General features: G+C 45.7%; 2 protein-coding genes and 1 long non-coding RNA gene across 15 annotated transcripts; 1 reads left to right on the plus strand and 2 right to left on the minus strand.

Annotated features, from left to right (window-relative positions):
* Positions 1-22,035: 22,035 nt before the first annotated feature.
* KEL (Kell metallo-endopeptidase (Kell blood group)) lies at positions 22,036-111,884 on the minus strand. 13 transcript variants are annotated; one of them, XM_077345728.1, is made up of 24 exons: positions 110,298-111,884; positions 109,499-109,595; positions 83,055-83,127; positions 80,520-80,691; positions 78,104-78,348; positions 74,567-74,762; positions 71,277-71,405; positions 64,661-64,799; positions 61,861-62,064; positions 55,622-55,746; positions 51,035-51,181; positions 48,429-48,494; positions 44,536-44,724; positions 42,699-42,844; positions 41,307-41,436; positions 39,443-39,553; positions 37,180-37,278; positions 36,619-36,696; positions 36,149-36,252; positions 33,251-33,361; positions 32,778-32,845; positions 29,991-30,157; positions 26,430-26,525; positions 22,036-24,279 (listed from the first exon to the last, which is right to left on the minus strand). In XM_077345728.1, the coding sequence occupies exons 7-24, from the start codon at positions 71,292-71,294 to the stop codon at positions 24,103-24,105; spliced, it is 2,175 nt and encodes a 724-aa protein (XP_077201843.1). In that variant the 5' UTR covers positions 71,295-71,405; positions 74,567-74,762; positions 78,104-78,348; positions 80,520-80,691; positions 83,055-83,127; positions 109,499-109,595; positions 110,298-111,884; the 3' UTR covers positions 22,036-24,102. The 13 variants fall into 13 exon arrangements, with proteins under 13 accessions (XP_077201843.1, XP_077201840.1, XP_077201841.1 ...); XM_077345725.1 differs by having other exon boundaries at positions 109,499-109,656; XM_077345726.1 differs by lacking the exon at positions 83,055-83,127.
* Positions 71,966-113,705, plus strand: LOC143841435 (uncharacterized). The gene is made up of 3 exons (XR_013232690.1): positions 71,966-72,100; positions 111,872-113,172; positions 113,578-113,705. It is a non-coding gene; the product is annotated as an uncharacterized LOC143841435 (long non-coding RNA).
* A 381-nt stretch (positions 113,706-114,086) lies between these two features.
* Positions 114,087-119,802, minus strand: LOC143841434 (atrial natriuretic peptide receptor 2-like). The gene is made up of 6 exons (XM_077345737.1): positions 119,098-119,802; positions 118,071-118,273; positions 116,521-116,634; positions 115,019-115,157; positions 114,666-114,760; positions 114,087-114,404 (listed from the first exon to the last, which is right to left on the minus strand). The coding sequence occupies exons 1-6, from the start codon at positions 119,738-119,740 to the stop codon at positions 114,087-114,089; spliced, it is 1,512 nt and encodes a 503-aa protein (XP_077201852.1). The 5' UTR covers positions 119,741-119,802.
* Positions 119,803-125,052: the final 5,250 nt, after the last annotated feature.

Below are 125,052 nucleotides of genomic sequence, written 5' to 3' on the forward strand. Positions count from 1 at the left end.
GAAGCACCTTATGTCATTTTGTCATAAGTCCTTTGATTATCTCAGCATATTTTGTGTCACTCAGGGCAATTCCTCACCTGACGGCAACGGGATTGGTCCTGCTTCCATAGGAGTGTCCTCCTGGCCTTATCTGCCTGTGCGGAATTGACAGTATATTTTCTGAGATTTTAATACAGACTATTTCAACCTGGGTTTCACGAAACCCTGGGGGTTTCTTGATGGCCCTAGAAGGGTTTCCTAAATGGGACGTAGTTAATGCATTTTTAATTTATTTTTAAAATTTGTTGAACATTTATCATGTGATTTGACTATATATGGCAGCCTTTGTCAACTTGAGAAACAACTGAAACATTCTTCAGGCTTTGAGAAACCCCAGAAGTGGTGATTTGGGTTTTATAGTTATACCCCACGTTTCTCTACCCGAAGGAGTCTCAGAGTGGCTTACAATCATCTTCCCTTTCTCTCCCCACATTAGACACCCTGTGAGGCAAGTGAGGTTGAGAGGGGTCTGACTGGAATGCTTGTGAGAACAGGACTATCAGGACTGTGACAAGCCAAGGTCGCCCAGCTGGCTCCACGTGGAGGACGAGGGGGAATCAACTACATCTCACTAGATTAGAAGCTGCTGCTTTTAACCACTACACTAAGCTGGCTTTCAGTTGTGTGAAAAGAGACCAGCCAGGTCACAGCCTTTGAGAAGGCGCCTGTTCATAACCACAAGAAAGAAGAGGGGCGGGATATCAGAAAAAGATAACACCAGAGCGATGCCAGCAGTCCTGATTGCCAAGCAGATGGCGTCCAGGACCCAATGTTCCCAGACCAGGAGGGTCACAGCCGCTGAGGCAGCTTCTAAGGATGGCTTTTTGAATGTTAACATCGGGGGCAGGTAAATCCAGTTTTAATCTGAGGGAAGGCCAGCAACAGGAAATGTGCAAAACAGGAAAATCTGCTTCGGAAGTGCATTGAAAGTGCATTATCCAACGTGTGCAGAATAGGAAAACCACAAAAAGCACATTGAAAGTGCAAAAGCACATTGAAAGCACATTACCCAGCAATAGCAGAATAAGTTCTGCCCTCTGCACATGGCCTGGGGGGACCCTCTCCACGCCTTTCCTTGTGCTGGTGAGCAGCCGTTCACTACTGCAGTTTCCCACCTGCTCTTAAATTCCTCCTGGATCCCTCTCTCCCTCTGTCCTAAGAGCCGCCAAGGTCACTCCAGCAGCAATTTGGTTGGCCAGAAAGGGTGCCAAAGAACCTGGGGAACCTTTCCTGGCAGCACGTTCAGCATGGCACTGCTGCTCTCTAGTGGCAAGAGGGCAGCATTCATGGGCTTGCCCTGCTAACTTCATGAAAAGGTACATTCAAGGTTACAAAAAAGAACATTTTTACAGCACAGTGGTATGAGGGGGGATTTACTCAGAGCACTGTCCCCCTCCCCCTATAAGTGTTTTGTTATTTTGATGGAGGGGCTAGTGATAGATTTTTTTCCCCTCTGTACTTCTAAAGTAAGTGATAATTTTGTAATTTCACTTGTATTTGTCATGGAGAAAATCAGATACCCTTTCTTTATGTTACTGTATATTCTTAGGTGGGGGGGGGGGTGTTGTTTTCCCCCTACCTATATTCCCTTTTTTTTCTCTTTGTTCTAGTTTTCATCTTTTCTTTATCTTTTTTTAAAATCTTCTCCTTCCCCTTCATTCCCCCCCTCTTTTCAAGTGCTCTGGCTTGAATGTCAAATTTGAAAGTCTAATTGACTTTGAACAATTTGCTGGAATTGTCATCTATTTATAGTCATTTGAGACTTGGCAGTCGGGGCTCTTCAGACATTTGTTCCAGAATTTCATGTTTCGGTATTTTGCATATAATAATAAGCTGGGTCTCATTAACCCTTTCCTTACAGCTGTCCACACAGGTAACAGAAGGCAGCAGATTGCCTGCACCTTTACCACCTGTACAGAAGTCAGATCTTGGGCAGGTGCATTTTTCATCATGCAGGGGAGACATCCTTCTTCCTGGGCTGCATCAGCAGAGGCATCACATCGAAATTGCAAGAGGTTATAGTCCCACTGGATACCACATTGGTCAGACCTACCTGGAGTAATGTGTGCAGTTTATAGAATCATAGAAAAGTTGGAAGGGACCTACAGGGTCATCTAGTCCAACCAGCTGCAGAATGCAGGACACTCACAATTACCTGCCCACCCATAGTGACTTCAATTCCATGCCCAGATGATGTCCATGGACTACAATGCCCGTGAGCCCCTGCCAGCATGTGAGCTAGATGATGCTGACGGGGGCATATGGGAATTGCAGTCCATTGACATCTGAAGAGCTACAGTTTGGCCACCCCTGCCCTAGAGTGAATTGCAACTCGATAGCACAAATTTATTTTTATTCTAATCTGGCATGCCAGGTTTGAGCCCCCACTCCTGCACATGATGATCTTGGGTTAGTCACAGTCCTGCTAGAACTGTTCTTACAGATCAATTCAGAGCTCTCTCAGAGCTCTCTCAGCCCCACCTACTTCACAGGGTGTCTGTTGTGGGGAGGGGAAGGGAACCCACTTTGAGACTCCCTTGGGCAGTGAAAAGCAGGGTATAAAAACCACTTCTTCTTCTTCAAGGTCACAATCTTATGAACACTTGCCTAGGAGGAAGCCCCATAAAACCTAGTAGGGCTAATTTTAGATTCAGTATTGTGTTCTTATGTATGGGTGTTCCAATTCCTTCCAGTTCAGGACATTCTCTGTTTGCCAGTCACAGACAAGGAGATAGTTTCAGGTTGGTTCATAGTAGATAAGCAGAATTTGACCCCAGGAGAACTTTAAAGGCCAACAAGACCTCCAGGTTTGTTAGAGTCAAGACAATTTAGACTCTTGAAAGCTGATACTCTGGAAATTGTCTTGGGAGTAGTGTGGTGTAGTGGTTAAGAGCAGTGGTAACAGAAGGCACTCTTCCTCCCTGTGAGGCCTTGCTGGGTGACCTTGGACTAATCACAGTTCTCTTAGAGCTATTCTTGCAGAGCAGTTCTCTTAGAGCTTTCTCAGTCCCACCTACCCCACAGGGTGCCTGTCATGGGAAGTGGAAGGGAAAGGTGTTTGTAGACCGGTTTGGGACTGATTCAGGTAGTGAAAAGTAGAGTATTAAAAAACTAGTTTTCATTCCAGTAAAAGTACTCTGCCTTTGAAAAGACTAGTTCCTCCTCCTCTTCTTCTTCCTCTTTCCCTTCTTCCTCTTCCTCTTCTTCTTGGATTTTAAGGTCCTGCTGGACCCGAATCTCATTTTCTAACCAACGGTTCATTTGTTTGTTGACCAGTTTGTGGCTGTGCGACAGGTTGTTCAGTCGGCATTATAAGCACAGTTTTTATTTCCCCTTTTTCTTTACAGCACTGCTTCTCAGCTCAGCAGGTTGAGAAGACATAAAAAACTTAAAGTAAACCATTCATAAATACTGCAATAAACCTCCCTACAATTCAGTGATCATCTAAGTCAGCCTTTCTCAACTTTTCTACCATTGAGAAACCCCTGAGACATTCTCCAGGCTTCAAGGAACCCCAGAAGTTGCACGATCAGGCAGAATATGGTTGGGAAGCAGTGGACACGCCCACCTGGGGCCCCTCCCCTCCCCTCCCCCTCGAGGCCCATCATTGGCCATTGGGAGCGGCAGGTCAACATGACCATATACGGTCATGGCACCCATTAAATGTTTAGCAAATTTAAAAAATATATAAAAACTAATTAACTCCCATCCATTCGTGAAGCTCTTCCAGGGCCATCAAGAAACCCCAGGGGGGTCACGAAACCCTTGATAAGGAAGCCTGATCTAAGTCATTACTTACAATAATGCTTGTATTGAATGGATTTTTTGCCCTTGCAAAAATGTGGGGGGGGGGGGGGAGGATGCAAGCTTATTGGGCTGACTTGGAAATTGATTAAGGTTGAACCCAAAATACCAACTTGTACCTGAAGCAAAAGTCTGACCCTTGAACGTGTTTGCTGCAAAATATCCATTATCCTTGTTCCACTGCTCTCTTTCCTTCTGTTTCTTTCAGGCTGAGGAGCTATCAGGTGGCAAAGGGAGGTAGAAACAGTATCCTCGGAGGCGGCGACCTGTCCTGGCCAGGGGATGCAGGTAATGGCGGTGGGTGACCATATGCTTGCAAACGCGGAGGGGGGGCGGATCAGGAGGCGCTTTGCGCCTCCCCTTTTGTCAGTCCGGCAGCAAGGGACCAATGGCGAGCCGCGCACCGCCGGACTGACAATCGGCGCTTTACGCCTGCCAATTGGGTCCTCCAATTGTCAGTCCGGGGGAAGGGGCCAATCAGCACCCTTCCTCATCCGGGACAGGACCCGCCAACGGAACCCTTACTCTTTTATTTTATCCGCTCCATGAGGAGCGGTTAAAGATTATTTTTTTTAACTGTCATTCAGGGTTGCACAGAAGTACAAAATAGACTGGAGGGTCTCCCAGATCTCTAGACTACAGGGTTCTGTTCCCCTAAAGAAAATGGCTTTGTTGAGGGTTGAACTCCATGGTGCTTTACCCTTTGAGGTCCCTCCCCTCCCCAAACTCCACTGATGCCAGTCTCAACCCCCAAATCTCCAGGAATTGGCAACCTTGAGACTGCATCATTGACTGGCCAGGCATCTTAGATGGTGGGTTCTAATCCACCTTGCCTAATCTCCTAATAGCATTGTGGCCAAAGAAGTAACTAAGGTCACATCGAAAGAACACAGGTCGGGGGGTGGCGGGGGAAGGTGTAGCTATGAGATCAATCATCAAGATTTTTTTCATCTGAAAATCACTTGAAGCCATTTTCCATGCTGAGCATTTAGGTGTCACCGGGTTTCTTAAGAGCCGTGCAGGGAGTACATTCACCCTCTGCCGAACTTGCTCCCATACAGGATGATTTGAAGTTTCTACCAGCTTTAGCCTACAGCAGTATTTCTCAAACTTCTTGAACTTGAACATAACCAGGCTGGACAAAGCTGCTGATGATTTCAGCTAGCCTCAATCTGGTACAAAGGCCTCTGCTAACCCCAAACTGGAAGACAGGGCAGAGTTGCCAGCTTTAGACTGGGAAATTCCTGGGGAATTGCGGGTGAAGCCAGGGAAGGAGAGGATGTGAGATGGAAAAGGACAACAATGGGGCATGACGCCACAGGGTCCACTCTTCAAAGCAGCCTTTTTCTTTAGGGGAACTGATCTCAGACAACTGGAGAGCAGCTGTAATTTTGGGGTATCTCCAGGTACCACCTGGAGGTTGGCAACCCTATGAGGTTGGTGGGGTCATGACCCTGTTCCATGAGAAGCAGGAAGATAGAAGTCGACAAGAGACTGGCATAGTAATAGAAATGGTAGAATTGATTGGCATCATTCCCTACGTCCACAACGGCGGTGTGGGATCACAGGGGGAGTTCTTTCCCATTAAATCCTATTCTATCCTTTTAACTGGAGATGCCAGGAACAGAGCTGTGGAGCTTCTGCATGCTGATGAAATACTCTGCCACTGAGCCCACAGTGGACCTCTTGGTGTGCTGTAGAAAACCCAGGCAGTGTCCCATGGTTGTGTATAAAGGAACTAAGCTGCTAACCATTTGCCATCCTTCCATTGTAGGGTTGACATATCCAAGTTGGGAAATTGCTGAAGATGTGGAGATTGAGCCTGGGAGAGGGATCTCAGGGGGTGCAGTGCCCCAAAGTTCACCCTCCAAAGCAGGGGTAGTCAAACTGCAGCCCTCCAGATGTCCATGGACTACAATTCCCAGGAGCCCCTGCCAGCATTCGCTGGCAGGGGCTCCTGGGAATTGTAGTCCATGGACATCTGGAGGGCCGCAGTTTGACTACCCCTGCTCCAAAGCATCTGTGAAGTGCAATGCCCTCGTGTCCACCTTCTGAAGCATTCATTTTCTCCAGAGGAACTGATCTCTGTAGTCCAGAGATGAGTTGTAATTCCAGGGGATCCCCAGGTCCCACTTGGAGGCTGGCATCCTTATTCCATTAGAATCACAGAATAATAGAATTCAAAGGGACTTCCTGGGATTTCAAGTCCACCCCCCCCCCCCACAGACACACAAAATGCAGGACACTCACAACCGTATTGCTCATCCACTGTAACCTGCCACCCCCTTGAATCTTCACAGAATCAGCCTCTCTGTCAAATGGCTATCTGTTTAAAAATCTCCACCCACCACCTCCAGAGGAAGCCTGTTCCACTGAGAAACCGCTCTATCAGGTAGCCCAATATATGCCAACTGAGGTAAGATACCTCATTCTGACCTTGCTTCAGAGGGTGACAAATAGAATATAAAACAAATTTAAAAAAAAACTAGTTGAAATGATTTGGTTCTCCAAGAAACGACCTTACTTAAAAAAAAACTATAAATACCAGTTCTCAGAAGGCCTGTCCTTCAACTAAATTGACAAACCAGGAGAAAGCTGTGTGTTACGCTAAGACGAAAGGTCTGAGAGGTCAAGAGTGGACTATTTTGAATGGCCAAGAATGTCAAACCACTGACCTGTGGTTCCCAACGAATCTTTACCTCTTTGACCGTAAGCTTCGGAATGAAGGAACAGCAAAATAACTAGCCCGGGTAATTTTGTTTCCTGGGGCCAGGCTTCCAGCCAAATTATCTTCACCAAAGACAAACACAGGTATTGTTGTGATGAGGGAAAGATCGAGCTCTCAATGGCCTAGATCAGATTAGATAGTGACGATGAGAAGATCTTGTCAGATCTCATCCACCATTTTTTTGGGGGGGGGGGTTGCCAAGGCATGATGACAAAGCACTGCACAGGGGGATCTGGTGTTAGAAACCACAAGAAGCTCTTAGGCTGGAGGGGAGGGGGAAAATTGGGAAATACTGGGAGGTTTGGGAAATGGAGGCCTGGAAGGTTGGGATTTGGGGAAGGGAGGGGCCCCAACTGAGTCCATCCTCCAAAGAAGCCATTTTCTTGATGGGGACTGATAATGGTCATCTGGAAAGCAATTGCAATAGCTAGAGTAAGGTGAACATCTGTCCCACCTTTGGTGGGACTGTCCCGCTTTTGGGGCATCTGCCCCATGTCCCGCGGCATTTCCTGCTTGTCCCGCTGTGTTCTCATATTTTTTAAAAAATACATTTTTAAAAAAAATTTCAAATTAATGAGCTTCTGGGCTCATTGGTTGCTGCCCTGGTGGGTCAAAGAGATGCATGACCCCTTGGCGGGTCAAAGAGATCTATCCGTAACTCCTGTGCATAGATCAAGATGGGTAGGCCTTTTTGTCTGTAGCAGTCTGTCCAGTAACACCTTAATGACTAACTACATTTGTGACAGGGGAGGAGTTTTTGTGTATCATGGCTCACTTCTTCAGATACATTTCACAAATTTGATGGATTTGTATGGGTAAAAGTGGCACCTTCCATAGAGATAGATCAAGACGGGTAGCTGGGTTTGTTTGCTGGTAGCAGCAGAAAGGAGCAAGACAAACAAAATTTATGGCAGGGGGTGAGCTTTCATAAGTTGGTACCAGAATTTTGACTCGGGTAAGCCAAAAAGTACTCGAATCAGTGCTGATTTGGGTACATTTTTGTCTCATCCAAGCCAAACTGCCCATTCCCTACATTTGGCCAGTCTGAATCAGGCTGGCCGAAGCACAATTCAGCCAGGATTTGGCTGTTCAAATGCATTTCACACACACCCTCACTTTCCTAGGCATAGTCTGAGAAAGTGGAGGGGGGGGGCATGTGCCTATCAGATGTTCCTGACAGGTGTCTCCCTATGCCACTTAAATGCCTTCCCCACTGGACAGGCATTTAAATAGAGTGGGCGGGGCACCTCTCAACAGCTGATCAGCCCATAGCCTGCAGTTAAAAGGAAGTGGCCAGCGCTCCAATTCTCTGAATCCCTGAGACTTTTCGGGTTCAACCAAATCAATTTGTCCCAATCCCAAAAAGTGAAGGGGTATTCTTGTGTTTCAGACTGAGGCAAATCGTATTCGGTTGAATCCAAAACAGTATGCTGTTATTATTATTGTTTTTGCACATCTGTTCGCAAGTGACGGTTCAGTTCTTCAGATACATTTGACAAGGCTGGTGAATTTCCATTCTGTATGGCTAAATGTGGTGCCTTCCATGGAGACAGATGAAGACGGGAAGCTCTATTCTTCTGTCTGTAGCAGCAAGAAAGAGCAAGGGTCCAGTAGCACCTTTGTTGTTGTTGTTAGTTGCAGTCTTGTCCGACCCATCACGACCCCATGGACAATGATCCTCCAGGCCTTCCTGTCCTCTACCATTCCCTGGAGTCCATATGAGCTCACACCGACTGCTTCAGTGACTCCATCCAGCCACCTCATTCTCTGTCGTCCCCTTCTTCTTTTGCCCTCGATCACTCCCAGCATTAGGCTCTTCTCCAGGGAGTCCTTCCTTCTCATGAGGGGGCCAAAGTATCTGAGTTTCATCTTCAGGATCTGGCCTTCTAAGGAGCAGTCAGGACTGATCTCCTCTAGGACTGACTGGTTTGTTCGCCTTGCAGTCCAAGGGACTTGCAAGAGTCTTCTCCAGCACCAGAGTTCAAAAGCCTCAATTCTTTGACGCTTGGTCTTCCTTATGATCCAACTTTCACAGCCATACATTGCAACTGGGAAGACCATAGCCTTGACTAAATGCACTTTTGTTGGCAGGGTGATGTCTCTCCTTTTTAGGATGCTGTCTAGATTTGCCATAGCTTTCCTCCCCAGGAGCAAGCGTCTTTTAATTTCTTTGCTGCAGTCCCCGTCTACAGTGATCTTGGAGCCCAGGAAAATAAAATCTGTCACTACCTCCATTTCTTCCCCATCTATTTGCCCGGAACTGAGAGGGCTGGATGCCATGATCTTCGTTTTCTTGATGTTGAGTTTCAATCCAGCTTTTGCAGTAGCGCCTTAAAGATGAACAAAATTTGTGGCAGGGATGAACTTTTATCAGTCATGGTTCACTCCTTCAATTACGTTTCATAAAATTGATGGATTTCCATTTTTTACGGCTAAATGTGGTCACTTCCACGGAGACAGACCAAAGGGAGTAGCTGTGTCATTCTGTCAGTAGCAGCAAACAAATAAAAAAGAAGAGAATCTGGTAGCATCTTAAAGATGAACAAAATTATCTGGAAAAGTATCTGAAGAAGTGTGCAGTGACTTGCGAAAGCCACCATTTCTGTTCATAGTGCTACTGGACTTTTTTCGGCTGACCCCGTACATGTTTACTTGGAAGTGGCTTGAACGGAACGTGCACCCGTGCGCAGGGTCACAGGCTTTCCTTGTGACAAGCCATAGGCAGTCCAAGCGTAAACGAGCCCCTCGCGCTCCAGACCTCCCCATGTTCCTCATGTTTCTCCCCCCCAGGGTGTTTTTCATCCCTCCCCTGCTATTAATCAGCTGAGTGCTTATTATAACCTGAGGTCCCCGTGGGTGATTCACTGGCTGAGCTGACGGGATCTCCGAATGCCCCCACTCCGCCCTGGCCAAGACCCAACTGAAATTAAGAGCGCGGCTGGCCGAGCTGAGGTGCCTGCTAGCTGAAGACATTTCTGAGGAGGAAGGAGTTGCCTGCCCGGGGGGGCAATGAACTGGACGGCTTGTCCAGGTGCCCCTGCTGACTAGTCGGGAGGCCTGCAGGGAACTGACCCCACTGCCCTCAGCCTCAGGAGAGGAATCACTCTCTACTCTCTGGTGCCCCATAGGCCTCTTCATGGAGGCAGTACCACTGAGGCTGGGGAGGGAACCAAAGACCTCCATATTTTTAAAAGGCCTTAGCGTGTGTCTCAAAGATATTTATAATCACTTTCCCTTTCTTTCCTCACAACAGACGCCCTGTGAGGTAGGTGGGTTTGAGAGAGCTCTGAGAGAACTGTGCTGGCCCAAGGTCACCTAGCAGATCTTGTGTGTCTCAGAGGGGCTTACTATCAACTACCTTTCCTCTTTGAAATGAGCCATGCTCTTTGGGCGATGTGTCCAAATACCCACAGCCCAACGCCTGTGTATATGTGCAAATTCATCCGTGGAGGACCTGCCCCACTATTTTTTGGCTTGTGCCCTGTACTCCGAACCAAGGGGAAAATTCCTTGCCAAGTTACTACCGAACTCATACCCTATGTCTGACTTTGACAAAATCACCTATCTGTTGTCAGATGCCGACCCCTATATTTCATCTAGGGTGGCACTTTTCGCTTTGGCCACCAGGAAGATCCGAGCCAAAGCATTTTTTCAGGAGTCTCCACCTTGATACACTTTGTTTTCCTTATTGTAACTCAGTAGCCCATGCTTACAATTTTATGTAAGCAATATTGGAGAAATATTGTTTTATTTGCTTTGTAATGGCCTTTGGCTATGTACAATAAATGTTATCGTATCATACCTACCCTTCCTCTCCCCATGACAGACACACTGTGAGGTAGGTGGGACTGAGAAAGCTCTGAGAGAACTGGGAATGGCCCCAGGTCACCCAGCAGGTCTCATGTGTCTCAGAGGGGCTGGCAATCGCCTCCCCTTCCTCTCTGCACAACAGACCCTGTGAGGTAGGTGAAAGAGAGAACTGAGATGGGCCCCATGTCACCAAGCAGGCCTCATGTGTCTCACAGTGGCTATTAATCACCTTCCCTTCCTCTCCCCACAGCAGACCCCTTGAGAGGTAGGTGGGACTGGGAGGGCTCTGAGAGAACTGTGACGGCCCCTGGGCCACCCAGCAAGCTTCAATACTGGCTTTCCTTTGTCCTTCACTCTTACTTCTTCGGGGCTGTCCTGGCTTGGCATTTCGAGACAGGCAGTGAGGTCCTTACAGCCTAACTCCTTCATGCCCCAAGAGAAACGAAGTCTTGGGTACAACACGCAGGCCGATTAAAATCTTTTAATTCCAGTTTCCCTCCTTGATTGGCTTCTTTTCGCCTCAGGGGGGAACTTGACACCCCCCCTTCTCAAAAATGAGCTCCCACATGCCCGTCTTGCCTCCCGGTCGCTAATGAGCTTGATGCAGACGATGATTTGATGGGCACAGCGATAACCTCCTCTCTAGAGCTGGCGGCTCCGTGCTCCGCTGGACCGTAGAATGGCCTCTCTGAATGGGTTTGTGAGTCAACTCATTGGCCCCAGCAAGAAAGCGGTCACCTTTCTCTCCTATCCTGAGGAACAGGGAATAATATTTAATGCTGGGAATTTGGAGCAGTAGTCCGGGGATGGCAAGGACAGGAGCAGGGGGGCTCTCAAGAGTTTATCAAAGCATATTTAAAGCACACAGAGCTCTTCTAGTTTTTGTAGTAGAGCAAAATAGGAAAAGGCATCTGACAGAGGGTGCCGTGCAGGGTCGAGAAGATCTGTCCCTGGTAGGTTCTGCACAGCCACGAGATGTGATACTGCCTCTCCTGGCCCCGAATGAAGAAAAGTTGAGTTTCATGACCCACTTTTCACTGCCCAAAGGAGTCTCAAAGAGGCTTACAATCACCTTCCTCTCGCCAGAGTAGGCACCCTGTGAGGTAGATGGGGCTGAGAGAGCTCCGAGAGAAATTGCTCTGCGAGAACACCTTTGACCGGACTTACTAGCTCACGGTCACCCAGCTGGCTACATGTGGAGGAGCAGGGAATCAAACCTATGTTTTTGAATTATTTTGATACTGAACTGAACTGAAGAAAGTAGTGGCCAAAATGTTTTCTTCGAGCCAATTCTGCTATCAGTTTAATATTTTCATGCATAAGACCTTTTGGCATTATGCAAAAGAAAACCAATTGACAGTAGTACATAGAACAGATAAAATTCCAGTTGTAACCTTAACAGCACCTGTGATGAGTATGTTTTCAGTGAAGGTAGAAACTGACATGTTTATGAATTATTTAATTTTATTGCTATTAGCATTTACTGCCACAGAGTATTTCTCTTTGTTTCATTTTTACACTGTCCTTTGTTACATTGCCACGCAGAGGCCCTGGTTCTTGGCCTCGGTGATCCATTTGTTAGCCACTGTATGACATGGGAGGCTGGATGAGACAGACCACCTGCCTGATCCAGAAGCAGGGCACTTCTTTTGCTACATCCAATACATTATGTCTCCAATGGCCCAGACTCCAGAAGGAACAACCCTTGGGTCCCCACTCCATAGAATCATAGAATCATAGAGTTGGAAGGGGCCATACAGGCCATCTAGTCCAACCCCCTGCTCAATGCAGGATCAGCCCAAAGCATCCTAAAGCATCCAAGAAAAGTGTGTATCCAACCTTTGCTTGAAAACTGCCAGTGGGGGGGGGGAGCTCACCACCTCCTTAGGCAGCCTATTCCACTGCTGAACTACTCTGACTGTGAATTCCCCCCCCCCCCGATATCTAGCCTATATCATTGTAGTTTAAACCCATTACTGCGTGTCCTTTCCTCTGCAGCCAACGGGAACAGCATCCTGCCCTCCTCCAAGTGACAACCTTTCAAATACTTAAAGAGGGCTATCATGTCCCCTCTCGACCTCCTTTTCTCCAAGCTGAACATTCCCAAGTCCCTCAACCTATCTTCATAGGGCTTGGTCCCTTGGCCCCAGATCATCTTCGTTGCTCTCCTCTGTACCCTTTCAATTTTATCTACGTCCTTCTTGAAGTGAGGCCTCCAGAACTGCACACAGTACTCCAGGTGTGGTCTGACCAGTGCCGTATACAATGGGACTATGACATCTTGTGATTTTGATGTGATGCCCCTGTTGATACAGCCCAAAATGGCATTTGCCTTTTTTACCGCTGCATCACACTGACTGCTCATGTTTAGTTTACAATCCACAAGTACCCCAAGGTCTCGTTCACACACAGTGCTACCTAGAAGCGTATCCCCCATCCAGTAGGCATGCTTTTCATTTTTCTGACCCAGATGCAGAACTTTACACTTATCTTTATTAAATTGCAACTTGTTCTTATTTGCCCATTTTTCCATTGTGTTCAGATTTCGTTGAACTCTGTCTCTATCATGTCCCCTCTCAACCTCCTTTTCTCCAGGCTGAACATTCCCAAGTCCCTCGACCTATCTTAACATCTTAACCTATCATAACAGTAGTTCTCCAGGTGAGACACTGAAACAGATTACCTGGAAAACCAGGACACACAAAAGGATATTCTTCAGGCAACAAATGAGTAATGTACTGGGTATTTCCACACATCTAAAAAAATAACATTACGGCAGCATAATGGTGTAGCGCAGAGGTTCTGAACCTACCTGATCATGCGACGCCCTTTGGGTTGCTGAGACTGGCGCCAGTGGTGTGGGGGCAGTGTGGTGGTGGTGGTGGTGTAGCTGCAGCCTCAGCAACCCAAAAGGGGTCATAGGGCTGTGCGCTCTGGTGCGCTGGTGTTCACAGAAGTCCATGGCAGACAGCACCATGGCGTGAGGGGGAGGGGCGGCTCCAACACACCAGCCGGCGCCTCCATGCAGGCGCAGAGCTCTAGAGTCCAGTACGTGTATTTTAGCAGCCGGATGTGTGCCTCTGCTCCTCTGCCTCAGAGCTCACGAAGCCACAAAGAACTCCAAGGCGGCGTGGAGGAGGCCAGCACCATGGTGCTGCTGCTGCTACTGCCCCGCCTCGATGACCCCCCTAAAAGGGTTGAGCGACCCCTCAATGGGTCGCGACCCCCAGGTTGAGAACCACTGGTGTAGCGCTAAAAATTATCGCGCCTCCCGGCCACTCCTCACCTTCTTCCTGTCTGGCTTCTGTCTGCGGCCTTTTCACGCTTGTCCCCCTCCACATGCCTGATTGAAATGGTGGAAGAGAGCAATGTGCTTTACGCACAACTTGCTTCCGCCTGTCAATCAAGCCAGGCAACCAATCCTCTTTCTTAACATTTTAAAGGGCCCACGATGCCCACAAATTTTTTTAATTCAAAACTTCTCAGTTGAAATGCCTATGCATCTAATCACAGATGCATAGTGCTTGTGGAATGCCACCTTTAATGGAATCACGAGTCTTGACACTTAAGCAAAATAATCTCGTTCCTGATTTTTTTTTGGGGGGGGGGACTTTAGAGAGGCATGCTTTCTGTGACAGCTTTGAGAAAATAATAATTTTGGCTTTGCTTGCATGCTTGTATGCCTATTTGTTGCTTCAGGCCATTTGCTTAAAAATAAAAAAAACAAAACTCCCATCCCCAGGAGAAAGGAGAGGGAGGTGGGTGCAAGGGCGGGACATTGGAGGTGGAGATAGCGCTTCTTCCCCTCCATACATTTCTTTGGCTGGTGGCCTGCTGGTTGCTTTCCTGTAGCTCATGCTACATAGGTTGCGGAATCCACTTTATACAGCTCCCCAACTAGCGCTTTAAAATGGTGGATGTTGTTTGAGGTTGGAAATTTCATACAAAATGATTAATATATGACATTTTAATAAGGTAAGTATGACGCTACATTAATGGCATGCAGAAAGGCCCACAGAATTCAATGCCTTTCCCCAAAGGTGTTCAAGAGGGCTTTGATGAGTCCTCTATTAAATAAGCCTCTATTTTTGTATCAGGGGGTAGTGGCCAATTAAAGACCGGTTTTGAACCTGCTTTTTTTGGAGGAAGGTTATAGCTTGAAGGGCGGCTGAGGATCCCCAGGGCTTCCTGAATAGCTCTTCTTCCCTTGACCTGCTTCTGCTGGCTTCACGTCTGCTTAGTAGACTGGAGACTGCTCTAATAGTTCTGGTGGCAGATCTCTGTTTACAAGATGACCAGGCATATTTGTTTCCCGGAACTTGCTTTGGTGGGGGAGGTTCAGGAGTTTTCTATAAGTATCATTCTGTGCCACCCTGAACTATGAAGAAAGGCAGGATAGAAATGTTGTAATAAATAAATAAATAAATTGCACAATCATAAAATGTACTGCCTGGATGTCAACAGCCTGTCAAGAACACCCATTTCCACAGCTAGGATGGGAGAGCATAGCTAGGGTGGGTGATTCAGCATGTACCGAATTGATTCAGGCCAAATCAACCTGAACCTGGGGGGAAAAGTTGTTGTTGTTTTTTGCACACCCCTAGATTTAAGAGGGCTTCTCACCCTGACATCTAACTTTCATTTATATATATTTGTTTGCTTTTATGGATTTTAAATTAAACAATTTTCTGAGGATCATTGTAACCTGCTTAGTCTTGTTTAAGAAAAAGGTGGGTCAATAAAAGCCCCCCCCCCACCCCATTGAACAGGGTGCCGGAAAGTTGCTGTGAATTGAAATATCACTTAGTCCAATAAGAGGAGCTGGTCAGAGTAAATCTAGATGATGATGATGATGATGTTATCAGTTCAGTCATGTCCGACCCTCGGTGATTCTATCGGAAGGTTTCTGCCACACATCTCTGTCAATGACCACTTCCTTTAGTTGGTTCATGGTTATCCCTGTATCAACTTTGATTGTGTCAAGTCAGCGGATCCTTTGACGACGTTTCCTTTTGCCGCTGATCATGCCGAGCATTAATGATTTTTCTAGCGAGTTTGATTGAATGATGTGTCCAAAGTAAGTGAGCGTTAGCCATAATATCTAGCCTTCTAATGACATAGTTGGTTTGCTCCTCTCTAAAACTATCTTGTTGGTAACTTGGGCTGCCCATGGTATTCGCAGCATTCGTCTCCAACACCATAATTCCGAAGCATCTATTCTCTTCCTGTCTTCCTTCTTCAGGGTCCAGCTTTCATAGCTTGTTATGGGGAAGACAATGGCTTTGACTAGCCGGTGCTTTGTATTAAGACTGATGTCCTTACTCTTCCATATTGGGTTCACGCTTAACATTATTCTCAATCAAATACATACTTCAGGTTTCCTGGAGTTGTCGTATGATGATTTCCTGTGCTGGGCTGCCATCTATAGGCCATTTAGAGAACATGTATTTCTTTTTGAAGGCCACTCTTATGCATGAGGACATGGAAGCATGCTTGCAGTCATTTTAACACAGGGATTGTAATGTAACCAAACAGCACCCGCTTCTTCTTATCGCCAACGAAGTGCATTGTTTGGCGTCCAATTGCAAGATTCGGTTAAGAGTCAATTGGGTTGTTTGTCGGGAAACTTAAAGGGTATAAAAGTACACGGGGGGAGGGGGCTGTGTGTTACCATTCGGTGTTTGTTTGGTGTTGGGTGTTAATAATGAGCCAAATTGACAAAGATACTGTGTTTGCGACTGCAGGCATAACGGGTCACTCACATCAACAATCACCTGGAGCTTGGCAACCATTCAGGAGCCAGCCCTCCCATGCTTTCACTGTCTCTTCTTCGTTGCTGCAGGAGCTGTTGTGGTGAAATAGTTTCGGGACCAAGCCAGAATGATACCTGTTTAATTTCCTAGAAAACGGCAGGTTTCAAGAGCTGAATCAGTAGGATGGTTATGGGTGCTCTGTTCCTTGTATCCAAAAATATCTCAGCATAGCATGGCACCCCACAGAGTTCCCTGCTCCCCCCCCCCCAGCATCATAGGACATGCAGTTCCCCAGGAATTGTAGCTCATCTCTAGGCAACAGAGATCAGTTCCCCTGGAGAAAATGGCTGCTTTGGAGGGGGGACTCCATAGCATTCTACTCCACTGAGGTCCATCCCATCCCAAATTCTGCCCACTCATGGCTCCACCCCCAAAGTCTCCAGGTATTTTCCAATCCAGAGCTGAAGGCCTACTCCATCCCCAAATCTCCTGTGTCTGAAAACCCTCCCCTCCCCGGACAGTGGACAGGGAGCATCTTCCTACGCTCTCCCCATCATTCTTCTCTTTCCCACCAGGAACCTGGCTTGTTAATGAGATGCAGAATGGCGTCTGAACCTCCCTGATGTCATAAAGGCCAGGCCATGTCATGGACTTGCTTCAGGCGTGAGAAACGCGGTCCAGACCTTTACTACCTCCCGGGGGGCCATGAGGAAGGGTGCTTGCCCTCGAGCGGGAGAGGTGGAGAAGGGGTGATCGGGTCCCGATGGTTTCCCTGAGGCGCGTCCTCTGCCTGCTGGCTGTGCTCTTCACAAGCCACTTTGTCATTTTCTCCCATGCCTTCCTCGGCCAAACCACCAGTAAGAAAGACAAAGAAGGTAAGAGGTGTGATGCGACACATGGAGAGTGGCACCCTGAGAAATGCGCAAGGTGAGGGGGTGAGGGGGATCCGTCTTGGAAAGTCAGGAGGGCAGAGAACCAGACTGGGGAGAGATGAAGAAAGAGGGTGAGTAAAGGCTGTTTAAGGCTAGGTTGCCAGCTCTAGGTTTGGGGGTGGAGCCCTGGAGACTTTGGGGGTGGAGCCAGAAGTAGGCAGGATTTGGAGCAGGGAGGGACCTCAGTGGAGTACAATGCTATGCAGTCCACCCACCAGCCATTTTTTCCAGGGGGTTGCAACTCTGGGTTGGGAAATCCCTGGGGACTTTGGGGGTGGAGCTGGGGATTGTTTTTATTTTGCACTTTGCTGCCTGCTGTCTGAGACCTGGTTCTGAGGAGGTACTCTTCTGCATTGAGTTAAACTTCATTGGTCTTTAAGGTGTCACGAGACTCCAACTTTGTTATACAGTTGAACAGTATGTAGTAAACCCATTAAGTCTGCCTTAAGCAGAATTCCAGGAGAGGATCTTGGCTCCAGCTGGAATGGGCCGATGCCTGGGTTGGATCCATGGTCCACTTCCCAGTGCCCCAAAATCAACATATGGAGAGACCTACCAAGAACGTTATTATGTAAGTCTGATGTCCAGTCACAACTGACTTAGGCAAGGGGCTTTTGAGGCAAATGAAGAGTAGGGGTGGTTTGCCGTTGTCGTTCTCCACAGATATTCGGGTAGGTTGCTGTGTTGGTCTGAAGCTACTGAAAAAAGTATTGAGTCCAGCAGCACCTTTAAGGCCCACAAAGTTTTATTCAAGGTGGAAGCGTTTGTGTGCCTGCAGGCTTCTTCAGGTACAAGAAGAAGAAGACTCTGAAGAAGCACATGAAAGCTTCTACCCTGAATAAAACTTTGTGGGCCTTTAAGGTGCCCCTGGGCTGTTGCTCTTTTCTTCCCCTACAGCGCTCCATCTTCCAATCTCGCAGTTCTTGGTAGGACTGCCAACCTCAGGTGGTGCCTGGAGACCTCCCAGAAGGATAACTGATCAGGGGACAACTGAGATCAGTTCCCCTGGATAAAATGGCTACTTTGGAGGGTGGGCTGTATGGCATTAGACCCCCTTTGGAGGAAACGCTGCCCCGAGAGCATGATAATCTAAAGAATAAATTAATAAATGTGCCGTCCCACAGTTTGGGTCCCTTTCTAGGGCTGCCAGTCTCCAGTGGGGACAAAAATACAAATTGGGGTATGCAGTGGGACTAGGGCATGCTCCAGTTTGGTACCTTTTCCCTGTTTCAGGACTTTAAGAAATTGGGGGAAGTGCCCCCTCCCAAAACAGGCAGGAAGCCTGGGAAAAAAACCACAATGTTTTACAGAAGTGACGTAGGGACATCAGTGATGGGGGTGGGGGTGATGCTCTGATTTTTTTAGGGGGGGACTCTATGGTAATCTACCATAGAGTGTCACCAAACCAGAGCGTTAAACACGCGCCATGTCACCCACATCTCTACATCACTTCCCTGACCTTGCCAAGTCCCCCATATCCCTGCCAGTCGGTCCGCCTGACCTGGCACATCCTATTTCTCTCTCAAACTGGGATGTTTTTTGGCAGGGATATGTCAATAGCACATGGTTTGGACCATAAAACCTGTGTTGACCTCTTTTCTTTTTGTCCGACTTGACTGCCTGCACATCTCTGCCAAATTAGGGTTGCCATCCTCCAAGCAGGGCCTGGATTTGTCCCAGAATTACAGTAGATCTCCAGATAATGGAGATCAGTTCTCCATTTTGGACAATTTTGGAACACCCCTGACTTGGACAGCCTTGGCTAGCCTGATTTCATCGGATCTTGGAAGTTAAGTTGAGTCAGCCTTGATTAGTTATTGAATGAGAGACCCCCAAGGAAGTCCAGGGTCTCTTTGGAGAGGCAGGCAATGGCAAACTAGCTGTTTCCCTCTTGCCTCAAAAACCCTAGGGCAGGGGTGGCCAAACTGTGGCTCTCCAAATGTCCATGGACTACAATGACCATGAGCCCCTGCCAGCCTGGTCATTGCAATCTACGCCACCAAAAGGGGAAGGAAGGGGGGGAAGGAGGGAAGGAGGGAGGGAGGGGGCAGATTGGAGCAGACAAGGTGAATGAAAGCTGGAGCCAAAACTGCTGGGCAATATCTTTGACTCCCACTTTGTGTTTAAGGGGGGAAGATGGAGGAAACATTTGTGGCTTCGTCAACAGGGGAAGGCATGGAGGTGATCAACATGGCTCAGGACGAGGAGAGCCAACGCCTGGGGAACGCAGCTGTGAAGGACATCTTGCTGGACTTGGCCATCTCCTTGAACACCGCCAGCGTCATGCTTTTTTTTTTATGCGTGACATAGAGCCTGAAGTCTTAGCGATAATCATGGATGAAGAGCACATGAACATCTACTTGTGCTTCATGATTGCCTATTAAGAAATAGCTGTGGCTTCCATCATGCCCGCCCAGGGAATTCTGGGACTCCACCAAGCGATGAGGACTTCTGGACCAGCAAGCCACATCTCCGCAACATGGCCCCCTGAGAAGAGCAATAAACCCTCCAGAAAAAAAATTGTAGAGTCTGTCCTAAAATCTCAGCCATACCTATTAGTCCAACTCTTTCCACGGATTAGGAGTAGAATGTCCTTGAATGGTAGAAGCTCATCCCTTCTGAATTAGCTTGCCTAGAGATCTCCTGCTTTTACAACTGAGCTCCAGGCTACAGTTCAGTAGCTTCAGTTCCTCTGGAGAAAAGGGCTGATTTGGAGGGTGGACTCTATTGCATTAGGCTCTTCTGAGATCCTGCCCCAAATGCCACCATCTCCAGGGCCTGTTCTGCACACGTCGGATAATGCACTTTCACTGTGCTTTTGCGTCTGGATTTTCACGTGCGGAACAGGAAAATCTACTTCTAAAGTGCATTGAAAACATGTTATCCAACAAGTGTAGAATGGGCCCAGGTTCCACCCTGCCACCCCCAAACCTTGCTATTTCCTAACCCAGAGCTGCCAACACTACATATAAATGTTCCTGGCCAGTACCACTTCTGACTGCGAACAGGGGATTGTGTGACTGACATCCAGCCCCTCTGACTAAAAACACACTTCCTATATATAATAAACTCAACGCTGGAATTCTTCTAGGATGAAGAGTTTTAGTTTAGTCTTCTCACTGGTATTTATCTCCTCATGCATAGCATTAAAACAAATTATGAGGAAGAATTCAGGCGCGTCCAGTCATATAGGATTTTTAAAAAAATTAGAAGGAAACATTCAGTTGTGTAAACTCAATCTGTGGATCTGCTTCTTCGTAATGTTTAAAATCCTGTATGTGAGGAAAGTGTCAGTGAGGTGGCTTAACTAAAACTCTTTGTCATAGAATATCCAAAGTGAATTCAGAACCAGTTTTAGCATGTTTGGATCTTCTAAAGAGGGTCTTAAACCCTGGCTATACCTTCCATGCACCAATTTACCACCTTTCAGCACTTCTGTCCAGGGCAGCCTTTCTCAACTTTTCCACTGTTGAGAAGCCCCAGAAACATTCTTCAGGCTTTCCTCCCATGACTTATTTTTGCCCTGTTTTAAAGTGACTGCGCTCCAGAAGATTTGCCTCTTGGATTTATTTTCCCTCCTCCTTTGTGTCACTTCTGTCTCCAATTCCCCCCCCCCCCGTCCCATTCAGGAATAGAAAGAAAGAGCCTCCTGCTGTGCTTGGCTCCCCTACTGGCACTGAGCTTCCCAATCAAGTGTAAAACACTCAATTTGGGGGGGGGGGAGGAAGAAGGAAGACCCGGGTTCAAATTGATCGGAATTCAGCAGGACTGACATCGGAAAAAAACAAAGTGCAGAATCAGCCAGGTGTCTGTTGTGGAGAGAGGAAGGGAAGGCGATTTCTAAGCCCGTCTGAGACACAAGAGGCCTGCTGGGTGGCCACGAGCCAGTCACAATTCCCTCACTCAGCCCCACCTACCTCCTAAGAGGCCTATAGTGGGGAGACGAAGGGGAGACATTGTAAACTGCTTGGACGCCCTTACAATAGTTAGTTCCAAGAGTTCCTAGAGTGCACCACTTCCAGGTGCAACATTGTGTGACCTGTATTCTCACTCTACTTTTTGCAACTGCGGTAGATAAAAGCAGCTGTAGAGGCTCGGAGATTGATCTCAATGGTGGGCAATCTGGTAAACCCATTTCAGAGGCCATTTTATTCTGCACCCCTCACCTGGCAAAAAAAATATCCTGCTTCAGTTGTAAGGCCAATTGTCCAGGGTAACTTAGGCCAATTGTAGCCTGAACTGCCAAGCATGGGCTGAGATTTCGCAAGAGGAAGGAATAATGTGTCAGCCCATGAGGAGACATGAGATTGCCCCTTCCCATTGAGTCTCTGTTGGAATGGCAATCAATAAGAAATTTGGTGGTCACACTTTAAGGGCTGTTGTTAAACTGTTAAGCTGCTAAACTGTGCCTATGTGCTCACTAGTGGCATCAAGTGGTCACTGGCGAGGTTGCAGTGGAAAAACCTCAAGCACATGCTCTGTTTAAGGTGGGTTCATGCCCACTTCCTCTTTCTTCAAGAAGCTTCCTGTGCTTAGCTAAAGCACAGACATATATATATCTGTAAATAATCTTTCCCAGCAAAGATTGCTCTCTTTTGAACCTCAAAGCACTATGAGTCTGGATCTGTACCTCATACTTTCATACTAACTGCATACTTTCAAAATGCCCTGTTACTCTGCAATTCTATTATTCTTGAGGGAATCAGGACCAAACCAAGTCCAAAAGACCCAACAGCCCTCCCCCCCCGCTTCCTTGTGGGTATATTATCCTTACAAGTGAAACTGTAAGCAATACCGCACCTTGAATGAAATTGGTGGGACTGTGGATTAGGTTTCTAAAACTGGATTAGGCTTCTGGATTAAAATACAATCTTATTCCTTTAGACTTTGGTTTTGTGTTTCATGTGATTCCAACACAAAAAGTGTATTAATACATATATATAACGTGAGAAAAAAAAGATGCAATGAATAAACAGTAGATAATATTCATTTTGACTCAATTCAGACACCATGGAAACTCACTGGCAAGTTGGGGCTGGTGGCCACTGCTCTACTTCCATGTGACTGGGAGCGAATTTCCAAAAGTGACCAAGTAGCTAAGGACAACAGACCAATTGTTCTGAATCTTGGGCCCTTGGAAGATCAGGCCATCACCTAGGTCTCTCTGAGGTAGTAACCCTGCAGCTTGGGAAGCAATTCTGCAAGTAGAGGCTCCTCGGAGAGAAAGCTCCTTGGGCAAAACCCTTACACAAAGAAAACTAGCTGGTCAAAGAAGCCAAAGGCCAAACAACACAGCAGGGCTTTTCATGTCAGATATGGGTTGTAAGCCACCTCAGAAAACTGCATGAATAGGATGGCTGGGCTCCCCCTCCCTCCAAACTGCAGACTGAAGCTGAACTGGGCTTCCACCAACCTCAAAAAATTACCTTCCCCACAGTTGCTGTGCAGATATGGAATGGTCTTGTGAACCTCTGGTTGGGATCTGAAGATATCCTAGGGATATCAGTCTCCAGGTAGGACCTGGGGATGCCCCTGTTTTACAGCTTATCTCCTGGCGGCAGAGATCATTTCTCCTGAGAAAATGGCTGCTTTGGGGGGTGGAATCCATAGCATTATAGTCCACTGAGGTCCCTCCTGGCCAAATCCAGCCCACTCCTGGCTCCGCCCCTGAAGCTTCCAGGTAATTCCTAACGCAGAGCTGGCAAGCCTAAGATATCCTGGGATGACAATGGATCTCCAGGTTCCAGAGATCAGTTCGCTGGAGAAAATGGCAGTTTTGAAGGGCAGCTTCTATACCACCCCTGGTTTCCCTTCCCGCTCCAATCTCAGCCCTCTTCACGCTCTACCCTTTGCTTACTGGCAGTCTTCAAGCAAAGGTTGGATACACACTTTTCTTGGATGCTTTAGGATGCTTAGGGCTGATCCTGCGTAGAGCAGGGGGTTGGACTAGATGGCCTGTATGGCTCCTTCCAACTCTATGATTCTATGATTCTATACCCTCCAACTCTTCAGGGATTTCCACGCCCGGAACTGTCAACCCTACTGAAAACCAAGCAAGTTGGGTTCACGGACTCGACTAGTTAAAACACAGATTCAAGTGGGTGGTTATGTTGGTTTGAAGCAGAAGAACAAAGTTTTGAGACCAGCAACACCTTGAAGACCAACAATGTTTTATCCCAGGTATAAGCTTCCCTGCGCAAGCACACTTCTGGAATAAAACTTAGTTGATCTTCAAGGTGCCACTGGACTCAAACTTCCTTCTAGGGTTGCCAGTTCTTGGCTGGGAAATCCCCTGAGGCTTTGTGGGTGGAGCCAGGAGTAGATGGGATTTGGGGCAGGGGGGGGGAACCTCATTGGAGTATAATGCTATGGAGTCCACCCTCCAGAGCAGCCATTTTCTCTAGGGGAATGGATCTCTTTTAGTCTGGAGATGAGCTATAATTCCAGGGGATCCCACCTGGGGACTGGCATTAAACCTCAGATTCTGCATTTGGGCCTATTTCCTTCTCTCTGATATCCTGTTTCCTCTGTGGAGGGAAGGTGCATTTGGAGGCACATTCAATAATGTTCAGACCTTGTTTTCAATACAAAGTGATACAGTCCAGGCATACTCCTTGACAAGAGCAGAGGTGTGAACAGGGTCCCAAACTGGTGATCGCTGGGCAGACTTCGGTGCAATGCTTAGAGCAGTCAGAAAAAATGGACGGGGAAAACGGTCACATTTTTGTTTTGCCTTTGACGAGATGGAATCACCAAACGGAGCATCACTGAGGACTTGTCCACTGATCTTCACTCTCCAGAAAATGTCTTTCATAAGGCAAGTGAAGAGAAAAGAAGTGACAGAGCATTGCTACAGTGCAGACTCTTCTGTATTCTGTTCCCTCTGGCGATTGGACGGGGACCTTTTCTCTCCTTGAGAAGAAGGAAGAAAAGACGACTCTTCCCGGAGGAGACAGGTCCCCGGCTGCAGGCAGGACTAGAGTCACTCAAGCCATGGGATCCCGCAGTCTCGATCCCACGTGCTCCTCAGGTTGTTTCACCAGATGCGGCACTTGACTGCAGGATTCATTGGTGACTTATTTGGGCAGAGGAAGTGCCTGGAGAAATCTGGGCTGTTGCTTAAAGAGCCCAGGACACGGAGGGGCGGGGGGCTATGTGGATCGCTGCGTAAGAAGCTTTGCAATCTCTCGAGACTCTGGTGTCCACACATCGCCTGCAGGGGAGACAAACCTGTAAGTGCCAGAGAACATGGTATGGGCCAAGCCATTTTCCCCACAGCCCTTCAGACTCCAGCTTTCCACCCAGCCTTTTGCATTTAGGTGTCCTGCTGCAAGCAAAAGGATGACAGGAACTCTGCAAGCAACAAGGAGAGTGGTTTTTTATACCACACTTTTCACTGCCTGTAGGAGTCTCAAAGCATTTTACAATCACCTTCCCTTCCTCTCCCCACAATAGGCACTCAGTAAGGTGGGTGGGGATGAGAGAGCTCTGAGAGAACTGCGTATGTCCCAAGGTCATTCAGGAGACCTCACATATCTCAGAGGAGCTTACAGTCACTTTCTCTTCCTCTCCCCACAATGGACACCCTGTGATGGAGGTGGGGCTGAGAGAGCCCTGACAGGACTGCTCATTCAGAACAGCACTATCAGAACTGTGACTAGCCCAAGGTCACCCAGCTGGCTGCATGTGGAGGAGCAGAGAATCAAATCCGGCTTGCCAGATTAGAAGCCAACTCTCTTAACCGCTACACCAAGCTGGCTCTCAAAATGCATTTTCAAAGCTTTTGGGACCTGGCATTCTTCAGACTGCTCTAAGTTGGGAAGCAGAGGAGTTAATGACCTCCCCCCCTACTGCTTCTCTCAACTTCTTCTCCCTGAACATGGTTTTCTATTTTACCCCCCCCCCCCAAAAAAAAAAAGAAAAAACCCCAAGAAGAGTTGGTTTTTATACCCTGCTTTTCACTACCCAAAGGAGTCTCAAAAGCGGCTTACCATCACCTCCCCTTCCTCTCCCCACAACAGACAGCCTGTGAGGCAGATGGGGCTAAGAGAGCTCTGACAGAACTACTCTGGGAGAACAGCACTAACAGGACTGTGATGAGGCCATGGTCACCCAGAGGGTTTGAGGAAGAGTGGGGAATCACGGCTGGCTTGCCAGATTAGAAGCCGCCACGTAACTGGGGGGAAATCACCTATGTCTGTTAGGGATAACTACAACAGTATTTATTTTGATTGTGTCTAAGCATCGTGACTGACAAAGAACACGGTGGCTAGACAGGATCAAAATGAACGCTGGCCAGAGCATCATACAACTAAAAGAAGTTGAGCAAGAACGAAAGATGTGGCGGCAGCTGTGCCATACGGAGACGACTGAGTGGCTAGCATCATCATCACCTGTCTTGTATTAATAAAGACACTATGAGAGTGATTCTCAGCGTTGGGAATTATTATGATTATTATTGTATTTATTAACCAGCCTAGTCTTGTGAGATTCAGAGTGGTTTACAATAGAGATAAAACATATACCATTAGTACAGAAATATAAAGGTAAAAGGTAAAGGTATCCCCTGTGCAAGCACTAAGTCATGTCTGGCCCTTGGGGTGACGCCCTCTAGCGTTTTCATGGCAGACTCAATGCAGGGTGGTTTGCCAGTGCCTTCCCCAGTCATTACTGTTTTACCCCCCAGCAAGCTGGGTACTCATTTCACCGACCTCGGAAGGATGGAAGGCTGAGTCAACCTTGAGCCGGCTGCTGGGATTGAACTCCCAGCCTCACGGACAGACAGCTTCAGCTAGCATTTCTGCTGCCTTACCACTCTGCGCCACAAGAGGCTCTTACAGAAATATAGATTTAAGCAAACACATTAAATTATACAATTAAAACAGATATAAACAATTGCCAGGTCTCCTATCACAGGAAAGAAAGAGGAGGCGGTGCGTTAAGTGGGTCGGTGGGTTCTGACAAGGAGGCCGGTAGGTTGGGTGGTTTTTAGGCCTCAACCGTTATATGAAAATACTAAACTGCTCTGCTTTTGCAAAACAAGAACATGGACTATTCCAAGATGCCCTGAAAAAACAGGAGCTCCTCCTCGCCACCCCCCACCCTCACCACTGCCACTAGGGAGCCTGGATCTGTGCCTCATCCACAAAGGTAACTAATAACTGCACACATGCAAAATGCTGTTATTCTGCAGCTCTGTTTTCTGGAGGGACTCCGAGGACCAAGCCAACTCCAAACGTCCCAACGCTTCCAAAGGCCAGCCAAAAAAATGGGAGCAACCATGAAAGTAATGGGAGCAACCATGATGGGTTGCAAGTAATGGGAGCAACCATGAAAGTAACCCAAAAGGTGGGCAAAGCTTACATGGGCAAAGCTGATGAAGAAGAGCTGATGGTGGGAGACCCCAGGCCAAGGTAATTCCTTCACCCATCTGTGCTTGGCCAGCCAGTTCTCATAAGCCTGCCAGAGAGAGAGAGAGAAACAAACAAACAAACAAACATTAAAACTACTTCAAATGACACCTCCCCCATTTCTTGCATGAATAAGAACTTCCCCCCACAAGCGTCTTGTGATGGGGATTAGAGGCAGCTTCAATTCAAGCAAGCTCTCCGCTCCTCAAATCTTATAGTGTTTTTGAAGAAGAAATTTTCTCATGAAGGAAGAAAAACACACGCACACACTAGAGATTATTATGACCCAGTCCTTTATCTCTCTGTGTGTATATAAGTCGTTCCAATTCAAATAACGCTTGAGTGCCCAGAAAGGTACTGAGTAGCCAAGATCACAAACATAAACAGAATTACATTTTTCTAAACCCCGTGATGTCAATAAGCTTTGAAGGGTGTAACTCTGTTTAGGATTCCACTGTTAAGCTTAGGCATGTTTACTCAAAAGTAAGCTGAATGTTCAACCCAAACTGAAGCACGTTTGTTGCTCCCAACAAACAGTAGTTTTGGACTGCAGCCTGAGAGCAAAGGAGACACATGATCTCTGTTGTTTTCACGGACCTTTTATAGAAAATAGCCATAGGGGTGTGATTTAACAAAATGAGGACCACCAACTAGGCCTCAGCCAGAGCCAGGGTTTTTTTGGCCCTGTCACCGGCATGGTGGAATTCTTGACCTAATGAGATCAGAGCCTGCTAGACCTTAAATGGTTCTGCAGGGCTTGCAAGATGGAACTGTTCTGCCAGACCTATGGTTGAGGCCTGCATTTGCACGGGAAATCCACCAGCCTCCCTCACAGAATCCGCCAAATTAGACTTCAACTAAAGGGTGTGGATGAACTTTCTCCTCCCCTTCCGCATATAGCAGGGGGGATTGGGGAAATGTAGTTTTAAATTCAGTTTTAATGTTTTCAAACTTATTTAACTGAATTGGAACTTTTCTTTTGTACTCAGTCAGTCAATCAGTTAATCTTCAACCAATACAATCACAAACATAATGCAATCACAATCATAGCAATCTATAAATTAAAAATATATGAAAGATAAGAACACTTGCTTATTTTGTGTTCTTCGTTATGTCATTTTACCTTTGTTGTAATCCTCTTTGAGTCTCCAGAGAGAGGGTGGCAAATAATTGCAAGGAGGAGGTAGGAGGAGGAGGCAGGATCTTAACCTCTTTCTAGTGCATGGTTTCCCCATGGAAAATTGCCATTCCTCCACATTTCATTAAGCCTTGCATATATTTGTATTAATCAGAGATACACGGACTGTTGCATGATCAGAACTTTATTTATCTATTTAGATTTATATACCGCTGTTCTCAATACTATCTTGTGGCGGTTTACGATACAAACATAAAATACAGCAAAAACACCCTTAAAAAACCTTAACATATTAATCAGATGGCAATACTATCAGAGTTCCAATTCCCCCCCGACCCCCCCCCCCCCGTTCAGCAAATGGGTCAGATGGGCTCTCTGGTCCTGATCTAAGACAAGCATTGAGGATTCCCCCATTGGTAACAACGAGACACCCACGGGCCCAGTTCAGAGAAGGACCTCAGCAGGCAGGGAAAATTACGTAACACACATTCCCCTCCCATGTCATTTTCCTGGCCTGAAATGTTCATCACTATTTATCATGATGGGGAAACTTGCATGAACTGGTGTTTGCATGTCACTTTCCCCTGTGGGACACACGGCAACTCCCCAGGACTGCTTTGGATCAGGAAAACACTGCGGCTTAAGCAGCCTGTCTCTCTGTGCCATGATGCCAGCCTAAATCTACATGACACGTGCCTGGGATTTAAGGTCTAAACAAGGAAACCCTGACTATTGTCTGGAGAAATAGAGAAGACGTATCTATGTACATATATTCCCATAGATTTGAAGGAATGTACGAGCCTAGGGTGAGCAAAAGAAGAGAGATGCAAGAAGAAATCGGATGAAATACAGAAAGGAAAGGCAAACCTATTGGGCGAGGCCTACATATACATCATCCTCCTTCAATTTGTACCTTGCCCCTCCCTGCAAGCAGCTTCAGGGTTGCTCACAGTATTATTATCATCATCATCATTAATGACGATAGTAATAATAAATATTTCAATACCACCCTCCTGAAACCGGCTCAGGGTGGTGGACAGCATAGTAGAACAGTGAACAATAATTGAAATGGTGATAAAACAGTTAAAGCATTTAGCAGCATCTATAGTCAGTAGCAGATTCAGTTCTCATCATACTTCCCAGAATTGGTCACTATCAGCGGATCTTTTCCAGCCTAGGATGTATCTGTGGGAGGTGTTCTTATTTGAGGGTGGGGCATAGATATTATGAGATCACTGGCTCCAAGCAAAGGCTTGGTGTCAGAGCTCCGTTTTGCACGCCCAGCAGAACTGAGCCAGTTTTGACTGGGCCTGGACGTCCTCTGGGAGCTCATTCCACCAAGCAAGGACCAAGAGTGAAAAAGTCTTGGCACCTCATTGAGGTCAGATATACTTCCTGGTACAGCATAAAAACATGAAAAAAGATATTTACAAATCTTACAGTTTAAAATTATACATCGCTGATCTATTTCCTCATAACTTCACTGGCCTTTCTGTGTAGAGGTGTTCTAAGCTTATGATGGGACAGTCTTTCTGAGTGGGGAATAGCCAGTTTAGCCTTTAAGGCAATTCGCAGTCTGGGACTATCCGAGGGACTGCCTGGCTGACTGTGCCTGTAGAGCCTTGCACTCTGCCAATTCAAACGGGCTGGTGATCCCTGGCCCTGTCTTGGGACACATGTCTGGCCTCAACCAGGGCCAGGTCCGTTCCAGTCCCAGCCCCAACTTGGTGGAATGATCTTCCAGATGAACTGCAGGTCCTACAGGAGCTTCCATGGTTCCAAAGGGCCTGCAGAATGGACTTCTTCCACCAGACATTTGGACATTCTTCCACCAGACATTCCAGACATTTGGATGGGGCCAATGACCTGGCCCCCTCCTACCAGAGCCCATAACAGCCCTCTCCCTGGAATAGGAGTCGCATCTGCAAGTAAGCCCTCTCTGGTGTTTTAACAGAATCAAACACAGTTTTTGTGTTTTAACTATTTTAATCATTAATGTTTGGGCTACGGTGTAATGTTGTTGCAAACTGCCCGGAGCCAACATCCGGGAGGGATGGTCATAGAACTCCAAATATAAATGGACATATAAAATAAACAACTGGGATGTTGAGATGAGAAAAGACATAAATGACAAACATCTGTACACCCACTCGACATGTAACAGCACAGCACTTGACCTGCCCCTCCCTCCTACCAGAGAGAAGGTGGTGAGTTCTTGATTGTTTTTATGGAAGTGTGATTGTTTTAAAATAAATAAGCATCCAAAGTGGGAGTGGTAGGGATTTGTGGGAAATACAGGCTTAGTGTGGCTACAAGACAAGCTTGAAGAGGATCTGTAGCGGCTGGTGAGCAGGGACATAGATCTGATTTGGATACCTGGTAAGCGACAGCAAGTCCCCCTGTGTCAGCTGCATTCTCCAGAAGGGTGAAAGAGCCATTGGTGTGCTGGCCCTTCAGGGAGTATCTCTCGTACTGTTTCACAAGACAGTCTGTCCCTTGTGCCAGGGCTTGCATGTCACAGTCTGAACAGGTCTCAGGCCATACTAGGAAGAAAACAAGGAAGATGAACATCGAAGGGTCATTTCACTGACGGCAACACATTACATGAGCTATGAAGGACTGCGGCTGCACCATTCTGTCAAAGAAATGATGCCTTAAAGAGGAAACAGCACGAGTCAGGTCTTCCCTTCTCCTTGGCCTCAGAGCTGGTGGATTGTGCCATGAATTCACCAAGTGACCCTTGGAAAGCCAAGTCTCCTTCAGCCGCCGTCCCTACTGTGATATGACTATAATAACTCTCAAAGCCCAAGAAGATGTTCAGGGTGCAAGCTTGAAAGAACCAAAGACCAAGAAGACGTTCAGGGTGCAAGCTTGCAAGAACCAAAGCTCTCTTCATCAGATATCAAATCACTAAAAATGGGGGCTTTGAGTCTCCAAAGCTTACACCATGAAAATCTTTTTGCTCTCTAAGGTGCCACCGGATTAAAATATAGTTATATGGCAATTTGTGATTCAGAGACTGGCTATTGCTGGGTTGATGGTGGATACCATAAAAGCAAGGATTTAACACATTTTGTTTCAATCTGGTAACAAAGGCATACAGAGAGCAAGATCAGAACCTGAGCAGGGGGACAGTCTGTATGCTGATAAGCAGGACAGAGGGGATGGGTTTGTCAGCTGGGGTTTTGTTCTAATCACTGGATTTTGTGATCCAGGAATAAACAGCAGCAGCTCACATGATGGAAGTGAGAATGCATCCTGTACCCCTCCTAGGCTTTTAATATGCCTACTTGTTGTGGATAATCCCCCAACCTCAGCCCCTATAAAAAACAGCAGGAGAAAAAAAATAGCAGAAAGTGGCCTTCAGATTTACATTCCATATCTCTATGGTCTTTACCACAGAGATTAGGAGAAATTCCTAGAGTGTCACCCATAATTGCCATGAACCTCTCCCCCCCCTCAAAAAAAAAAGAAGAAAAGAAATTCCACTCTCTATAGCAGTGGTCCCCAACCTTTTTATCACCAGGGACCACTCAACGCCTTTTACTGAGGCCCGGTGTGTGTGGGGGGGGGTAGTTTACTGCTCTACTCTCAGACACTGCCCTAACGCTCTCTGATCGCTATGGTAATCTTTAAACATCCCTTCAAAATAAGATACAGACATGATGCAACAATGAACATAAGGAACATTTTATTTTCATGGAAATTTTAACTCATGACAATGACAAATCAATGGGAACCCTGAGCTTGTTTCTCTGCAACGAGATAGTCCCATCTGGGAGTGATGGGAGACAATGACACCCGAAGTGTGTTGTAAAGGGCCGGGGGGGGGATGAAGTAAAAGGCCGGGGGGGGGGGGGGAGAAGGTGTCCTTCGGGGCCCACCTCCAATTAGTCGAAGGACCACATATGGTCTGCGGCCCACAGGTTGGGGATTGCTACTCTATAGGCACCCACTCAAAAGAAATTCCACTCCTAACAAAATTCCACTCTCCATAGGCACCCACTCAAAATCTCCCAACAATTTGCAAAGCCACTTCTGGCAACCCTACCCCCACCAGATGAGTCATTGCTAGTGGTCTGCATTTTATGCTCTCAGGCTGGAAATCCTTCTTACCTAGTGCTTTGTGTACTAAAATTCTAGTCATTGTTTCTCCCCTGCAAAGCAGTGTCAGGTGAGCATCAGTTTGCAGCAGAGAAGCTACTGGCAAGAAAAAGCTGTCCATTGGGGGTTTGAGACCCACATGGTTGCCAGAGTTCAAATATGCAGAGCACCTGGATGCTTAAAGAATAAAACAGTTACCACTTAAAAGCCTCCACCCCCGCAACAGTGGACAGCATTTATGCTAGCAAGATTTAATGCTCTCCCCTCTGCCGTTCTTCAAGGGAGATTTGCAAAAAAAATCTATGTCCCTGTAATTCTGGCTGCATTGAAACCACCCTCCATGTGTTTTTCTAATGTCCACTCTATGCTGTCATCCTTTGGCAGGTTATCAACCCACTCTTTTCTAAACAACATGGACTTGATGGTGAGATGAAGATCATTTTCCTACTAGGAAACAAAAACTCTTAAGTTATTGACTTGGTTGCCAAGTTTGTACAGCTGGCTATGAGGTCTTGTAACTGTAGAACAATTAATGCTTTATGTTGCATTTTTCTCCCCTGTCATCTGTTTTTGCATGCCAATAAAGGTTTTCTGATTTTGAATAAAATAGCTTTAAGAGCAACAACAATGTATAGACACAGAGAGAAAGTCTGATTATGTACCGGGCAGATAATCCAGGGTGGTGGCAGCAGGGCAGTCCCGATTGCACATAATGCTGCCGCCATCCCAGCCCTGGCCCGGCACAGCGCCCCAGAAGGCCTGTGATAATGGGATGCTGCAGGCACCAGTGGAAGCTAGGTCAGGCCGGCGCCATGCATAATCTGTAGGGATACCACGTGCCCCTGTCAGCTCCATGGACTCATGGAGCTGGCCAGGGCATCCCCCCACCCCCACCTTGGGGTCACAATTCAAAGCAAAATGAGTATTACTGAGATGGAAAATGCACATTACTTTCAAACCATGCAACATTACAGGTAACAGATCATTTTGGCCTTAGAGAGAGAGATGATCCTGTGCTGGAAGTCCCATTGAGTTACCTACAATGCTTTGAATACACACCGTAATCATAGAAGGAGTGTAGCAGCTCATGTGCCATGAAGAATCCCATTGCGCCAAAGTTCACAGCACTGAAAAACAAATAACACAAGGACTTAATGGTAGCATTCATGGTCAGTCAAATCTTGCTGAGCACGCAGTCCCAACTTTAGGTTCCAACTCGAAATCAAAATGGAAATAGCATTCAATGTAAACGGCAGGGATTGAATCGACCTGGGATTGGAATAAAAACTCCGTGCAGATTCAGCCCTGGTTTATTGCCCTAGGGAATGCTGATTTCATATTTTAGCTAAAGCGAGAGCAAGTGGGTGCTGTTTTTTAAGCGTTGAAAGCATGCTTCTTGCTGACAATGTGCATGGCCTTTTTTTTTTCCTGTTAGCCTCTCTAGCCCAACAGTTTGGATGGAGTTTTGTAAATTTATTTTTGGTAGTATAGCATAGGGAAGAGGTAATAAACGTGCTGGCAGCCTTGCTTACCTGGGAAATTCAGGATGGAAGAAAGGGGGGCGGAACATTCCCGCAGGGAAGACAACAGCATGGCGTCTCAGTGAATAATACGAATGTGCCGACCATGGAACCACTTCCCAACTGGAATGGAATTAAAAAAAAAAAGAAAAAAGATAATCACAAAGAAGAAAAAGAAGAGCTGGTTTTCCATACCTCACTTTTTCCCACCTGAAGAAATCTCAAACCAGCTTACAATCACCTCCCTTTCCTCTCCCCATAACAGACATTCTGTAAGGTAGGTGGGGCTGAACGAGATCTGAGAGAACTGAGACTGCCCCAAGGTTACTGAGCTGGCTGTATGTGGAAGAGTGGGGAATCAAACCCACTTCTCCAGATTAGAGGCCGCCGCTCTTAACTCTTTATTGCTCTCAGTAACCATGGCTGATGCAAACAGCGCTTCATCCATGGTTCTAAAAAAATCCTAATTTTATTTTATATATATGAGAAATGCATTGGTTTTATTGAGTTTTTAGACTGGGTAAGCCCTCCTAAGATGGTACACCCGAGAGGGGTAGTATATAAATTGCTAAATAAATAAACAAACCACTACACACTGGCTCTCAGTACACCACACTGGAAAGAATTCTCTGGCCAATAGTTTTATCTCATCCTATCCCCCCCCCCCGCTTTCCACTTACTCTGTGGGTGTGACTTCAGTGGCATTACTAAATGCTTGTCCACAGGATTCGCATGTGTGATTGAGCCACGGTCGCAGAACTAACACCACAAACAGAATTTGCCTCAGGTTGCCACTGTCTGTAAACCTTCCCAAACCATCTCCTGATCATCAAGTTATCAGGTGATCGACTTAAGGCTGCCAAACTCCAGCATGAGAATTCTGAGGGCGGAGTCTCAGGAGGGTGGAGTCTCAGGAGGGTGGAGGGTGGAGTCTCAGGAGGGTGGAGCTTGGGGTGAGGAGAGAACTCAACAGGGGAGTAACACCATAGAGTCTGCCCTCCAGTGCTGCCATTTACTTCAAGGGAATTGATCCCTGTTATTGGGAAATTAGTGCACGCATCAATATTATTGTTATTGTTGTTGTTGTTGTTGTTGTTGTTGTTATTATTAGATTTATTTCCCGCCTCTCCCGACAGGCTCGAGGCGGGTCACAACAACTAGCCCCATTAAAATTCCCATTAAAACATCAATCTACTAACATGACGGCTAAAAATGCCATCCCTCCCCCAATTATCAAAGAGGTGAAGAGGAAAGGATAGGGGAGTAGCATAATTAAATTATTAATTAAATCTCTATACTGCCCTCCCAAAACCAGCTTAGGGCAGTATACATCATCAAAAAAAGTTATCAAGTAGTTAAACTAAAACAACATAAAAACAATTTAAAATATTAGCAGCATCTACAACCAGCAGCAACATCAGTTGTTGTCAAACAAGAGACACTGGTCCAGTTTACTTTCCATCTGCGTTTCCCATTGCATTCAAGTCCCAAATTATTTGCTTTCACAAAGCCTTAGAAAGCTGCCATTCTTCCATTTTGGTGTGCAAAGATTGCACAAGCTGCTGTTATTGCACAGTTTGATATCATTTTCCATCCTCTTTCTCCCCCTCCCTCCAGGGTTTAATGGCCTGTGTAATGCCACTCTGCACAGAGAAATTGGAAGATGGACCTCAGCTAGAACTTAAGTTGGAGGGATGTCCTTTATGCTGGAGGAAGGCTTCAGGAGACAGACCACTGAAGCCAACCGATGTCTGTATAAATTGATCAGAATCACAGTACAAAAAAGAGCCTTGATGGATTTGCACATCGGTGCTTCAGTACCCCATGAGAGGAAGGGAAAGATGCAAACTGAGAAAGGCAACAAATTCCACCTGCACCGGCAGTGAAGTTAATCAGTCATTCTGTCAAGTTAAACCCAAAGGCAAGTGGTGCAGACAGCAGGGCAGGCAGAATGAGCCGTGAAGATTAATGCAATGGGACAAATCTCGCTTATCTCTGGCTTGCATTGGCAGTGCTGGGGAAATAAACAGGTTCCTCACATGCAGAGTTGCATTATATACAGTTTATTGGAACCAGAGGTTTGCAAGAAGCATTAACGGGCCATTGGCTTTTCAGCTGCAAAGAATCCTTCAGGTTCTATTCCTGACTGGCAGACAGCAGCCCAGCAGCCCAGCAGAAGAAAGGGGGGGGGGGCAAGAGATAGCTTCAGCAAGCTCTGAACAGTAGAAAGCATGAATGAGGGTTTCTCCTATAGGCTGTTCAAGCCCTGTTTTAGAGTATGTGAATCATAGGATCCTAGAGTTGGAAGGGGTCATCTAGTCAAACCCCCTGCTCAATGCAGGATAAGCCTAAAGCACCGATGATGCTTGAGTCCAATGGCACCTTTAAGCCCAACAAAGATTTATTAAAGATTTTCACAACTAGGAAAGTGTCTGCCACTAATTACTAACTTTACATTTTTATTGCCCCAATGTTTTTGTGAACGACAATTGAACCCAAAGGACTGCCTTTTTGAACATATTTGGAAGTATGGTGCTGTTTAGTAATTTGCTATTAATTTACTTTCTCCTTATATCTGCACTCTTATGGTCCCTGTTCCATTGTCAGAGGAAGTGTGCATGCGCATGAAGGCTCACACCTTGAATAAGTCTTTCTTGGTCTTAAAGGCGCCATTAGACCCAAATTTTGTTGTGCTACTTCAGACCAACAGGGCTACCCTCTTGAATCCATCCATGATATGTATCTGTCCAGCTCCTGCTTGAAGATTGCCAGTGAGGGGGGAGCTCACCACCTTCTTAGGCAGTCAATTGCACTGCTGAACAAACAGTTGATGCAATGCCCCCTCTCCAGCAGTGTGGAATGTGTTCTGCCATCCAACTTGGTCTCCTTCGCGCTCTAAGCTCAACATACTTATCCTGCAGGTGGGGACGGACAAGTCTCTGCGAGAACCTCTTCCTCAGGAACGTCAGGCAAACGACCACATTGCGGAAAAAGTTGTCTTCCAGGATTTCCACCTGAAGAAAGAAACAAAAAGAGAGCTTTGAGAATACAGTGAAGGAAAAGCCAATTGATTGAAACATCCAACAGGACGTCTTGGCTTGGGCAAGAAATGTATTTCACCTTTGGCTGCCCACTAAGGCCCCTTGCTCAGTTCTTACAAACAGAAAGTAAATGCCTATTCTGACCCATGACCTTTCTATAACATTTGACAGTAGGAGATCATATGCAAAGCTTGCAGTCACATCCTGGATTCAAATTTTATTGGAGTGCCATAGGATGGAGCTACAAGGGAGGGGGCAGGCATTCTTCCCTTTGGAAGGATTGTTCCTCAGTGGACCACTGAAGAATATAGTCATGTGGCAACTGTTTAATCAACTCACTTCTTGGTACTCATAATCCATTTCCTCTGTTGGGTGGATGTTCTCCGGGTAGCCAATCTCCACCCGGACCGCATACACCTAAAAAAGTAGAAGAGCAACAAGTAACTTAGATGATTGATAAATGGGGATGAGCACAAACCTAAAAATTCTCGTTCAATTCGGGATTCAGTGAACCCCGAACCAAGTTGGAATTTTTTCAAATTGAACAGGCCAGTTTGGACCCCGAGCTGTGGCCAGGAGAAGGGGTGGGGGAATCACACATCTGTTTCACTTCTTCCTGCTTCAAAACCTGTCCCCTCTTAGACTGCTATGGCTGCAAACCCAAATCTCCCAGGGGTGATACCACAGCACGAACCCCAGAGGAGGGCAAGATCATTTTGCCAACCAAAGAATCACCAGGAGTTGTCATGGATTTCCAAACAACTGAACTCAGTTGGAGAGAATAGCTGCATTGGAGGTGGACCATCTGACATTAAACCCCAATGAGGTCCCTCCCATCCCAAGGTTCATCCTCAAACTCTCCAAGAAATCCCCACCCCCAACATTACACATGTTTCATACTTTCTCCTTGGCCTCTTGGCGAGACCGGCTGTCCATCCATTCCACTTGATCCAGTCGGTTGTGGATGGCATCTCGGATCTCAGAGAACATCAGCTCAGCCTGGAAAGGAGAGAAAAGACACAGAGATCCCCCACATTCATTAAACAGCCCTTCCGGCCGAGACTCAAGGCGGAAGCTTTAAGGAGATGTCCAGTCGCTTTCTGGGAAATGCTGTGACTTCCAGTGAGGATAAAAGAGGAGAGCTCTGTGGGGTTTGGGGGGCTTCGGCCTACCGCACAAATCAGTATATTTAAAACAGGTCCATTCTACCTCCCGCAAAAGCAGACAGGGGTTGTCTTTTCCATGAGGATGATTGAGTCAGTTTCATCCCTAATTCAATGGGATGGATCCAGATTAAATTTACTGCTCATCTCAGACACTGTGGTCAGGGGAACAGAATGTCTCCTTTCCTCACACATTTCAGTCCACTAATCTCAGAAGACGAAAAAGAGGAGGAGGAGCTTTCTGTCTTTCTTTTTGATCCTGCTTTTCACTATCCAAAGGAGTCCCAAAGCGACTTACAAACACCTTTCCCTTCCCCTCCCTGCAACAGACACCCTCTGAGGTAGGTGGATCTGAGAGAGCTCTGAGAGAACTCCCCTGCAAGAGCAGTTCTAACAGGACTGTGATTAGCCCAAGGTCATCCAGCTGGCTGCATGTGGAGGAGGAGTGGGGGATCAAACCCAGTTCTCCAGATTGAAGTCTGCCGCTCTTAACCACGGCACCAAGATAGATCTCGACGTAGCTTGTGAATGACAGAGGACTCTCAGGAACAGCATGAAACACAGAGAGGGGCAGGCGCTGCAGTACGAAGAGATTCATTAGATTCAGGATGGATCAAAATAGTGATTTATACTAGATGTAATGACCGTGGGAATAGACAGCTTTAATAGGGGATTGCATAAATTCATAGAGGATAGGTCTACTAGACATGGTGACTAAAGGGAACCTCCACATTCAGAGGCAGTAAATCTCTGATTATCAGTGCTGGGTGCTAACATGAAAGGAGAGGCCTTGGTCTCTATGTCCTTTTGTTGGACCAGCAGTGGAACTGATGGGCCACTGGTTGCTGGGTTAGATGAGCCAGTGGTCCGATCCCACAGAGCTCTTCTTATGTTCTTAAGAGGGAATGGGTGGGAAATTATCCCACACATTCCACTAGTGGAAAATTCAGTCTGGATCCAACCAAGTATCCTCATGGAAATGAACTGGTGTTGGGCCAGTATATTTTAGTTATTAAAGAGCCAGCCTGGTGTAGTGGTTAAGAGCAGTGGCCTCTAATCTGGAGAACTGGGTTTGAGTCTCCACTCCTCCTCCACATGCAGCCTGCTGGGTGACTTTGAGCCAGTAACCATTCTCTCAGTGCTTTCTCAGCCTCACCTACCACACAAGGTGCCTGCTGGGTGGAGAGGAAGGGAAGGTGTTTGTGAGCTGCTTTGAGACTCCTTTGGGTAGTAAAAAGCCTCTTCTTAAAGTACTTTTACCTCATAACTCAAATTGGCTAAAAGGTAAAGGTAAAGGTATCCCCTGTACAAGCACAGGGTCATGTCTGACCCTTGGGGTGACGCCCTCCAATGTTTTCATGGCAGACTCAATATGGGGTGGTTTGCCAGTGCCTTCCCCAGTCATTACTGTTTACCCCACCCCCAGCAAGCTGGGTACTCATTTTACTGACCTCGGAAGGATGGAAGGCTGAGTCAACCTTGAGCCGGCTGCTGGGATTGAACTCACAGCCTCATGGGCAGAGCTTCAGCCTGCATGTCTGCTGCCTTACCACTCTGCGCCACAAGAGGCTCTCAAATTGGCTAACAAAATTCAAAAATACAATTTAAATAATCAATCCTGAGCTATTCCTGGATCGAGTGATTGGCCTGGCTGATTCAGGGTCACAACTGACAGGCCCTAAGCAGAGCCCCCTGATTGGATAATTACACCAATCAATAGCAGGTTGGATCCTGTGAGCTAGCCAATGGTAATTACACATTCCTTAGGATTTTAGGAAATAGCTTATATTGGAAATAAACAGGAACTTCCTAAAAAGCAGTTTAAGCTTGCGAGGTGGAAAGCTTGGCAAAAAACACAAACTTATGTCCAAATTTCCGAGGTCAGCAATGGAGAAAAGCATGGCCTTGCAATACGCCACACCTAACAGGATATTAGTTGAGGAAGACAAAAGCAGGCTGAGAGGGAAATGAATATGTGTCTGGCGTCATTGAATACCTACGAGATCCTTGGCCTTCTGGGGGAAAATCTCTCGCACAATCATCTCGCCAAGGATGGGCCCAAAAAATGTACTGGTCTCGCTGAGGCATTTCCGCCAACGCTCCCTTCTAACCTGGGAAGGAAGAAAGGGGAATATGAAGTCACTCTTGGCTCAGGGAAGTTCTTCTGAAGAAATACCAGTTAAATGAATTTATTACCTGGCGCTCTCCCACTAACCTGGCATTCTGAAGGGTGTTCAAATATCACCTCACCCCATCAACATTATATTATAACTTTCATAAAAATTGCACTCTGTAAAGTTGGCGATCAAAGAAAGGAACTCAGCAGCTAAAAAAATCTGCAAAGATCATTTGAAAATCTGGAGATTTAACAAACAGGTCTTCCCACTTTAACCCAAAGAAAAAGAGTTGGTTTTTATACCCCACTTTTCACTAACCAATGTAAGCGCATCCAAGCAGTTTGCAATGTCTACCCTTCATCTCCCCACTATAGGCCTCTTAGGAGGTAAGTGGGGCTGAGAGAACTCTGAGGGAACTGTGACTCACCCAAAGTCACCCAGAAGGCTCCATGTGTCTCAGAGAAGCTTCAAACAGCCTTCCTCCTTCTCTCCCCACAATAGACACCCTGTGAGGTTGGTGAGGCTGGGGATGTTCTGAGAGAACTGTAACTGGCCCAAAGTCACCCAGCAGGCTGCTTGTGGTGCAGGGAATCAAGCCTAGTTCTCCAGATTAGAGGCCACCACTCTTAACCACTACACCAAGATGGCTGGGACAGAAAGGTATTAGACCCCATCAGAAAGACCCTAGATAGAAAGTGCCCCTTTCTGCTCCAAAATTAGGTCATTCCAGCACTTGGGGATATAGCACAAACTGTTCCCCCATATCTACCAGATCTCTCAGTGTAGCAAGAAACCTTCCAACCCCTGCTGCCTTTTCCTGTTACCACTCTGCTGGGCAGCAGGAAGATATTCCCTGGAGAAATGGAGAGGTGATCAGTGTCTCTAGTATAATGGTTTCACTTCACTGGGGAGACTCATCATCTCATAAGGAGGAAGAGGAAGAGGAGGAGGAGGAGGAGGAGGAGGAGGAAGAGGAAGAGGAAGAGGAAGAGGAAGAGGAAGAGGAAGAGGAAGAGGAAGAGGAAGAGGAAGAGGAAGAGGAAGAGGAAGAGGAAGAAGAAGAAGAAGAAGAAGAAGAAGAAGAAGAAGAAGAAGAAGAAGGTTTTTATGCCCCACTTTTAATTGCCTGGAATCTCAAAGCAACTTAGAATTGCCTTCTCTTCCTCTCTCCACAACAGAAACTCTGTGAGGTAGGTGAGGCTGAGAGAGCTTCTGACAGGACTGCTCAGTCAGGGCTGTGACTAGCCCAAGATCACCCAGCTGACTTCATGGAGAGGAGCAGGGAATCAAACCTGGCTTGCCAGATTAGAAACCGCTACTCTTAATCACTACACCACATTGGCTCTCCCTACCTCTCCCTTCCTCCCCTATCTCCTGCTGAGCGTCTGGCAACCTTACTTGCCAATGTAAACTAAGCTAAGGCCAGTTCCCACCTTACAAGGCCCAGGTCCAATGAATCAAGTCCAAGTTTGTAAGTAGGGTTGTTGATCTCCAGGCCGTAGTTCCCTTGGAATCATGACTGATCTCCCAACAATGATCAATTTCCCTGGAGAGCTGACTACTGCATCATATAAACCCCTCCTCTCCCTAGCCCCTCCGCCCTCCCAGGCCGTACCCCCAAGTCTCCAGGAATTCCCATCCCAGAGTTGAGAACCTAACATGCAAGATAAGAGGGGTCACCTCCTTCCCTACAGCATGCATGAAAAAGGGAAAAGGAAGTGAGGGAACTCAAGAAAAGCAGGCTCACCATCTCTGGTTTGGTCGTCCTGCCCTTTAGTTTATCTGCCAGTTCCTGTCGAGCTTCTTGGAACTGCCTGTCCAAGGCAGGGGACATGTTCCCGACCAGGCAGAGAATCATGTAGATCTGTAGGATATCCCTGCCGGAAAGATTTATTTACCGCGGAAGTGTTTTTGATTTGTAATAACAAAGAAAAAAGGAGAAGAGACAGTTATTTGTTTTTACAGGATGTTATGGGGAGCAAGTTCCAAGTTGCCCTAAGGGGACTGAATCCAACCACAAACCACAAAAAAACAAAATCGCCATTCCAGAGAGGTAAGAAAGTCGAGAGGCTCTGCTTTTAAGTTCTGCCTTCTCACTTAGTGAGACTCTTCTGCTTTCGTGGTGAAGGAAGGGAGGTTCTAGAAAGGAGCCCAGCACTCACATTATAAAATCTTACTGAAGACCTCAATAAAGGTAAAGGTATCCCCTGTGCAAGCACCGGGTCATGTCTGACCCTTGGCATGACACCCTCTAGCGCAGGGGTAGTCAAACTGCGGCCCTCCAGATGTCCATGGACTACAATTCCCATGAGCCCCTGCCAGCATTCGCTGGCAGGGGCTCATGAGAAAAGTAGTCCATGGACATCTGGAGGGCCGCAGTTTGACTACCCCTGCTCTAGCGTTTTCATGGCAGACTCAATACAGGGTAGTTTGCCAGTGCCTTCCCCAGTCATTACCGTTTACCCCCCAGCAAGCTGGGTACTCATTTTACCGACCTCGGAAGGATGGAAGGCTGAGTCAACCTTGAGCCAGCTGCTGGGATTGAACTCCCAACCTCATAGACAGAGGTTCAGACTGCATGTCTGCTGCCTTACCACTCTGCGCCACAAGAGGCTCTTGAAGACCTCAGTACTCTTTCCAAATAGTCCTGTATACATTTTAAGCAAGTCTCAACTGTCTGTAGTATATAATAATGGAAGTGCAGACATGCTGAAGGGAAAATAAATTTTTCCGTTGTCAGAATGTACATGGATATTGGGAAGGTGGGTGCGGAGGAAGAAGCCACGCCAGAAAAGGTAGCATTGGCTATCGCCTCTGCAGCAGCAGTCAAAAAGAAGACATGACCCATTCATGCCATGAGCAGATTGTCTGTGAGGTTCTAAAAAGGAGTGTGATGTCACTTCTGACAAATACCTGGAGCTACCACCCGAACATGACACTCTAGAATTCAGTTTTGCCATAGAGTTTTGTTTGAATCCTATAGTTGAATTGTTGAATTTGTCACTGTGATATCAAAGCAGCCAATGTGCTGAGAACGGAATGGTTTAACCTCTGTCTTCCTCTAGGATGCCAATGCAGTTAAGCGTACCTAGTCCCGGGGCAAGAGGCCCTAAAATACCCACCCACCCCCAACACCCACCTCCTCTTCTGCCACTCTCCAATCAGATGCGACATGCCTTTCAAGTACTGCATATCATGCACAGCAATCGGCTGAGAGGCGTTCAGTTGCACTGGATGAAAAGCAGCCTGGAGACACGCCAGCCAGTCAATAGCGGGGACCTCCTCCTAAAGTGAAAAACAAACAGAATGAAATTGCAAAAGGCGTTCACAAAACACCTCTTAGGAAGCAGCAGGAAGGGGCACCCTTGTCCTCATCACACGTCATCTGTGGTGGTGGAGGGGGCTGCTTCTGAGAAAGAGCTGAAAAGAGACTCCCAGTCCTATAAGTGACCAAGAAATGGACAAAACCATACACACATAGACATCAAGACGAAGAGCCTAGTCCTTAGCATGGTTTGGTCTGAAAGTAAACCTCATGTTTAAAGAGATTTATGCCCTTGTAAGTCTGTGTTGGCTTGCAGTTGAGGAGATGCACGTCTAAACAGGAATTAAGTTGTCAGAGGTTAGAAATGCCATAGAATTGCCATTAAGTTCATCTTCCCAATGCGGAATTCAGAGTGATACATTCACATGTTCTGCACACAGGAAAATCTTTCACTCCATCGCCCTTTGTCCAAGGAGTATACACAGTTCTATTGTATTGTCCTGCTTCTCTCCCAAGGAGGAGGAGAAGGGAAATAAAAGTTCATTTTGTGAACTGCGAATCTAACCATTCAATTCAGTTCCTTTATTTACGGTCCTTTGACCTGCAACTTCCAAGAAATACTTAAAATTACACTATCAGCGTTTGAACATAGTGCTAAACAATGCCAACTCAATACATATAGGGATTAAATCAATGAGGCATAGAATCATAAGTAATAATATATGTCGGTAACGCTACTCCCCTATCCTTTCCTCTTCACCTCTTAATAATTGGGGGATGGGATTTTTAGCCGCCATGTTAGTAGATTGAGATTTTAATGGGAATTTTAATGGGATTAGTTGTTGTGACCCGCCTCGAGCCTATCGGGAGAGGCGGGAAATAATAATAATAATAATAATAATAATAATAATAATAATAATAATAATAATAATAATAATAATAATAATAATAATAATAATAATAATAATAATAATTTTTAAAAGGCTCCAATAAGAAATATGATGCTTCTGCTGATATATAATAAATGTTACAAATTGCACTGATATTAAAAGGGCTTTGCATTTGCAAATCACTGTATAGAAAAACTTTGTAACCATATGCCTGTCATCCAAAAGTGTTTGAAAAATTTTTCAAGAAAGTTAAAATACATAAGGAGGGGCATAATTAAGATGCTCTTGAGGCACTGTCTCTGTTTGGTGGGTGTCATTGAGGTAATTGTCTGTATTTTATTATTTTGCTCGCTAGAAGAGAAGAAATGGTTCATGTGAACATCAGGCACAAGCAAGGGGCTCTAATCCTGTGATCATTTGGACTCCTCTTTGGGGTACTTTTTCCATGCCTGTGATTTTTGTTGTTTAGATGGATATTCAAAACACTGTTTTTCAAGCTGATTTAATTTTAAAAAATGACCTGAGAGATGTTTAAAATGGAAAAAGCTCGCTAGCAAAATCTTGCAAACATGTTCTATCACACACTGGAATTAGAATCCACTGCAGGATGGGGGTGGGGGTCCTAACAGAAGATCTTTTGACAGAAGATGACAGAAGATCTTTTTCCCCCCTTTTTATATCTTGCTTTTCAACATTCAAGGGAATCTCAAAGTGATTTACAGTCACCTAGCCTTCCTCTCTCCACAACAGACACCCTGTGATGTATTCTCCAGAATACAATTTACTTCTCCCTCCACAAGTAGAGCTCTGGAGAGACATACCTGTAGCTTTCCAATGGTGGTGCGGTAGAATAGCATTCTTTTCTCCTGTCTTTCCTTCAGTGGGGTCACGGCCTTCTGGAGGTTGGACATGAATGACAGGGCCAGGGAGATGTAGCTGGGGGTCACGTCCATGTGACCTCCCATCAAGTCTGCCAGCTTCAGCAGGTAGGAGAAATACATGCGGACCACCTGCCAGACAAAACACAACAGTCGGGAATCCTTAAATACACATCCCACTGGAAGCTGTTCCCAGAGATCATTTGCTCAGACCAAGTCATTGAGGCAGGAGTGCCGTCTGATTGAGTAGAGTTCTTCTCGCTTGAGCCAAGACAGAGGACAAAATAATGTCAATATTGAAAGCCAGCATGGTGTAATGGCTAAGAGTGGCAGACTCTAATCTGGAGAACTGGGGTCCATTCCGCACAGCACTAATGTTGCCGAAGTGTTACCATTGTGTAACGCTAATTATTTTTCATTATTCACTATGTCGTACACGATCTGCAACACTCCTGCAACACTCCCACAAAAATCGCTTTGTTGTAGCGATTTTCGGGGAATCCACAAAAGTGGAATGGTGATTGTAGGCTGCAAAAGTGGATTCCACCTAAAAAAAACGCTAGACTCAACTTGCAACACATCAGTACAGAGGTAGCAAGTATGTCCCTCCCTAAGCTCTCGCACCCAAGCTTTCGGCATCGCGATCGCCATTTTTTGCCCTTAAACTGGCCAAAGTAATGAATAAGCGATGCTTCTTTGGCTGAAATCCCTCCACAAGCAATTGTCTGTAAAGTTTCTGAGCACAATACAGCCCCCTGTTCGACACTGCCCGTAATTTCAGCCAGAAATAGCACTGGAGGGGGGGGATTTTTTTTTTTGCTTTCAGAGTGTGTAAACGAGTAAGTGCCAGCTCCTAAGCCAGTGAAAAAGGTCTTTCTGATACATCGAATAAACGAATATGCGTTGCTACTGGTGTTTTTGTGTTTTTAAAAAACAGTTTTTAAAGGGAAACATGAACACAACAGTTAATTGGCTGTTCTCTTTAATTGATGGCCAGGCGAGAGAGGAAGCACGGAAAAATATTGCCTCCTTTGTTGCGATATCGGCGCGACCGGAAACTTGTGCGTTACAAGAGCAGCGCTAGTGGGAGAGCTTTTTTTTCGATTGAACCGGCTGTGTGTGTTACCAAGACCTGCCGCTTTTGCTACCAGTGCTTTTCAATAGCGCTCAGACTTAGCGAAATTGCCCGTTGTGCGGAATTGCCCTGGGTTTGATTCTCCATTGCTCCTCCACATGAAGCCAGCTGGGTGGCCTTGGACCAGTCACAGTTCACTCACAGCTCTCTCAACCTCACTTACCTCAGAGTGTTGATTGTGGGGAGAGGGAAAGGGGTTTGCTAGCTGCTTGGGTACTCCTTTGGGTAGTGAAAAGTGGGGTATAAAAAAACAGCTCTTATTCAGGTCTTCTTCTTATAGAGTTTCCAGGTCCCCCTGGTCCCCAGCAGGGGATAAGGAGGGGAGGTTGTCAGATCCAGATTTGGAAACTCCTGGTGACTTGAAGACAGATCCTAAGGAGGACAGGGAACAGAGTGGGGCATGATGTCATGTGTCCACCCTCCAAAGCATCCATTTCTAGGGGATCTGGTCTCTTCAGTCTGGAGATGAGCTGTAATTCCAGGGGATCCCCATGTCCCATGTGGAGGCTGGCATCCCTAGTTCCTTACCAATTACTGGAGGAGGGGCAATGAAGATGGCCCTTTACAGATGAGAGCTGTTGTGTAGTTGTTAGAATGCTGAACTAGGATCTAGAAGACCTAGGTACAAATCCACACTCTGATATGGTTTGCCAATTCTGGATTGGGAAATACCTGGAGACTTTGGGGCCTAAGCCCAGAGTGGGTGGCATTTGGGGCAGGGAGCATAATGCCATGGAGTCCCCCTTCCAAAGCAGCCATTTTCTCCAGGGGCATTGATATCTGTCACCTGGAGATGAAATGTACAACCAGGGAATCCCCGGGTCTTACTTAGCAGAGAAGTATGCTGAATGACCTTGAACTGGTCAGTCTCTCAAACTAACCTACCTCCAAGTGTCATGGTGAGGAAATAAATAGAAGAGGGGGTGAAATATGTCATTCCACATTGGAAAGAAAAGCAGGATGTAGTGGTCGAGAGTGGTGAGCCGGGTTTGATTTCCCACTCCTCCACATGCTGCCAGCTGGGTGACCTTGGGCAGTCCTGTCAATGTCCTTTCAGCCTCACCTGCCTCATAATGCACCTGTTGTAGGGCGAGGAAGGAATGGTGATTGTAGGCCACTTTGATGAGTGGGGGAATCAAGAAGAAGAACAGTAGGTGTTTATGCCCTGCTTTTCACTGCCCACAGGAGTCTCAAAGTGGCTTACAATTGCCTTCCCTTCTTCACCTCACGACAGACACAGTGTGAGGCAGGTGAGGTTGAAAGAGATCTGACAGAGCTGCTTGGTCAGAACAGCCAATGGTCACCCAGCTGGTTGCCTGGGGAGGAGCAGGGAATCAAACCAACTCTGTAGAGAGCCAGTTTGGTGTAGTGGTTAGGAGTGCGGACTTCTAATCTGGCATGCCGGGTTCGATTCTGCGCTCCCCCACATGCAGCCAGCTGGGTGACCTTGGGCTCGCCACGGCACTGATAAAACTGTTCTAACCGAGCAGTGATATCAGGGCTCTCTCAGCCTCACCCACCCCACAGGGTGTCTGTTGTGGAGAGAGGAAGGGGAAGGCGACTGTAAGCCGCTTTGAGACTCCTTCGGGTAGGGAAAAGCGGCATATAAGAACCAACTCTTCTTCTTCTTCTAGATTAGAAGCCACCATTCTTAAGTTCTACACCACACTCTCTCTCCAGGTTAGAGGCTTTCGGCTGCCTTGGCTGCGTTTCTTCAACTGGGAGACAAATTGTTATGAAAAGGTCTCATGAGTTTGAATAACAGCTTGAAGCAAATCCTTCCTGTATTGGGGGGGGGGGTAGAGGTGTGTCTGAGAAGAAACAGCAGTTTGGCAATTCTGGCATGAATGGAGGACAAGCTGCGACTTGGCAAAAAGAGAAGTCCCTATTTTTTAGAGGGATGTCAACAAAGTTAGTGATACAGAGCCTCTAGGGCCTTCTATGGTCCAAAATAAACCCAAATCGGGTGTCAGCCCAGCCCATGGCCATTCAGGGGCAGCTCACAACAACAGAACTCACTGAAGAGGCCTTCAGTCATCCAGCCCCCTCAGATCTTTCACAATCCAACGTGGGCTTGTATATATTTTATCCCTAGCTAATATCAACAGATCCGCTTTGTTAAACCCCACACCTTGTCTCTTTCTGTTGGTACCTGTTGTGAGAAAAAAAAGTGCCTATCCTTATCCATGGTTCCTCTATATATTTGTGAAATAGTCTGAGGGGTGGAAAATGTCTGACTGTCCAAGTTGGAATAAGGCTTTGCTGGCTGCACCCTGATTAGCCCTGCCCCTGCAGCTCCCGCCCTCCATCCATGGACTGTAGCCTCTTTGTTCTCAGTACATGGAGCCAGCAGCAGGTAAGGGGAGAGAGCCCTGGGCAAAGGGTCGTGGTGGAGGGCCTGCTAATGAAGGGCCTCCCAGCCTGCTAAGCAGGGCCTGCTGAGGAGCTCTGTCCCGGACCTGCTAATGAGCTGGCCAGCCCCCGCCCACCCCACTTGATCCGGCTGCAAGCTGTGGTCCAAAGCTACCTTAAGCTGCCTGGCCGGGGGCCAGGGGAGGAAACCCTTTCAATGCCCGTTCTTATGAACAGGCTTTGAAGCTAATCATACATAAAAAGACCTCTGTGGGCAGCAAAAGCCATTCGATTTCATTAATTAAAAGGTGGATCAGTTTAACAGTTCATCTATGGTTTGACAGCTCACCTCAGAATAACTCGGAGTTTTCTTGAAGTGGCTTTCGGGTGGCAGCTCAAATTCAGGATTGTCAATCTGGGAAAGGAAGATCAAGACAGATTTAACTGCATCAACTGTGTCAAAAGAGGGATGTATCAGTAAAGGAAGAAGCAGCTAAAAGGGGGGAAGTGGGATGGTGCCCTGGGTTTAGCAGAAAGAAGAAAATATCATGGATATTAAGTTCAGTGGTAATCCTTCCCATTGGGGGAAATTGAGCCTGAAGAGAGATGAAGGTTTCCATGAGTTTATTATTAGGAATTTTAGAGTCTTTTAAAACCCGCTTGGTGTCTTGGTTAAGAGCAGCGGCTTCTAATCTGGAGAACTGGGTTTGATTCCCTGCTCCTCCACATGCAGTCGGTTCAGTGCCCTTGGGCTTGTCCCACTCCTGTTAGAGCTGTTCTCACAGAGCAGTTCTGTCAGAGCTCTCTCAGCCTCACCTACCTCACAGGGGAGAGGAAGGGAGAGGAAGGGAAGGCGATTGGAAGTCACTTAGAGACTCCTTGAGGTAGTGAAGAGCAGGATATAAAATCCAACTCTTCTTCTTCTTCTTCAACAATGGTATTGATAATTATTTGAGGTCAATCATCCTTGGTGGAAATCCGCTGTCAGGTTGCAGCCAATAGGTGGCAACCCTTTTCGGTTTTCAAAGCAGGAGCAGAGGAGCAGAAGCGGTTTGCCATTGCCTGCCCCTGCCTAGTGACCTTCAAATTCCTTGGGGTCTCCCATCCAAGCACTAACAGGGTCCAGCCTGGCTTAACTTCATGAGATCTGTTCCACGGAAGTCTAGAAATGCTTCCCCACCGGCTCTTGGCTTCTGTCCTGGCTTCCACATTTCCTTCAGGCAGATGACCTCACTTGGGATGTGTTTCCTGACAGAGAGAATGTTTACATGTACCCCTATCGCTTGTGTGGGATTAGGGGATTGTTTGGCCATTCCCATTTGATAAGAAGCTCTAAAGCACTTCTCTAAAACACGCCAGTGATGCCGAGCTCTTGACCCTTTTCTTTGAGGGGGGGGGGTGGAGGAGGAGAAAGTGAGTTAACCCTTTCCTAGCCATTCCCCCATGTTCTTCAAGATGGCTGCTGAAGATCCTGTTTGCCATGAGGAGGATAAAAGACTGGTTTTACCACCACCAACCCCATCACATAGGGGTCCCAGATCCATTGGACCTGCCAGCAGGGGATGGGGGGGGGGGGGATATCACCTGGAAGTGATATTGGCATGTCAAAGATTTTGGAGGGTGATGCTCTGTCTTTTGGGTAAAACTCTATGGCAGACGTTGCTTCTCACCATAGAGTTTTGCCCCAAAATCAGCTCCCCCCCACGACCAGGACAGCTGATGTCATTTTCGGGTGAGATCAGCATATTATGTTACAATGTGATGGGGAGCTGGGGGGCGGTGTGTCTAGAAAGTGCGAGACCCTCACCCAGGCTCATGGATCTGGGAACCCTACCACCACATCTGCTACAGCTAACCGCAGCTTCAGAGCAGGCAAATTTGAAGGCAGAAGCACTGGGGTGGGGGGTAAAATTTCCCAGTAGCATGACACCATTTCCGTCCAGTGTGCACACCACAGATGCTATGATGCACCGCAAAAAAAAAAAAAAAGGATCACTGGATTGCACATCATCTGTTAAAAGTATTGTTTGGCTCTGAAAGAACTTCTACTGGTATAGTTGTTATGAGTGGTGGTTTCTAATCCAGCAAACTGTGTTTGATTTCCCCCACTCCTCCTCCACATGCAGTACAGGTGACTTTGGGCCAGTCACAGTCCAATTAGAGCTGAGCAGTTCTCTCAGAGCTCTCTCGGCCCCACCTACCTCACAGGGTGTCTGTTGTGGGGAGTGGAAGGGAAGGTGATTGCAGGCTGATTGGGGGACTCCTTATGGCAGTGAAAAGCAGGGTATAAAAACAGACTCTTCTTCTTCGATTTTTACTGCTGAGTAAAGAAAATATGACTTTTGGAATGATTTGTTGTTTTCAGAGTTACTATACTGTGATGTGGCAGGTGCTTCCCCAAAATGGAATGAAGCACAAAGGCAAAGAACAGGTGAACCTTTGGGTAAGCTTGAAGGCAGGAATGGGTTTCCTGGTGGGAGTTAGAAGGGGAGAGGGGATTGCTGAGCTTCAAACCAGCTGTGTGGCTACCACAATAGAAGAAGAAGAAGAAGAAGAAGAAGAAGAAGAAGAAGAAGAAGAAGAAGAAGAAGAAGAAGAAGAAGAAGAAGAAGAAGAAGAAGAAGAAGAAGAAGAAGAAGAAGAAGAAGGAGATTCTTTTCTCTACCAGAAGTCTCAGAGCAGCTTACAATCACCTTCCCTTCTTCTCTCCACAGCAGATGCCCTGTGTGGTAGGTGTGGCTGAGAGAGCTCTGGCAACTCAGTCAGAACAGCGTTATCAGGGCTGCGATGTCCCCAAAGTCACCCAGCTGGCTGCATATGGGGAGTGGGGAATCAAACCCAGCTTGCCAGATTAGAAGGCACTACACCACACTGGCCCTTGAGCTTTTCAACTTGGTTCAGCAGCTGCAGCCTTCCACACTCTGCCAACCATTGCGTGCCTCTGGGTGGCTTTACCTGGATAATGTTGGTGCTCGGATCAGTTGAGCTCGGTCCCACGTAGGCCTTGAAGAAGGGGAATGTGTTGTATCTTTTCATGAGTCTCTGAAGAGTCAGGTTGAAGTCTGTCTCTTTCCAGGAGCCTGTGATGCTCCATCCACCCACCTGAAAGAACCAAACAAGAATCTGGACAATCGAGATCTGCTGCAAAATGGTTGCTGAAAATGCCCCCATTGAGCAAGGAAGTGCCCACTAGAGTCTTGACTCAGCTAAGGAATCCTGATTCTCCTGCTATTGCCCCAAGTGAGCAAAGAAGATTCACCCACAATTGCTTCTATGTGCAGAATATCTTTTAAGTTAGGGACTGTATTACAAGAGAGAGCGAGGGAAGGAAAGCTGGCGATTTATTAGAAGATGAGTTGGTTTTTTATACCCCACTTTTCACTGCCTGAAGGAGTCCCAAAGTGGCTTTAAAGCACCTTTCCCTTCCCTGGCAATTTCAAAGGGCATATACCCTGAGGTATAGAAGAAGAAGAAGAAGAGTTCGTTCTTATATGCCGCTTTTCCCTACCCGAAGGTGGCTCAAAGTGGCTTACAGTCGCCTTCTCATTCCTCTCCCCACAACAGACAACCTGTGGGGTGGGTGAGGCTGAGAGAGCACTGATATCACTGCCCGGTCAGAACAGTTTTATCAGTGCCATGGCGAGCCCAAGGTCACCCAGCTGGCTGCATGTTGGGGAGCGCAGAATCGAACCTGGCATGCCAGATTAGAAGTCCGCACTCCTAACCACTACACGAAACTGGCTCATATACTATAGAGCAGGCTTTCTCAACCATTATTATTTATATTATTTATAATCAGTTTTATATACTGCTACTCCCAACATAGTTGGCTCATGCTGGTTTGCAGTCAATAAAAAGCGTAAAACAGCAATAACACTAAACACATCATAAAACATACAATAAAAACCCAACAATACCATAGTTGCAAAAATTCCAAAAATTCAGAAGAATCAAGATGATGAAAATAATCAATTTGTGAAACCCTGGGGTTTCTTGATGGCCTTGTAAGGGTTTCCCAAATGCGTTAAGAGTTAATTAACTTTAATATATTTCTAAAATCTGTTAAACATGTATTGGATGACATGACCATATATGGTCAGGTCGACCCTCCACCAACCCTCTCAAAATGGCCAGTGATGGGCCTGGAGGGGATGGGGAGGGGCCCTAGGTAGGCATGTACATAGCTATGTTTCCCAACCATATTCGGTACAATCTAAATAAATCTAAATATAAATCTAAATAAATAAATCACGCTACGTTCAGGGTTTCTTGAAGTTTCAGGAGTTCCTCAATGGTAAAAAAGTTGAGAAAGGCTGTGTTAGAGAGTAGGAGAAACAGTAACAACTGTAGCAACACTGAAGGGACTGAAGAAGAAGAGCTGGGAAGGAGGTACTTAGTTAAAAAACCCTACAGAGAGACTTAATGGAGGTTAAACTAACATGGGAGGGGAGAATCTGTCTCCTTCGCTGGGCAGGAAATGGAGGGGAGGGCAGGAGCAGAATCTATCACACCTTCCCCCACCCCATACATTCTTTGCTCTAGTTGCTCGCTGGTTGCTGACCAGTGGCTCGTGCATTTAATGGTGGTAAATCCACTTTTTGCGATTCCTGATATTGCAAGTTAAAAATGGTGAAATCGCAAGCCGGCTGCTGGCCAGCCTCTGGATGTAGACAACGTCACGAGAAGGGGCCGAAGTATGCCACCTACATTTGAAGGCTGTACAGCTACATTTTTCATGTGCGGAAATGACCTTAACCTTTCAGGACATTCCGTTGGTGACGTAAAAGTAACAATTCTTTTACAAATGAATTTCAAAGGGAGGTTAGAAAGCGAGACTGTTGAATTTGCAGCTGATAATGAAGCTCGGGACAATGAATCCTCGAGGACTGAACTGAGATCCAGGTTTCCTGTTTCATTACCAACGCCTGCTATTGTCATTTGGCATCTGAAATCACTCTACTCTCCAAGATAGAAGGACCAGTGAACTGACATTCTAGCTGTATCTGAAGAAATGGGCAGTGACTCATGAAAGTTCATGCCCTGACACAAATTCTGATAGTTGTTAAGGTTGTTAAGCAAGGATTCATGCTCCTTTCCACTAATAAAGCTATACTGTTAGGTTTCTTTCTCCCCCCCCCCCTTCATCTGTTGGAATTGGGGAGGCGGATCTCTCCAAGTAAAAGGAAGTAAATAAATTGTTGAATTCAAACTGGTCAAAATCCACTCCATTAAAAAAAAGCAAAGGGCAAGGTTTGAAACCCTTGCTCTAAAGCAGGGGTAGTCAACCTGTGGTCCTCCAGATGTTCATGGACTACAATTCCCATGAGCCCCTGCCAGGGGTGCTGCACGCTGGCAGGGGCTCATGGGAATTGTAGTCCATGAACATCTGGAGGAACACAGGTTGACTACCCCTGCTCTAAAGGACAGTGTGGTTTGTTTAGAGGGAAGGATTTGGGGGCTGTACCCTTGCCTTCTGAAATCTGAAGCCTCGGTTAAACTCAAGAAATTAAACTGGAGTGTTTAGCAGACACTGAACGTAAAACCTCTCTTCTCACAGATAAAATGTCCTTGTGAAAGGCTTAAGCATCTTACTTGCTGGAAATATATGAACTGAAGTGTGTGGAATTACTAAGTTATCTCAGAGATATTATTGACTCACCTAAGATATTTTACCCCTGACCATTTCCCCTCTACACTGAATAAAATATTTTGTTTATTTTTGGAACTTTCAAAAGCCTCTCATATGCCACTTTCAGAAGTATAAGATAAGGAGATGATTTTGTCCCCTCAAATCACAGGGCTGAGTCAGCATCAAAATATAACAACATAACAGCGTGGGACAGTCATAAACCTTCAAATAAGATGAGGATAAAGCAGCTGCTGGCCAGAAAGGAAGAAAGAAGAAAAAACAGAGGCAGAATCCTGTGTCTGAAAATGGTTTACAATCTCCTTCCCTTCCTCTCCCCATAACTGACACCCTGTGAGGGAGGTGAGGCTGAGAGAGGCTGACAGGACTGCTCTGTGAGATCAGAACTATCAGGGCTGTGACTAGCCCAAGGTCACTCAGCACGCTGCACGTGGAGAAGCAGGAAATCAAGCCTGACACACCAGATTCAAAGCTGCCACTCTTAACCACTACACCATGCTGGGGTTTTTTAGACTCACTAAGGTCAGAGGTGGCAATCATATAGAATCATAGAATCATAGAGTTGGAAGTGGCCATACAGGCCATCTAGTCCAACCCCCTGCTCAACGCAGGATCAGCCCTAAGCATCCCAAAGCATCCAAGAAAAGTGTGTATCCAACCTTTGCTTGAAGACCGCCAGTGAGGGGCTCACCACCTGCTTAGGCAGCCTATTCCACCTCCTTAGGCAGCCTATATCAGAGTTATGTGGCATGGAATGGGACATGAAAAGCAAGCAAACAAAAGGAATAAAGCTCCAACCTGAGAAAAAAATGTCAGGAAGAAGAAGAGTTGGTTTTTATACCCCTCTTTTCACTGCCCAAAGGAGTCTCAAAGCTGCTGTCAATCACCTTCCCTTCCTCTCCCCAAGAGCCCAAGCATGTGGAGCAGCTGGGATCAAACCTGGCTTGCCAGATGAGAAGTCACTACTCTTAACCACTACACCACACTGGAAGTGAAGGGTAGGAAGATATTTGACACGTGTGAAAGTTAGGAACATTTGTATTCGCAGAAGAGAAAATGCAAATGAGTAATACATTTCCAATAAAGTGCTTCACCGAATAATATAAATGGCAGTGTCCAATTCCTGTCCCCTGAGGATCTAAGTCCTGACAAGGGAAGAGACAACAAAATGTGCCGGAGGGTGAAGTAAGTGGAGAAATTAGATATGATTAGATATGTATACCACCCCCCTGAAACTAGCTCAGGTCACTGAACAACACATGATGATGCCTTATACTGGATCAAACCTTTTAGTCCATCAAGGTCAGAAGGGTCTACTCAGAAAAGTAGCAGCTCTCCAGGATCCCAGGCAGAGATCTCCTCCATCATCTACAACCTGATCCCTTTAGCTGGGGACACTGGGAACTGAACCGGGATTTCTGTGTATGAAGCCGAAGCTCAGCCAATGAACCTCATCTCCTCCCCTGACAAGAAACGCAGGGCAGGGCACCTATCAACAAGGAAGGTGGATGCAGCCTAGCAAAGCATCACCAGCAATGGGCTGAGATTCACTGCTATAAATGGTGTGACTGAAACCAACAACGAACAAAGTTTTAGTCCAGTGGTATGAGGTTTCATGTGCATGTGCACTTCATCAGAGGCTAGGCATGCACACAAAAGCTTATGCCTTGAATAAAACCTGGTTGGTCTTAAAGGAGGCATGGGACTCAAACTTTGTTCGGCTGCTTCAGGCCAAATCATGACCCACCTGAAAATTAACACAGTTATGCCACTGTGGGTTCTCCCTCCCCCTGCTGCTGATATGAGATTATTTCTGAAGAAGGTGGTTCTAGATACAATGGAGTCTGCCTGTGCTTGCACAGGGTCTGCACATGCATTTTGGGAGTAGTGATCACCTCATTGATGAGCTCCTTCAAGGGCTGAGCACCGCGAGCTTCAATCCGTCCTGTCTCCATGCATGAGTGGTAAAACCGTCTGGCTTTCTCCTTCGCTGAACTGTTGTTCCCAACTGGTTGCTCCTCTGTCATACAAAAAGAAAAACGGCTGCAGGTTAAGAAGCTTTCTGCATAATCAAAATGATCTGGGAGAGGTAAAAGACAAGATCCACATTATTGCAGTCAATTGGCATTGGAAGACGAATCATCATTAGATTTTGGCAGGGGTGGTTGAACTATGGCTATCCAGGTGGCATTGGACTACAATTCCCATGAGCATCTGCTGGCAGCAGCTCATGGAAATTGAATCCATGGACATCTGGAGAACCGCAGTTTGGCTACCCCTGGATTGTGGCCTTGATATAATTCTAGGAATGGTTTCTTACAATCCATAGCCCCTGCATGCTGTTTCCACATAAGATATGGTGGACTGAAACCTCTGAGGATTGTAAGCATAGGTCTTGGGAAGTAAGGATGCTTAAGTGACAGGAAGCCCTAAGAGAGCCAGTTTGGTGTAGTGGTTAGGAGTGCGGACTTCTAATCTGGCATGCCAGGTTCGATTCTGCACTCCCCCACATGCAGCCAGCTGGGTGACCCTGGGCTCGCCCCGGCACTGATAAAACTGTTCTGAGCTGTAATATCAGAGCTCTCTCAGCCTCACCCACCCCACAGGGTGTCTGTTGTGGGGAGAGGAATGGGAAGGCGACTGTAAGCAGCGTTGAGCCTCCTTCGGGTAGGGGAAAGCGGCATATAAGAACCAACTCTTCTTCTTCTTCTAAGGAAAAGTAGACATGACAACATCTTTGTGACTAGACTAGACATAACAACATCTTCATGGCTACCATGAGGACACCACTTCTGTTTTACAAGCATCTTAAACAAGTTGGAAGTCTCAATATGCAGAGGAGCAGAACATCAGGTTGCCTAAAGCAGGGGTAGTCAACCTGTGGTCCTCCAGATGTCCATGGACTACAATTTCCATGAGCCCCTGCCAGTGTTTGCTGGCAGGGGCTCATGGTAATTGTAGTCCATGGACATCTGGAGGACCACAGGTTGACTACCCTTGGCCTAAAGAACAAAATAGTTCTTATTCAGGAGAGAAACAGCTATGAACAAAAAGAGAGACCTATAGTCTCTCTCTCTCTCTCTCTCTCTCTCTCTCTCTCTCTCTCTCTCTCACTCTCTCTCCCCCCCCCCATAGGTATTTCTCTTCTGAATTGTTATCTGCAGTCATTCTTCTGTTGTTCAACCACTGTTCTGGAGACAAGCAGGGAGGAAGTGTCCTCAAAAAGCAGGAAATCTCCTGTTGAGTCAATCAGGACACTGGAGGAAATAACCATTTCAAAATCACCAGGAAGTTCCTATCCCATCTGTGCTAATTAGACATTTCCTCTGATGCTCCCTGTAGAATACTCTTTATGTGCTCAGTTATGCACACTGCAGAGTTGGTATGTTCCAACAAAATTCTGCAAAGGCTGCGTAGCTGTCCCCCCCCCCCCCCCAAGATTAATCGAGTGCTGAAATGGCTGCAAGCTCTGCTCTCATTCAGCACTTGAAAAGACATAAGGAGAAGAAGAGCACAGCACTTCTGCTCCACTCAGGACTGGACCCTTGCAACATTTCCAAATGACTTTAACCTAGTGGCAGAGTGACCCCATGGTGGCTATGAGAGAGCGGTCCTGTCTTGTTTCGCCCAAGGAGGCGGACAAAAGCATGCAGAAAAGGTGACAGACTGGGAAAGAGGAGACTGAAGAAGGAGAATGAAGCCTGAGGAGAGGAGCAGAGAAGGTTGGCAATTGATGGAAGATTGGGGGCAGGGAGGTGACCTGAGGAAACAATTCATTGGATCAGGAGGGGCCCCAGCTATGATGAGAAAAAGAGACAGAAATGCTAGGAAAACTGGTGAAGGCACTGGGCTGCTAAAGATCACGGCAGTAAAAAGGCTGGAGCAAAGCAAAGACATGAGAAGTGGAGCCAAAGGAAGGAAGAGCCAAGGACAAAGCAGCGGTGGAGAAGGACAGATTTGATTGGCCTGACTGACAGGACAGCCTTGCGCTCTTGGCAGCAGGCAGGCAAGGCAAGAAGCAAGGTGGATCTGAGTTTGCTGCTAGGTCCAGCACCTAGTCCTTCCATAGGGGGGGAAATTAGGATCTTTGCCCCCAAAGAGATCAGACCGGCATCAACCAGAACCAGGGCGCTCTCTGTCCTGGCTCTCGCCGGGTGGAACACTCTGCCAAACAAGATCAGAGCCCTGCAGGACCTCGGACAGTTCCTCGGGTCGCTAAGGCAGAGCTGTTCTGCCAGGTCTAGGGCTGAGGCCTAATAATTCACATCTGATCTCATGATCCTCTCCACCAGCACCAAACAATACTTTACATCAGGGGTAGTCAACCTGTGGTCCTCCAGATGTCCATGGACTACAATTCCCATGAGCCCCTGCCAGCAAATGCTCACAAGCCCCTGCCAGCAAATGCTGGCAGGGGCTCATGGGAATTGTAGTCCATGGACATCTGGAGGACCACAGGTTGACTACCACTGCTTTACATCATGCCCCCTGCCAGCAAATGCTGGCAGGGGCTCATGGGAATTGTAGTCCATGGACATCTGGAGGACCACAGGTTGACTACCACTGCTTTACATCATGCCCCCCCCCAATCCTATGACAGGAGTTTTTATGGATAATAATTGGACATTTCAATTCAAATTAGATTTTTTATAGCAACCCAAGTGAATATAAGCAGTGGGTGAATGGGCTGGACGTTCCATATTGATGAGAACTAACTAGCCAGGTTCTGCAGTTGCTGCTCCTGGTTCTTGGAACATCATCCATCTATGTGGCAGAAGCCAAAATTGGCAGCTCCATAATACAAGGGACCCCGAATTTAAATTTAATATTGGCGAGGAGGCGGGGAAACAATGAAGAGATTCTGTGATAGGCATCACAGAAACTTGGTGGACTGATTCTCATGACTGGAATGTAATGGTGGATGGATATGAACTGTTCAGAAAAAACAGAATAGATCGAAGAGGTGGAGGAGTGGCACTGTATGTGAAGAAAGGGCTTACCTGTCAGGAAATTCTAGTGAAGGAGAGCATATCTACAGTGGAAAGCATCTGGGTGAAAATAAGCAAGGGGAAAACAAACAGTGTGGTGGTTGGTGTCTGCTACCGACCGCCTGACCAACGAGAGGATGTGGATGCTGCACTTTGTGAGCAGCTTGAGAAAATATCCAAACGGCAGGACCTTGTCATCATGGGTGACTTCAATTTCCCAGATGTGTGCTGGGAAACAAACTCTGCGAAGCGTCCTCAGTCATGCAAGTTTCTGACCTGCCTGGCTGACAATTTCATTTATCAAATGGTAGATGAACCCACAAGAGGTTCAGCCATACTGGACTTAATACTGACCAACAGGCAAGAGTTGGTGGATGAGGTGAAGGAGGTGGGGACCCTAGGGGGAAGTGACCATGTCCTCATAGAATTCCTTTTGAGATGGGGAGCCAAGGAAGCTTGTAGCCAGACGCGGATGTTGGATTTTCGTAGGGCAAACTTTAATAAACTCAGAGACATGATGAGTGTCATACCATGGACGAGAATGCTGGAAGGGAAGGGAGCATGTGAAGGGTGGGCGCTACTCAAACAAGAGCTATTGCATGCTCAATCAATGACTATTCCAGAAATACGAAAACACTGCAGGAGCTCTAAGAAGCCTATTTGGATGAACAGAGAACTTCAAGAGGAACTAAGAAAGAAAAGGAAAATGTTCAGGAAATGGAGGGAAGGACAGAGCTCTAAAGAAGAGTACCTACAGGTTACTAGGCACTGTAGATCAATCATCAGAAAGGCCAAATCTGAGAGTGAGCTAAGATTGGCCAGGGAAGCCCACTGTAACAAGAAAAGATTTTTCAGTTACGTGAGGAGCAAACGTAAAGTAAAGGAGGCAATAGGCCCGCTGTTGGGTGCGGATGGACAAACTCTAACGAAAGATGCAGAGAAAGCAGAAAGGCTTAGTGCCTATTTTACATCTGTTTTTTCCCACAGGTCAAAGTGTTTAGGCACATCTAGAGATGGCTGTAGCCAAAGGATAGTGTCTGGGTGGCAGGTTAACATGGATAGAGAGGTTGTCGAGAGGCATTTAGCTGCACTGGAAGAGTTCAAATCCCCTGGTCCAGATGAAATGCACCCGAGAGTACTCAAAGAACTTTCCAGAGAACTTGCACAGCCCTTGTCCATCATCTTCGGAACCTCTTTAAGGACTGGAGATGTCCCGGAGGACTGGAAAAGAGCAAACGTTATTCCGATCTTCAAAAAAGGGAGGAAGGATGACCCGGGAAACTACAGACCAGTGAGTCTGACCTCCGTTGTGGGGAAGATAATGGAACAGATATTAAAGGGAGTGATCTGCAAACATCTGGTGGATAATTTGGTGATCCAAGGAAGTCAGCATGGATTTGTCTCCAACAGGTCCTGCCAGACCAACCTAGTTTCCTTTTTTGACCAAGTAACAGGTTTGCTGGATCGAGGAAATTCGGTTGATGTCGTTTACTTGGATTTTAGTAAAGCTTTTGACAAGGTTCCCCATGATGTTCTGATGGATAAGTTGAAGGACTGCAATCTGGATTTTCAGATAGTTAGGTGGATAGGGAACTGGTTAGAGAACCGCACTCAAAGAGTTGTTGTCAATGGTGTTTCATCAGACTGGAGAGAGGTGAGTAGCGGGGTACCTCAGGGCTCGGTGCTCGGCCCGGTACTTTTTAACATATTTATTAATGATCTAGATGAGGGGGTGGAGGGACTACTCATCAAGTTTGCAGATGACACCAAATTGGGAGGACTGGCAAATACTCCGGAAGATAGAGACAGAGTTCAACGAGATCTGAACACAATGGAAAAATGGGCAAATGAGAACAAGATGCAATTTAATAAAGATAAGTGTAAAGTTCTGCATCTGGGTCAGAAAAATGAAAAGCATGCCTACTGGATGGGGGATACGCTTCTAGGTAGCACTGTGTGTGAACGAGACCTTGGGGTACTTGTGGATTGTAAACTAAACATGAGCAGGCAGTGTGATGCAGCGGTAAAAAAGGCAAATGCCATTTTGGGCTGTATCAACAGAGGCATCACATCAAAATCACAAGATGTCATAGTCCCATTGTATACGGCACTGGTCAGACCACACCTGGAGTACTGTGTGCAGTTCTGGAGGCCTCACTTCAAGAAGGACGTAGATAAAATTGAAAGGGTACAGAGGAGAGCGACGAAGATGATCTGGGGCCAAGGGACCAAGCCCTATGAAGATAGGTTGAGGGACTTGGGAATGTTCAGCCTGGAGAAAAGGAGGTTGAGAGGGGACATGATAGCCCTCTTTAAGTATTTGAAAGGTTGTCACTTGGAGGAGGGCAGGATGCTGTTTCTGCTGGCTGCAGAGGAAAGGACACGCAGTAATGGGTTTAAACTTCAAGTACAACGATATAGGCTAGATATCAGGAAAAAGTTTTTCACAGTCAGAGTAGTTCAGCAGTGGAATAGGCTGCCTAAGGAGGTGGTGAGCGCCCCCTCACTGGAAGTCTTCAAGCAAAGGTTGGATACACACTTTTCTTGGATGCTTTAGGATGCTTAGGGCTAATCCTGCGTTGAGCAGGGGGTTGGACTAGATGGCCTGTATGGCCCCTTCCAACTCTATGATTCTATGATTCTATGATTCTATGATTCTATGAAGGGAAGGGGAGGGCGGAAAAGGAGAAAAAAGAGTAATGGAGAATGAATATGTGCAAGTGCAGAGACATGTTGCTTGGGCTTAGGTCATAAATAGTAGTGCTTCCCCCATTAGGGTCCCTTCAGGAGGAAGGTTCACTATATAGAATCATAGAGTCATAGAATCATAGTGTTGGAGGGCACCTGAAGGGTCATTTAGTCCAACCCCCTGCACTATGCACTATGCATCCTACTGATGCAGAAAAGCTATCTGCTGATGATGCTACCCCACCAGAAATTCACATCAGTCCTGAAATGGTTTTCGTGGAAGTTTCTGGTTCTTTCAATGGTGGGCGTGTGCAAACTGGTTTAAGGCTGCATGCAAGAATGATCAATGCTTGCGGGACCCTCTCTGTGACATGGATCAGTCTTAAGCTTCATTGTCCTGCTTGTTTCCTGCAGATGTTTCTGGCCTTAGTGGCATGCCATTTGCCCCTTCTCCCTACCTAAGAGCCTCTTCATGATCAGCTGGTTTTCTTCCAAAAGGACATCAAAGACATTCACCAACGCCACATTTGTCCCCTGCGTGTGGTTCACTTCCCAGTTGCCGCAGGTGTAGCTGAAGAAATCCTCACACGGGTCCACAGTGCCATTACGAGCTTCCAGCAAGTTTGTCACAAGCGCTAAACACTCCGTGGTGTTGCAGGTTTCTGAACAAACACAGGAACAGAGATTAGCAGGGCACAAACAGCAGTGGCTCCTGGGAAATAAGAAGGGACCCTTCTAAAGGAGGCCACCCAGAGTTGTCATACCAATCTTCTCTTTGAACAAAGTTTGAGTCCAGGGGCACCTTTAACACCAATCGAATTTTATTCAAGGGAAAGGCTTTTGTGTGCAGGCATGCTTCTTAAAACACAATGAATCAGAATTTCCTCAATCATGAGGAAGAGGAAGAGGAAGAGGAAGAGGAAGAGGAAGAGGAAGAGGAAGAGGAAGAGGAAGAGGAAGAGGAAGAGGAAGAGGAAGAGGAAGAGGAAGAGGAAGAGGAAGAGGAAGAGTTGGTTCTTATATGCCTCTTTTATCTACCCAAAAGAGGCTCAAAGCGGCTTACATTCATCTTCCCTTTCCTCTCCCCACAACAGACACCCTGTAAGGGTGGGGAGGCTGAGAGATCCCTGATATTACTAAAGAAGAAGAGTTGGTTCTTATATGCCGCTTTTCTCTACCCAAAGGAGTCTCAAAGTGGCTTACAGTCACCTTCCCTTTCCTCTCCCCACAACGGACACCCTGTGAGGTGGGTGAGGCTGAGGGAGCCCTCACATTACTGCTCGATCAGACCAATTTTATCAGTGCTGAAGCAAGCCCAAGGTCACCCGGCTGGCTGCATGTGGAGGGGGAGGGGGAAATCAAACCCAGCTCGCCAGATTAGAAGTCCACACTCCTAACCACTACACCATACTGGCTCTCCACATAGAGGTGGTGGGGTTTCTAACTAGCCTTTCCTGGCAACTAAAATCCCTCATCCTCGACGTATATTTAACAGTTGAGGAAATTGTTTCCTTGTATTTGAAGAAGTGTGCTTGCCCGCCGAAATTCACACCTTGAATAAATCTGTGACTCATTCCACATGGATAATGCCCTTTCAAAGGGATAATGCCCTTTCAATGTACTTCAGAAATAGATTTTCCTGTTTTGCACAGGAAAACCCATCGGCAAAACCACATTGAAAGTGCATTATCCGATGTATGTTGATAGAGCCGTGGTTGGTCTTGAAGGTGTCAATGGACTCAAACTGTGTCCTGCTGCTTCTGACCAATATGGCAACCCACCTGAATGAACCTTGTCTTTGTTATAAAGTGCCCGTTCAACAAATGATCATAACAGGCCATGAGACAACCCTTGGTGCTCATTGGTAATTTTGTGTAACTTTTGACATGCAAAACCATTGAGGGGAATTCCTCGCACTGAAGCTAGGTGGACTGGTAACTCGGCAGAGTCCTGATGGTGCAGAATGGGAATCATAATGCATCCGCCTCCCACTTGGAATATTTGTGTAACTCTAGTGAGGTGATTGGTTCAGTGGATCACCAGTGAGGGTGATGACCACCAAAAAAAGAGAGAGAGAGGAAAGAATAGGAAGGATGAGGCTGCAGCCTTGGTTCCTTAGCAACCCAAGTGAAGTTACACCCAAAGAAGGGGACTTACTGCCTGTCATAGACTGGGATGTTAGCTCTTCCCTAGGGGGAGAACATGATGATTTTGAGGAGATATGAAAATTGACTCAAGGCTCTGGAAATTGACTCAATGCACCCTCAGATCCCTTCCACAAGGCCCAGTTAGATCCCTGAAAAACTAGATCCCAGAAATCTGGGATGTATCTCTCACTTCCAACTCACACCTGGAACCAAGTGGGCCAGATTCAATTGCAGCACCTCGCTTCAATGGCCATGTCAAGACCCAAAATCTCTTAAAGGGCCCTCCCAGAGTCTTCTGAACCACTTCCTGATCCAGAGAAGGGGGGAGAAGCCAAGACTAGCTGTAGGATTTCGGGAAGAGGTGTTTGGGGAAGAAACAAGGGGATGAGAGGAAATGGAACAATGGGTGCCAACCTGGGATTGCTGTATTAGGATGTCATCTTGTTAGGTGAGATTTATTTGGCCTGATAGATCTTGCTTCAGGCTGCAAACGTGAAGGGGCTCCCTACAACACACCAACATTCTTCTCCAGCTCCCCATGGTCTGAGAAGGTCAGATGGGCAGTCTGGCTTTCAGGAAAGCTTTCCATCTTCAGTGGTTATACTTCTCATGAGGAAACCTCTGAAAAACGTCCAGAAAACCCCACATTTCCTAAGGACATAGTCTAAATACTGCTGACAGACAGCATGGCTTTCTGGCACCAGCTTCTTTTTTCAGAAAATGGAATCTATAAAGACTTCTTGTCAGAAGGAAGTAAATTTAGCTAACGACTTTCACTTAGGGTTGCCAACTCAGGGGTGGGAAATTCCTGGAGGTTTAGGGGTGTAACTTGAGGAGAGGGCTCAGCAGGAAGGAGAAAAGTGTAGTGTCTAGGATCATGGAAGGAAGGCAGGAAGGCAGGAAGGCAGGCAGGCAGGCAGGGAGGGAGGCAGGGAGGGAGGCAGGGAGGGAGGGAGGGAGGGAGGGAGGGAGGGAGGGAGGGAGGGAGGAAGGAAGGAAGGAAGGAAGGAAGGAAGGAAGGAAGGAAGGAAGGAAGGAAGGAAGGAAGGAAGGAAGGAAGGAAGGAAGGAAATCAGGTAAAGGAGGGATGAAGGAAGGAATGTTCTAATACCTTGGCCACAGGTAAAGACGGTGAAGAAAATGAGAAGCACAAGACCAATGACAGTGCTGAACAGCACAGCAAAGAGGAGCACGATATTTCCTCGACCACATCTCCTCTTCGAGTCTCTTCCTGAGGCTTCCTCATAGATCTGGAATTGGAGAAGATAAAGGACGTGAAAACAGAAACATCACTTATCTCAGGCTCAAGTTAGAAACTCATGGAATCCCATGATATTGAGATTTCAAAACAGCCATGGGTAACAAGCACCATCTACATAAGCTCAGTTATTAAATTTTGGCCACACATATGCCATCCACAATCCTCCCAATACACACAGTTGTCCTTTAGTGAAAACAGGACTACAGTAACCTGCTACAGCTGGTGCCTTTGTCTGTGGCATGGGCCTGTTCACAACCAAAAAGCTGTTGAAATAGGATCTGCTTGTCTCTTGGGATATGTTCCTCAGTCCCCTCAGAAATCGCTAATCTTCTGTTTCCCTAAGGTAACATAGGATAGCTGTGCTATTCCAGCCTCTTTATCAGCAGAGTTCTATGTACCCATACTAGCCTTTTTCAACCTTTTGACCATGGAGGAGCCCTTGAAATAATTTTTCAGGCTTTCAGGAGCCCCGGAAGTGATGTTAGCTGGCCACGCCTCTCTTCCACAGCCCTGGAAGTGACATGTCACCAGAAGTGACATCACCACCCACAATAACTGGCAGGCTTGAGGAGGATGGGGAGGGGGAGAGAAGGGGCAGTTTAAAGTGGGAGTTGGTGTGCAAGCTCTGCCCCCTTCCAATAACAGAAACCATTAGAGAACCCACTCATGCTGGGAGAGGGAGCAATGGAAGTGTCCAGTTCCCTAGCTTGTGGCTGAGTTCTTTAAGACAGGGGTAGTCAACCTGTGGTCCTCCAGATGTTCATGGACTACAATTCCCATGAGCCCCTGCCAGCATTTGCTGGCAGGGGCTCATGGGAATTGTAGTCAATGAACATCTGGAGGACCACAGGTTGACTACCCCTGCTTTAAGGCACAAGGGGAAAGACTGTGGACGCCCTCCAGAGCTCCTGCAGACCTCTGGGGGTCCACCAAAAACTGGCTAGGAATCTCTGACCTACACTATAAATGTATGGGTTTTTTTTTCACAGGGTGATGCCTAACTATCTATTATCCTGGTTAGGGCTACCATATTTTGAAAAGAAAAAGAAAAAAAAAGAGGACCTATTTATTTTATTATTACATTTATTTCCCAACTGACTCCTACAAACAAGTGATCACTATGATAAATCTCATTTTATATACCCATACTAGTTAAGCCGTGATCATTGCTGCTGACTAGGAATATTCCTAACCTTCCTGTCATTGGATGAATTAACAGAAAAAGTGCACACTGAACAATGCTCAATTCCCATTAGTAATTCCTCTGCCAATGATTGTGGTGTTTTCTGAAATGGGTTCACTTATTCTGCTCCTCAGCAACTTGTCCTGGAGATTTCTGGATCAAGTGGAAGCAAAGTGTGGGGGGGGGGGGTTGGAATCTGCACCTATGAATACCAGATAACAGATGCTTCTGAATTATATTTCTTATTAGAATATATGTTCTATTGTATGTAAAAGTTATCACCATTCTATCAGAATTGGGATTCTTCCCCCTTGGAGTTAAAAGACCGCCACTGTAAACCGCCACGAGACAGCTGGTCTGGGAGTGGCAGTATAAAAATTTAATTAATAAATAATCTGGAGGTTTTTTAGCTCTGTAAAAAGGCTGTTTTAAAACTTTTGCTGAATAACCCCATCAGACATTTGCAGACATTTGTTTCATTAATATTAATATTAAGGAGTTGGCATCTGTGAGCATCCTAAACACATCTGTCTGTATTGCTCTAATCACAACATTCAAAAAGTTAAGGCTGGATTTGTTAAATCTCATTACAGTTTTGATAAATCCATGTATAGTGTTAATGTATTGGCCAAACTGAACTAGTAATTCTTCAGAGCCTGTCCAGATAATGAATACATCATCTACTTATCTTTTGTATAAAGCAATGTATTTCTTACAGATATTGTCATTAGAAATTTATCAATTCAGGGGCAAACTTGCAGCTCCTAGCAGTGCCTGAGACTTGCCAAAAGAAAGTGGAATTAGAAGAAGGTCTTTTTAACCACAACTCAGCAATGCGGCATAGAGATTATGTGGGTGGGTGTAAATTCTCTCTCCTTTCCAGAACTTCATGTAATATGTCAAGGGTCTTATCTTGTGGAATGTTAGTACACAGTGAAAGTATATCCATTGTCACAAAAGGCATTTCCTCATTGTATAACTTGATATGATCCAGTAGTAGGAAGTAAAGGATTTTGAAAAAAGGTTCAAATGCAAGGCCAGAAGTTCCAAGTAGAGCAATTCCAAGAAACCATAGGTCTTCCTGGGACAGGGGGAATTATTTATTATCCAAGATACATAAAGCTATCCCTGGCACTTTCTTCAGTTTGCAAGAGGAAATCTTATGTATGTTTATCAATATAATTTTCTAATTATGCACCAGTTAGGCTACCTGCTTAATAATCATCATAGTTGGAGTTTTCTGGGCTGTTAGTATATGTTTTGTTGTTTAATTGTCTGTCTCTTTCTCTGCTATATTCACCTCTATCCCACACAACCATGGCACCACCCTCATCCAATGGTTTAAAAATAACTTCAGTATACTGGGTGTTTAGGAGTCTTTCTCTCCAAATGACTTGAATTGTGCTAAACTGGTATCTCACCCTGTTCAAATCAATTTATTTCCTCCAGGGCCAAAACTTAAAAAAAACAGGACTCTAGGGTTATTTATAGAGGGGGTGAAGTATGCACTTGGCTTTAAAGTGCCATGGGTCAGTTGTTAAATTCAAAGTTTCCTTCTCTCATTTAAAACAATCTACAGATTGTATCTTTCTAAACTAGTGTTGGACTTCAGTCATCGATTGAAAGGCATTAAACAGTGGTGTTGGGACAGATGAAAAACTTTTACTCAGTACAAGAAAAGTTCAATTTGGTTTGAGTTCCACCATATATAGACTGATCACTGCCTGCGGAGTTTGTTTGTTTTTTCTTGTAGGGTCTGGCATTTTGAGCTTTGTATCTCTTCCTTGATCTCAGTTCTTGACCCATACCTTTAAAAGGTCTTCTCTTTTCTCATAGATTCAAAGAATCATAGAGTTGGAAGGTACCTCCAGGGGCATCTAGTCCAACCCCCCTGCACAATGCAGGAGTGATTGAAGATGTTATGAGGTTGAATGAATAAAAGTCCTATTCTCAGTTGTATTATCTAAGTCAGAACAAAAGATATAGGCTTCCTAGTACCCGTATCTTTAAATGGCGGCCAATTATAAACACAATTTTCATTAAAATCCTTTTTGTCCCGCTGTAATTTCGTAATATCTATCAGTTCTGCAAATTGTTTTTGAATTTGTCATTCTAAGCAGCTCATTTTAGCTGTAAAGTTGTTATCACATAAAGATGTTTTTTATATTTTCTTTCAATTGCCTGATATCAGTTTCAAGTCTGGAACCTTTGTCTTGAACAATGTCACCAAGTCCATAGAGCACTTATTTGGGATTGTGAACCATCTAACCCATAGTTTTATTGCTACAATAATTCTTTAGGGCCCCCCGAATGACCATCAATTCTCATTTTCCCGAGATTGGACCGTTGAAAACTTTTCTGCCCATTATTTTCTCCATAATGCCTATTTGCACCCCCAAAATTGAGGCTGATCATCTGAGTAATTTAAAATGTTAAAACCTATTTGTGCCATAATGTCAATTACAACCAATTCCCTAATCAATAATAGGAAAGAACAAAATGGAAGGGGATGACAACCTGAAAATCAAGTCCAAAGAAGAAAAGCTGTTTGTTATAGGCCCATTATGCACGTCCGCCAAAACGGCGATTTCGGGTCACATGGAAAACGCAGAGGGGGAAGAAGTGACGCAAACCGCTTATGCAAGGGACGGGACGCAATGGCGGCAAAACCCAGAGTAACCGATTATGCACACGGTGACTCCGGCGCCGATTCTGGTTGCTCCCCTGTCACCCAGAAGCTGCACTTTCTTCTGCGTTCCGCTAACGCAGCTTTTTCGGCGGTGTGCATCAAATCTTCTGCCAGTTGCGGCCGGCACCATGCAACATCAGTGATTTTAGTCGCTGCCATTCCACCCTGAATGCGCACTAAAACCTCCGTGCATAATGGGTCATACCCTGCTTTTTGCTATCTGAAGCCAAGTGGCTTATAATCACCTTTCCTGCTTCATCACACAATGCACACCATGTGCGGCTGAGGGAGCTCACAGAGGACTGTGATTGGCCCAGGGTCACCCAGCTCGGTGTATATGGAGGAGTGGGGAACCTGGCTCTCCAGATTTGAGGGTGCAACTCTCAACCACTACACCAAGCTGACTTTCAGGACACTAAAAGGTTGAGCAGCTAAAACTTGAAATAAAATACAACTATTACATAGTGCACAAAAGCATAAAATTAAAACAACTTACATTGAATGAAAATAAAAGCTCAGAACATAGCATACATCAACAAGTTGCACAGACATTAACTACTGAAACTTAATAATGGTTACACATCTATGATAACCACAGGACCAAACACAATTCTGCCCAGAGGGCCTTCTTCATTGGTCTGAACTGTGCTAATTCACACATAAAAATGTAAATATGAAATATCTTTTTCATGCCAAGAAGGTGGCATATAAGTCCTAAAATTAATTTTTAAAAAAATACTCGGGTAAGGGTTTTATTAAATTCTAACAAACTGGCTCTTCCTAAGAAAGATATGTTTTTCAAAAAGAGTTTGTAAGGAATGGTTGCTACTTATACTGAAAAAATGGTGCTCCAAATAATAGCTATAAAGCAGGCCTACATATACTGAGAAACCCACTCTCATCAGAGGGTGGCTTTTTTAATGCCAGGTTGTTCTTAATGGTATGTATTTTTAATGGGGGTTTTAATGGGATTTTATTATTGAGGGTTTTTTATGCTGTGACCCGCCATGAGCTGGCTTGCCGAGAGTGGCGGGAAATAAATTAAAGTTTATTATTATGATTATTATTATGATTATTATGATTATTATTATGATTATTATTATGATTATTATGATTATTATTATGATTATTATTGTGATTATTATTATTATTATTATTATTATTATTATTATTATTATTGAGATGGTAACTATGAACCACCATTCTGTTGAGGACATAGGTGGCCTATATGCCAATAAAGATGACTGATTGACTGACTGACTGAAATAGTGTAACATCAATGTATAATGACGTTGTGATATTATTTCAGTAACATTGAGTGTGCCCTCACTAAAAATCAAAAGTCATCCTAATATTTTAAAAAGAAATTTTCACATACAGACCTGGCCTTGGCCATTGCTCAATTTCGACAGTGTGTTCATGAGTAAACCAAAAATGAAGGGATTCTAAGAGTTCTCTTAGGAGGCCTAATGTAAAAGTTGGAGGGGAGGAAGGATCATGAAATTCCACTGATGAATTGGCAACAAGTCTTTGAATTCTAAAAGGGAAGGGGAGGAGAAGAGGGGAGGGGAGAAGAGGGGGAGGAGAAGGGGAAGTGAGTATTATTGAACAGCCTGAATGACTGAAGATTGGGAGGGGGAGTGAACCTAAGTGCAGAAAACTGTGAGCAATGAAACATTCCGAGTGCATCATGGATCTCTTCATAGTGGTGATAAAGTTCCAAAAGTGAAAATCTGGGAAGTCTCTCTTTTCCTCAGCTGTTTGTGACGGTAGTGTGGAGGAGCCACGACCCAGAAGCACAGCTTCTTATCAGTGGGAGCGCTGAACAAGAGGAGTTGAAAGGGGTTTTGTTGTTGTTGTTGTTGTTGTTCTGATACATCTCCTGTGCTCACAGATATGGGTCTCAACAGATCATACAGGAGGTTACATAGCCGTTCCATACCACTCCTCCCTTTCCCCCATCCCCCCCTTTCTTGGGGCCAGCATAGAATAGTGGTTAAGAACTGCAGCTTCTAATTCCCTCCTCCTCCACATGCAGCCTTTCGTGTGCACAGACACATCCTCAGAAAGCTTAGACCTTGAATACAACTTTGATGGTTTGAAAGATGGCACTGGACTCAGATTTTGTCCTGCTGCTTCAGACCAGCACAGTTAGTTACTGATAGCACCCAGTGTTTCATTTCTAAAAGGTGAGGTGCTACTTGAAGAAGTCACACACTCTGATAATTCTCCCTCCTAATCCTGGTGACAAGAGGCCTGGCTGTTGTTCTGGGGTGAAGGAACAGCATTCTGTACTCGACCCAAGGAGCTGCCATCTTCATGGCTAATTCACATGTTCAGGAGCTGAACTCACACTGAACAAAAGACAAAATTAAGCTCTGGATTCCATCCGTCCTGAGGCAGAGTGGAAAACTTGGGGGGTGATTGTCCTCATTTGCTTCCCTAGATTCCCAGCAAGAAGAAATTTTATTATGCCGTGTCTGAGAAAGCAGTAAGTAAAGAGATAGACAGAGAAACACACATACACACAAACAAACAAAAAAGAATAATATGATTGCATGAAATTATATGAGGAAAAGACAAAAGCCAGTTACCTGTGGAGGACCGCTCATGTTCACAGCTTTCCTTCACGAAACTTCTTTTTTTGTTGTTCCTGCAGAGTTCTTCAGTTCTTCCACCTACTCCTCGGGGTCTGACAGGATTACAGACCAAATTGTCCTTTCCTGTTGCGGTTGAAGGCAGGAGGGAGGAGGAGATGGGCAGAGAGGCTGGTCAGAATAACATCCTTTGAGCAGAGAGAACTTGGCACCCCTTCTACTCCCAAGGCATTCTTTCCTCCAAGTATATACACTTCACAATCACTTTCCGCTCACCACGACGGAATGCCCATTACCCCCCCCCCTCTTTTAAACCACTTGCTGCAGCAGAGCTCCGTTCCCTGCACATGATTTGGAGCCCGCAGCCTCTCCCTCCCACAATGACCTTGGGCACATTTCTTCCCCCTCTCTCACTGTCAGGTAATCTTGTGGGTCGTGAATACTGGAGAGCCATGACCCAACCAGCCCGCTGCTTACACTGTCTTCCTTCTGCACGGTCCCACAGCCAACCCCCGCCGCAACTTCACACGCCTGGTTCTGTCTGATATGTTTCCCATGCGCCTCCTGTTTTGACTTGTTTCACAGGAGCCCTCAGGCTCCTGTTCATATCTTAAGGAGAGAGTAGCTTGGGCTCTGGATTCCACCGTTCCTCCTTTGCTCGAAGCTGCACTAACCCAGATCCACTTGGGTCTTCTACAGACGCTGTGGCAAAGCCGAACTTCATACATGAAGACACCTGAGACCAGTGACAGGGTTTAAAATGTTCCAAAAAGAGTCAAGCTCTACTGAGGAAGGGAAATGTTTCAGTGCTTCTGATGGTGGTATGTGAAATGTTACATTAAGTTTGTTATATTAAAATGAGTGTGAATTATCCCTGCTTAGCTACTGTACAAACAAAACAAAACAAATAACACAGTGTGGCAGCTAGTTGTTACTATACAACAAAAATTAAAATCATCTGGGATATGAGAAAGTTTTATAATCCACGTTTCTCTCCCTTAAGGGGTCTCAAAGTGGCTTGCAATCACATTCCCTTCCCTACCCCTCAATGTACAGCAGGACCTTTACCATACAGGAGGATCCACACTGGGTTGGTGTTTGAGCCGGGGTAGGTTGCCCCACCTCATCTGTGTTTATTTGACACCTGAGGGCCAAACTATGTGTGTTAGACATTGGTAGTGCAATGGCTTCTTTTCTATTGCAAAGTAGCTTCATGGGGGAGGAACTGATAGCCCTCTTTAAGTATTTGAAAGGTTGTCACTTGGAGGAGGGCAGGATGCTGTTTCTGCTGGCTGCAGAGGAGAGGACATGCAGTAATGGCTTTAAACTTCAAGTACAACGATATAGGCTAGATATCAGGAAAAAGATTTTCACAGTCAGAGTAGTTCAGCAGTGGAATAGGCTGCCTAAGGAGGTGGTGAGCTCCCCCTCACTGGCAGTCTTCAAGCAAAGGTTGGATGCACACTTTTCTTGGATGCTTTAGGATGCTTGGGGCTGATCCTGCGTTGAGCAGGGGGTTGGACTAGATGGCCTGTATGGCCCCTTCCAACTCTATGATTCTATGATTCTATGACTCTATGATTCTAACTCTTCCATGGGGAATTTGACTTTTCCCCAAATAAGCCCCTTTTCTGCTAAAAAAAAACAAACTCCCTCCTCAGCTGCTTTTACCTCTGAGTTCTGGAGCTATGAGCACTGGGAAATGTGGCACATGTTCAGGGGAAACGCAGACAAAAATGGAACGGTTATGCATGCCCTTCTTACTGTTTGTTTGTTTGTTTCGTGATTTATATACTACCCTTCTTGGTTACTCATTTCGGGGCAGGTTACAAAGTCTCGCCGCTCAATAAAACAATGATTCATAAAATAAAACCTCATTCAAATGATGAAATTCTATAAAGCCACAATGTAACCCTGATGCATCACTTCGATTATATGTTATGAATAAAAATTTGCATCAGCTTTCCGGCTTCGCTTGGTGGCATGAATGGCATCGGAGGCTCTTGCTGCTATTGCTGGGGTTATGCGTTTGTTGTTATAACGGGTTTTTTCAGGATTACGGATTTCTTTTTGGGAAAGAATGTCGCTATCGTAAAAGAATGCAAGGACAGAAGAAATCCCTGCTGGATCAGACCTAAAGTCCATCTAATCCAGCATCCTGTTTCCCACCAACCAGATGTCCCCCAGGAGATCAAAATGCAAAGCAAGAAAACGCTCTGCCCTCCCTTGCTGCTAACCCCCTGCTAAGGAGCTGGAATTCAGTGGCTTCCTGCTTCTGAACCTGACGGTTCCCCTTAGCTGTTATGGCTAATGGCTAGGGATGGAATGGCATTCCAACAAGACTCTACTGAGTGAGCAGTGAGGTTGGTGGCTTTAGACATCCTTTTGAGTGCCGTCAGAAAATGCTTAAGTAAGCACCTGGATCTGCCTGCAGCATTTCACAGGTCAGAACAGGGGAATGAGTAAGCACTTGTAATGCTGCAGTTTTGTATCACTCTCTGAGCCCAAGATATTACCAGTTGCTATAAATTCTTCTCCAACTTTGGCAGGCAAGTATTCTTTCCCTGTGCCATCACCTGCCCTGCACAGCTTGAATAGCCAAGCAGGGGTGGCCAAACCGTGGCTCTCCAGATGCCCACGGACTACATTTCCTAAGAGTAATATTCGGTATCCTTCCGAATAGTTCTTTATTTTTTGAACTTTAGTATGGTCCACCTTTCTCAAATGCAAGAAAGGTTATATGGTATTAAACAATGCAGTCAACTATCATGCTAGGATGAGATACTGAATAAATGGAGTGGTAAGTCCAGCCTTTACAAAAATAGCACAAAGAAGAATTGCAGCTGATATGTCAAACAACACCAAGACAGAATCACAGAATTAGAACACAGTGCAGTACGGGCAGCATAATACCGTAAACAGATTATGCGTACCAATGAACAGCATTATAGCGTGAAGTGTATTCCCTTTATAAAAAACACCTTTTTACTCTGGGGGAAAAAATTGGCCTATATTATATTGCCACTAGCGAACCTCACTAATAGCTCCTGCCCCCCTCCCCGAATATCCCACCACTGAAAATTTGAGACAATGGACCATTATGAGGCATCTATTGTTTTTACTGGTTTTATTGTGTTTTAACTGGAATTTTAAACCAGCCCAAGCCTGTTTGCAAAGAGGGGCAGTCTATAAATTTAATAAATATGTGGGAGCTGCCCTATGACATGGCATTTTAGGGATGCTGAGAACTTCAGCCAGCAAACAGACTGTTTTTGGAAGCTACGAACCAATCCTTGGATCTCCTTCTGCAGGAGCTGTGTGGCTACCCAGCAGCTGTGATGATGGAGTCCTGTTTCCTCCTGCGTTGCCAAACACCTCTGCACCTTTGTAGGAAGTGAATTGGACTCTCCCGCACAGTCATGGGTGATTAGTGAGGGTAATTAAGCAGCTTGAGGAGGGGAGGAGGTTGCAACAACTATAAAGCTGTGAAAAAAGACCGCTTCGTTAGTAACCACAGACTTAAACAAATGCCAGAGATTTTTTTTAATGTGATGGTTGAGAGATTGATTTTCTTGCTGCTTGTTTACACAGTTGTTGCCAAGTTGAAACAGAAAATATTGCAATATTTACAGATTCAGACTGGACTGGAAAAGCGCTGTTGGTTTGGCTTCCAACCTTGGAAACTCACCACATGTGTGCATCAGACGAAAAGCCTGCAGCACATGCAAATCTATGGGCTGAGATTGCCGTTTATCTAGAGCAGCCTTTTTCAGTGTTTTTACCATTGAGGAAACCCTGAAATGTTTTTCAGACTTCGGAAAACCCCAGAAGAGGTGCAATCATACAGAATATGGTTGGGAAGCATAGCTGTGAGCATGCCCTCCTGGCGCCCCTCCTCTTCCTACCCCCTCCAGGCCGATCACTGACCGTTTTGGGAAGGGGGGGCAGGTTGAATTTAAAAAGATATATAAACATTAATTAATTCCCAGCCATTTAGGAAACCCTTCTAGGGCTGTCAACCCCAGGGTTTCTCAAAACCCTGGTTTAGAAAGCCTGCATGATCCAAAGGATTTTAGATATTGCAGAAACCATAGCGATGCTAGGAGGGGCTTCCTGGGGGTTTCTTTCTTCATCTTATATAATATCAGTCCACCTGCAGTACGTTTTCTTAGTATGATAACATATCCCATTGCTATTATTCTCATTCTGTAGGCCCTTATCCTCATCCTGAGCATTGCAGTGATTATCTGAGTACAGATAAAGATAAACCAGATTTGAGGAATCTGAGAGGCCTAGCCCTAAGTCTGCAGTTCTGAAACCCCATTCTAGATAACGCAAACCTCAGCAGGTTTGGTCAATTTGCAGAAGTCCATACTTGATTAAAAAAGGATTTTATCTTGTATGAAGGGGAGAGTCTGTTAGACAAAGGAAGGTCCAAAAGTGATGACATAGGGCTAAAGCCATTTTTCTGGATAAAAGCCATTTTCAAACAAAAAATGGAGTGAAACTTTCCACTGTTCCATCTAGCCAAGAACAATATAGATGTTGGCCAGGACCTGAGATCAAGCGGGGCAACAATTGTGGAGCCCCTGCAAACAAACCACCCGGAGATATGCAAACAACAGGAATTAGCTCAAAAGCCTCAAACACTGGAATTGGGTTTTTGTTAGTGTTGAGGTTGGAAATAGTGAACAATAGTTTTATACGCATATTTGTCTAATGCACCTTAAAGGATAGATTCAAGTTGGTAGCCGTGTTGGTCTGAATCAGCACAAACAAAACAAGCGACAAATGGTAAAGTGTAAGTCGTTAGTCACTAACAGTTTTATTTCTCCTATGTCAATGACGACTGAATCCGAGGGGACTGACTGGCCCTTTTAGCAAAGAATCGTCATATGGCTGTATTTGGATGTTGTGACGCAGTTTACTAATTTGACAGGATTAAGTTTTGCTTTATATTCCCACTGTTATGATGGAAATTCATCGTCTGAGGATGAGTGCTTGCCACTGGACTCTGATTTTGCTTTGTTGTACACCTTAAAGGATGAGCCTCTTGTGGCGCAGAGTGGTAAGGCAGTGACATGCTGTCTGAAGCTGTCTGAAGCTGTATGCCCATGAGGTTGGAAGTTTGATCCCAGCAGCCGGCTCAAGGTTGACTCAGCCTTCCATCCTTCCGAGGTCGGTAAAATGAGTACCCAGCTTGCTGGGGGGTAAACGGTAATGACTGGGGAAGGCACTGGCAAACCACCCCGTATTGAGTCTGCCATGAAAATGCTAGAGGGCATCACCCCAAGGGTCAGACATGACTCGGTGCTTGCACAGGGGATACCTTTACCTTACACCTTAAAGGAGGCTTTCTCAACCAGGGGTCTCTGGATGGCCCTGAAAGCATTTCCCAAATGGGTGGGAGTTCATTAATATCTAATATATATTCTAATTTGTTCAACAGTTGTCAGGTGATATGACCATATATGGTCATGTCATATATGGTATGGTCATGGAGTGAAAATTTCCACTTTCAGCTTTTGTTGAAACATCTCCATTGGCTGCCAGTTTGCTTCCTGATCAGGTTCAGGGTATTGTTTTCGACCTTTAAGGCTTTACGTGGCTTGGGCCCTACTTACCTACCCCCTATCTCCTTATGCCCCCTGCAGGGTACTCCACTCTGCGGGTATGAATCTTCTGAAGGTCCCGGGGCCCCGGGAAGTATGCCTGGTCTCAACCAGGGCCAGGGCCTTTTCAAGCCCTCTCTTGCTCCTATGCACAGTATTAGATTGCACTAGGAACCCTACATTATTCTACCAAAAACTGTCAATCAAGATTGCTAATATTGCCATCTGTATCGGTCCCAATGGTTCAGCGGATGAGAAAAGGGTTTTAAATATTAATCTGCGTATACTGCCATCTGGTATGATATTGGGGGTTGTTTTTAGGATTATTGGGGATTGTTTTTAGGATATATTTTTAGCATGTGATTTGTTATATATTGTTTATTTTTTTCTGTAAACTGCTGCGAGCCAGCTTTCTGGGAGTGGTGGTATAAAAGTCTAAATATAAATTAAAAAATAAAAAATAAATGTTGACCAGCCTCCCCAAATGGCCAATGATGGGCATGGAAGGGGTGTGAAAGGGAGATGCCCCAGGTGGGCGTGTACACAGCGATGCTTTCCAGCCATATGCAGACACAATCATACCACTTCTCAAAGCCTGAAGAATGTTTCAGGGATTTCTCAATGGTAAAATAGATGAGAAAGTCTGCCTTAAAGATTTCAGCAAGCACCTTGAGGAGATGAACAGAAAAATGTAGGAGGAATACTCTGGTTTCTCTTCAGATCGCTTAAATCTTTCCTAAATGTAGAAGGAAAATGAACCTCCCTTAAGCCAGCATAATAGCTTAATTGCAGCTTAATTTTTCTAACGGATAGGCTGGGAGCCAAGAACAGGTTAGCAATTAACAGGATTCATGATGCCAACTCACCTTACCTAAGCATCAGTAATCAGGCCAGAGTGGGAAGCGTTTGCCAGTCGAAACAGATTTCAAACTTATTTTAAAAACTCCAAAGAGTGTTCCACAGAATGAGGAACTAAAATTAAGTTTCTTTCCCATAAGAAAGGAATGTAAGTTTCTATAAAAGCCTTCAGGACCAGAGTACAGATAATAATGTTTGAATAGCAAAGTGGGAGGAGAAGGTTCGGGGAGAGACCTGAACCAGTCAGCCCTGGCCCCCACTTGTGGAATGATCCAGAGCAGAACTTCAAACAGACCTCTTTCTCTGCCTTCTTTGTTTGAAATTGCTTGGCAATGCTGTTTGAATGCTGCTTACCTGTAATCATGAATCACAAAGCTATACTGTGCCGTGCAGATTAAGGCTCTACATCTGTACATGCTTGCATATAATAAACGAATGCATGTGAGGCAGGGAGATCTCCACAAATCACAATGGATCTTCCAAAGTTGGAAACCTGAATGCAGTCAGCAATTAGCCCAGCATGTTGCCACCTGTGGTCCAGCCCAAGCGTTTATGTCCAGCATTGGGAGAGCCGGACTATGACCCCTTGAGATCATTTTCTGAAAAAGATATGAGGGGATGAATCTTATTGGAGGAACAGGTCTAGGCTGTGCCTGGAATCTGTGACACTCCCCCGCTCCCCAAATTTTTTAATGTGTCTCCAAAAAATAATCAATACGTGTTATTCCACCTGACAGCCAAACACAAATAAAAGCACGCACATAACCAAAAAAACCTGAACTAAACACACAGTTACAAAATATACTGGACTTCTTCCCTATCCCATTCAAGTGTAGTAGGTCTGTGGCACTAAATTATACTTATAAACTACTGCTACAATATTAAGTTTTACAAGTTTTCGCAGAGTCCAGAAAGTATGTTTCTAGCCCCAAAACCATAATTTCCCAAAGGTTTATAGGAAAGTTGGGTGCAAGGGAGGAATCGGGTTGCATTCCATGCAGGTGGATGCAGCATCTTACCCCAAAGACTGCAAATAAACGAAGCCACCCATTCAGCTGCTCAGAATGTTTCCAAATAAAGTAGGGCACACCTCCTGACAACTTGGTGAGTTCTTATCCTCAAAGCGCACATGGTTTTTTATGGCACTGAGATAATGACTACTAAATACAGCTGAGCCAAGCTACTCTCCTCAGAAACAGGTCAGCTCCCAGGGTCGCCAACCTCCAGGTGGCACCTAGAGATCTCCAGGAATCTTCAGACTACAGAGATGAGTTCCCCTGGAGGAAATGGCACCATCAGAGCACAGATTCTAGAGTGTCACATTCCTCACCTCCCTAAATTGTGCCTCACCCAAACCTCATCCCCAAATTGACAGAAACTTCCCAATCTGGAGCTGGGCAACCCAATCTGCCCCCTTTTAATGAAACATCTCCAGGGCCCTCGGTGGAAAGCTGGCAAAATATACACTTCCTCCTTCAGAGTCCATGAGCCGGGGTCTGTTAAATAAACATTATTAGACGTATATAGAATCATATCATAGTATAATAGAGTTGGAATGGATCTCCTGGGTCATCTAGTCCAACCCCCTGCACTATATATAAACAAAATAAATAAGTCTAATAATAAAAATAACCCGATTCTCCAGATTAGAGTCTGCTACTCTTTAGCCACTACACTACGCCGTCTCTCCGGCTAGGCTGAGCTCTTTGCCTTGATATACAAGGTGGCTGATCATTATGGGCGGCATTATATAATTCTCAAATGTCCTAATCATCCATTGATTAGAAGCCTATTTTTCCCTGGGAACGTCTATTGGCCACTGAGACAGACAGAGCTGTACCAGTGATAGGGAGGACGTCAGAAGAACCATTATCTGCCGGCTTCCTCCTTATCATCCAACGGCAGATGGCAGCTCTGTTGCCTGGAGCAGGAAGCGTTTCAAGATTCCCACAACAGCAAGAGCCAATTTTCTTTACTTTCTCTGCATAGACCTCCTTCTACAAGTCACGGTCAATGAGACTGTAATGGGGGCCAGGATGTACAATGAATCGCCTATCCAAAGATACATACATTGGCCCAGCTCTGAAGAATTGCACCAGTATTTCTGCATACCCGCGGAGGGGCATGTGTGGATTTGCAGTCAACTTGAATAGAAGCCCTACCCTCCGGCCACATAACACATCGTTTTTGGAACTGACAGATGTTTCAGAATGGGAGTTTGTGATATGGCAGAGGAGTCTGATCTTAGAAACAAACTAAAAGTTAAAAAAAATCCCACCAGACTAGCATGGACATTTTAGGCACACCTGAGGTTCTTGTTCAGTCCTTGAATTAAGAGAACCTGAAAGGAGAAAAGTGCCCCCATTGTACCTTATTTTGCTCTTTCACTCATGTTGGCTAATGCAGGGGTAGTCAACCTGTGGTCCTCCAGATGTTCATGGAATACAATTCCCATGAGCCCCTGTCAGCTTTGACAACCCCTGGACTAATGCACTTTTAGTGAACTTTGGGAATCGTTGACAAATGGATTTGTGTGTGGAACATCCAGTTGCAAAGACTACTAAAGTGTGATGAAAGTGGTTTACATGTTCCAGGATAAATTGAGGAACTCCTAAATGGCCCAGAAATCACACCCATGATTCCTCTCATTTGCTAAGACTCAACACGGCATTTCTGAAAGGGCATCATCTGTCAGGGTCACAAAGAGGGCCACACAGAGAAACAACATTCCCAGCAATTTCCCCTCAGCTTCTCTTCCCCCGAGACCTACCACATCTGAGCCAGTGTATCTTCTGGAAATGGTCTGAGATGTTTTGATGGTCTGCTTCCTGTGATGCAGTCATCTGATCTGTTGATGGGGCAGCACTCTTACCACAGTCTGAAGGTCCCGGATCAGACAGGATTACCCAATACAGGTGGCTGTCTTCAGGTGATAGCTGCATCTGGAATTATAAGGTTTTGAAGATCAGTTAACCTGGAGAAAATGGCTGCTTTGGAAGGTGGTCTCCATGGAATAATACTCCACTGAAGTCCCGCCCCTGCCCAAACCCTGCTTTTCTCCATCCCCCAAATCTCCAGCTATTTCCCAACCCTGGCAGTCCTTATCCATGCCAAAGTAGACCTACTCAAAGCCTTCATAGCTCAGAAGGTAGTGTTTCAAAGACCCTAAAGCAAAAATGGCTCTATATACAGAAGGCGAAAGAGTGTTCACAATTTGGTCATTGTACAGTTTGGGCATGGTCCTTCTAGAATTACATTCTAGGGAGCTAATATATAGGTTGGGATGGCAATGCAATGTCATGGCGCCATGGGAGAACATTCTGTCCCAGGTTGCACCAATGGAAGTGGTGTCACGGCCTTGCTGGATGCTATTAAGGTAAGTCCCACTCCTACCAATCTGCCCAGGGGTTCCACTCAAGGCCTGGCAAATCCCAACCCCCCATCAACACATGTGGTTTCATCTACAGGGTGATTCTCTAATGTGGTAAATAGCTCCTCGGGCATATACAGTGGCCATGTTGCCCAATTTGGCTGGCAACCTCTCATCCTCCATCTTTGCCCCTTCTGGTATAGAGGGACAAAGACTGAGGGCCAAGAGGTTACCTGTCCACATGGGCAACCTAGTCATCCCAAGTGATGGGTTAACCATTTCTCCAAAACCATAAATGGCAGCTCCTGAACAGTGTTTCAGATTGGGAAAAGTAGAGAATTTATCAGCCTGTGCCCTCATTGCATCAGTGGATTGATACATTTTTCTCTGGTCTGTGAAAAAGATGATGATGCCCTAAGAAACCTCCATGCTTGAGAGAATACAAAGGGAGCCGTAAGGGCTTTTGGGATTTTTGTTTGTACACTCTTGCATGCAACACTCTCAGATACTGAAGTAATGCATGATGGGAGAAATCCGTTTCTGTTAATAAAGTTACGCAGCACTAACCTGATTGTGGGGGGAGGGGGAAAAGATAACCATTGACTGCAATTATCAAAAGATGGCCAGGTTCATGTAGACTCAGATTTGTGCAGGTATTGTGGGACCCAAACAAAAATAGTGAACCTCCCTCCACATTGGCTTTTCTGTTTCCAACAAGGAGCTACTTTCTTATTGCCTTAGCTACTTTCTTGTCGCCTTAACTTCTTCCCACAAAGCTCTGCTTCTTTCATTGAACAGTCAAAATCTCACATACAAGGAAATATTGGGGGCCATTCCGCACTGATTCTTTGTAGCAGTAATTTGCAGTTATGCACAACGTCGTTGACAATCTGCCACACTCCTGAAACCAATCCGCAAAAAGCTCTTCGTTGTAGCACTTTCAGGGAAATCCCTAAAAGTGGATTCACCCTCCGGAAAGCGCTACACTCTTGCAACCAATCTGCAACACTAGCGGGAAAGTTCTCTGTGTTACCATTGTTGCGGTTTCTGCAAAGTCCCTCCCCCTTGCTCTCTCCTCTGATCTTCCGGCGAAGCGATCGCCATTTTTTTTCTCGGAGCAAGCGGAGGTCAATGCACCAGCAAGCCTTCATTTACCCAATGAGGCTTCCCCAGCTGCAGTCCCTCCCCAGAGCTGTTTTAAGTCACCAAGCACCAAGCACCACACAGCTCCGTTTGCTGGTTTTATTTTCCCTTTATTTTTCCCTTTATTTTTCCCTTTATTTTCGGCCGAAAATCATGCCCGTGCAGGGGGGGATTTTTTTCCACTCGGGGGGAGCGTGGCAACGATGAAATGGCAGCTCAAACATGACCTGCTAGCTAGATTGGTCTCTCCGTTGCAACGAATCAATGCAGATTCGTTGCAACGTGTGTATTTTTTTTTAACCTGCCTTAAAGGGAAAGGGGCTTTTCGGGAGCATGATAACAGCCGCCCATTGGCTGCTCGTTTGATTGACAGCCAGGGGCGGGACAAAGCTCAGCAATATCACTTCCTGGCTAGCGATTTTTGCTGAGACCGGAAACCTGTGGGAAACGATAGAAACGCAACTGGATTCCACTACAAAGGCAGGTATGCATAACGACAAATTCCACTATTAAAAATGGCGTTTTTTCGTTCCGCAACCAATTTGCTACATAGATCCTGGTGCGGAATGGCCCTGGATTCATTGCAGAGGATATTGAGTGTTAAATTTGCACTGGATCCAAAATAGATGTTATCAAATATGGTGCCATATTAAAATTTATAATGAGCTTGGTACGTGCCTGGTAACAGCTGCTCCGATCCTTTACACAACAAGAAGGAAAAAAAGAATCTTCGCCAGCTTATACCGACTGGTTCAATAAACGTACGGAATATGGGACAATGGCAAAACTCACCTATTTGATATGTAACATATCAATGTCTGCATTCAGGTGGAGTCCGATATTAGAGCATGTTGACCCGTGAAAACTGATATGTAGAAAAATAATCAATTATCAGACTGTCAGTATAAGATTTGGGGGAATTGTAAATTAAACATGTAGTACTGGCAGGCTTTTTCAACCTTTTGACCATGGAGGATCCCCTGAAATATTTTTCAGGCTTTGAGAAACCCCAAAATTTGTGCCATGCCCCTTCAGAGATGGGAACATGGAAGTAAGATGCAGGAGCCAGCCAATTGATTGATCAATTGATCATTAGGCATTTCCATTGGGGAGGAAGACCCTAGGCCTGTACAGCAACAGGGGGAGTGGGCTCCAGTGATGTCTAGTGATGTCAGTGACCACCTGAACTTCTGGGAAAGGCCACTGGAGATCTCTGGGGATCTCTTGTGTAACCCCAGATTTCCCCAGAACCCTGGCTGGGAATCACTGCACTACAGAGATGTGAAAGAACAAGATAAGTATTGTTAAATGTCAGCTTTATGCTCTCTTCTCAAATACTAGTTCTATAATACGTGATGTATTTTTTCCCTTTCTGCATAAAGGAAAAAAATATTGCATCCAAATGGAAAAACAGCCCTTTAGGCTAATTATGAGGTATGTTTCATGTTTCTTTCCTTCTGAAGAAGGGGAAAGGCACGCGCGCTTTTCTGTGCTGCAGGCAACATGGTTTTGAACACTTGGAAAAAAAGGTGTTGTGCTGTCGGCAATGGGCTTTCAAAGGCATGCCCATCACTCCTCACTTAATCATGTGCCATCTTGCTGCATCGTTGGGTGCTACCTTATTAAAAGAGATGACAGTCCCTAAGGCGATTTCTGACACTGATGAAGTGGATTTTTTTTCAAAGTCAAAGTTTCCGCTCCCAAAAACCAACCCCCCAAAAAGAGATCTTATCTGCTGCCGCATTAAGGTTTGTTTTGGTTTTGGCTGAAGTTCTACTTCTAAGGCACGGTTCTTTGTAAGGAGCCCAAACATTTGGTAAACACTTGTAAAATCACCAGGAGCCGCAAATATTCCAAGAACAGAAGATGCTGTCGCTCCTCCTATGGCTCTCCCCCATTCCTTTTGCTTCGGGGTGAAACTTGATGATCTATGTAGCATGAGTCAGGCTGGCAGCGCCCCAACCCGACTTGCAGCACATTTGACACAGGGAATGAATATTCTCGAGAGGCAGTATTGTGTAGTGGTTAAGAATGGTTTGCTTCCCCACTCCTTCACATGCAGCTGGTTGGCGGGGCTGGAAGAGCTCTGGGAGAACTGCTCTGTTAGAACAGGTTTCCAAGAACTGTGACGAGCCCAAGGTCACTCAGCTGGCTTCCAGTGGTGAGCCAAACGTGGTTCTACAGATTAGAGTCCACCACTCTTTAACCACCGCACTACACTGGCTCCCTGGCTTGGCCAAACTCTTTGCATTAACAAGCAACTGTGACACAGCTCAGATAAGGAGTCTGTTCCGAGAAGAATGGTAGGCTTTGGAAAATTTTAAACAGAAGCTGGATAGCCATCTGACAGAGAGGCTGATTCTGTGAAGGTTCAAGGGGGTGGCAGGTTACAGTGGATAAGTGGTAGGGTCATGAGTGTCCTGCATATTTCAGGGAGTTGGATTAGATGACCCATGAGGTCCCTTCCAACTCTATTTTTCTATGATTCTAAGCAATTGTAAGTCACTTTGAGATTCCTTCAGATAGTTAAGAAGCAGGGTTCACAAAACCCCAGTTGAAAAAGCCTTATGTAGAAAAGGCTTTCTACATGTCACTCTGTTCTTAGTGGCACAAGTGTTTGAAGGCTTGCCAATTCCACAATGGCCACCAGTGAAGAGGTAGAGTTGCCTGATTCAAGTTGCGAAATTCCTGGAAATTTGGGGATGAAGCCAGGGGAGGGCAGAGTCTTCAGGAGGGTGCAACACCACAGAGTCCACCCTCCGAAGAACCCATCTTCTCCTGATCTCTGTCATCTGGAGACAATCTGAAATTCCAGGGGATCCCCAGGTCCCACTTGGAAATGTTTGAATGAGATATGTGGTCTTAGGGGGAGCAGGTATACTTTATTTATTTATTTATTTATTATATATTTATATACTGCCTTCCCCGGAGGCTAAGGGCGGTTTACATATAACATATGAACAATACATGAACCTACAGGTTGTGGGTGGCCAGTACTCAAGGATACACTGTCACACTTTGGTATTCAAAAAAAACATAGACATAAAACTAGGAAGGAAATTTTGTGTGTGGAGTGGCTTATATTTGTCTTTTTAAAGCTTTTGCTGCCCCCCAGTGGATATTCTCTCTTCTATAACAGGAGAAATAGAATTTTAGGGATGCAGTCCTAAAGTTTTCTCTAGGGAGCAATCCATCTGCCTAGAATACTTCTGAGCAGGCCTGCTAAGTATTGCATGTGTAGTCTTGGGTGGCAAGAGGTGTAGTGGAGAGTGTATTGGATTAATACCCACACTGCCACAGAAGCTCACTGAGACCTATTCTGTACTGGAAGCACTACACGGGACTGCCACCAGGTGTTTGGATTGGGGCAGTTTGCCCCACCTCCTCCTGGGTCCAAACAGGGGAGCATTTTCCTCACTGCATCCGGTCTCCCTTGGATTTGCACCCCCAGGTCCCACCTGAAGGCTGGTATCCCTAGAGAAGGGCAGAATAAATATGGGCAAGAAGGTTCTTGTTTTGGGGTTTGTTTGTTTTGCATGGGAGATATTAGGAATCGCAGGTAGAGATTTTCAAAGAATTGTTTTAGCAGGCTCACTGTGTTTAAACTTGAGCAAGTTCCGGAACATGGGAACATATACATTTTCTATCTTATTAGGCAGATCGCCCCATGGCTGCAGTAGCTGACGGGTAAATCTCTGCCTCTGTGCCAAAGTAACAAATCCATCAAGCTTGGTTTAATCAAGATGACTCCACTGAGTCGATTTCAGCTGCTGGAGCAGACCCCAAGTGGTTTGGGACTTCTATATAGTGGAGCTTCCCTCCACTACATCAACTTCCTACTAAATTGTCTTGGTGTTTTTCCTCGGTTTGACAATATACTTTCAAAGCTCTTTTAATCCGCTTGGGAAACATTCATGAGTTTTGTTCCCCACACAGACTTTTTAAATCAGTGTTTATTGGACTAATATTAGTGCCAAATAATTGGACTTAAACACTGTTTTCTTTTCACTGCCTACCAGGTTTCTTTGTATATTGCTGCCTTCCCACTGTTAACGTTTTTTTCTCCTCAGAATTTCAGCTTTTGAAACAAACTGAATACTTCATTTCAGGATGGGAGTCTTTAATTTATCTCCCTATTTACATTCCTAAAAGTTCTTTAACTGTCTCTTTCCTTTATTTTCACCTTTATTTCTTTGATAATTTCCCCCCTTCTCTCTGTTTGTATGACATGTTTGTGCTTGTTTTGCTCTTGTTTTGTTTTGTTTTGTTTTTAATCGCTTCGCTGACATATTTTCCCTTCCAACAATTTGTCTATGATAGACTGGACCTTCACAGTCTATTATTTTATTTTTATTATCATTGTTTATTAGGCTTATATCCCAAAGACTCATGGTTGCTTACAACATAAAATTCCCACAAAACCCATTATACCCTGGGCTCTAAGACCCCTTAGAGCAGTTTGAACATTTGCCCACATGTTTTTCAACTGCCATTTTCAACTGGCACCAACTGTTTCCCAACTGCCAATTCTCCCTCATTCCCCTCACACAAACTAGAAATGCAATGATTTTTAGTATTCTGTCCCTGTATAAGGGCTTCTCTCACATAGCCTTCACTGGGAGGACATTCTTTTTAGCTTGTTCTTTGTCTCTAATTTTGTTTTTTACAAAGTAATATTTTGCTCTGTACACCTGGGCAACCCCCTCCCCCCCTCCCGTATGCATAAACTACTGAATTCAAAACCCCTTAAAATGTACCTTTAAAATTACATTTTAAAACTGGATGCCTTCATTGGGTCAGATCCTGTGGTGATTTTTAGTTAATGGAAGGTTCTTCTATCATTGGAATGAAAATGTCCTGTAGAGGACCTCAAGATGGCGCCATAAGGAAAGCTGGACTTCAGTTCAGCTCTTAAGCCATGCCGAGGGTTAGGTGCTTATGCACCTGGCTGACCTGAACAGATACGCAAATCTGTTCACCGGTCGCCCCAGGAACCGGGAACGGTGACCTGAGGGTCCTACAGATCCGTAGGGAGAAGCAAGATCTCCCTGGATTAATAGCGGCTTGAGCTCAAGGTCAAGATGGCGTCTTTGTCGCAAACAACGTTACAAGCTTGAAACGACCAGTCGACCTCACATTCTTCCCAGACCATCATTTACCAGATCGATAGGAGCAGAAGCTGACAGAAGCTGAACCTACAACAGTAAGAATTGAAAGCTTTCTGGCTTTTCTCTCTCTCCTCTCACAAGCTCTTCCCTCCCTCTCCCTCAACCAATTTACAAGCGAATTCCTTCTTTCCCCGAGTGAGAGACTCCCAGCTAATTACACCCATTAACCAAACAAAGAGAGTGCTTTGAAGATTTATGGGTGAACGTTCAGTGGGAGAATTTGACTTGATACGGAGATCGACAAACTGATAATTTGGGATCGCTCGTGCTCCCGCGAGACCTCACGAGACTTTCTGTTTATAGTTTGTGACTGCCTAGAACTATGGAAGAATTATCTAAGGCACAGCTTTTCCATTTGTTATGCAAAGGAAACTCAGAGATACTGAAAGCAGTCAATAAGCTGGAAAAGGAAATTCGTGGGACTAAGGGGGAGTTTTTGGATGGAGCCCAAGATCCGGAGAGACCAGCTGATGACGCAGCTCAGCCAACAGTAAATCAAGTGAAACTTCAGGAGGGAGAGAGTGCCAGAGATGTAAAAACCCAAAGGATCTTTAAAGAACCCGGGAAAACAGATTCATGGAAGGAAAGTACCAAAAACCTGGAAGTTTATTCAGAGCAGGAAATGACTTGGATCAGCAAAATAAAAAGAGTCTATTCAAAAGCGACAGCAACTAGGAAGCTATCAGGAGATATTTCTGTGCGACCAGAGGAAGAGATCCAGATTGACAAAGGATTCAGAGCCCCCTTAAAGGCGACTACAAGCAAGAATCAAGCAAGAGATTTCTCTGGCCCTGACAGAAGGACAATCAGAAACACTCTACTATGGAAAAAAATACAATTTCATTTTCTGCGACCACCTGAAAGATGAGCTGAACAATGGAGTATTCTCCTGGCTTCTTGTGAGAAAAAAAAAAAAAAAAGCAATAGTAATCTTTAGGACAGGTCTAATATATGAAGGGAACTGACTTTATATCACTTAAGACAGTAATAGAATATATCCTTATAATAGATTATACCTTCCTATGTATCAACTACTACTTTGTTAAGAAAGATGGTAATAACTCCTAGATCAGGATTAATATGCGATGGGAATTGAATATGTATGTTAATAAGTATGCCAAAAGAGGATGACAAACCATATTTTATAGGCATTAACAAGACAACAGTAGTAATTCTTGGGTTAGGGCCAACTTATGAAGGAGATTGACCTAATATCATTTAAGATAATAACAGAATGTATTCTTATAACAGATCTCATATGTATTAACAATCACTTGGCTAAGAAATATGGTAAAAACTTCTAGACTAGGAATAATATGTGATGAGAACTAAATATCTATGTTAAAAGAGATGGCAAACCATATCAACTGGTCGTTTTCTCCTTACAACTTCTCTGTAAATGCTTTATATAATAATAAACAATAAAATTATAAAAAAAAAAAAAAAAAAAAAAAAGAAAATGTCCTGTATTCCCATTTCCTGCTGTAGCCTGCTAAATTCCCTTAAATGCCTTTCCTTGGAAATAGGGGATTCTCAGGAACAGATTGAAAGGTGAACTAGAGAGCAGGATCAGCAAGAAATCCCCCACCCTGTGTCCTGAGGGGAAATTATAGCTGCATCCAACCAATTGTCATTACATTCCCTATCATTCTGGGAGCAAAGATGGACTGTTTTAAAAGGTTAAGTCAAAAAGTATTGCTATTAGGGCTCCGTGCATGGGTTAATCCATGCATGGGTTTATTCCAAACACACACCACACACACACACACACACCACACACACACACACAATTTTCTCAAAGGACCCAGGACAATCAGGGGCTTATTGTGGATTTTTTTAAAAATTGCATTGGTGAGAAAAAGGTCAGAAAAGTTGTACCAAGGACATTTTTTCCCATCAAGACAATGCACCTGTTCATTCTTTGAGGGTAAGGAGGGCTGTATTACCATAATTTCATTGGGAACCCTTACTCCATCCACCCTACAGCCCCGATCTTGCCTCTTCTGACTTCTTTTTGTTCCCAAAAGAAACACAAGTCCCTCGCAGATGCCAGATTGCTGTTGTGACGCAGTTGTGAAATGTATAGACTTAGATTGAGGAGATGTCAAGAAACAATAGCTTTATAGTTTTATTTTTCTTTAGAATCATAGAATCATAGAGTTGGAAGGGACCTCCTAAGTCATCTAGTCCAACTCCTTGCACTATGCAGGACACTCACAACCCTATCGCTCATCCACTGTAACCTGCCACCCCCTTGAGCCTTCACAGAATCAGCCTCTCCATCAGATGGCTATCTAGCCTCTGTTTAAAAATTTCCAAAGATGGAGAACCCACCACCTCCCAAGGAAGGGAGGTGGCATCCTACTTCGAGGGTGGTAAGAGAACTAGCCTAAATAATTGCATGGGGGAGAGCTAGTCGATGCGATTTTGGTGGGGGGGAAATTCCTATTATTCCTTCCAAGAGGTCAATTAACACATCAAAAAGTCCACATTCCAACATCCAGAGAGGCACAGGAAATACATCAAAAGCACATACCAAACATTGCCAAAGATTCTACAGTGCAAGATGGCCTCGCACATCCCAAATACAGATAACAATTTAAGCAAACAGCAGATTCGGATGAGAGCTTCCCTGGGGAAATTCAGATAGACACAGACATAATTGACAATGGTCCCTCCAGGAGGGAGCTGGAGAAATTAGCATAGGACATAACAATAGGCATGTAAGTGAATCCAAACTTCAAGATTCAATGCTGAGGTAGAGGTGGGTCTGGTGGCAAGTACCATCGTCCCATGGTCAGACCACCACAACCTGAAGGCCCGGCTGAAACTTCCACCACCTCCCCGGTTGGATGGCTAACACATTTAAATATATATATATATATATAATTAATTAACTCTCACCCATCCAGGAAACCCTTCCAGGGCTGCCAAGAAACCCCAGAGTTTCATGGAACTTCTAGTACAGACCCAGTGATTTATAGGGATTAGCATGCTTGATTAGGACCTGGGAAATCTCACTTCAGCTCTCCATTCACTGTGAAATTCAACAACTGACTTGGCTTCTCTCTCTGTCACCTACCTCAAAATAGGAACCGGATGGTCCAGTCTCTATCTCCCCTCCAAGAGTTCTTTCTGCTCCGAGGTAATCAACACCAAAGGCTCCCAAGAGTTTTATCATTGCCTTTTCCTCAACCACTGACCAGGTCAGGCTGGGTCAAAGAAGCTTTTCCTGAAGTTTCCAGGAGTTTCTTCCCCCCTTCCCCCACCAAGAATACTGGATGTGATTAAAAAAAAAAAAAACTCCTTAATTAAATGCATTGTTAAAATCAAGAGTGATTGTCATTTTTTTTTAGAGGCAGCATTTGTCAGGACAGGTGACAAGCCCTACCATAACGTGCCAAGCTGTCCCAAGCCAGATCTATGATAACATCAGATTGCCTAGCCTCTTCTGGCTTCTTCACACCCTGGTGATGCTGGGCCAGTTGGTCTGAGTGGCCTCATAGATGTGACCCCCCTCTCCAGCATGGGCACATCAAACATATTTTGCTAATTATAAAGAGGGGGCGTTTCATGAGCAGGGAGCCTCATTGCTGAACCTGATTTCCATCCAAAAGTACTTATATGCCGCTTTTCTCTACCCAAAGGAGTCTCAGAACAGCTTACAATCTCCTTCCCTTTCCTCTCCTCACAACAGACACCCTGTGAGGTAAGTGGGGCTGAGAGACCTCTGATATTACTGCTCGGTCAGAACAGCTTTGTCAGTACCGTGGTGAGCCCAAGGTCACCCAGCTGGCTGCATGTGGAGGAGCAAGGAATCAAATCCACCTCGCCAGATTAGAAGCCACTGCTCTTAACCACCACACCAAGCAGGCTCTCTTTTCACACGGGAAAATCCAGCTGCAAAAGCATATAGAAACTGCGTTATGGAATGTGTGCAGAATGAGCCCTTGACTGAGCGAGAGAATCCAAGAGACTTTTGCCCTACAGGCAAGACCTCTTGCTAAAAAAGACAAAGAGCTTACAGAGTGATTATCTGCCCACTATGACTCACAAACCATCTCCCCTCCCCAATGTTTCAGTCTCCTGAGTGGACAAAGCAGATCATACTATAAAAGTGCCTGCTCATATAATGCTCCTTTGAGCCTGGATAAAACATTTACTGGGTGCAGAGTATCTCTTGATACGTAGGCTCAGGAATAGAGTGGAGAGGCTTTTCTTGAACGTGCATCTGTTTTTTACAGTGTTTCAGAGCCAACACAAGAGAGCAAAAAAAATGAAGTGCTGAGAAGATGAAATGGTCCTAAGGGAACACTCTTTCTCTGTCTGAGCCCACACCTTATTCCTCTGGTGATGGAAACACCATTTCATTTTCTGATCTTGCAGGCTTTCTGAAGACTCAACACATTGTAAGTAAGGAGGTAAAAACTCTTCTGCCGTAGGATTATGACACAGGAAGTGCATCCCGTGAGCCATCTGGTCCCTTGGTCAGCCTCAACAAAACAAAAGGGGGCAGTAGGATGGAAAACACCAACCCATATTTCAGAACCAATTGTTTTTAAATACATATTATTTTTATTCTGGCATGTAGCTGCATTGGTCTGAAGAACAAAGGTTTTTTTTTAAGTGTCTTTCTTTTTTGATTTCTTTTCTTTCTTTTTTGACAAATAGAAAGGAAACAATGTGTTTGATTACAGCATATCCCCACCTCTCCTCTTCCCGCAGTGGGGTGGGGTGGGGAACTTTATGAGGCCAAATATATCTTCTAATAGTAAACATCTTTTTCTATTTATTTTTAATTTTTTCAAGAAGGAGTTTTGCAAGGAAATCAGCCAGTTACAATAAAATCAACTCCCAGGAATAGCTGTTTTCAAAATATCACCGAGATCCAAAATTAATATCTAAGATAATACAAAGCAGAAAATCAGGCCATTTCCAAATACACCCATCATATATATGCCTAAATGCAACATGTTTAAACTTGTAGTATACATTAAATACATTGTATTTACTACGAGTCCCAAAATTAGACTATTATTTTTTATTGTCCATGGCAGGTGAAATTAATTAAAGAACTAGTGTTCATTTTAAAGCTACATTTCAGAGTGGGGAATTGATATAAATTCTAGTGCAGATGAAATATTAATAAAAAACAAGATAAATCACATTCCATATTCAAACCAAAAGGAGTAATGGTTTATAAATGATGCATTATAGCAGCCCTTCTTTGTAGTAAGAGGCAGTCTATGGCTGTCTTCTCAATTATCATGGGCTTAATCATCACCAAGACTACAAATTTAAAGTCATCTGGTGAATGTCCTTTCTCTATTTAATGAGCGACCAATGGGGTTTCCTTAACTCCATTCTTCATATGAGAATGATATTCTCCACGGTGGAGTTTAATAGCTTCCTTTGCCTTGCCTACATTCTTCAAGCCACAAGCACAGCTCCATAGAAAAATGCAATTTTTTTGGTTTGCCACTTGAAAAACAGTTAAGTTCTAATTTAAACACAACTGCAGGTATGTGGATATACTTAGGTACCAAAGCAAATCTGCAAACAATACAATGCATAAACTGTTGGGAAAATTGTATTTTGTGTGTGTGTTTATGTGTGTGTGTGTGTATGTATGTATATATATGAGGATTTGGTTTTCCCAATCTTAGGCATATTTTAATATTTGTACTAATTAAATGGGATTAATCCTCTCAGATGGACTGTCCATTTTGGGCTATTTTGGAGACTTCTTGTCTGATGCCCCTCTTTAAGTGGAATGCATTGGGGGTCTGTTCATGCTAAAAGAGGTCCTATTTCTCCTGCAGTTTCTGCAGTTAGAGATTTATAACATCAATTTGAGCCATTTTTACATGTCAAATTAAAATTATGGACCAAAATTATGGACCAAGAGAGAGGGGGAGAAAGAAAGAGAGATGTAAAGATAGGGAGAGAATGAGAGAGAAAGTGAGGGAAAGTGAGAGAAAGCTAGATAGATATAGAGAGAAAGAGAGAGAAAGCAAAATTTTTGCTTCGATTTAAGCTATTAGACTGAAACTAGTATTGTAGGGGTGCATGGCGAAGACTTTCCTATAGAATCACCGAGGGTTGGACATGACTGAACAGATGACATCATTATCATGTTCATCAGTGTTGAAGGAAGTAATTGGTAAAGAACAAACTGGGTTTGTCCCCAACTGAGAGACAATGTGAGTATAGTGGTTGACATTATTAAGTATTTGAATGTACATATTAAGAAACAAGCTACATTTATTTATAGATGCAGGAAAAGGCCTTTGATAACGTTTATTGGTCTTTTATGCTGAAATGTTTACATTGTATTTATATTGGGGAAAATGTTCTAATTTGGGTGAAGGCGATTTATATGAATCAGGAAGCAAGAATTAAATCTGATGAAATTTCACAGAAGTTTATAGTAGGGAAAAGGACAAGACAAGGTTACCCTTTATCTCCCCTTTTCTTCATTTTGTGTTTGGAGAGTTTGCTTAGGAATGTTTTAAATGATTCAAGAATTAAAGGTCTGAAAGTGAAGTTAGAGGAATATAAACTGAGAACATTTGCTGAAGACCTAGTAATTTGTATAGAAGATCCCTTAAACAGTTTGGGAAGATCTTGGGTTTTTAAGGTAAATAAGCAAAAAATAAAATGCTGGTCTGGAATATGTCAGATGACCAGGTGGTAGACTTACAAAACAAATCAGAAATAAAAGCTCAAAAAAGATCAAATTTTTAGGAGTATATCTTTCCAATAAAAACTATTTACTTTTTGCAAAAAAATGATGCAAGAGTTTGTAAGAAAATTAACTCTTCTTTGAACAAATGGGAGAACCTCAAGCTGTCTTTAACAGATAGAATAGCAACAGTAAAGATGCTGATACTTCCTAAAATGATATTTTTGTTTCAAACATTGCCAGTTATTATGTCAAAAAACCCATTTGAGGCCTAGATATGTGACATTATGTCCTTGTAAACGCACATGTACCTGCATGCATGTGCTCTTAATTAGGTACTGCAACACACAACACTGTCGCATTCTGCTCTGTATTAGCCCACCTGTTCCTTTGCTTCCTTTCATACACTGCCCCCAACCCTGGAGGCTCTTTGGGTTAGAAGCAAAATCAAATTAGGTACAAGAATGCTCCCATCAGATAGACTGCAAAACTGAATTGATTACTAGCTAGGGTGAGGGCAAAGCCCTTCCTGTTCTTTCTTGCTTTTTTGAAGAACTGATTTTATACATGGATTTGTCTTGAGTAGGCAGAAATGAAGAGCCTCTTGTGGCGCAGAGTGGTAAGGCAACCGTCTGAAAGCTTTGCCCATAAGGCTGGGAGTTCAATCCCAGCAGCCGGCTCAAGGTTGACTCAGCCTTCCATCCTTCCGAGGTCGGTAAAATGAGTACCCAGCTTGCTGGGGGGTAAACGGTAATGACTGGGGAAGGCACTGGCAAACCACCCCGTATTGAGTCTGCCATGAAAACGCTAGAGGGCGTCACCTCAAGGGTCAGACATGACTCGGTGCTTGCACAGGGGATACCTTTACCTTTACCTTTAGGCAGAAATGCCGTCTTGCTCTTAAGCAAAACATGTCCAACAGGTAAAGATGACAGAAGGGCTCGTTAACAAACCACCAGAAAGCAGGACGAGGGTGGGATACAGAGACAGGCACATACATTTGGAGAGTTTGAGGTTCATTTCATCCCAGCAATGGCAACACACTCCAGGATCATCTTTTATCCGGTTTCTCACTGGCCTTCCTCCTCCTTTTCTCCCAGGACAGGGAGGCCACCCTGAGCCCTGCTCTTCGAATTTAAGCACTCCCACTCAGTGTCTTTTGGACAATGCAGTGTGGAGACTCCCCCCCCCCTCCCCGCAGGAGGAGATCCTCCTCACCTTTTCCTGTTCTTCCCATATTCTCTGCCAAGCTCATCCACCAGGACCATGGACAGCACCTATCTGCAAGAGGAGTAATCCCATCCCCCAGCACCGCCATGCAGAGAGGAGGCAGGGACTGTTTTTGGAATCTCTCTATGGAGTATTGTGCCATGGGCCTTCTACACTGAAAACATGGACTTCAGCTCGGGAGGGGAGAGGGGAGAAGTCAAATGCAGCTCAAGATGGTTTCTACCTTGTCTTAGCTGTATTTTAGGGACTGCAGTTAGAATCATAGAATCATAAATCAAAGAGTTGGAAGGGACCATACAGGCCATCTAGTCCAACCCCCTGCTCAACGCAGGATCAGCCCTAAGCATCCTAAAGCATCCAAGAAAAGTGTGCATCCAACCTTTGCTTGAAGACTGCCAGTGGGGGGGAGCTCACCACCTCCTTAGGCAGCCTATTCCACAGCTGAACTACTCTGACTGTGAAATTTTTTTCCTGGTTGAACAAGATGGCGTCCAGATAGAAACTCCGGCTATCTCGCTCCGCAAGTTTTATTTTATTTTGTTTTGTTATAAGCCTAATTCGAACTGCAAATTGCCTTGTAACAAGGAGTCAGGGCTTTTAAAGAACTTTTCAGCCAACATTACAGTTCCTGGTAGGATTTTATCTTTGTTTGTCTTAATTTATCAAGAGGAGCCTCAACACCCACAGCCTTGAATTGAGCTGAAGAACGCTAAGGACCTTGCTCGAAGCCAGGAACAGTTATCCTGGAGGGCAGCAGGATTTTAGATTCATCTGGTGGCTCAACTTTGTTTAGAATTTTATTTATTTTTTTACTGGAGAACTGTATTGAAAGAAAGTAGCAAATTCTTTAATTAGCAGCTAATGGCAGTCAGCTGTCTGAGTTCTGAGGAGGCGCTGTGACAGAGAGCTGGGGAATTTGATGTTTGTTGGATTGCAGGCTGGGAAAACACTGTTTTGTGTTTATCACATACTCACTCTTTGCCTGGAAAATATCTGTTTTAGACGCTCATAGGAATTATTTTCTGCTGGTGCTTGGGCTTGTGCCTTTAATTATGGGCGTTAACAAAAGGCCACGAGAAGAATCATGCTCGCCTCCAGGAGCCAAGCAGTTAAAAATAGATGATTACTTTGCCACAAACAATGTATTATGCGCTCATCCAACTGCCAATAAATTCTCTCCTCTGATCAACCTTACAACTGATAATTGTTGTGAAGAAGAAAAAGACGATTTAGTTAATTCGTTGCAAGGAGAATATCCTGGAGACCCAGATAACATATCAAATGACCGTCTACGCCTGACTGCTAAACCAGTGAAGTTTATTTTTGAAAGGCTAAATGAAATTGATGCCAAAATTGACAATCTTTCACAGCTTATCACATGTCATATAAAGAGGGAAGCTACTCACTATAGTTCTAATGAAACTGTCCCACGAAAGCAGAATCCTAAACCTCTCATGACAGTGGATAATATTCCAAAAATACAAGATGGCAAGAGTCTACAATACCAGCTAAAATTACAGCCTTGCAAAATCTGTGTGACTATCTGCAGATATAAAGGCCAAATGCCTCTTTGGAAAACCAAGCACCAGGTATTTCAACACCTAAGAGATCTCCTTGGCAAGTCTATATCACCTATTGATTTGATTTCGGTTGAGCCTCTCAACAACTCAAATCAGGTACAAAGAACCATGCTTGTTTTCACAACACCTAAGGTACCTACAGCTTTTTTGCACCAGAAATCCTTTTTGCGTACAAAAGGGATATTTCCAGTCCGAGTATTCGATAACCTCATTTTAACTTCATTGATATCAAAGCCTCCACAACTTAAATCCTCAACGATAGATAAAAATCATTCTGAAGATCAGAAGGACGCTGTTCATGGAGATTTGATAAACTGAACTGACTCTATGGATTCCATGAATAGGAAATGTGAACATTTTATTCCCGATTATTCCATAGAAGAGAACTTAATCAACTCCTTCTCAGCCCTCCCACCTGCTGAACAAACTGAGATCACTGATAGACTGGATCACCTAAGACAAAAACTTCTGAGTACAAAAAATGAGTTGTCTCCAAAGGCGCCAGTAGTAAAGCCGACAAGTGAAACAATAGACTCTTATCCATCAGATTCAGCTCCCCCACTTTCACTTCCTCCCAAAATAGCTGCTGGAAATACTGGAAAACCCAAAAGTGTATCACTCAGTTGCTCACAGACCAAGATGGAGACAGAGATTATAATAAACCAGCAGACTAACCCTGACTCCATAATATCTCCAATAAATGGCTGTGTTTTTTTAGATCATGATGGTGACCTTAATACTATCTCTAAACTGGATTGACAACTAAAAATTTTATCCTGGAATCTTGGAGGTTGGAAGAACAAGCTATATGACTCAGATTTTTTAACCTTTTTACAGGGCCATGATATCCTATGTCTCCAAGAAACCTGGTCCCAAGAATCTGATTCCCCCACCCTCCAAGGTTATCAAGCCTTTTCAGTTCCAGCAGTTAGGATCAGCCCGAAGGGTAGTGGAGGTCTAGCAATATTGGTAAATGTTGACTTAAAAATTGATGTGCAAGTTTTAGTAAACTGTTGTTCCAACCAATTCCAGACAATTTTAATTAAGGGTCTTTATTCTGGAAATCTAGTGTGTATCAACGTATACATTCCACCCAAGAGTTCCTTAGATCAGGATAAGGAGAATCCCTGGGACTCATTGGCCACTATAATGGAATTTCTGATTTACCAATATCCAAAAGCCCAGTTTATTATTTGTGGTGATTTTAATGCTCGAATAGGGTCTGGTTTTAGAGATATAAGACCAGAGACCAATGCCCAAATTGCTCTCCATGCTACCATTCTGGACCGTTTATCAAAGGATGTAATTGTTAACAAGTTTGGTTTGAAATTTTTGGAATTTCTTTCTTTATTTGATTTACATATTTTGCATGGTACTAATTATGACACAACCTGTGGTACCTTTACCTATCTGTCAACTTGTCGGGCAAGTACAATTGACTATATTGCTATATCGCCTAGTTTATTGAATTTAGTATCTTATTTTGAGGTCGGTAATTGCCCTTGGAGTGATCATTGTCCTCTGAGACTATTGTTGTATACTAGTGATAATATCCTACTGAAACCAGTACAAGGTTTTGCAGAAGATACCATTCCAGGTTTCAGAAGAGTTAAATGGTCTGAACAACTAAACAACAAATTACTTCAAACCTTTAAAAATTTAGAATGGGAGTCCCTGCGATTAACTCTTTTACATCCTAGTAATGACGCTATTAAATGCTATGAGACTATAGTCAATCGCCTCAAACCACTGTTAATAAACAATAGACCAGTAAAAGCTATACCTTATACAAGCAATGGATGGTTTGATCAAGAATGCAAAGCATTCAAAAAAGCCTTGATCTCTTGCATGAGACAGGTTAGGCGTGGTAACTCTGGTGTTTTAATGCCCCATCTTCTTCAACTCAGAACTCAATATAAACGCCTACTTAAACAAAAGAAAATGGATCATGCTAGACAGTTATGGAATGAGTTGGAATTGGCAGTCTATGAAAAGAATGACCCTCGGTTCTGGGAACTGGTCTCTAATGGTTTAAGTAGTTCGCTGCGTCAATTTGAAGCACAAATTCCTGGGAAAGTTTGGTTTGAGTATTTTAGCAATGTTTTTGGAGTTAATTCATCTACACCGAACATGTCACAGATGCAAAATACTTTCCTTGACATCTTAGACCTTCCAGTTTGGCCCCCAGTAACAGAGGTAGAAATTAGGGGATTAATTTTCTCACTGACCTCTGGAAAAGCGCCCGGGGAAGATCTGATTCCCCCAGATTTGTTTAAAGCCTTCTCAGAATGGTGGGCACCTATCCTAGCCAAAGTTTTTACACAAATAAATGAATCAGGTCTAATGCCATCTAGATGGAAGTTGAGTATTATTGTCCCTATTTTTAAGAAAGGTGACAGAACGGATCCACAAAATTACAGACCAATAAGCCTGTTGGATATATCAGCAAAATTGTATAGCAAGTTTTTGCTACATAAACTGGAAGACTGGGTGAATGAAAATCAGGTTATATATCCCCAACAAGCAGGTTTTAGAAAAGGTCTTAGTACAGTTAATCACTGCCAAACCTTATATCAACTAGCCTTTTCTGGTATAAATGGCCCAACAAAATCATTATATGTAGCATTCGTTGACCTGGCGGCAGCTTTTGATTCCATTGATAGAAACCGCTTATGGTCAAAGTTAGCAGGAACAAACATTGACAGACGGCTACTCTCTTTATTACGTGAGTTACATACAGACACACATGCCCAAATCAGGGTAGGAACATCAGGATCTTTAACTAACAGAATTCCAACAAATAAAGGAGTCAAACAGGGTTGTGTATTGGCTCCCCTCCTATTCAATCTGTATATAAACAACATAGTTAAGAGGCTTTCCGGTCCCCATTTTTTTCCACCATCTCTTGGCCAACAAAAAATCTCAATTTTATTGTATGCTGATGACATGGCCCTAATTTCTTTTACTAAAATAGGACTAAGAAGGCTGTTGCAAGAACTAGGTGCATACTGCAAGGAGGAGTCACTCAACATTAATTATGAGAAGACAAAAGTAATTGTATTTCGAAAAAGACCCAAAAAATCACACTGGAGTATACACGGGCACCCTATTGTACAATGTAGCTCTGGGAGTCACATTTAAAGATACCCTGAATTGGAATGCACACCTAGAAACCATCAAGTCCTCTGCACTGAGGTTAGTTGGGTCTATTCTGAGATTCTACTACACAAAGGGAGGACATCTTATAGACCCAGCCTTGAAACTATTTACTAGCAAGGTCGTCCCTCACCTCTTGTACGCTGCTGAAATCTGGGGTTGGAAGGAAGATATTATTACCAGCTTAGAAACTATTCAAAATCTTTTTCTCAGGCGCATCTTAGTCCTTCCAAAGGGGACATCAGCAGCTCTTATCAGAGCAGAAACTGGCCTGCCCTCAATTAGGGCTCGTATACATTTGGCCATTGTAAAAGTATGGAAGAAGTGGAAGCATGGAACATCAAGTTCAAATTCACTTAGTGAACAATCTTTTAAGCTTCTGTTGGCCAAAGATCCTGCTCGCTCCAGATTTTTAAATAACATTTTGTCACGTTATTCCATCCCAGATGACTTGTTAAGCTCTTCAGGAGATAATAACCAACTCAGAGACTGGGTATTTATCTCAGATGCCTTGATTGATAGATCATTAACCCTGCAATCTAAAAGTTCACCCTGGTACAAATTATTCAAAACAAACCATTTGAGATCTTCCTATCTAGCCTATAAGAGCCTCTTGTGGCGCAGAGTGGTAAGGCAGCGACATGCTGTCTGAATCTGTCTGCCCATGAGGTTGGGAGTTCAATCCCAGCAGCCGGCTCAAGGTTGACTCAGCCTTCCATCCTTCCGAGGTCGGTAAAATGAGTACCCAGCTTGCTGGGGGGTAAACGGTAATGACTGGGGAAGGCACTGGCAAACCACCCCGTATTGAGTCTGCCAAGAAAACGCTAGAGGGCGTCACCCCAAGGGTCAGACATGACTCGGTGCTTGCACAGGGGATACCTTTACCTTACCTTTATCTAGCCTATCTTTCAACTCATAGTCTCAGAGTAGCTTTTACCTCCATGCGATTTCAAACAATGCCAACAGCTGTACTGAGTGGGCGATACCATAAAACACCAAAAGATCAATGCTTCTGTATTTGTGGAGCTTTAGTCCTGGAGGATCTCCCACATTACATTCTCACTTGCCCATTGTATATAGATCCTAGGGCCAAATTTCTAGCTGGCATATTAGATGGGCTAAGTGATAAATCCGACCAGGAAAAACTTGTGTTTTTGTTAGCTGATACTAATTCATTTGTTTCTAACAAAATGTCATTATTTGCCCTTGCAGCAAAGAAAATAAGGGCCAGAGTGGTGCTGCAGAGAGCAAGTACCTAGAGGAGCTTTAGGATAGGTGGACATATGTAGTCTGGAAATGTTTTTATGATGTTAAGTGATTGTTGTCTGAGATTGCACATTCTTTTTATTACTGATTTGAAATATTTTAAATCCTTTTATATTTTCCTTTTGTATTGTAATGGCCTATGGCTACATGCAATAAAATCTGACTTGACTGTGAAATTTTTTTCCTGATATCTAGCCTATATCGTTGTACTTGAAGTTTAAACCCATTACTGCATGTCCTCTCCTCTGCAGCCAACAGAAACAGCATCCTGCCCTCCTCCAAGTGACAACCTTTCAAATACTTAAAGAGGGCTATCATGTCCCCTCTCAACCTCCTTTTCTCCAGGCTGAACATTCCCAAGTCCCTCAACCTATCTTCATAGGGCTTGGTCCCTTGGCCCTAGATCATCTTCGTCGCTCTCCTCTGTACCCTTTCAATTTTATCTACGTCCTTCTTGAAGTGAGGCCTCCAGAACTGCATACAGTACTCCAGGTGTGGTCTGACCAGTGTCGTATACAATGGGACTATGACATCTTGTGATTTTGATGTGATGCCCCTGTTGATACAGCCCAAAATGGCATTCGCCATTTTTACCGCTGCATCACACTGCCTGCTCATGTTTAGTTTACAATCCACAAGTACCCCAAGGTCTCCTTCACACACAGTGTTACCTAGAAGCATATCCCCCATTCAGTAGGCATGCTTTTCATTTTTCTGACCCAGATGCAGAACTTTACACTTATCTTTATTAAATTGCATCTTGTTCTCATTTGCCCATTTTTCCATTGTGTTCAGATCTCGTTGAACTCTGTCTCTATCTTCCGGAGTATTTGCCAGTCCTCCCAATTTGGTATCATCTGCAAACTTGATAAGTAGTCCCTCCATCCCCTCATCTAGATCATTAATAAATACGTTAAAAAGTACCGGGCCGAGCACCGAGCCCTGAGGTACCCCGCTACTCACCTCTCTCCAGTCTGATGAAACACCATTGACAACTCTTTGAGTGCGGTTCTCTAACCAATTCCCTGTCCACCTAACTATCTGAAAATCCAGATTGCAGTCCTTCAACTTATCCATCAAACATCATGGGGAACCTTGGCAAAAGCATTATTAAAATCCAAGTAAATGACATCAACTGAATTCCCCCCATCCAGCAAACCTGTTACTTGGTCAAAAAAGGAAACCAGGTTGGTCTGACAGGACCTGTTGGAGACAAATCCATGCTGACTTCTTTGGATCGCCAAATTGTCCTCCAGATGCTTGCAGATCACTCCCTTTAATATCTGCTCCATTATCTTCCCCACAACAGAGGTCAGACTCACTGGTCTGTAGTTTCCCGGGTCATCCTTCCTCCCTTTTTTGAAGATCGGAATTACGTTTGCTCTCTTCCAGTCCTCCAGGACATCTCCAGTCCTTAAAGAGGTCCCAAAGATGATGGACAAGGGCTGTGCATGTTCTCTGGAAAGTTCTTTGAGCACTCTCGGGTGCATTTCATCTGGACCAGGGGATTTGAACTCATCCAGTGTAGCTAAATGCCTCTCGACAACCTCTCTATCCATGTTAACCTACCACCCAGACACTATCCTTTGGCTACGGCCATCTCTAGATGTGCCTAAAGACTTTGACCTGTGGGAAAAAAACAGATGTAAAATAGGCACTAAGCCTTTCTGCTTTCTCTGCATCTTCCGTTAGAGTTTGTCCATCCGCACCCAACAGTGGTCCCGTTGCCTCCTTTACTTTACATTTGCTCCTCACATAACTGAAAATTCTTTTCTTGTTACAATGGGCTTCCCTTGGATCCTTTGTTCCTTTCGCCCCCATGCCAGGCAATAGAAGGATGTCAGTGCTGGACCTTGATTATCAGGGGAAGGAATCTCAGGCTTTTGCACTTGCACAAGGGACACCGCACTCCCCGTTAACTTGGGTTGTGGACTGCTTTGGAGGAGGGACCCCTGTTGCCACATGGTAGGTCAAGGAGGTTCCTCAGAAATTAGCAAACTATATCCCCCGTGTGGAACTGCTCCTGTGAAATTCTGCTGCACTTGCCAGGACTAAGGGGAAGTGGGCAGGGGAAGTGGGCCTGCCAGGTGTGCTGTCTCCAAGCCACTTCCACTGAGAAGGGAGCCAAGTCCTTCTGAGCCAGAGGCCCATTTCCTGAGACAGCTTCAGGAGCAAGGATGCGACACCCCTCTGCATTCCTCCTCCCCACCAGAACTGAGAAAGAGCAGAAATCACAGGGAGTTTAGACAGTTCATAGATGTACTGAGAATAAAACACTACAGAATCCCGATAAAATCCACGTTATGAGTTTATAGTAGGTTTATCAGTATTTCATTTATCAGCTTCGGTTGCATCATGCTTTTGTGGTCTGGTGCTTAGAGAGCCTCAGTAAACCATTTTTTTAAACATCACACTGATAAATCGTTGCCTTCTTGGAAACTGTCCTTATCTCCCCCGGTGATCCTGAGTACAGATTAGCATTGACAAGAAATGTACCCAGAGGCAGGAAGCCCTCCCTCCCACCGCCCAGGCAGATATCTAGTTTCCCCAGACTGTTCCTCAGAGTGGGGATAGGCCAAGCACCCAGTGGGGTGAGGTGGGGTGTAAAATGGGGGTTGCCACCCTGGCCCTTAATGCAGCAGAAGAAATATCCTAGTGCTGACCAAGCAGGGAACATGCCTGTTCTGTATTCATCTCTCCCGGCCCCAGTCCCAGTTGCCAGGATGGTCTGGCCCACCAGCAGTGCATCAGAGGCCCAGGCATGCCCCCCTCCCATCACAGTCTCCTGACAGGCAGCCACGTCACCCACTCCCTGCATGACTCCCCTGCACCTCCCTGGCTTCCCCATCCCCCACCCCACCAGAGAGACTATTGGCCCCTTCCCCAGTTGAAGAAGGACCTGGCCAAGTGTGCTTGCTGCCTGCAACAAGGGAAGATGTTCCAAATGTTATTGCTGAAATCAAAATGTCTCAGGAGCACATTCCTTCCTGTTCTAGAGCCCTTGCTGATCCTCTAACAGCCCCAAGAATGGAAAGAGATATGGCTCTTCAAGCCCTTCAGGCCTGCTGTGAAGAAGCCTCTGACAGCCCCCGACTGAGGGGAGGGAGGTATTTCCGAGAGCAATGCAGGGGAGTCTGAGGGCATGGGTGTGGGCATTTCTTTTTGGGGAGAGCTTTCCTCTTCTGCCAAACAGTTGGCTGATAGGGAGGCCACAGAAAAGCCCCTTCTCACTTGACATACTGCCCTGGCTGGGGGTTAGACACAGGCGGTTCTGAATAAATATCCTAACAGAAAAAGAGAGAACCTGTCCCAAGCTATCAAAATCCATTAGCAATATCTTTTATACAATCTCTATTTTAATGGTGTCAGATCCATGAATCAAGGTAAGCTGGACGTCGTCAAACAAGAAATGACAAGACTGAACATCGACATTTTAGGAATCAGTGAACTAAAATGGACAGGAATGGGTGAATTTAATTCAGATGACCATCAGGTATACTACTGTGGACAAGAATCTCGCAGAAGAAATGGAGTAGCCTTCATAATCAATAAGAGAGTAGGAAAAGCAGTCTTGGGATACAATCCCCAAAATGACAGAATGATCTCAGTTCGAATCCAAGGCAAACCATTCAACATCACAGTGATCCAGGTCTATGCCCCAACCACTGCTGCTGAAGAGGATGAAGTTGATCAGTTCTATGAAGCCCTACAACACCTTCTAGAAGCAACGCCAAAAAATGATGTGCTTATCATCATGGGGGATTGGAATGCTAAAGTAGGAAACCAAAAGATAACTGGGATAACAGGCAGGTTTGGCCTTGGAGTACAAAATGAAGCAGGGCACAGGCTGGTAGAATTTTGTCAAGAGAATACAATGGTCATAGCAAACACTCTTTTCCAACAACCCAAGAGAAGACTCTACACATGGACATCACCAGATGGTCAACACAGAAATCAGATTGACTATGTGCTCTGCAGCCAAAGATGGAAAAGTTCTATCCAGTCAATAAAAACAAGACCAGGAGCTGATTGTGGTTCAGATCATGAGCTTCTTGTTGCAAAATTTAGGCTTAAATTGAAGAAAGTAGGGAAAAGCACTAGGCCACTCAGATATGAACTAAATCATATCCCCGACGAATACACAGTAGAGGTGACAAATAGATTTAAGGAATTAGATCTGATAGACAGAGTGCCTGAAGAACTATGGACGGAGGTTCGCAACATTGTACAAGAGGTAGCAACTAAAACCATCCCAAAGAAAAAGAAATGCAAGAAATCAAAATGGCTGTCTGAGGAAGCTTTACAAATAGCTAAGGAGAGAAGGGAAGTGAAAGGCAAGGGAGAAAGAGAAAGATACACCCAACTGAATGCAGAATTCCAGAGAAAAGCTAGAAGAGATAAGAATGCCTTCTTAAATGAACAGTGCAAACAAATAGAAGAAAACAATAGAATGGGGAGGACCAGAGATCTTTTCAAGAAAATTGGAGATATGAAGAGAACGTTTCATGCAAAGTTGGGTATGATAAGGGACCAAAATGGTAGGGACCTCACAGAAGCAGAAGAGATTAAACAAAGGTGGCAAAATTATACAGAACAACTATACAAGACTGAGCTTAACATCCCTGATGACCACAGTGGGGTAGTTACTGACCTGGAGCCAGACATCCTGGAATGTGAAGTCAAATGGGCCTTAGGAAGTCTGAGCAACAATAAAGCTAGTGGTGGTGACAGCATTCCAGTTGAACTATTCAAAATCTTAAAGGACGATGCAGTAAAAGTGCTACACTCAATATGCCAGCAAATTTGGAAAACTCAACAATGGCCACAGGATTGGAAAAGGTCAGTTTACATTCCAATCCCAAAGAAGGACAATGCCAAAGAATGTTCAAACTACCGCACCATTGCACTAATTTCTCATGCTAGCATAGTTATGCTCAAAATCCTACAAGCTAGGCTCCAGCAATATGTGGACCGAGAAATTCCAGAAGTACAGGCAGGATTTCGAAGAGGCAGAGGAACTAGAGATCAAATTGCCAACATACGCTGGATCATGGAGAAAGCTAGGGAGTACCAGAAGAACGTCTACTTCTGCTTCATTGACTATGCTAAAGCCTTTGATTGTGTGGAGCACAACAAATTGTGGCAAGTTCTTAAAGAGATGGGAATACCAGAGCATCTTATTTGTCTCTTGAGAAATTTATATGTAGGTCAAGAAGCAACAGTGAGAACTGAACATGGAATCACTGACTGGTTCAAAATTGAGAAAGGAGTTCGGCAAGGCTGTATACTGTCGCCTTGCCTATTTAACTTGTATGCAGAGCACATCATGAGAAATGAGGGATTAGAGGAGTCACAAATTGGGATCAAGATTGCAGGGAGAAATATCAACAACCTCAGATATGCAGATGATACCACTCTAATGGCAGAAAGTGAAGAGGAACTAAAGAGCCTGTTGATGCGGGTGAAGGAGGAGAGTGCAAAAGTTGGCTTGAAACTCAACATCAAGAAAACAAAGATCATGGCATCCGGCCCTCTCAATTCCTTCCAAATAGATGGGGAAGAAATGGAGATAGTGACAGATTTTATTTTCCTGGGCTCCAAGATCACTGCAGATGGGGACTGCAGCAAAGAAATTAAAAGACGCTTGCTCCTGGGGAGGAAAGCTATGGCAAATCTAGACAGCATCCTAAAAAGCAGAGACATCACCCTGCCAACAAAAGTGCGTTTAGTCAAGGCTATGGTCTTCCCAGTTGCAATGTATGGCTGCGAAAGTTGGACCATAAGGAAGGCCGAGCATCAAAGAATTGAGGCTTTTGAACTCTGGTGCTGGAGAAGACTCTTGCGAGTCCCTTGGACTGCAAGGCGAACAAACCGGTCAGTCCTAGAGGAGATCAACCCTGACTGCTCTTTAGAAGGCCAGATCCTGAAGATGAAACTCAAATACTTTGGCCAGCTCATGAGAAGGAAGGACTCCCTGGAGAAGAGCCTAATGCTGGGAGCGATTGAGGGCAAAAGAAGAAGGGGACGACAGAGAATGAGGTGGCTGGATGGAGTCACTGAAGCAGTAGGTGCAAACTTAAATGGACTCCGGGGAATGGTAGAGGACAGGAAGGCCTGGAGGATCATTGTCCATGGGGTCACGATGGGTCGGACACGACTTCGCACATAACAACAACAACAAATTTTAATGGTAAATGAAAACAACCAGAACGGGCTCTAGATTTAGTTCCGTTTTCAAAGTAGACCTTTCATCGGTGGTTGTTTCCTCCTATACTTTTCAAACTTATCCTAAAAGTTTTCAATATTTCAACCAACTCTACAATTTTAATCAAAATTCTCTGCATATAATGTTGGCCTTCAGCTCGCAGGTATGGGAGAGCTTTGTCCTGATACCAGAACCCTGTGCCTCAATTCAACAAGAACCTGTGTGGGAGGCCTTAAATGTTTCTTCTCCACCACAACCCTGTCCAAAGTAGCCCTTTCTGCCTGAGGAACTGATCTTTATACTCTGCAGATAAGCTGTAATTCCAGGAGCTCTTCAGGCCCCACCTGGAGGTTGGCAACCCTTGTTTTGGAAATATTCCTGGAGGTTTGGAGGTGGGACTTCAAAATCTTACAATGTCTCAGATTCCAGCCTTCAGAAGAGCCATTTTTGCCTGCAGAGCTGATCTAGCGATGAGCAAAGCTAATCTAGCGATGAGCAGAAATCTAGAAACTATGGTAGAGGCTTACAGGCTGCAGTTGGGAGGGTGCAGGTGTGTCCCTTCTGGGCAATGGGCGATGGCCAGCCCTTACCAGCAACTGTTTGTATTCTGGGGCACAGACAGACAGACCAGCATCAGTCCTGTGAGTCTAGAAAGTGTAGGAAGATCTAAATAAAGAATATTTACCGCCTGAAACTGTAAATAGTGAACAAGTAAATGGCTGGAGAGACATGGGAATTGAATTGACTTTTTCAACCTTAAAAACCAGTATAAAAAAACATTACTAAGGTCAAGACTGCTGTGCACAGAGAGACTTCCTCTTAGAGTTGCCAGCTTCCATGTGAGGCTCTTTACCCCACCTCCCTCACAGGGAGGCTGCTATGGGGAGAGGAAGGGAAGACGATTGGAAACTGCTTTGAGATACCTGAAGCCTGCTGGGTCACTGCGGCCCATTTCCAGTTCTCTCATACCTCTCACGTCCCCACATCCCTCACAGGTTGTCTATTGTGGGGAGACAAAGGGAAAACGTGTTTGTAAAACGCTTTGAGACTCCTTTGGGTAGTAAACAACAGAGTAAAAAAATCCAGTTCTTCTTCTAAGAAGCAACCATGAAAGAAGCATGTGGGCACATAACATTTTATCAACAGTGAAAAAATGGAGACAGAAGGAGCTGGGTGGACACCTGTGTACTGTGACTACCCCATGTGTATTAGGGCATGGGACATTTCGATGTCTGTGGCCTAATTCACACAAGAAGGGAAATGACGCAGAACTGGGAAAAACTGGTTGCCATGCAATCTCCCCCTAAGAAAAGTCTCCAGTCTGATTTTCCTTTCACATATATGAAGACATGGCTCTAGAAAGCTCATCTGTAACCACTATGCCACAATTCCCAAAGGTCAGTCCTCTCCCACACTCAATGTACATTCCAAACCACAGGTTCTTGACACCCATATATCCACAACCCTGCCCTCATTTGTCACCATGCCACCACAACCTCCCACACAACACACACATTCAACCCCATGCCCTTACAGGCTGGACAGCTCCTCCCCTTCCTCTTCCCACCACCAAGCTCTAGCAGTGCCAAGCTCTATTCCTGGATACAACGGGCTTTGCCCCTAGCATAGATATAAATTTAATTTTTTTCCATTTCAAAGGTGTTGTTCTATTTAGAAAAAAATGTTCCTCAATTTCAAAATCCTGGTGATCTGAAATAAGTTTACTTTAGTTCTAAAAGCAGTATACTTGTACATGGGTACAAGACTTAAATGTTTTGATAGAACAGATTCTTCGGAAACAGTAGGAGGTCTATCAGAAAGACTGTATATTGTTTTGTTTTGGGGAGGCAGGAAAGAATCAAAGGATCCCTCTGGGGCCCCATAAATAAGGCTAAGACAAAGAGGCTGAGATAATCTTGGGCTGCTTCTGACTCCTCCCCTCTCACCTCTGGTGCTGAAGTCCATGCCCTCAGTGCAGAAGGCCTCACGGCATGATCCGCCATAGAGAGATTCCCCAAACAGTTGACGCCTCTTCTCTTCACCCTGAGGGAGGCGGGGAAACACATCTCCATGTCAGCTGCTGTCCATGGTCCTGGTAGGGGAGCTTGTCAGGGAACAGAAGAAGAGATGGGTGAAGAGAAGGTCCTGAGGGGGGAGGGTACAAAGAACACCTAATGGGAGTGTATAATTGAGAAGAGCAGGGCTGAGGGTGGCCAAGATAGCACTCCCTGTCCTGGGAGAAAAGGAGGAGGAAGAGCAATGAGAAAATGGATAAAAGGAGATCCCAGAGGGTGTTGTCTTTGCAGGCAGGAGACTCTATGGCAGGGGTAGTCAAACTGCGGCCCTCCAGATGTCCATGGACTACAATTCCCAGGAGCCCCCTGCCAGCAAATGCTGGCAGGGGCTCCTGGGAATTGTAGTCCATGGACATCTGGAGGGCCGCAGTTTGACTACCCCTGCTCTATGGTGTAAAGAGTAGGGTTTCCCTTCCTTTCCCTTCTCTTCAAGAAGCTGGCCACAGACCCTGAGTTTCTGCACATCATGACTGTCTTGTCCACCATGCAGTTGGATGACCTCCCTGTCTAGCACCAAAGGAGGTCATCCTTAGGGAAGGAAAGCAAGAAAAGATCTACCCCCTCCACACTGACTGATCTCTGCAGAATTCCTGCTCCTGCATTTCCCTCTGGGCCAGATGGTGACACTCCTCTCTGAGGAAACTCCCTTCCTGCTCTGACAATCTCTCACCTTGAAGTTGTCATTGAAGGGTGTGTATTGGGATGTCCAGTTCAGCCAATCCTCTCGTTCTCCACAATACCTGCGGAAGAGGCAGAGCACAGCATAAGGGCCATGCAGCATTATCACTGCTGAAAACAGACCCATCCCCAAGAAATTCTCTGAAATTGGCCAGGCCTTCAGCATCCACTCAGAGATAGTGGTTCATGCCATATTGGCCCTACCTGGCTCCTTTGCTAATCCCCCACCCAGCAGGCTGAATTCACAGAATGGCAGCTCCAGGTTCTCCCAGCCATCTCCATCCTTACCTGCCAGCTGAGAAGTAAGCAGATTCTGTCACATGATGCAGAGGCCAGGTGTCCTGGGAATCCTTGTTCTTCCAGATGCAGGAGCAAGGGGTGGGCTGTCCCTCCCTACAGCTGCCCCTCACAATCCCCACCCCCCAAAACAGTTACAGCTTTTCTTGGGTTGAGACCTGACACTGAAGTCAGGTTCTCTAGCTCAGCCTTGGAATATTCGGGCGCTGCTTCAGGGTCCCTTTGGGTGGAGGACGGATGAGGGAAACATGAGATTTAAAGGAGCGAGATCTATTTTCCAGTGCTCTGAACTCAAGAGAAAAAACAAGATAAAAACTAAGCATTGACTATTGATCTTCTCCACCCTTCCCACAGGAACATCTTCATCTCTGGGGCTTGTGATAGGCCATGGCGAATAGGCCGTAGAAAACTTGTATGTGGGACGGTTCTGATTCCCACTCCAATGGGAAATTTCTCCTCAGGAACCCCAGAGGCTTGAATTCCCTTGCAGGCCCCTTGGAGGTCATGGAGACATGTTCTTTGGAGGGGGTCAGCACATTCTGCCTCCCTCTTCTGGGACAAGAAACTCCTCCACTCAGATACTTACTGGAGTCACAGCGGAGCCAGGAGACATAAGAGTGGCCCATCCAGATCCAGCCGAAGTCATCGAGTTGCACCATTATAGGACTTGGTTCCTTGGATGGCCTCAGGTGAAATTCCCCCTCCCCAGGGTCAGGGGTGATTAAGCAGGGGAGTATACCATGTCTGCAGTTGCCGATCACCCCTGAGCCAAGCCCTGGATCCACTCACCTCTGTCCTGTCCATCACGAGCAGCTGCTGAAGAGCTTTGCAGCCACGCGGTTCCCTGGGTTGGTTCAGTTGCACATCCTTTGGCCTGCTTTTGTGTTTGCACAGGTGAAATGGAGGCCTCTCCAGACATATAATACGCACGCAACTCTATCACTGGCAAACACGTACATGCACAAAATTCCCTGTGACAAGGCACACTTAAATGATCTCAAAAAGACTTTGTTTTTAAAAGGTGTTTATTTATAATCCTTGTCTGACCAATCAGATTTGTGTTTGCACAGAGGGTGAAGTGGAGGCCTCTCCAGAAATATAATACGCACGCAACTCTATCACAGGCAAACACATACATGCACAAAATTCCCTATGACAAGGCACACTTAAATGATCTCAAAAAGACTTTGTTTTTAAAAGGTGTTTATTTGTAATCCTTGTCTGACCAATCAGTTTCCTCTTTCTTCGTTTTTATGACCCGCTGCTAAGGAGTGAGCAGAGAGAACTGCTCTTTCTGGAGGAGGCAGGACTCCCATCAGGACGTGCGAAATGCTGCCAAGTGCACGATGCTGTCGGAATGTGTGAAAACTTACCTGCCAGGTCATCTTGAGATGCCCCTGAGTGGCTGAAGAGCCTGGCAATGAACTTCCTGCTCCAACCAGCAAGAAGATTGTGGGCTGAACCGGAGAGCGTTTGAGCATCCCTCCTTAGGGCCGGACAGCCTAGCTGAGTGGAAGCCCCACTCCAGGCGGAAGAGTGCATTGGGGAGGGCAAGCAGAGTGCCCCTCCTCAAGCAGAGAGAACCAGCCGGGCTTCCCTCGCAGGCCTGGATCGGCCCATTGCCCTGATCAGAAGGCAAATGCATCAGGCCAGCCAAGTCGACAGAAGCCCTCCCTCAGAAGGACCAAGACACAACTCAGGGGTGTCCTGCAGAAACAGGTCCTGGTTGGGGTTCCTCAGGCTCATTGCCTTCTCCCTTTCAAGGTCCTTTTGCATCTGCATGAAATAGATGCTCCCCGAGGCAATTGATACGGAGGGAGGACGAGAACTTCCGCAAGGTTAAGCAGAAAGGCGCACGGAATGAAATGAACACTGAACAATAAGACATTTCTTAATACACCATACTGATAATACTTTTATTTATTTTGTACTTGGATGTGTTGTCTGCCGGTAGGTCTTCCAGCATCCCTACACAGGGCTGCTCAGCCCAGCAGAGGGGAACTCCGGCAATCCATGGGGGGGGGAGGGTGCAGTGGGCAAGGCCTGCAGGATGCCCGTCACAGCACAGAGGAAACCTGCCTTCACTCACAGGTCTGGATCTGCCCTGTAGTGGCCATCTTCTCATGGCGTTTTGCTCATTGATCCTGGCCCCTTCCTGCTTCCATTTATTCCCTTATCTCTGCATGCATTTTGGGGGCCTATAATTTTCTCTTCTTTTTTTTTTTCATTTATTCCCCAAAGCACAGCCCACCTTCTGAGACCACTTTCACCCCAGTCCCTTTCTAGAAACCAGGTTTGAATTGCCCTTTCCCTAGTGTTTATTGTTTGTTAGTTTTGATTCTCCTGCTCATCCCCACGCAACTCTTGGTGTCTGGACTGTTGCCACACCACACCTGCCCCTGCCCCCACCCTGAAGGTGACCAGTTTCACTTTTCAGGGTTTTATTTAAACACACTAAACATTTGATATATTATGTAGTCTTGCAATTGCCGGCCATGCCCGTTCTCTATATTTTTCAGTGCTCCTGAAAATGTAAGGCACGTGGGAGAGGAAATAAATGGACTACATCAGTGGTCCCCAACCTGCGGACCGCGGCCCGGCGCCGGGCCGCAAAGGCCATGGCGCCGGGCCGCGGCTCCCTCTCCCCGCCCCCCCACCCCCGCAGTAAAAAACTTCCCAGGCCGCAAGCCTGTGGCCCGGGAAGCTACTTACTGCGGGAGGGCGTGGAGAAGGAATCAGGTCCGGGCCGCGCCCGTGCAGGCCGCGCCGGTGCGGCCCGATCCACGGGCGCAGCCCGCGGTTGCGGCCCGATCAGCGGGCGCGGCCGGGCGCGGCTCGCGGGTGCGGCCGGCGGGCGCGGCCGGGCGCGGCCCGAAGCGTGGGCGTGGCCCGCGCGGGCGCGGTCCCTGCGGCCGCGGCCCAATGCCCTGCCGGTCCCCAGCCTAAAAAAGGTTGGGGACCACTGGACTACATAGCTTTTAAAATGCAGAAGGAGAGACGAGAAAAACCATGTCCACACTGATTTCAGTGCCAAGAAACCAGGAGTGAGTTGAGGAGTGCAGAAATGCCCTGTCTTGCCTTGAAGACAAACATCAGATTGGCAACATTCGGGCAAGTTCAGGGGGTTCCAGGATCATTCCCTTCCCTTTCAGTACCCTTTTGTACCTGTGCAGAAGGTGAAACTGCTGTTCTGCCAGACAACTAAATGACAAGGAAGTACTACAATTCCCACAAGGCTCAGAGAAAAAGCATACACAAGCAAAACCTCAACGATAACACAAAAGACATTGAACAACCAACAGTGTTTATAACCACTGCCTGAGCAATCAACTTGTTCTTTCCACATTTTTTGGAGTAGCTGTGATGTGGTGAGCAGAGACAATAGGACTGTGTGGGAGGGAGAAACCCAGACTCCCCACTGGGATATGTGTGCAATTCTGACCGCAGTGTCTGATTGCGCAAAGACTTACCGAAAGAAGAGGCCTCAGTCGTTCAGGAACAGCCCAGCTCTGTGGCCACAACCATGGGGCAGAACAGGAGGCCACCTGGCAGGTGTGTGAGCCTCCCAACTTGGGGCTGCCCCACCTTGCAGACAGGAGCCACTGAGGCACAGAGGCAGCAGAGTGGGAGTGGAAGGGCTGAGGCATGGCCAGTGTGGCCCAGCATGGGAGAGCAGCTCCCTCAACCCCTCAAGGCACTCACCTTTGTCATCGAAGATACAATTCACGCTGAGGTTGGAGGGCAGGTCATTGAGGGGAGGGTCCTTCCACCCCTCTGTTGATCCATTGTAATGATCCACAATCTGTGGGAAGGAAATGCCAGATTCTGATCACAGATCCGGGCTGCAACTTCCTCCCCTTCTGTGCAGCTTCCCAGAATCCCTTGCAAATACAAAGGCCTGGAGAGCCAGGTATTCCTCCTCCCACCATCCCCTGGTCCCCCAATGCCACTCAAGGTTTTTAGGGTTCCCAAATGGATCCTGAGACCCAGAGGGGCTGTGTGAGGATCCCTGTTGCCAACCATGGACAGCATCACCCTCCCCCACAAACACACACACACACACCTGGTATTGTCCACTCTCCACATTTACCATCTTCCACAGGTTAAAATTTGATTCTTTTTCATATGCCTTATTGATGCTCACCATTCCAGTGACACCTGAATGTGGGAATGCAGGGAGGGAGACAAATGTCAGTTCTCCTAGGCCCCTGTCCCCAGTTACCCCTCATGAATCATGGATAAGATTCCCTGCTGGCAGGCTTGGGGGGGTCCTCTCTGCAGCCTAACCCCCCATTTCCCCCTCCCTCCTGGCTTGATGTCTCTCAGCCTCCCATCTGCTCCTTCCCCCAATTTCTTTGTAGCCTCCCCAACCTCCACCCCACCCCTACTCTTGCCCCTCCCAACACTATCTGATACCCTGGAATTCCAGGCTCCTCATCTTTTCCAGGATGCATTCGAAATCCCGCTTGGATCCACCTTCATGCAGCGTCTTAATGAGGGCCCTGAAGTATAACAGCAGCCCATCATGGAAACAGCCAGCCATCAGGTTCTTGTGCTAGGGTGAATCAGAGAGAGAGAGAGAGGGAGGAAGGAAGAGGGGGGGGAGAGAGAGAGAGAGTGTTGGAGGTCACCATCAGGGAACCTTCTAGAAACAACTCTGGTGGTGGACCCACATGAAGAGCCAGCTGGGGACCAGTGGAGGTGTGTTTCCCCACCTGGTAGACTGGTCCTGAATTTGTCCAGACCAGCAGCTCTCTCAGAGGCTAGGAATCCAGGGGCCTACCTTGTTTCAAGGTCAGTTGGCACCCACCCTGCATCAGCAAACACAGGAGTAACAGCCCACCCATTTGTCAGATCTTTTAAAAAAAGTTTTAGTATTATTACTGTTTTTTCTCTTTTTAAATTGTCTTAGTTTTCAATTGCATGTATTTGAATTTTGGTTTCAATGACTGTAGATAAATATTGATTGATGGAGCAGCAGCCCACCCAAGAAATGGAGCCTGGGGTCCTTCAGGGCCGCTACCCAAGAGGCAGTCTACTCTCCTCCCAATCATGTGCTGGAAAACGCCCAAGACAATTCCCAGAAAATACCCCTCTTTCTGATACTGGTATACGGGGGTAGAATCTGTGATGACCAAGTCTGGTTGGGTGAAGGATACAGGAGATGAAGGACAGTTCAGAGCTGGGTGCCACAAGGCAACCCTGGGGAAGGGAACGTGATGGAATGGGACAAAGGGCCAAACTCAGCCCCAAGGCCAATCCCTGGTCCCTAGAAGCTTCCCAGCTCCATCCAGGCCCCTCCACTGAGAAAGGACCCCCAGGAAAAGGGTCACACAAAACCACGCCCAGTTGGGGTCCAGGGACTGAACACCAGGTGCCCAATCTCCAAAGCTTTGCCCCCAGGCCAGACCAAAGAACCTGCAGGGAGCAAGAGAAGTCCTGTCTTTGCACCAAGGGGGGTGGGCCAGCCCTTCTTCCTCCAAAATCATTGGAGACACACAGCATCCTGGGACGTACACAAGAGAAAACAGTTTTGAGAGAGTGAACAAGAAAGCCAGGTGGAAAGGAGCAGCAGAGGCAGCCCAGAAGGGAGAACCACTGAGGAGGTCATGGCAACACCCTGCCTGGAGTGAGGCAAGGCTAAGGGGGCCTCTTGACCTGGCCCTAGCAAGCCCACCCAGGTAACTGAGCTGCAGAGGATGGCCACGGCTGCCTCCTGCCACCCCCAGACTGCGGAGTCTCCTGTGGTACTTTCTTTATCCTGACAGGAGATTCCCCAGGCCAGGAGAGAAGAGAGTTTTGCCCCAGAATGCTGGCTGGTCTCTCTCATCTCTCTTCTCCGCAAGGCCCCTGTACTCCATCCCACAATAACACAGAGCAGAGGTAGAAAGCAGGCAGGGATGGGTATGAGGATTTACCCGGGAGTCATTGAGTGAGACACCAAAGTCCCTCTTGGCACGCAGGATCAGCTCTCTTTGGAAGTGCTGGTATTTGGGAGTTTGGGGCTGATGGGCAGTGATTATGAGCACCGTCTGCAAGTAGAGAAAAAGGTGAGGGGAGAATTAGGGGCCAAGAACCAGGCAGGAGACCAAGACTGTGTTCAGGAAGCAGTGGGGGGGGGGAGGACTTCAGACATTAGCCCAGCAGGATCAGACAACTGGTTCATCTAGCCCAGCATCCTGTCTCACACCATGACCAACCAGTTGCCATGAGTACAGAGACCAAAGTTGGCACAGAGACCTTCTCCAATGCTGCCTCCTAGCACTTGTGTTCAAAGATATACTGCCTCTGGATGTGGAGGTTCCACTTTTCCTAGTTAATACCTGTTCTTGACCTTTCATCCACAAATCTGTGTAGCCTCTTTTAATACCACACATCATATACACTGGCAATGAAATCACAATCTCTTTTGAAGTATGTCATATTGCCCCCAAGGGGACCCAAGTTCTAAGGTTATGTAAAGGGGGGAGGGGTTTAAGATTTCTCTAGTGAGCCTTTCTCAATTGCATCAGGCGTTGTCACCCCAAACAGGGCCAATTGCATACAGGAAGGAGTCAAAGTGGCCTTTTTGACCCAGCCTTCACTTTTACACTCCCACGATTTCCCTCCTTTCCATGTTTCGAAAGTGAGGTCACCAGTTCAAGTGAGGTTTGGGCTCTCGTTTCATGCAGAAAAGGTGGGTGTTGACATTCCTCCTGTACGGGGTTTGACACAGAACAGAGAAAGCATCTCCACCTGTGAAGGCCAACCCTGTACATCCCCTCACACCCTCTCCAGGTGATCAGCCAAGGAACGATCCAAGGAGGTCAGGTGTGCAGGTCATCCTGCAGCGTTCTGCAGGGCCTGTAAAATGGAGCTCTTCCACCAGGTTTATGGTTGAGGCCGGTACAGCCAGGGAGATCTGTATGGACCCCTTTCCATGAAGTTTCATGATGGTTTGCAAATGACACCTGCACCCTCCGCCCTCCCACTACACTATGAGCTGTTGTTGGGGGAACTGAGAATAGTGAGGGTTTTGTTGGTTTTCCGCTGTGTCTTCTTTTCATGGTCTTTGATTACTGTTTGAGATTTTTTGTCTGGGGTTTTATGGGGTTTTTATTCAGATGTACGTAACCCGCCACAAGCCATCAGGGGGTGGCAGGTAATAAATTAATAATAATAATTATTATTATTATAATCCTTTGTTGAAGTTTCAGTCTGGAGGAGCCCAAAGGCAAACCTGCCTATGTGTAGAGGCCAAAGGCCTGGCTGTGATGGCTCTCTCAGAGGAGGAAAGATCTCCCCCCGCCCTGCACAGAAGCAGGGCTGGCCTCATTTTGACATTCTGAGAATCCTCACCCAGGATGTGAAACACAACCTGAGCCTCCCCAGATTCCACCACATACTTCAGACTGAACCACAACACACCCAAATGTGGGGGGGGGAGCACATTTTGCTGAGATTCCCACCCACAGACTTCTGGGCTTACCTGGAATGCTTCTCGGAGGCCTCCCGAATCCTGGCCCTCCTTGCTCTGCCAGGGCTTGGCTGCCTCGCGGTGCCCATCAGCTTGCAGGCTTTCCCCCAGAACGTCCACGTAGACGAAGACGTAATCACCATTGGTCATATTCTGAGCTTGTGCCAAGTGCATCATTTCCTGTAACATCTCGGGGTTCCCACGGATGTAGACCACTGAGGAGAAACCACACCGGCCAGAGGAGCATCTGTCAGATGCAAGCAAGGAAGGCAGGCAAGGCGAGCAGGCAGAGAGGGGCAAGGTGCCCGTCAGCCCTTCCTGCAGCACAAGGCTGGACTCAAGAGGCTGCCCAAGGAGCTCTGCAAAGTCAGGGCAGGGATGTCTTGGGTACCGTCTTCCCTCAAAGGGAGGGAAACTGCAATTGCTCTTTAAGCCATGGCCATTTTTAATAACCAATCACTAATTGCACTTGCAGAGAGACAGGGCCGGGAGGATTAAGGAGCAAAGAAAAGTACTCATGAAGCCAAGAAGCAGCAGGAGGAAAGCAGAAAAATCAGACAGGAAAGTCCTTCTGGAAAGCCTCCAGTGCACAGTGCAGGACCCTGCAATTACACAGCTGCAGTTTAAACCCCAGAATGTGCACAGGGCGGGTGTGGAAATAGAAGGGGAGACCCTGGGATGCGATGGGGGGGGGCAGTGAGGTCAAGACCAGGGGAAGAAGAACACTCAGCCATGTTGTTGGCAAACCTTCTCCTGGCCTGACTTGAATGTATGGCTCACCAATTTCATTTGGAGATCCAAGTTCAGGTATGAAAAAAGAAAAGAAGCCCCTTCCTGTGTTCTGACTTTCTCTGCAGAAAGAAGGAGGCCCCCTGTGGTTCCAGGGTCAAAATCCAGATCGTTCACCTGGATCCATTTCAGATCCTCCGGGTCAGACCGTGCCTCAGTCCCACAAAATATTAAAAGGAAACCCTCCCCTCCCCTCCGCACCCAGCTGTTCGACGGGCACCGAGGCTCGCCTCCTTCTCGCCGGACTCACCTCGTTTAAGGGTTCGGATGGAGCGGAGCGCCTCCCCCAGCCCACCGTCGCGGTCGATTAAGTGGTCGCCCGCCCAGTGCCCGTCGTAACGATTGGGAAACCACTGGAAAAACCGCCCGTAGTCCTTTGACTGGTGACTGAAGGCAAATATTCCGCCGGAGTCCCAGTTGGAGCGCTGGCTCAGGTGCTCCGCATAGTTCAAGAGGGCCTCGTGCCCGGCCGGGCCGACGTCCACTACCCACCAAAACGGTAAAGGATCGCCGGCGGTGAGGAGAGGCAGGTCCCAACTCGAGGCCAAGTGACTCAATGCGTCTCCAGCGTAGTCGCAGCCGAGGCCGAGCAGCACGTCGGGGTCCCGGGAGAGCTTCAGCTCCCAGGTGTTCTCCTGCGCCGATTCCTCCGAGCAGGTGCCGTCCTTGTCCGCCGGGGCGAAGGCGATGTGGACGGTGAGGCTGGCGTTGCGCAGCTCGGGCTCCAGCGCCTCCAGGGCCAGCTGCAAGGCGGGCGCCACCCGCGGCCAGGCCCAGGCGTAGCTCAGGTTGCGCTCGGGGACGACCACCCCCACGGTCACCTCCGACGGGGCGGCCGGGGCGGCGGAGGGCAGCAGGGCGAGCAGCAGTAGCAGTAGCGGCGGGGAGGCCATGGGGGCTCTGGGCGCGATCTTCCTTCACCCGCCGGAGCCTCTTTGGGCGGCCGCTGCGCCCGCTCGGAGGAGAAAAGGCCCTCTGGCCCCTCCCCAGGCGGATGGCGGGGACGGGGAGTGCAGCAGGCGGAAGCTACCTCCTTTCGCTGTGGGCGAAAGGATTCCAGAGGATCCGCCCCAGCCCCTGGGATTTCCCCCCAGGATTCCCTCCCCTCCAAACCACAGGCGTTGAATCCAGCGCTTCCTAATGCTGCAGTGCAAGACATACCTTCAGACACCCACCCACTCCCAAGTTCAAACTCAAATATCCACGTCGCTGCAGTCCTCCCAGTCCAGATCTCAAGGAAACAGGTTTCCTCTGATGGCCCAAAACATACAATTCCCTGCCCCCCCCCCCTTGCAACTAAAATCATCCCAAAGAAAAAGAAATGCAAGAAAGCAAAATGGCTGGCCGAGGAAACTTTACAAATAGCTGAGGAGAGAAGGGAAGTGAAAAGCAAGGGAGAAAGAGAAAGATACACCCAACTGAATGCAGAATTCCAGAGAATAGCTAGAAGAGATAAGAATGCCTTCTTAAATGAACAGTGCAAACAAATAGAAGTAAACAATAGAATAGGGAGGACCAGAGATCTCTTCAAGAAAATTGGAGATACGAAGAGAACGTTTTATGGGTATGATGGGTATGATAAAGGACCGATATGGTAGGGACCTCACAGAAACAGAAGAGATTTTAAACAGGTGGCAAAATTATATAGAAGAACTATACAAGAGCAAGCTTAATTTCCCTGCTAACCACGATGGGGTAGTCATTGACCTTGAGCCAGACATCTTGGAATGTGAAGTCAAATGGGCCTTAGGAAGTCTGAGCAACAATAAAGCTAGTGGAGGTGACAGCATTCCAGTTGAATTATTCAAAATGCAGTAAGTAATTATTCAAGATGCAGTAAAATTGCTACACTCAATATGCAGGCAAATTTGGAAAACTCAGCAGTGGCCACAGGATTGGAAAAGGTCAGTTTACATTCCAATCCCAAAGAAGGGCAATGCCAAAGAATGTTCAAACTACCGCACCATTGCACTCATTTCTCATGCTAGCAAGATTATGCTCAAAATCCTAAAAGCTAGGCTCCAGCAATATGTGAACCAAGAACTTCCAGAAGTACAGGCAGGATTTCAAAGAGGCAGAGGAACTAGAGATCAAATTGCCAAAATACGCTGGATCATGGAGAAAGCTAGGAAGTTTCAGAAAAACATCTACGTCTGCTTCATTGACTATGCTAAAGCCTTTGATTGTGTGGAGCACAACAAATCGTGGCAAGTTCTTAAATAGATGGGAATACCAGAGCATCTTACCTGTCTTTTGAGAAACCTATATGCAGGTCAAGAAGCAACAGTGAGATCCAGGCATGGAATCACGGATTGGTTCAAAATTGAGAAAGGAGTTTGGCAAGGCTGTATACTGTCACCTTGCCTATTTAAATTGTATGCGGAGCACATAATGAGAAAGGCGGGGTTAGATGAGTCACTAATTGGGATCAAGATTGCAGGGAGAAATATCAGCAACCTCAGATATGCAGATGATACCACTCTAATGGGAGAAATCAAAGAGGAACTAAAGAGCTTCTTCATGTGGGTGAAGGAGGAGAGTGCAAAAGTTGGCTTGAAACTCAACATCAAGAAAACTAAGATCATGGCATCCGGCCCTCTCAATTCCTGGCATATTGATGGAGAAGAAATGGAGGTAGTGACAGATTTTATTTTCCTGGGCTCCAAGATCACTGCAGATCGAGACTGCAGCAAAGAAATTAAAAGATGCTTGCTCCCGGGGAGGAAAGCTATGGCAAATCTAGACAGGATCCTAAAAAGCAGAGACATCACCCTGCCAACAAAAGTGCATCTAGTCAAGTCTTCCCAGTATGGCTGGGATGGCTGCGAAAGTTTCACCATAAGGAAGGCCGAGCATCAAGGAATTGAGGCTTTTGAACTCTGGTGCTGAAGAAGACTCTTGCAAGTCCCTTGGACTGCAAGGCGAACAAACCGGTCAGTCATAGAATCATAGAATCATAGAGTTTGAAGGGGCCATACAGGCCATCTAGTCCAACCCCCTGCTTAACGCAGGATCAGCCCTAAGCATCCTAAAGCATCCAAGAAAAGTGTGTATCCAACCTTTGCTTGAAGACTACCAGTGAGGGGGAGCTCACCACCTCCTTAGGCAGCCTATTTCACTGCTGAACTACTCTGACTGTGAAAAAAAATGTCCTGATATCTAGCCTATATCGTTGTACTTGAAGTTTAAACCCATTACTGCATGTCCTCTCCTCTGCAGCCAATAGAAACAGCATCCTGCCCTCCTCCAAGTGACAACCTTTCAAATGCTTAAAGAGGGCTATCATGTCCCCTCTCAACCTCCTTTTCTCCAGGCTGAACATTCCCAAGTCCCTCAACCTATCTTCATAGGGCTTGGTCCCTTGGCCCCAGATCATCTTTGTTGCTCTCCTCTGTACCCTTTCAATTTTATCTACGTCCTTCTTGAAGTGAGGCCTCCAGAACTGCACACAGTACTCCAGGTGTGGTCTGACCAGTGCCGTATACAAAAATGGCATTCGCCTTTTTTACCGCTGCATCACACTGCCTGCTCATGTTTAGTTTACAATCCACAAGTCCTAGAGATCAGCTCCTTAGAAGGCCAGATCCTGAACTTGAAACTCAAATACTTTGGCCACCTCATGAATAGGAAGGACTCCGGGGAATGGTACAGGACAAGAAGGCCTGAAGGATCATTGTCCATGGGCTCACAATGGGTTGGACATGACTTCATACGTAACAACAACAATATATACATGTATATATACACACACATGCTTGATGTTTGATCTTTCATATATAAGCAGGAAGATCATGGAGGTAATGGTTAAACAAATGGGGGGGGGATACAGCCTTGCTTTACTCCTTTATGAATAGAGATTTTCTCTTTTAAATTATCATTCACCCAAAGTTTTATTTGGCAGGTGTAAAGAGGGATAAATTGGGAGTACGGTGAGTTTTTCCCACATATTTGATCTTGAGATGGAATCAAATGTCATTTTTAAATTGATAAAGGCCACAAACAATTTGCCACATTTATGCTTTGTGTATTTTGCACGTAAGAAAGAAAGCACAGTACAATGGTCCAAAGTGGGGTAAAAAAAATACAATCTGCTCATGGCCAAGAATGTTATCATTGCAAACCCGGTGTGTTTTTAATGACAGATATTTCACATAAATGTTTCCTATAAATAGTTCTGTGAAATAGTTAGTACTTTCACAGAATGTGGTTGCATTGCTGAGCCCTGGATTGAAGTTCATGGAGGGAGGTAGGGGTGAGACGGCTGTGATGGGGGCAGGGGAAGCATGCCTGGGCCGCTGATCCACTGCTGGGGGGCTGACCATCCAGGCAACAGGGGTGGTGAGAGATGAATACAGAACTGGCATGGTCCCTGCATGGCCAGCATCAGGGGATTTCTTCTGCCACATTAAGGGCCAGAGATCCAGAGCCAGGGAGTGGCAACCACCATCCCCCCCCCACACACACACACACACAGACACACACAGGGAGCTTGGCCTGTCCACACTCTGAGGAAGAGGCTGCAGAAACAAGGTGGGCAGTGGGAGGGAGGATTTCCTGCCTCTGGGCAGGAACACTTACTCAGAAGTACACTTACCATGTCCCTGCTAATCTGGCTTCAGGATCACTGTGGGAGATAAGAACAGTTGCCTGGAAGGCAAGCCCACAGATTTATCGGTGTGACTATAAAAAAATGGGTTACTGAGGCACTCTAAACAGCAGACCACAAAAGCATGATGCAACGGAAGCTGATGAATGATAGAATGAACTATAACGTTAAAGCTTCTCATACATTAAGTTTTATCCAGCTGCTGAATATTCTTGACACCTCTACAAACTGTTTAAACTACCTGTGGCTTCTGCCCTTTCGTAATTCTGCTGGGGAGGATGAATGCAGGGGAGGGGGATGTGGCCCATCTGTGCTGCTGAAGCAGCCTCAGGAAAATTATTTATTTATTCACATCCGGCTCAGGAGGATTCTGCTCCCTTCTCAGGAGAAGTGGGGGGCTTGGGAGGCTGCATCCCCAACAGGCCCACTTACACTTCTCTGGCCCCAGGAAGAGCAGCTGTCTGACTGGATGGCAAACCTGCCCTTCACATGGGCAATTCTACACTGGGGATATAGGGTGCTAACTCCTCAGGAACCCCCTTGACCTGCCATGTGGCAACAAGGCCCCCACCCAAGCAATCCATGGGGTAAGGGATGGGGGGGTGTCCCTTGTCTCTACAGGCACAATGCCTGACGGTCCTTTCCCTGATAATTGAGGTCGACGTCCAGCACTGACATCCTTGACAATCATCTGGATGCTCTTTCTTCAGTCCAGTGGTAGTTCTCATTAGTAGGAGCTGTGTGCAAATCAACATCACTATTTCATAGCTACTGCACATTTCTTTTTTAAAACTACACTTAACTCACTTAAAGGGGAAGCAGCAATCTGGTCTTTGTCCACTGTTTACAATGATGAGCTAATTCTAAAATGAGAAAGCCTGCATTTGCAAGAACATATGTAACTCCATTCAAAAAAGCCCTTTGACAGTTATTGTAAATGTTATCAGAGTTTAACTTGGCCTTTGTGTAATGCTATTAACTTTCCATGTATTTGGAGGTGGCATCTTTTGGGGTCAAATGCATGAAGATACCTGAGATTGTGGGGCCTTAGCTAGAAGAGATAAGAATGCAGAAGAACTATACAAGAGCGAGCCTTAACATCCCTGATAACCACGATGGGGTAGTCACTGACCTGGAGCCAGACATCCTGAAATGTGAAGTCAAATGGGCCTTAGGAAGTCTGAGCAACAATAAAGCTAGTGGAGGAGACAGCATTCCAGTTGAACTATTCAAAATTTTAAAAGATGATACACTAAAAACGATGCTACACTCAATATGCCAGCAAATTTGGAAAACTCAGCAGTGGCCAAAGCATTGGAAAAGGGCAGTTTACATTCCAATCCGAAAGAAGGGCAATGATAAAGAATGTTCAAACTACCATACCATTGCATTCATTTCTCATGCTAGCAAAATTATGCTCAAAATCCTACAAGCTAGGATCCAGCAATATGTGGACCAAGATGTTCCAGAAGTATAGAGAAATATCAACAACCTCAGATATGCAGAGAAAGCACTCTAATGGGAGAAGAAAAGAGGAACTAAAGAGCCTCTTGATGCGGGTGAAGAAGGAGAGTGCAAAAGTTGGCTTGAAACTCAACA

This window comes from Paroedura picta, chromosome 7, assembly GCF_049243985.1.
Source record: "Paroedura picta isolate Pp20150507F chromosome 7, Ppicta_v3.0, whole genome shotgun sequence".
In the NCBI taxonomy this organism is placed as follows: Eukaryota; Metazoa; Chordata; class Lepidosauria; order Squamata; family Gekkonidae; genus Paroedura; species Paroedura picta.

Coding starts and splice junctions, on each gene's coding strand:
- KEL (XM_077345726.1), bottom strand. Junction 55,747..61,860: donor GATCATGAAGAGGCTCTTAG/GTAGGGAGAAGG, acceptor TTTGTATGACAG/AGGAGCAACCAGTTGGGAAC. Junction 41,437..42,698: donor GGAGAGTGGCAGAAGAGGAG/GTGGGTGTTGGG, acceptor TCTTTCCGGCAG/GGATATCCTACAGATCTACA.
- LOC143841434 (XM_077345737.1), bottom strand. CDS start 119,740: ATGGCCTCCCCGCCGCTACTGCTACTGCTGCTCGCCCTGCTGCCCTCC. Junction 118,274..119,097: donor CATCCGAACCCTTAAACGAG/GTGAGTCCGGCG, acceptor GTTTCTCCTCAG/TGGTCTACATCCGTGGGAAC. Junction 114,405..114,665: donor TGGAGAGTGGACAATACCAG/GTGTGTGTGTGT, acceptor TCCTTCCCACAG/ATTGTGGATCATTACAATGG.